This window comes from Castor canadensis, chromosome 18 (assembly GCF_047511655.1).
Source record: "Castor canadensis chromosome 18, mCasCan1.hap1v2, whole genome shotgun sequence".
NCBI lineage: Eukaryota > Metazoa > Chordata > Mammalia > Rodentia > Castoridae > Castor > Castor canadensis.
The window spans coordinates 28,815,910-28,959,677 of record NC_133403.1 but is presented as its reverse complement, the minus strand read 5'-3'; the positions used below and the strand labels follow the sequence as shown (position 1 = coordinate 28,959,677).

The window sequence follows — 143,768 nt, the reverse complement described above, 5'->3', positions numbered from 1 at the left end:
TGGTCTTCCTTCCAAAAATCTATGACTTCAACCAATTCTCTAGTAAAGGGACCTTCTATAAAATGCCTGTCTAGTACTCCTCAACTGTGAAGATCATCAAACACAAGAAAAGTGCATAATTATCACAGCTATACGTACTATGCTGTTTTGGGTGGGACCTGGGATGTGAAAAAGGACATTAAATAAAGCAAAGAAACTCTGAATATAACTGGACTGGACTTTAGTCAATTATAATATATCAACAATTTGTTCATCAGTTGAAATAAATACACCAGATTAACATAAAATGTTTCTTATGAGAACATTCCCAAATTTTCTATTAACCCAACTGTTTTTTAAAGTAAGATCTGTAATTGTTAAAAGTTGCCAATTAGATTTAGAGAAAACTGGTGTTTTGGCTTTTCAAAAATTTGCCTTTCTTGTTTACTAATCCATTGACACCTTTTCATGTGCATGTGTTGTTTCCTTCTATTTCTTCCATGAATGGCCAATTGTCAGTTGCTACTAAGGTTCTGTGGTTATTTGTTATGTGGCATATCTAACTGACACAATCTTATTGAATTACCATAGCCCTATGAAATATTAGGCGTCTGTTTTCCATCTTATAAATATCCGTTCTACAGATGAAGCCACAGAGGCTCAAGGTCGTTAAGTTATTTATTCAAATTCATAGAAAACCACCAAGGCTTCAAACCCACACCTTTCTGGCACCATGCAGTTCAATGGCGTGCTGAGTGATGACATTAGACATCCAGTTAGCTGAGTGTCTAACTGGATGGCTATCTGATGATAAGCTTTGAATTCTGGGTTTTCAGGAAATAATGACAACACTTCAAAAAAGAAGCATCACACAGCCAACCTACCTAGGACATCCCTGGGTAGAGAAACAGCTCTGAAGGGCCAGACTTCAGACCCCAGGAGGCCACTCCAGACTCTGCCAGGGACAGCAAAATGGGTTCTCTGGAGTCATGCCTGGAACAAATGCAGCCGTAAGGATCTGGAGGCAGGACAATCCTGCATCATAAACTATGATAACTTAAGGTCAAGGCTCTGAAAACTGAAGCCAAGAGGGAGAATCTCTCTTCTCCAGAATTCTTAAACTGCATGCAAGCTGGGAGTCCCCACGCACCAATACCTGCCTTGGTGGCACTTAACTCCAAGGATGTGAGATGTAAACAGCCCAAGATGAGGGGGTCCACAGGCTCCAGTGGCTGTCACTCAGGACATGACCTCAAGGGATTTGGCTCAAGTTCAATGGATCTGGATCTGAAGGACTGGGTTTGTCCCTCGACTTGGCTGCTGGATCCAGAACAACACTGGGCAAGCCAACTCACCTCTCTGGTCCTTGGTATGTTCCTAACAAAGAAACCATGAGTGTGTAGTGAGCCCACAGAATTTTCCAAAGGGTAGACAACATCCCATTTAACACTCAGCAATCCTTGTGGGCATATCTCAACATTATCCTCATTTGTGGATGGGGAAGTGGGTCCAGAAGGATGATGTCACTTGTCTTAGGTCACCCAGCTTGCAAAAATTAAGTCTGATTTTAAAGCCCATTCCATTCACCCAAGAGTTTATGTCACTACCCACATTCCAAAGTGACACAAGATGGAAAGAATGCTATGTGCAGCTTCAGACTCCCAGAGAAGAAATTAGGGGCAGGCTAGAGAAGTGACATGGGGTGGCAGAGCTCACAGCTGGGGCTGGGTATAGCCTGCAGGCTGGGTGTACACACAGAGGGTTTGTAGATGTGAAGGGGGTGAGGGATGGAGGAAGAAACAAGCTGGACTGGAGAAGACCGGCAGAGAGGTGTGGCAGCTGCCAACAGGGGACGGCAGGGACATCTGAAGGAGACTTACAGGAAGCCTTGCTCTCAAATATGCCTTGTAATCCCATCCTCTGTGTTCCACTAAATCTTTAGTAAAATCAATGATTTTTTTTTTCTTTTTGGTAAGAACATTTAAAATCCTCTTTCTGGTGCAGGGTTGTGGCTCAGTGGTAGAGCATTTGCCTAGCAATGTGTGAGGCCCTCGTCTCCATCCCCACCACTGGAAAAAAATCTTCCCTTTCAGCTGTTTTGAAATAGACAATACATGGTTATAAACTATAGTCACCTCGCTGTGCAATAGGCAATGCATATAATAATTATTCTGATTCAATTCTTTCATAATGTGTACGTGTATTGAAGGATCACCTTGTACCCTATAATAAGCATAGCTATTATTTGTCAATTAAAAACAAAACTAAAAACAATTCCATGTGCTTTGGGCTTGGATTTGGTTTTGGTTGAAGTCTACGGAAGTGGGTCCAGGTTTACTCTGGGATACGATAAACTGAAAAACTGATCGCATGAGGAGCGCTAACTGACGGCCAGCTCCACTCCTCTTCCCTAGGCTCCTGTCTCAGGCTACCTCAGGACCTAAGGCTGACCCAGGAAGCCCTGAGGCTGTGGCTTCAAGGTCTGTGGCATTGATGCCACTGAGGATAATTTTTTATGGGAGTTAAATGTGTAAAATACAGGATTCTGCTCCATTGTGGTAGAAATGTCTCCTTGAATATGTTCATGATTTAAATGGAGGTGGAACCACCATTTTCCCTGCTTCTCTTCCTTTCTACCTTGTCCCTCTTCCCCTCATTTTCCCCTTCTGCTCTCTCCTCCCACCGTCCCTTGCAGCTCATCCTGTCCCCCTCCACCTTCCTTATCAATCTTTCAAACATTGTACGGGGGATCCTGTGCACTGCCCAGGATGCAGATAGATGTCCTTTCTTTTGTATTTATTTGCACCCTGTGCAAGGCAACACAGCCAGGAGCTGAAAAATTATACACATACGACTTTCACAGTCCCTGGTCTCCAAGTGTCCAGATGTACCGGGAAACTGGCAGGTGACCAACCTCCAGAACACCCCAGAACCCTCCAAATTCAATTCACCAGGACCACCCCCGTTCTTTGTGTGACTCCTTTCAGCACCCAGTTTTTAATTTTTCACCTTCCACAACAGAGCTGATTTGTAGGCCTTTTTTCCATGTTGCTTCCTACCCTTCACCCTTATTCTTTCAACGGCTGCAGAATAACTGCCCCCCTGTTGTTGGACATTAGGCAGTTTCTAGGATTTTCAATTTTATAGGTGAAACTACTAGCTTTTTAGAGTCTTATTCTCTGGGGACTTTTAGATCTGATTTAAATGAGATCAGGGCAAGCATGGGGTAGAGGTTTGCGGGTGGATTAGTTGCCTTCCTGCCCCTTTCCTGCTGCCATCTGACAATAACCATACAGGACTTGCTTCTTGAAAATCCCTGTCCAGCCTTTCTTTGTGGTATCTACAATGCTGCTTTCGAACACTTCATTAAAGATTCACCTCCCACACCTGACTGTGACCTTCTCATGGCCTCTCCAACTCTGTATCTCCAGTGCCTGGCACAGGGAAGCCCTTCAGAAATGAAGGGAGAGGAAAGAAGGAAAAGAGAAATAAAACCTGAAAAGGTTTTTCCTTTCTCACCCTGGCCACCCCTCATTAGTAGGACCTGGGATTGCTGTGGGCCTTTGGTGACTGACATGTTGACATTGTGCAGTTTGTTAGCCTGAACTACACAAATTACACCTTCCCCCCAAGGCCTTGCTCACGATAGGAGCTGCTTTTCATGAGTTTATCCTGAGGCCCCAAATAAATAAGCAGAGAAACAAAAAACCTCATGAATATTTTAAAGAGCTCATTGGAACCTGGTGTTCTGAGTACAGAAGTAGCCAGGACATCAGCTTTCATTGCTCTTTGACCTCTTCAAACTTGATCAAACCTCTTGCTTTTCAGCATTCATTCATACTGGTTCCCTTGAGATTATTAGGAGAACAATATCCACCCATGGTAGGAGGATGGAGAACTCTTACCTGCAATCCTTTCCACTGGGAGAACCAGGATACCCAGGCCCTGGTAGAAGTGGGGTGGGGAGCCCTAAGCATCCTGAATCTGCTCTCTGCTTCACCTGTTTGGGGGTGAGATTACAGGTGTTGGGATCATAATGCTGAGGTGTTTAGTATCTTCTTTAAAAAGTTTCTTGGCCATGAGCAAAATCTGAGTTTCTCATTCCCTAAACGTTATCTCTGCCAAAAGTTGAGCAGTTTACAAGGTCTCGCTGAGGAATTCCTTGCATATGAAGCTAATAGACGGTCAGTGTTTCCATTTCGAGGTTTTTTCCTTCCTTCTGTCCAGAGTCTTGTGATGCTCCCTTCCTCAGGCATTTGGAAGTTTTGTTTACACACTCTGGCAAGGTAGCTAAGCACTCCGTGTGTTTTAATCTTCCCAACAGCCTGTGAAAATAAGGGCTGTTGTTTTTTTCATTTTACACATGAGGAAACTGGAGCTTGGACACAGAGGGGTCCCCCAATGTCACACCCAGCAACTGATGGAACTGGACTCTGATTCATGTCTATTGGAACTCAGAGTCCATGATTTGGAGCACTGTGACTTCATACTTCATCTTCTACTTGGCAGGCCAGGAATGTCCCCTCCCCTGCCCTGATTCCTTTTATAGTGACTTCTAAAGTTGAGGTAAACAGCCTGGGCTCTAAGTGAAAGAAGTAGGACCCTAGATAAGTCAATACCCTAGATAAGTATTGCCGACATTCCATCTCTGATTTCATCCAGTTTTCTAGGTCAGAGGTAAACAAATCATGATCCAAATCCAGCCCACTGCCAGCTTGTGTCAATAAAGCTTTATTGGAACGTGGCCAGGCTCATGCATTGATGTGTTGTGCACCCTGCTTGCATGCTAACAAACACCATCGAGTGGTACAACAGACACAGACACAAAATGGCCCACAAAGGTTACAATACTTACTCTCTGACTCTTAGTGAAAATTTTTTTCTGACTCCTAGAACCTAAGGTAAAAAATAACACCCATGCCGAGTATAGTGGTGTGTGCCTATAATTCCAGATACTCAAGAGGTGGAGGCAGGAGAATCCTGAGGTACAGACCAACACCGAGAAGTTAGGGAGAGCCTGTCTTAAAAAACAAAATGCAAACAAAAGGCCTGGTAGAGCACTTGCCTAGCATGAGTGAGGCCCTGGGTTCAATCCCGAGTACCACCCAAAAAAAAAAAAAAAAAAGCCATGACAGTATTCTGAGTAGATTACATTTCTCAAGTGAACCAGACTCTGTGCTGCTTGCTTTCTTGGATAATCTCACAGAATCATCCAACAACACTGTCTGGCAGGTGCTTAGATAAGTGAGCAACTTCTCCATAGCTACAGAGCTAGAAAGTAGTGAATCGGAGACTCAGCCCTGGAGCTGATAACAGATACACTGCCTAGTGCTTGCTATGGTTCAGCATGCTTGAGCTGAAAGTTTGATCCCCAGCGTCGTGGTGGAACCTTTCAGAGGTGGGACCAGTGGGAGGTGTGGGTCATCGGCACCATCCTCAGAAGAGGTCAATGTAGGTCTCTGATGACTCTTGTCAGTTCCCTGAAAGAGTAGGTTATTATAAAAAAGAGCAAGCTGACCCCTGCATCTCTCTTATTCCTGTCTTGCATGTGGCCTGACATGAGGTCATCCACCAGGTTGTGGTAAAGCCAGAAAGCTCTCCCCAGAGCCAAGCAGATACAGCTGCATAATCTTGGAGTTTTAGCTTCTAAAACTGGGCTAACTGAAACTCTTTTCTTTATAAAGTACCTAGCTTCAGGTATTTTGTTGTAGCAACAGAAAATAGACCAAGAATATAGTTTTCCCATAGATGGTTTACCCAGAGTCTGGCATTTGTGCTACCCGTTGAGCTGGGAAGTGATACACAATGAGCAAGGGACAGTCTCTACCCTTGGAAAGCCTGTGGGCTCCTGGGAAAGTCAGACCTCCATCTATATCAGTGGTAAGATGGGGCCTCATAAACAAATCACCCAGAGGAAGAAATGAAGGATGGGGCCTCCAAAGTGATTCTTGATACTAAGACCTTCCCAGATGACAAATGCCTCACCCTCTCGGGACCATTTTCAGGCCTTCTGAGGAATTACAAGTGTGGAGTTGGCTCCAGCAGGTTTCTGAGCGAGGCATCACACAAGAAGCCCTTATTTTCCTGCCTGTGCTCAGATGGCAGAGCCGGGGTCCTGCACCCTAAAGGAACTACACTTTGTCCACTTGGATGAAGCAGAAAAGAGGGGGAAAACCCAGCCTTGGGGTGAGGGGTGCATTCAATCCCAGCTCTGTAGCCAGCTGGTTGTGTGACCTTGGGCAAATCCCCTGATTCCACAGAGCCTCAATTTTCTCATCTATAAATGAGAATGGTGATTCCTGTCACATGGGGTCATTATGATGCAAGTACAGCCTGTCACACAGTCTTGGCTACTGCTTTAATTTGCACCCGGATTTCTGTATGCCAGCTTTTGCTGCAATGACGGTGCATTACATCAATGCCAAAAAAGACCTAAATCACTTATTCGTTCAGTTTTACAGTTCGTGTGTTCAGTTAGGGATGGTCCTGCAGGTGAGTTTAAACCTGCTCCCCGTCTTCATTTTGGGATCAGTGGCCACCCAGGACATGCCCTTCTGAGGGCAGGTAGCAGGCATCTCAAGAGGAGCAAGTGAAAATGCAAACACCACTGGAGGCTGGCGCATAGAACAGGCCCAATTATTTCAACATTTCCAAACAGTGCTATTGGCTAAAGGAAGTGACATGGTCAACCCAGTATCCATGGGTGGAAAGAAACCTACCCACAGTGAACTAAGGGTGGAGAAGCAAGGAAAAATTGTGAGCAAGTCATGTCTCTACCAGAATTGTCAAAACCCATGGCATGACTGTGGTCACATATCCCACCATCCACCCCACACTGACTTTATGTTTCTTGAGGCTTACTGGATCATCCAAATCCCCACCTTACAGACAGATAAACTGAGGTTTCGGCCCCTTCCCATTGCTCGTCTCCAGCCACAGAGGGTCTTCATTTAGGGAGAGGGATGAGAAGGAAGACAGGAAGAGAATGGAGAAAAAAGGGAGAAGCAGGGGGAGAGAAAAGGATGTAAGGGAGAAAGAGGGAAACCAGAGAAGGGGGAAAAAGAGAGGAGGAGGGAGGGGTGGCAGTAGCAGCTTGAAACACCTCTCTGTGAGCGATTTCTGAATGGCTCCCAGTTATTCAGTGGCTGAAGCTGAATTTGGAGCTGGCCCCACCCTGATCTCACCCATAACTGTGCTATTACCTCATTGTATTCACTCAGCTGTCAACATTTTGGCCCCTACTTTCCACATCCACCAGCCAGGCATGAGCTTGTCCTCTGCCCTCACCTCCACCAGCAGGAGGTGCTATAACTCCTTTTACTTTTTGTCAGTTTACGGGTAGAGACTACTGCTTTCCTCCTTTAATTTGTATTTCCCTAACTTCTGGAGAATTTGAGCATCTTTTCCTGTATTTGTTGGTTGTCCATTGGAATTTCTTCCACGATTCCTTCTCTTTGGTTCATTTTCTTTTGGGTCCTTTGTCATTTTTCTTTTCTATTTGTGAGAGCTCTTTAATCTAGGATGGACGTTATCCTAATATAGTTTGGATTTTATCTTTTACCTGCAGTATGAGCTTCTCTTCCCTAGAACTATTTTTTGCTCTCTTTTTCAGAATCTCAGAATAATGGGAACAGCTGCTCTGTCATATGAAGATTCAGTGGCCTGATACAGTAGGCACTTAGCAGAATTCCTGGTGTTTAGCTCAATTAAATATTTCTATTATTTACAAGTGTTGAGTGTGGGTACCTGGTTCTGTGATTATTTGAATGTGTAAGTGTTGGTGGAGTTAGTTAAAATTATAAGGGCAGGCAAACAGTTGTTTGTAATCTGTAACTAAAATCCCCAGTAGGAAGGAAGAAAAGAACTTTGCTACTTTGGACGTGATCATTTGGAAGGGTGGGCAGGAGAGCCTGTCAGCAGAGTCACTTCTAATATGTGTGTCACTGAGGGACTGTGGCATTGACAGGGCTCTGTTATTTACTCTGCAATCGTAAAAAGTCTACTCAAGCTTGGAAGATGACAAGCAATGAGGATACCAAATAAATCAGAAAAACAACCGAGGCAGTGACCATGAGTCAGCTTTACTGGCAAGTCTTGCCAGAAGCATCTTTCCTGCCAAAACCAGACTCCACCAAACATGAGTCAAAGGCCAGAGGCCTCTCTCCTGGATAAGCATGCTGGGATACGCCAGCATAAACTTGTTCAAAGTTGTATCAGTTACACACTGCTGTGATAATGCTGCATAATAAATAAGTTAATTAACATTAAACAGCAAGCAGTTAATGACATGTGATCCAGCGGTCAGCTAGGCAGCCCTGCGGGTCCTGGCTGCTTACTTACACATCTGGGACCAGTCAGCTGTCCACCAGGATGACATAGGCTCTTTTCCATGCATCTTTTATCCTCCAATAGGCAACCTGGGCATGGTCTTATGGCCAAGCACTTTTCAAGTCTCTTCTTGGGTCATGCTTCCTAAAATCGCATTGACCAAAGCAAGTCCCATGTTGCAAACCAGCAGTGCTACATGGCCAAGGTCATGGGCACAGAGACCTGTGAAGAATTGAGACCTTTGCTACAACCTTTCATGGCAGGCTGGCACATGGGGGAAGACTGCAGGCTATGGGGACTGACAGACTTGGATTGTAGAGCCTCTCATGGCTGGGATTTCATGCCTTCCCCTACCTCTCCTTCAGGTCTGTACCAAATCCTTTTTCCCACAAGTCTTTGCTCTCACCTCTTTTCAGTGCTGCCTTCCGGCTGCTGATGCCCTTTCTCTCTTTCAAGGATCCATGTAGTAAAATGCTCTTATTGCTTTTCTGGTGACACAGGCTTGGCTCAATGCTCACACAGTAGCAACAATCGTGACCCCACTCTGCAACCCCTCTGTGTGGAAACTTCCAAATGAGCATATTCTTACAGACCTTTTTCTGTATCTGTTTGAGATCTTTTTGTCAGACACAGGGCCGAGTTTTATGCCACTTGAATCTTTTCACCAACACCAATATATGGGTCTGTTGTCCTGCAGAGTGTTGACAGGAGCTCGTGCATCAGAATTACCCGTGGAGGAAAATATTAAAATCTCTATTCCTGGACCTCATTCCAAGGTCTGTTTAGCTAGTATGACATCCACACCATTTGTACTTTAACAGGGTCTCCTTACCTGGTGCTAATTTGGGGTGACAGTGATGAGAAGGGAAGGGTCCAGGCACTGTAACTGACAGCAGAGGACCTCGTTGTGGTCAACACATGTCACCTGAAGAGGTCTGCCTTGCTCAGAGAAAAGCAGCCTGCATTGACTGTAACCCTTAGTTTATTCCAAATCTGCCCACTGATGGCTCCCCAAATTAACCAAAGAACCCCTAACCCTGCTCAGGAAGTTTCCAGCTGTGTGTCCTTGGGCAAGTGACTTCACCTCTCTGAACTTTCAGTTTACCTGTAACATGGGAATTGTAATAGTCACCAGCCTAACTGTCCAGAGGAGAGGAGCACTGCGTTCACAAATAGGGAACCCCCATATAGGGAGTCTTGCATAAGCAGTAGCCTCCCCTCCCCAAGAGGGGTGCAGTGCCGGACTCCCTGGGCAGTTTAGGAGGAAGCTGGAGAGCCACCCAGGAGATCAGTAGCCATACCAGGTGTCTTGATGAGTTAATTATGTAAAATTAGGGCAAGTCAGGTTTCTGTCTGCAGGAGTTTCTTATTAAAGTCTGGACTTTAATCATCCCCCAGGGGCTAGTGACAAGAAATGTTCTTCCTGCTGAGACAGATGAAAAGCTGGGGAACTGATCAAACTATGAAAATACAACTGAGAAAGAGGTTGAGGCCAGTCTTCCCAGCTTGCTGGCTTGGGGACATTTCCCCCAGCAAACCTCAGAGTGGAACTCGGGTCTCCTGACTCCAGAGTGACATGTGTAATAGACAAGAAAATGGCTGCAATTCTCTACCCTTCCCTGTATTCATCCTGAATGGAGCCTGTTTACCTGAATTCCTGAAATCTGGACTGGCCTTGTCACTTGCTTTGGCCTATAGAAGATGGTAAGAGGGACACGGTGACAGGTCACTGTTTAGGCGTCAAGAGCTTTGGAAAATTCTTTTGCCCAGCCACATGAGAACAAGCTCAGGCTGCCCAGTAGAGGAAGAGAGGTCGTGTGAGGACAGCTCACCCCTTATCCAGGGCCATCCTAAGTCAGCCTATGGGCACCTGGACAAGGTAGCCCAGCTGGGGCCAGAAGAGTCACCAGCTGACCTGTAAACAATGACTGAAAGAATTGCGTTAGGAGTTTGGGGATGTTTTGTTAGGCAGCAATAGCTGACTGGTACATTGAGCATGTGACAATGACAAAAAAATAACAAAATTGTAGTAGCAGGGAGAGCTGCCATTCACCTAGGCTGTGCTGAGGATTTTATATATAGTCTCTCATCTAATTCTCACCAAGCTGTTAAGTGGATATAATTATAACAGGTACTTAAAAACTGTTTTTGCTAAAAAGCACTGACTCCTTACTTGGGCCCACAAATTAACTAAAAGTGGGAGAAAAGCTTGGCTTCCTTGCCTCCATTTTCCATCTGTCTCCTTTCCTCCGCGTCTCTCTTTCCCAGAGTTACCTGGGGTTTCAGGAAGGACAGGACTGATTGATAACATCTTCATTACAAGGGACCAAAACTACCCCCCCAGGTAAGGACCGGCAGAGCTTCACAGGGCACTCAGATGAGGACGATTACCCATAATGATGAGGCTGCACCTTGGAGCAGGGTAATCATCTCATGGTAACCAGACGCCCCCCACCAAGTGATGACAGCGATGACAACTTCTCCTGAACTCCTCACAGAACCAGAACTGCCCGGGACTGTATAATTGTGGGTAACTCCTTCTCCTGCCCTAGTGCTTCATCTGTTTAAACCTAAGGCTCGCGTCCGTACCCCAAACTGGGCTGAAGTGCTTACTGTGCCTCTTCCCTCAGCCTGCCCATGCTGGGTGATAAATCTGTCTTCTCTGCCCTTCACTCCTACTCTTCTCTACTTGGTGTATTGGGGTGAGCAGCGGACCTGACATGATAGAACCCCTGGAGTTGGGTCTAGAACTCCACTTACATGAACGCCCCCATTCTACAGAGGAGAACATGGAAGCTCTGGAAAGCTTATGTCAATTGTGTAGTGTTGATTGCTTTTAAAGTGGGGAAGTCAGAATTGGAACTCAGGTCTGTCTGACTCAGGTCTGTCTGTGCTGCTTCCTTGAAAGTCCATCCAACCAGTAGAAAAGCCATTCCCAGAGGAAGACTAGATTACCCAGGCAGCAGGACCCCCTCACCTGGCCCTTGCTTCCCCTTAAGAACCTTCTCCAAAAACATCCATGCTTTTGCCCTAGGCTAGACCTTCCCTCCTCCACCTGGAAAACTCTTATTCATCCTTCAAAATCCAGCTCAGGTTTCCTCTGTATCACTTCTTAGCAAGTAATATAAAAATTCCTTCTTCAAATTGCCAAAATTTAACACCTTCTGTGAAATGGAACTTCTAAGTGAAGGAGGAAAGACAGTCCCATACGATTGGTGTGGCAGTTCACAGGAATCTTCAGAGACCCACCCCATTCCTTCCCCCACCAGATGGGGTTGCAAGGTGGCTGCAGTAGACCTGGTGCTATATCCACATCCAGTCTCATACAGAGAAATCAGAGGTTTTTGTCCTTATGTCTCATTTTCAGACTCAGACAAACTGCCTGCAGCCTCTCAACAGACCCAGGAAGGAGGACTATGCCATGACACATGCTTTGACACATAGAGTCACCTTTGTTGAATGGATGAGTTTGAGGCCACCACCCTCCAACTTTGCAGCCTGGATCAGGTGTCTCCACTGGGTTGCCACAGCCTCTCTGAGCTTGTCTCCATCAACAGTGGTTCTAGACACCACTGTTATGACAGTGGCTTCATTGGTTAGACTTCCTTCCAATTGAGCTTTTCCTCTCATTCTCATCCTTTGTCCCCCAGCCCACCCCAAGTCTCCAAGGCTCTTCTGCCCCTGTAACACGTGACTTTCACATCAGCAAGTGCTCCTGTACTGCAGTGTGCCAGGCCCCCTGCAGGCTCACCGAGGTGCCCAGTCAATACTTGTGTTGTGGGTGAGCTATCTACTTGGATTGGGACTCCAGGTCGGGGATGGGGAGTGCTGGTGAAGGAACTATAAGAGAAATATTGAGATGTCACCTTCAGAGAACTCTTCATGCATGCTGATTTCCTTCAGGAATGGCCCCAGGCTTGGCTGGATGCACACTGAGCTGAGAACACTTCACCAGCTGCTCCATGTCACCCATGTCATCAGCATTAATGACTCTGACTAGTAACCAACAACCGTGGGGTGTCGTGCTGACCGTGTCTAAGTTCTCCTGATCCTCCAAAGCAGCTCAAAGTCACTGCACAGACAACACCTGCAGAGGTGAAGGACATGCTGAGGCTTGGTTGTTAACTGGTAGAGCTGAGACTTGGCCCTGAGTCTGTCTTGACTGCAAACTGCTGCCCTCTCCCCTTCTAACAAACACGAGTGAGTCTTTGGCCTCCAAGGCTGTCCTGTGTAGGACTAGCCTAGAGACAAATGGTGGGAATACGTCACTGTTAATCGCTTTCTGTGTTGGAATTCTTCCCTTCTAATAATAAGGACTTCTCTTAAACTTACGATGCTTTGTGAGATTATCTATCAAAAACTCATCCTATTAGTCAGGAGGATATCCTCTCTCACCTCCACTGATGGTGGGCATGGCCATGTGGCTTTATGGAATGCAGACTTCCTCAGGCATGACAAATTTCTGTTGGTTTTTACTGTCTCCTAAGGGAACAGCATGCCCACAGAGGAACCAGTCTTTTAGCCTGTTTCCCAGTGGCGGGAACACATGGAACAGACCCAAATATGATTTATACCTAACCTGAAGACAGGTGATTGAGGGATCACTATTTGTCAGAGTCTGCTGAGAATTTTTTTGGGGGGGAGGTTTTTGTCACACAACTTGACCACAGAAATAGCTGACTAATACAAACACTCTATACCTGATTGAGCAAAGTATTTTCCTGCATTAACTCATTCAGTCTCCACAATAACTGCAGAGGGAGATGATACTAAACCATCTGCTGACCTGTGAGTTATTTTGCCTTTCCTTTTATCAGCAAAGCCCAGCACATGTTAAGGCATAAGAAATATTTCATTTCTTTTTAGCAGTAGTACAGTTTGAACTCTGGACCTCACACTAGCTAGGCATGTTCTCTACTGCCTGAGCCACTCCGCCAGCCTTTTTTTATGATGGATGTTTTCAAGATAGGATCTTGCAAACTATTTGCCCAGGCTGGCTTCAAACCATGATCCTCAGGATCTCTGCCTCCTGAGTAGCTAGGATTATAGGTGTGAGCCACTAGCACCTGACTGAGAAATATTTTTAGATGAATTAATAAGGTGAAAGGAACTGTGTGGCGCTTGCCTGCTATATGACCAATATCAGTAATGACAATAGCCCAGGAAGTGCCAAGCAGTTAGGTGTTCATTTAAGAAATTCTTTTAACAAATGCTTTGGAACACCTCAGTTCATGCATTGCCCTCAGTGTTGAGAATAACACAGTGATTGACACAAAGAAAAGCCCTGTCCTCTTGCAGCTGATATATTCTGCTGGCATGAGGCAGATAGTAAGCAAAATGCATAAACCCATAATATGGTATATTCAGTAAGAAATGTTCTGGAAAAAAAGCAAGAAAAAAAAATGGAGAATGCCAGGGAAGGGGTTGCAATTTCTAACACAGCAGTGAGGGACGAATGCACGGACAAAGGGACCTTCTGAACTGGTGTCAAATCCCAGTGTTCAGAGCTCAGTCTAATTTCTCTCTTGCCAAAGAGGGTTTACATGGAGAAAAGGGAGAGTTCAGGATGGCTGCAGCCTCTGTGGGTGTGGAGGTGGCCTGGTTATTCTTAGCAGGGTGTTAGGGGAGGAAAACAGCACCCTGGGCGGCCAGGACTCATCACAGCTTCTAGGGACAGCAGCCAGCCCACAGACCTTCCTGGCTTGCCAAGTTTGGTTGGAAATTCTTTCCGCCTGAGGCAGTGGGGATTGTGGGGAATGTGGGGTGGGCCCTGGAAGCCCCTTCACTAGAATTCCTGGACTGTGGTGCCAAAGTGGTGGTCAGGAGAAACGGGGGTGCCAGGCCCAGCAAGCAGGGATCCCAGCCTGGGCTCTGACTCTGCTATACCCTTTATGCTGCTAGATGCTTGGATTCCTGAGGTGCCACCATGGAGGGTGAGAGAAGATAAAAAGTTTCTTCGTGTCCTCAAAACCCAGCCTAGCTGGATCTTTGGAAGGCCCTAGAACAGTTGAATGCAGTTGAGATTGGCATTTAGGTCCATTGCTATCAGTTAGGTAAACAAAGGCCCTTCCTGAGAGCATTGGTGTTGGGTGGGAGTCCTGGGTCCAAATCCTGTCTCTGCCACTAACAAGCTGTGTCACCTTTACCACTGGCTGTACTTTGGAGTCCCCAGACGATCATAATCCCTACACCATGGGATTACTGTGAGGTTAAGCGAGAAAACTCATGCCTTATCACAGACCCTGGCATACAAAAAGTACTCAATAAATAGTAACCCATGAGCCTTACATACAGAAGTACTTAACTAGCGGCTGCTATGAGTTCAGGGTACTGGCTGATTTCTTTCCACCTGCAAAGTCTGTTTGCAACACAGATGTGAAGTCAGACGGATCTGGCCTGGGATCCCTAATTTACCTCTTAGTACTCATGTGGCCAAGGACTCTGTTCTCTCATCTGTAAAATGGGACTCCTAGCAGCCTCTTCATAGACTAGTATGAGGAATAAGAGCTCAGCACAAGATTCACATTCTTCTTCTTTATTTTCTTGGGGTTATTCCTCAATCCACCCAGTCATCAAGCACTCACTGTGCTTCAGGCGTTGGCTCTTGGAGAACCATCACTGTATCTCGGAACCCGCCTGTCCCCTCAGGAGAGAAAAGAGAAGCAAAAGTAACCTTGTCCACTCCAGGTCCTAAGTGTAAGGGGATAACTGGAGAGGAGGGGGAGCTGATGTTTAAAATGATGTTAATGAAGCCTGGAAGCAGGCTATCGCTCCTGTCTTTCTGACACCAGGCTTTTGCCATACTTTCAGGAACACTGCACACCCAGTAAGAGGCAGAGGCCATTTGGGGATCTGGCAAGGCCTTAGCAGTGTGACTGTCCTAGCAAATGTGGCACCCCAGCATGGCTCCTGAGGCTCTCTTCAGCACTCTTGTAGTACTGAGCACACAGTGTCTCCCGGGGTGGGCATTGGGTCTTCAGTCTTATGAGATCCTCCATGAAAACTGGCATGCTTTATTTCAATAAAGGTGGGAAAATACAGAGTAGATCTGCCTCCCTACCTCACACCAAAGAGAGTTCTCAGTGCACAGGTTAGCAGTTGAAGGCTCCGAGAAGTCCTGCATTAAGGAATCCTTTTCTTTCACCTCTGTTTGACCTAGACCAACCTTGTAACCCTCACTAGGCCCTTGTAATTTACTAAGGGTTCAGGGGACCATGTAACCACCCAGGGGCATTAAAAAACCTTTAAGTAGGAGCAGTTTTATGGCTGGGAGCAAAAGCCCTTTCTCTCCTTCCTTCTCCTCCCCACCCCCCTTTTTTTTGCAGTACTGGGGTTTGAACTCAGGGTCTACACACCTTGGGCCACTCCACCAGCCCTTTTTTTGTGAAGGGTTTTTTGAGATAGGGTCTCACAAACTATTTGCCCAGGCTGGCTTCAAACCTCGATCCTTCTGATCTCTATCTCTTGAGTAGCTAGGATTACAGGCGTGAGCCACCGGTGCCAGGCCTCCCTCACTTTTTAACCTGACCTGAGTGGATGGGACCAGGCGTGACTCACCAATTTCCAGTGGAATGGAAACATTGAAGCAAACCTCTCCCCAAGACTCTTCCAATTACCTGACCTCTCTGGAGAACCACCAGCAGCCAGGCCTAGAAATTGGGGGAATGCAATGCATAATAATAATAGCCTTTAAAAAAAAAAAAAAAAGAACTGAGGGAAATAATTTGGAGGATTATTGAGTGCCAGAACCCCAAAGCTATAAACAGGATGTTTGAAATGATTTCAAGCTTAAAGGTCACAATCTGCAATTTAAATGTGGATAGTTTGTTGCCTTTTTTCTTCTTGGTTATGGTTGAGTGCTACCAATTAGGGTGTGTGTGTGTGTGTGTGTGTGTGTACCAATTAGGGTGTGTGTGTGTGTGTGTGTGTGTGTGTGTGTGTGTGTTGTGAAATTTTTCAAAGAGCACAATGGGCTGGATTGGTTGACAACCTGTAAAAATCCACATAGGGTGGGCAAATCCTGGACAGCAAGGGAATGTGAGGGCCTTCTTCGTCTTCCTGGAAAAATAACAGCATAAGGCAACACCAACCCTCGCCCCCTTCACCAATCTGCAGTGGTTTTCCTGGGAAGAAATGAATCATTGAGAGATCATCCTGGGTGGGATTACCAGGACCCCCAGCCTAGCCCAGCTGATCCTGTGGGAGGGTCTCACTCACCTGGAGACAGGTGTACTAGCTTGAAGCCTTTCCCCTCTGAACAAACATCTGGAGACTTCACACTGTGGCTGGGGGAGGGGTCGCTGACCCTGGTGAACTTGCGTCCTTCTGAAGGCAAAGACAAGGAGGGACCCTCTCTGCAGGGCAGGGAAAGGTGGGTTGTGACAAAGGGAGTCAAATTGGGAGTGGCTGTCAGGACAGCATCTCTCAAACTTGAGACCTTCCAAAAATGCAGGTTCTGACTCTGGCCTAGGGTGGAGATTGAGATTCTGTCCTTCCAGGAGCTCCCGGTGAAGCCCAGGACTGTACTTATGGTATTGGGGTCACTCACCAGACTGGATAACCTGCCCCATCTCACTGCCACCCCATAACCTCCTGTGATTATGGGCTATTTAAGAGGTGGCAAGTAATACTAAGGAACTGTAGTTTTAGAAAAATGCTTTATTTTTAAATACTTAGAAGGACAAGCTTCTTGCAGGAAGTCTTAAGGGTGTGTAATATCTGAGTTATGATTTTCCTTTTGTGGGATCTCAGGCTTGGAAATGAGGACTGGGAGGCTTACCAAACCTTTGAACCATGGAACAGAAAGAAATTCAGATAGATGTGCATGCATATTTATATTTTATATATACATACATATATATATATATATTCTAGGCTTCTACGTGGACTTTAACATGTACTTTCAAGTAGCTTTCAGCAGAAAAGGACAAAGAAAATGATCATTTTTTGTAAGTGAAATGTACTTTTTGTCCCTGGCTTTGTTAAAGCTTTACTGAATTGAATGCAAGTAAGAATTGCATATGTTTAAAGTGTACATGATGTTTTGTTATGTATTTGTTTTATATATATATAGTGAAATGATTGCAGCAGTCACGTTAGTTAACATATCATTACCTCACATAGGTATCATTTTTTGTGTGGTGAGAAATTTTAAGATCTACTCCTTCACCGAATTGTAAGTATACAATAGAGTATCATTAACTAAGTCACCACGCTATCCACGAACCTGTTTAGCCCGCAGGCTGAGCCTTTGTACCCTCTGACTAAGACCACCCCGTGTCCCCCACCCTCCAGCCCGTTAGCTGCCACACTGCTTTCAAGAGCTGGGCTTGTTTAGAGTCACATAAATGAGCTTGTACAGTCTTTCAGTGCCTGGCTTTTGTCACTTAGCAAAATATCCTCTAGGCCCATCTATACTGTTGTAAATGACAGGACCGCCTTCTTTTTAAAGATTGACTGATACCTCATTGTGTGTGTCTATCACAATTTCTTTAACCATCTGCAGATGGACATGGGTTGACTGTATCTTGGTGACTGTGAACAATGCTACAATGAACTTGGAGTCCAGACATTCCTTCAGGACACTGATTTTATTTCCTTTGGTAAACACTCAGCAGTGGGATTCTGGGATCAAATGGTAGACCAATTTTTAATTTTCTGAGGAACCTCCATACTCTTTTCAATAATGGCTACCATTTTATGTTCCCACCATAAATGCATAGCATGTCCTATTTCCACATCTCGGATAAAGCCTAGCCTCACAGGCATGAGACGACATCTCAGTGAGGTTCTCGTTTGCAGTTCCCTGGTGATTCATGTTGACTGCTTTGTCTTATACCAGTTGGCCATTTGTATGTCTTCGCTTGTGAGATGTCTATTCAAATCCTGGCCCATTTTCATTTGGGTTATTTGTTTTCTTGTTCCAGATTTTAAGTATTACTTAATTTTAGTCATCTTAAATTTAAATAGTCACATGTGGCCAGTGTCTAATGCACTGGACAGCCCAGCTCCAGACTGTAAGCTCTGTATGGGCAGGAATCACATTTTTAGCTCACTTGTGTATCCTTATCACTTAACACAGAGCCGGGTCAATGCTGCGTCCTTAATAAGTATTTCTGGATGACATTGTGATGCAATATAATTGGAAAAAGAGTTTAAACTATTAGGAAACCCTTGGTTGTAAGTCACCTAAAGCAACCTTGAACTTGAACCTGCCAGAGACATGCCAGTCATCTCTTTTGACTCAATTGCAAAAATAACAGGTGTGTAGCAGAACCCAGGAACTAATTTACCAATTTACTCTTTCTCTCACCTGTTGTTTGAATGCTAGCTCATCGCACTTGGCTCAAACCAATATCACAGGTAGCTCCAGACCTCTAAAGTTAGAACCTGGGAACAACATGAAACGGAGATGCTTCCCACCTTCCTGGAGAAGGACTCTGATTGGCTGAGCTTAGATCATGTGACCAATTCCTGAACCAATCACTGTGACTCTAAAACGGGCTCTGCATTCAGGGATGGGTTCCTCCAGATACACAGGGGTGAGGAAGGACCAGTACCTACGAGGATGGGGTATGTTCTGGGTAAATAAAACAAATTTGGTCAAGGAGGAAGTTTCCGGCTTATGTAAATGGCCATCTGAGTGTATTTCTTTGAGCTAGACCATGGGTATGGTCTAGCCTTCTTTGGTCATATCAAAAAGATAATGAGGTTATTAAGATTCCATTAGACAAACTGTTTCGCCTCTAGACTCCCTGACCCTACTATGTTAGTGAGGTGGTGAGGTTCTAGAGACAAAAGCATCCCAAAGGGCAAGTCTAGCAGGAGTTTGTTGGGTGGGAAAAGGGTATTCCAGGAAGGGGAAGTGGCTCAAGTGGTAGAGTGCCTTGCCTAGCAAGTTCAAACTCCAGTACCACCACCACCAAAAAAAAAAAAAAAAATCACCAGGAAGGGGAAAATAGCATCTGCAAAGGCCAGGTAGTGAACATGAATGGAGAGTCTGTGCTGGGGTGGAGTGGTGGAAATTGACCCGGAAGTGAACTTGAGGTCAAACTTCCTAAAATGCTGGGTCCTGAGGGGAGGAGTCTGGGTGCCAGGAAGTCACTTAGAGAGCTTAAGCAGGTGTGGTGGAGCCAGAGATCGCTGTGCCTGGGTCTGGAGGATGGACGGGATGGGAAGGGGAAGCAGAGCGCCAAGGACAATGATGTCCCCGTCTGTCTTTTAGGAACTTCTGATTCTGAGGTGGGTGAAAGAACACAGAGCCCTGTTCTCACTGTCTGTGTGTCCACTTCCTGTGTCAGGCTCAGACCTGGACTAGGCTAGGTGTACAGGTCTGTACCACCTCCTAACCCTGTGACCTACCTAACTTTCCTGGGTTCCATTTTCCCCATCTGGAAAATGGGGAGAATAAATGCCTACACAGCAGTGGTGAGGTTGTAAGGCCAAAATGGACGTGAGCTGTCACATCCCTGACTGGTGGACCCCGTGGATCCTGAGAGGAAGAGTTGAATGGTGAAGAAGTGGGGGAAGATTACGTTCAGGAGATGGAAGCTTCACGGAACAGCTTTGTAACCCGGTCAGGCTGATGCCTGCCAACTCCAAGGTAAAATTCCTCCAGCCCAGGACCCACGGTTCTCTCTCCTCCCAGGAGACACTCGTGTCTAAATTGGAACCTGCTGAAAGAAGCTGATTTCTAACAGCATTTCCCTGGCGGTCAGGCTGGCATGTCCAGAGAAAATGGGGTCATTATGCTGTGTTTTAGGATGAATGTGAATTGACCTGCTAGCCAGGCCTGACAGCCACGTGTCCCTGTGGAAAATCCCCAGCATGGAGTCAGGACAGCCCAGGTCTGAAACCTTCAAGTTCCACAAGTTTGAGAAAGTCACTTCACCTCTCTGGGTCTCCATTTCTCCGTTTGCAGAAGGGAAACAGTGACACCCACATTGTGAGGGGGGAACGGGTTTGAGGGGAATAAATCCACAAATACATGTGGCATGTGGTCACATGACTACAGCCTCAGTGTGAGATGGGTAATAAGCATTTGTGGGGTTCCTGCAATGTGTAAGGCCTTCACTAAGTGTTAGCAATACAGAGATAAATAAGAAATGGATCCTGGGCTGGTGGAGTGGCTCAAGCAGTAGAGTGTCTGCCTAGCAAGCACGAGGCTCTCAATTCAAACCCCAGTATGGCCAAAAAAAAAAGAAAAGAAATGAATCCTTCTTCCCAGGGAAGGTGTGTGTACAGGTAACTGAATGTACATCAAACACGTAAAGGGAGTCTCTTCCTCCCAGTGAGAAGTATATCAGTGTATGCTGAATGCAAGTAGTGATAAACTTTGAGACTACATTCAAGGCTTGGAGGCAAGGCCCAACAGTTTATTAAATAATCACAGTCACTGAACGTAACCCTCCACACATAGGTCTGTTTGTCATAATAATGGTTAAAAAATACTGTTACATCTTCTGTCTGTTATAATGGTAGACAGTATTGTCCCCCTTCTGTATCTGAGTAAACTGAAGCTCCAGAGAGGTTAGATGACTTTCCCAAGGTCATATAGTTCGGAAGAGCCAGGTCCAAGACTTGAACTCTTATGCAGCATCTAATCCCTCATTCACTTCATTAAGGTACACTGCATGGAACATCTTCAGAAAACGCATAGTGATCAACAAACGCAGAGGAACTGATTAGGAGGGTTTGTCAGTCCATAAATATTAACTGAGCACCTACCACAGGCCAGGCTTGCTTTTTGGACAGGATAACTCCTTCCCTTATATAGCTTAGAGTCCAGTGAGAAAGACAGGCATGCAATAAATGATTACAATAGAGGCTCTTAAGAGCCTCTGCCCCTCTTCTAACCAAAGTACTGAGTAAACTGATGCTCATTTTGCCTTCTGTAAAATTGCTGACTGGTCCATGGTCTGCTGAAGACTAGCAGACTGGGGATTCCCACCTAACCTGGACTCTGCCAGTGGAAAGTCTTTGCTCTGGGGCTGCTGCAGGGGGGTGGTGATATGTTCCCAGCACCATGCTGTAGTCTAAGATTCTTTCCACCCTTCCTTCTCCCCTCCAACCCTCCTTCCCTACCTCTCTCCTTCCTCTTTCCCTCCCTCCTCTCCCTCCCAGTGCTAGCTCTGTATGGCAGCCTGATGTTCCCTACTTCAGCTCCCTCTCCCTTTAGTTTCCACAGAAATTTCTTCCCACCAATCCCATGCACTCTAACTCCATCTGGGTGCTTTGGAGAGGACTGGGGAAGTGGAGAATCATGCAGGGGGAAGATCACGCTGAGCCTAACACAGGAGCAGTTGGGTAAGAGTTGAGAAGTGACGCACTTGACCCGAGACTCAGTTTCCTTCCCTGCAGAACAGGAATAGTATCACACTCCCACTCCGTTCAGTGGGGCTGAGTGGAGTAATTCATGCTCAGATCTCTGCATCCTTGCCAAGGCACAGAGCTCCATGGGACTGGACTGGTGGGGGTTGGCAGCTGCGTGGAGCCCCATTGGGGTCTAGGACTGGCTGGCCTTTCCATGGAACCTGCAGACTCTTACCAGACTCCATGGCTCCTCTTACAGAAATCAGACCCCAAGGCACAATTCTTATTCTCTCCGCCCACAAAGGTGGCCTCAGCCAAAAGGTCCACCTTGCCGACATTTTGGCTACAATGTGTGGTGTCACCATGGCAGGCTAGGCATTATCTGGTTCATTTGCTCCCAGGAATCTGCCAGATCAGATAATTTTGGTGGTTTGCCTGTCTCTGTGCATCACATGTGCTGAGTCCTGGCCCTCGTCCCCACCTGACCAGGGCCTATGTAGGCAATCCCCTTTCCAGTGGCCCTGAAATGAAAGCTGTTTCAGCTGGTGTGTTCAAGGTCAAGTTCAGGAAGGAGTCTTAAATTGATCCTCTTTATTATGTAGCTCACCCAGGATGGAGATTGGACATAAACAATCAATAAAACTTGTAAAATACCGGAATTTGCAAATTTCTACATTTTAAGTCTAACATATATATTATATATTGCAAATAATATATTACAAATAATAAGGATACAACTCAGTGCATTTTCAACAAAGAACCCACAAAACCAGTCCTGAGGTCAACAGCAGGAATATTATCAGCTCCTCCTAATCCCCCTCTGTGTCCCCCTGACCGTACAGCCTTAAACTCAAGTGTGGGTTCTTTTCTGACTTCTGGAAGTGTTACTAGTTTTGTAACCTTTGAGCTTTACATAAGTGGCAGCAGGACACATGAACTGTCTTGGGCCTGGCTCCTTTGGTTTGTCATTATATTTGTGACATTATCTTTGTGTCACAATAGTCATAGTTCATCCATTCTCCCAGCTGTGTAGTATTCCACGGAATGAAAACAACACTATCTAGCCATCCTTCCACTTGATAGGCATCCCATTTATCCACAGTTTGGGCTATTATCCACAGTACATCCTACTCTGTGTATTTTTGTGAAGGTATATATATGTGACTATTTGTGTTAAGTATCAAATTTGTAGCTATTCAAAAATGTAAATTGGAAAAAGATGACTTTGTAACACCATTAGCCTCAGTCTCTTTCATGATGACAGAGATGTGCTTATGGAGTAGGAAAGGAAGGAGTGAAGCCATATTAAGACTACTAAAGTTTCCAGGCATAGTGGCTCACTTCTGTAATCCCAGCTACTCAGGAGGTGGACATTGAGAGGTGGACATAGCGATCTAGAGCAGTAAACCAGGCATGGTGGCATACACCTGTCATCCCAGCTACATGGGAGACATAGATTGGAGGATCATGATCTGAGGATGGCCCTGAGCAAAAATTTGAGACCCTAACTCAAAACCAGCCAAGGCAAAACTGGCTGAGGGTGTGGATCAAGTGGTAGCATGCCTGCCTGGCAAGGTTTAAGGCTCTGAGTTCAAATCCTAGTACCACAACCAAAAGAGAAGAAAAAAGAAAAAGAAAAAAGACTTGAATTTGCAAGCCTAGATGTGGTGGTTCATGACTGTAATCCCAGCTATTTGAAGGTGGAGATGGGAGAATCATGGTCCAATGCTGGCCCCAGGCAAAAACTCAAGTCCACATCTCAAAAATGACCAAAGCAGAAAGATCTGGGGTTCAAGTGGTAGAGCACCTGCCTATGAAGTGTAAGGCCCTGAGTTCAAACTCTAGTGCTGGCAAAAAATGACTCCTAGACAGGCACTGGTGGCTCACGCCTGTAATCATAGCTACTTAGGAGGCAGAGATCAGGAGGATCATGGTCTGAAGCCAGCCTGGGCAAATAGTTCATGAGACCCTATCTTGAAAAATAACCTTTACAAAAGAGAGCTGGTGAAGTAGCTTAAAGTGTGGGCCCTGAGATCAAACTCTGATACCGCAAACAAACAACAACAACAAAATGACTCCTAAAATTGCTCATGTCCTCTGTGATGAGTTCCAGCTGTGGCAGGACCCCACGTGACCAGTGGTGGCCCCTGGAAGGGAGTGGAGGTTTCTGCAAGTTCTGTGGGAAGAGCACTGAAGTGAGGCCCAGCAGCAACTTAGCCAAGGGGTCCCTTGAACAGATGTTCTTAGCCTTCTCACTTGACCTTGGACAACTTCCCTTCTCCAGGCCCAGGATTTGCACCTGCAAAGAAAGGTGAGAAATGGGTGATCTTTTCAGATATTGTCACTTCTTCAATAAGTATCGTGAACATCTATGCATCTGCCGAACTGTCCCAGAAACGAACACTAAAAACATACTTTGAGATCTGGGCATGGTAGAGCATGTCTGTAATCCCAGCTATGAAGGAGTCAGAGGTAGGAGAATTAGGGTCCGAGGCTAGTCCCAGTCAAAAGCACAAGACCTACTGGAAAAATAGGCTCTCCTGAGTCCAAACCCCAGTAATGCCAAAAGGAAAACACACACACTTTGACCTCTTGGTAATCCTCCCCCACTGTCCTCCCTAGACATGGTTACCTCTTTCCTGAACTTGTGTTCATCACTCCCAAGTGTGTTTCCATGCTTTTACAACACACATGTATGTATTCATAAAAATATATTGAATTGCTTTCCAGATTTTGAATGTCATGAAGTGCTATTATTCTACTTCGCAAGGAGCTCCTCCTCCACTTGACACTGTAATTTTCAAAATTTATCCACAATGATGCATAGAGTTCTAGTTCATTAATTTTCACTGCTGTGTGGTACTGCCCTTTCAGAATTCGGGGGGACTGGCCCATCCATTCTCTTATTGACAGGCACTTAAATTCTTTCCAGCTTCTCACCATTAAGAAGTGCTACAGTGAGCATTCTACATTTGTGGACCAATCTGTTGATGGGCAAACCCTCCTGGTCACACAGGTGCTGTGGTCCCAATGTCCCCAAGACAGATATGCTGAAATTCTACCCCTCAAGGTGATGCTATTACGTCAGAATTGACAGTCTGACATTTGTGCCCTTATAAAAGAGATCTCAGGACGCCGTTAGCCCCTTCCACCAAGAGAGGACACCAGGATGCAGTGAGAAAGCGGCACCCCTGAACCGGAAGCGTGCCCTGTAGACACTGAGTCTGCTAGGACTTGATCTTTAACTTGGAGCCTCCAGAACTGTGAGAAACAAATGTCTATCATTTAACCTAGTCCGTGCAACCTGTTACAGCAGCCTGAGCAGATCAAGAAAGTTGGGTTTTCTTTTAATCTGTATTTATCTGTCCTACTGCTGAGCAGTTCTGTTAAGTCATCAGGCTTTTCCCTGAATATCTACTACTTACAACCTCCTCCACTTGTACCTACCCCTAGGAAAAAGCCACAGTGACCCATTCTCTCTTCTCAACAGTATTTCCTCTTTCACACATTAACACTGGTATGTGAGGCAGTTGTTTCACACTGGGAAGCCTGCATTGCTAGAATCCTTGGAGGGGTTGTATCTGGTGCTCTGAGTATACAGTGTCTTTATCCTGCCTTGGATGAGTCCTGTCCATCTGGAATCATTACAGTAAGAGGTCACAGCTCTTGTGTATAACGCATGGGCAGTCAGCACTGTGGTAAACAGTTTGTTGATGTCTGTCACTTAATCTGCACAAAATCCTCATGACAGTAGAAACATTACTATCCCTACTTTTTAAAAGATGACGCCCAGAGAGATGAATTAATTTATCCAAGGCAGGACCAGGGCTCCATCCTAGCTCTGACTCCAGAGTCTTCCATCACGAGGATGTGCCAGACGTACCTGAAGGTGAGGCCCCTGCTCAGCAGCTGAGAGCACCACCACCAAAGGGAAGTTACTTACTGCCCGACACAGAGTGCTTGCTGCTCACACGCTCTCTGCTTTTGCTTCAGTTACTCAAGAAATTAGAGCAAATCCTATTTTTAGAGGCTGTGGTTCAAATGACAGTGATATATGGGGTTAGTGGCTCATTTTATGAACAGAGCTCGGAGGTGTTGCCTAATCTTATGCTCGGAAATTCTCTTACATCACCCCGTTCTGATCTTTATAATTTATTTCAAAGATTGCTTTGTTTCTTCTCCTTATTCCAGGACTCCTGTCCAGATTTTTGCCAGATGAACTAAGATTCTGAGCTGACATAGAAGGCTGGACAGAGGATGAAGCTTCTCTCAGAATCCAGATGCATGAATGATGTCAGGAAAAAGCAGAGAGCAGGGCGAGGCCCCACCCAACATCGGTTTGCTCCTTGGTTGGGCCTAGAAGAACCAAGAAGCAGCCTTTGCAACCAAATTGATGGCACCTGTGTTTAAAAAATCCTACAACTGTACTGTTTCTGTTTTATAACTAATCACGTTCTTAGTTTCAAAGATCTACACTGAGGCTATGCCATGCTTGTGGGGTCCTGGCCACCCTGAGACTTAGGCAAGGAAAAAGAGGAAGAACAGAGAGCCAAGGAGAAGGTGGGAAGTGTAAGGAACAAGTACAGATGGAGTGCTTATATGTACTGGGAACAGCCACCCACTTTAATCAATTTCATTCTTCTGTCACTACTGGAAGGGACCTTATCTCCTTGACCTTGGGGCCTGGTAGGCAAGCACTGTACCATTTGAGCCACACCCATACTCCTTTTTGCTTTTAGTTTGTTTTTCAAATAGGGTCTCATGCTTTTGCCTGGGTTGGCCTCTGATCTTGATCTTCCTACCTCTGTCTCCAGAACAGCTGGAATTACAGCTGTCCACCACCACACTTGGCCTGTTTTTGAGACAGTCTTGCTCCCGAGGATGGCCTTGGGCCTCTATCCTCCAGACTCCAGGTCCTAAGTAGCTCTTTATTTCCACTTTACAGATTAGGATCAGAGAGGGCACATAGCTGGTAACTATGGAATTAGGATGGCAACACTTAACAACTACAAATGCACACAAGGAGAAAAAATTACAGGGATATCCCATGTAGAAGATTCAGACTAACTAATCCAAAAATAAACTTGGTCTCCTATGTTTTACCTGTCACTCTCCCTGAGGTTCAAACTCAGTTCTCAATTTGATCATGCTCACAGCTAGAAAGTAGCCGAGCCCACGCTTGGGCCCAGTTCTGCTTTGCGCCAAGAATTGTCACCCCAAACCAGACTTTTCACGAGTTTAGCTTGAACACAAGCAGACAAAGTACTAGATATGTTAATGCAGTTCAGTGACCTATCACAAACACCTGTTTTACCTACCAACCCGATGGAGAAAGAAAAGACCCATCACGGCATGGGCTGCTTTCCCACAGAGGTTCCCTGGGGATCCCTCAAAGATGGGCATTACTCTCCCCACCTTACAGATGATGATACAGAGGTTCAGAAAAGGCAACAGGCTCAGAGAGGGAGACTGATCACCCAGAGGTCACACAGCTAAACCCTGCCTCCTGTTGAAACAACAGACTAAAACCAATTGCCCTTTCTTGGATGTTCGTAGGAGCACAGTGCTGCGGCAAGCACCCTGCCATTTATGCAGTGAGTGCTTCCTCAATGCCAGGCACCGTGGCCCTTCGCATGGTCATCTCAGTTAATTCTCCCAACCACCCTACGATGTGGGTCTCGAGCCCATTTTACAGTCGAGGAAACTGAGGCTGGCGCTGCAGGCCTGGGCAGCTCCGCGGGAGGCTGGCAGGGCCAGGTGGCGCGCAAGGAGTTAAGCGCCAGGCAGTGCTGTGGCTCCGTGCGAGGAGCGCGCCGGGCTGAGGCGCGCTGCTGCTAGCGGTGGCGGCGGCGGCCACGGCGCGGGGAGCCTGGGCTGGAGACGTGGAGTCCCGGGCCGCCATCGAGGCAGCGGCGGGGACAGCGGGCGACAGGCGAGGCAGCCAGAGCCCCCGTGCCAAGCCGCAGGCGGCGGCCGCACGCGCGGTGCGGGGCCGGCCCGGGCATCCCCGGAGCGGGAGTCTGCGCGGGGCCTCGGCGACGCGGGGCACCGCAGTGCCGCCCGCCCGCCAGCAGCGCGCCCAGGCTCGCGGGAGCCCGGCTTCCACTTCCTCCCGCCGCCGCCCGCCTCCCTGGCTGGCCGGCTGGCGTCGCCACCGCCTCCTCGTCCCGGCCACCGCTGTCGCCGCGGCTGCACCCGGGGCGCGCGCGCTCCCACTTTCCCGCTGGAGGCGCGGAGACCCCTTGCAGCTCTACCGGGGACACAGCCTCCGGGCCCGGCTGCGGGAACCGAGGTGGCGACCACGGAAAGCCCAGGCTCCGCTTCTCTGGATGGCACTGCAGCAGTTGGCAGCTGAGCGGCAGGCGGGACACGGGAGGCGCAGAGAGACCCCAGGCGCCTGCCCAGCTCCGCTGGCAGAGTTTGCAAGTAGCGGCGACTCCTCAGGTAAGGACCAGGGGACCTGGACCTGGTTGGAGGCTCCGTGGATGAGCGGGGCCGAGCTGCTACGAGTGGCCCAGGTCTGCCACTTCCAGTCCCAGCCGCCTTCCCGCAGGCGGGGGCGCAGTGTCCAGAGCCCCAGTGAGGGAACTCCAGTGGTGACAGCCCTGCTAGGCAGATGACAAACTTTCCTCTGGTAGAGCATGGGGCAGGCTGGCTCATCCAGGCCTCCGTCAATCCCTCTGTCCCCCAAAATCCAGCACCCAAGGGCTTGACAATCCCAGCTGGGCCAGGGAGAAGCCAGGGGAGTTTTTAATTTGATTCATGGATTGCCCCTTCTTGGCCAACTCAAGAGTTCCAAGGGAGAAAGAGAGAGTCAAGTTGTTTTTACGGTGTTGGTTTGGGGTGACACTCTTAGGTATAAGCTTCCTGGCACCTGGAAACAGCAGCCAAGGCCACCCAGCAGTGGTTTTGCGCTGTACACCCTGAAGACTTGGGTCTGTCCACTCTGAGGTATGTGTGGATGAGGAGACAGAAGTGGAGACTAGGGGACACATTTGGCCAGATTGTCCCCATCCAAGCCTACAGCAGCTCCAAGTGTCACTCCAAAGCCCAGGAGCCTCCTTGGCTGGGCCACTAAGGGGCAGGGGGGGTTGACCCCTGCATTCCTTGTGCCTTCAAACAGCCTGCTCTTGGAAAAAAAATTGGGGGAGTTGCTTGCTGGGCTGCTCAATGAGATCATTCAAACTGGAGACTGGGGAGACACAAACTTTTTGCAGAAAAAGGGTAAGAAGGGACAGATGGATATGGGATTCTGGCATTTTCACCCCCAGCTCTGGGGACACAGGCATCCACACTCTAGGCCACAGGAAGCTGTGTCAAACTCTGCACGTAGCTCATGAGTTTGGCTGATTGGTTTTCCTCTTATGAAAAGTGGTCTATAGAAAGCAGCTAGTCCCTGAGGGTTGTTTTGGAGCCACCCCTGTGGCCACAGGCCCATAGAGGACATTACTCTTTCTTGTTTCTTTGCGTTGGGCAGGGGTCATCTTTATGTGCTATTTGTCACTTGATATACTTCATGTACCTATGAGACAGGGACTGGAGTTGCCCCTTGTTCAGGCTGGCACCTGCCTCTGGAGAGCCGACACTGCTGTGTTCTTCTTGGATAGCTTGGACATGAGGTGGGATTCTGAGGACCTCCTGCCCTTGCTGGGGATGCTGATCCAGGGCCAGCATAGAAGCTGCTTTCCTAGACTGCCACAACCCAGGAATTCCTCCAAGGCATCAGAGGCCAGGGCTTAATGTTTGGGGGAAAGCGAGCACCAGCTCTGGGTCAGGAGGCCAAGCTCAAATCTGACTTCAGTGTGCTGTGTGACTTTGAGCAAATCACTGGCCTTCCTGGGCTCCAGCAGTTACTTTTCTAAAACGAGGAGTTTAGAGGTTCCCATTCAGATACTCGGTAGCTGTAGGTAATGTCACAGATGAGATTTTCAAAATCCTGGGGCGGGGAGATGCAGTTTGACTTTGAAGAGCCTCAGGTCTTGGATCAGATGGGAGTTTGACCAGTTGTTTGACTCTAATCTCCTGTTCTTTCACTGTAAGAGGGGAACGCTATAGCTCCTGCTTCAGTAGGGGTCGGGAGCCTTGAATGAGATGTGTGTGCGAGCACTTAGTCCTCTAGCAAACTGTGATGGCCACAGGGCTGTCTGTTCTGTTTTGGGGCTTGTGCTCAAGCATCTGGGTGCTATTTCCCCAGGGAGGCTAACTCTGCCCCTCCCTAGCACCAGGCGACCCTCCATTGGGGACAGGATCCTTGTTCTCTCCAACCACCCAATACCTGCTGTCCCCGCCCCCATTCTGGCTCCTCATGAAAGCACCACTGGACCAGCTGCTCCAGTGGGGAGTCCAGGGCAGTCTGGGAGGGCTGGAGGCACCCAGCTGCTGTGTCGCCATGACAACAGGACGTAGAGGTGAGCCGTCTCCATGGTTTCAACTTTGCAGTTGTCTAGGGACCCAGGGCAGAGAAGTTCAGTCTGTCCTGTGTCAGGCATCCAGGCTGCCTGCCGAGAGGCTGGGCAGGCGAGGAGGCTGCTGTTCCCAGTAGGAACAGCCACACCGGGGAAGAGTTTTATAGCCTTGTGGTGGACGGGAGATGCTGAGGTGTTAGGGACCACAGTACACATCTTGTTTCTTTCTGACTGGTTCTGAGGCTTGGTGGGAGGTGGCCCTGGATTCCCACTGACACCACTGGTGGGGAGGACAGAGCTCCTCCTGACTGAGGAGGGGAGGCATTGGTAGGTGCGCAGTAGGGGCTGTGCAGGAGCAGGTCCACTGGGGCTGCAGTCTATGCACTTGACTTCCATCACTGTGAGAAAATGAACAGTTTGCTCTCCTGGTGAAGGTGGGGGCACGTGTGTGTGAATGTCTCATGCAAGTTTGTGCACACATGTTCACGTGAGTGTGGTTGACCTGTGAGCTGTGGAGTGTGTATGTGCACACGTGTGATAGTGTCAGTGTGGGTGTAAACTTGATGTGTGATGGCTGTGTGTGTGCCTGCAGGGGTGAGTTAGTGCAAGCGTGGGTATGTGTTTGAGCTTGTGAGGGTTAAGAGGCTGCGTGTGCTACGTGTGCATCCGTGGCCATGGAGGTATGTGCCTGCACAGGTGTGCATGTCTGCTGTAAGAGTCTGTGTGCAAATACATGTGTGTGAGAAGCTGCACGTGTCTGCCCAGATGCATGTTTGAATAGCTGTGTGTGCAGTCCACATATGTCTGTGTGAACGCTTTTGAATGCCTGCGTGGATGTGAGTGTACACGTGTGTGCAACGATATCAGAGGGAATTGCGTTATGTGCTTATGGGTGTATGTAGCTGTATGATTTCTAGTGTTTCTTCGTGCATAGCTGTGTGGATGTATTTGCAACATTACACACTCAGTTGTCTCTATGTGTGCACCTGTTTGCCATGTCTCTATGAGGTCTCTATGTACACGTCTGAGTATGTGTGCCTGTGAATGTTAAGTGTACATGTGATTGGGTGTTTCTGCGGGTGTGCTTATGTATGTCACAGTGTAAACTTTAGTGTGTCTGTGCACACACATTTCTGAGTGTGCCAGTACGTAGCATTGCACCTCTGTACGTGTGTGTGTGATTCTGAGTGCTGGTTGAAGTGTATTTGTGCATCTGAGTGTGTTTGTGTGCCTGGAGTGTCTCTGACTTGTGTTTATGTGTGTTGCAGTGTAATGCTTGTGCCTGTCTTCGGTGTAGGAGTAAGTTGCTGAGTGTGTGTACCTGGGGTGTTATGTTGCATCTTTGTGCATATCTCTTGATGTACAATTGTGTGTTTCTACATGAGCATACCTGTCTGTGTGGCAGTGTGACTTTTGCTCATGTCTCCTGTGCCTGTCTGAGGTTGTGTCTGAGTGTCTGTAGGGTGTGAACTTGAGGCGGAGGACGGGGCGAACACACCTGGGTGTTGTCAAATGGAAGCCAGCACAGAGTCCACAGGACCACGCTGCTCCCGCTCTTCAGGTCTGAGTTGTGCTCAAGCCGGGCTCCTTCAGAGTGCTGATTCACCACTGGGCCAGCTCTGCCCCATGCTGGGATGTTGCCTTGTGCCTGTCAGTGCTCCAAAGCCCTGTGCATCCCCCATCCCCACCCCTCACAAGACCTGCACCCACATGTCTCTCGGCAGAAGCCTCCACTTAGGACAGTTGCTGAACAAACTGGCAGATGTTAAACGCTCAGGTATAATTTTAGGCAGAAGGACCTAAAATAGGCAGCCTAGGACGTGCCAAACATCTCGACAGCAGTGTTTCTAATTAGGACCAACTTGTTTTCCTTAAATAAACAAATCAAGTGAGGAAAGAAATTGCTGGAGATTAATGGCTCCCCGGAGCAGGTCCAGATGTTGGAAAGATGGGAACCGGGGTGGGACACACGTGGGTCTTTGGTCCTCACAGACTGAAGAGGCTCATGCTTAGGGTCTTTCCAGATGTGGATGGAGAGCTGTGAGACTGGGGCTGACAGCGAGAAGGGCAGTGCTGGGCAGTGTGTGCCCAGTCCACAGTCTGGCCAGGGTGTGGTTAGTGGGGCAGATGTATCACTGGCCTCAGATCTTCCTCCCTGTTATCAGTGCCTTTGACCACGAGAGCTCTCCATTCTTTTCACTCAAGGGACAGGCTTGTCCTCACTTGAGTACAGCCATGTGGCTGGCATTGGCCGTAGGCAAGGTAGAAGTGACACAATGCCTGGTCTCCGCCTGGCTCAAAAGAGCTGCTCTGAAGTGAGTGCCCCCTCCAGAGCCTGATACTAGAATGAGCCTACACCTTGACGAAGAGCCGAGCTCAACCTAGCTCAGCTGAACTCCAGCTGGTCACAAACAGATTAGCCCAAAATAAATATTTCTTCTGACCTATCACTGGCATTGGGGGTTGGTTTGTTACACACCATTCTTGTGTCATAGCTAAATGATGCAATTGCCTGAAAGTAGTCATTTCCTTCTCCTGTTTCACCTTGACACTCATTCGGAGCTGCATAATGAACACCTGTACTGCTCAACATCGCTACCCCATCTCTTCCTTGCTTTACGCTCATCCCAACATGAACAATAACAATAATAGATAACATTTATGGAGTGGTACATACACCGTGCTGGAATGAATGACTATATATCATTTATTTTATATCACCTGTCATTCATAGTGAGCCTACTGGACAGTTTCTGTTACAATCTTTTGTTATCATCTCTGACACCCAGAAAGGTGAATTGATTTATCCAGGCCACACAACCCAGAAAAAACCTTCCTGGGATTTGCACACAGACTACCTGATGTCAGAGACCATGTTTTTAACCGTGAAGTCATATTGCTTGCCCAATTCCAGTAGACATGCCTGACAAAACTGAAGTCGTAGTATAATATTCAGGATTTTCCTCATAGCTCATCTAGAGATTGGGCTAGCAGGAAGGAATCAAGCCATAGGAATGGAAAGTGTTTGTTTGAATGTGGGAAGATTTGCCCACAGTTGTCCACCTACCCATCCATCTACCCATCCACCCATCTACCTACCCATCCATCTGCCCACCACCTATCCACTCACCCATCCAACCATACACTACTTACCCATCTACCCACCCATCCACCCATCTACCCATTCATCCCATCCATCCTTCCATCTGCCCACCCACCCACCCATCCATCCACTCATCTACTTATCCATCCTACCCATCTATACATTCACCCATCCATCCATCCATCCATCCACCCATCCACCCACCCACTACCTGTCTACCCATCCGTCCATCCACCAACCCACTACCTACTCATCCACTCACCTACCCATCTATCTGTCCACCCACACATCCATCCATCTGTCCACCCACCTACCCATCCATCCCATCCACCAATCTATTCACATATGCATCCATTCATCATCTGTGGTTTCTGACGTCAGTGTTTGCTCAGAATCCTCTAAGTGACTACATATTCTGTGCTGAGCACTGAAGATTTAGCAGGGATGTCCCAGCTAAGTCTTTGTAGAGCTCATGGTCTAAAGAGGAATCAGGAAGCCAGGGCTCTGGAGGCACCTTAGTCTGGGCTCTCTGCAGCCCTTGCTCCTTCCTGGGAGCAACTCCAGTGCCTCCTCACTGGGCTGTTGTGAGGATCAAACGAGGTAAATGTGACAAAGCCTTTGCACAGAGCCTGGCACACCACAGTCACTGGTAGCTCTCTTCCTCCTTCACTTAGAACAGAGCTGCTATGGAAGAAGCCAGGAGCCTCGGGACCCCAAAGAGGGTGACCAATCATCCTGGTTTGTCTGAAACCAAGAAGTTAATTTTAGAATGTGGGACTTCCATTGCTAAAACTGGGTGGGTCTCACATAAATCAGCACAAGCTGGTTCCCCTAATCCCAGAGGAGGTGTTGGCTCAGCTTGGAATGATCTAGAACAGGGAATTGGCAAATCTGGCTCACTAGCTGCTTTTGTAAATGAAGTTTTATTGGCACCCAGTCATACCACTCATTTGCATATTGTCTATGGCTGCTCTTGAGCAGTAGGCAGGTGGCATTGCTACTTAATATCACAGACGGTATATGAAATGCAGATAAGGCTCCTTACTGGAAAAAAAAATGTGCTGAACCCTGAGCTAACGATCCCAGCCAGGGTTCTGAGCCATGGCCAAGGGAGAGAAGACAAAGGCAAGTAATCAATGAACTTGGTTGATTCCTCGTGGATCAGGTGACATGGGTTTCCATCCTCTGCAGGGGAGGAGCCCAGAGGGTCAGGAAAGGCCAGCAGCTCCTGAACTTGTGAGCTGGAGAATTCTTAGATGGAAAGACAGGGACGCAGAGAGGGAAGACACTTCCCAAGGCCAGCTAGACAGTGAGAGACAAGTGACATCTGGACATCTGGGAGGACAGCTGTGTCCCCTTCCAGCGCCAACATCATGGTGTTTGTCGTGTCTAAATGTTAATGTTTCTGGCTCAGTGACCAAGTACTGTATTGTTTGCTGACTCCTTTAAGTTCAGCACTGTCCTGTGAGTATGAGGCAAGAAGTGCTCTTAAGTGGGAAGTGAAGATACCCTGAGCAAATCCCTTCCCTCCTGTGAGCTAAGGGATCCCTGTCTCCACTTTACAGATGAGAGCACTAAAGCTCAGAGAGGCTTATTCACTTGTCCAGGGCCACACAACACAGCCAGTAAGTGGCAGAGCTAAGGTTTGAGCCCAGGTTCATCTCACCCCAAAGTCCACGTCTCTGCTGTGACACCACTGTCTTTCTAGGTGGAGGTGATGAGCATTTGAGGACCAACTCAAGAGAAATTCATCCCTTTCTCTCTTCTCACTTAATAAGGTGGAAATGGCCAGAGTCGGGCCAGGGTCCACCCTCCCTGGGCTTCAGGGCTGCAAACCTGGATCTGCTCTTGAGGCTGGTGGCTGGGGAATACAAGTGGCTCTGAGCAACTGGGAGCCCTCTACAGGACAGAATGGCAGATGACCCAGGTGCATGTGGGGGCCTGAGTTTTATAGGCTCTGATTTTCCAGGTTCATAGAAACACCCTGAGCCTCTGGGAAGCTGGAGCCACACCTGTTCACAGTGATGAATAGTGGCCTGGAGGCTGCGGGTCACCCATGTCACTTCCTGTCTTTTTATTTCGGTACTGGGGTTTGAACTCAGGGCCTTCACTTTGACCAACTCCACCAGCCATTTTTGGTGATGGGTTTTTTTGAGACAGGGTCTCATGCACTATTTGCCCAGGCTGGCTTTGAACCTTGATCCTCCTGATCTCTGCCTCCTGAGTAGCTAGGAATATAGACATGAGCCACTGGTGCCTGGCTCACTCCCTGTCTTGAGTCACCTCTGAGGCGAGCCCCACTCTGTTAACGTGGTCCTCGTCTTCACAGAGCTCTCAGATGTATCACCATAGAAACTATAGGCCATTTATCCTGGAAACTCAAGCATATATAAAACAAAACAAAGTAGTGCAATTTAACTGCCAGCATCCGCGTGGGGAAAGAGCCACTGTGTCCTCGCTCAGAACCAGCTTCCTCCTCCTTTGCGCACCATTCTTGTGAGCTCAGTGACCTCATTTCCCAGGACGGGAACATACAGAAGGAGCAAAGGAGAAGTGTGTGGGACGGTAGAAAAGGCACAGTGGGAGCAGCCAGGGAACAGCTAGCTGACAGGCTGAACAGGGTGCTTATATAAAAATAAGCATAGAAACAAAAGAATCACCAACAGAAAATTAGTGGAGGGGGTCAAATGACCCCGATCCCATCTCAGTAGCCTGTGCTCAGCTTCATGTGATAAAGACAGAGGGACGCTTGGCCTCAGCGATATCCCCAAGAACAGTTGAGCCCTGCTGAGCAGGCAGCAGCAGGATGAGGAGTCAGCACTGTGGTCCCGTGGACAAAGGAACCCGTGCTTCTGTGGAAGAGCCCAGGTGTCTGGAAACTTCTTTTTTGCATGGTGTCAGGTAGGTGACATCTGACTATACCCAGAAGAAGATGTAAATAACCAAAATCCTTCCTAACACTACAGCCTTCTTGGGCTTCTGTTCAGGACCAGTGGGGACCCGAACTTGCCAGTTTCTATAGCTTCCTCAGATCAGCTGGTACCTCCAATAGGTTTCCTCTTTGTACTTGAGTGACTAACTTGGATTGTGAGCGTATTGCTGTGGCCCTTCACCTGTCTGCGCAGCCATTCACAAATCTGGCACTCCAGTAGTGGGTGCCTGCTTCCTGTCTGAGCTTCTGGGTCCTGTGCTGGGAGATGCATTCGACTGGGTGGAGCTGGTGGGGCTGTCTCCTGGGAGGAGAGGAGAGGCAGGTGCTGGAATGGCAGCACTGTTGACCTGCCAGCTGTTTCAGGAGACAGAGCTGACCCATGTTAGGTAGGTGTTCAGTGTTTGTTGAGAGACTGAATGAAAGAGTTCTATCCTTCATGCATCTGTGAGAGGCAGATCTGATTATTATCTAAACTCATAATTCTTGGGTCCCAGGCTGAGAGCAGCTGCCTCAGTTTTACCACTTAAGGAAAGAAAATAGGAAGGTGTGAGTTTCTTCCTGGATCCTTCCCTGGGCTTTGGAGAAGGTCTACCTCCCAGTAAAGTTTAATGGTTGCATGGGGAGGAATTAGTTCTTTTCTTTTTTTTTTTTTTTTTTTTTCACTACTGGGGATTGAACTCAGAGCCTTCACCTTGAGCCACTCCACAAGCACAATTTTTGTGATAGGGTTTTTTAAGATAGGGGTCTCGTGAACTATTCGCCCTGACTGGCTTTGAACCTTGATCCTCCTGATCTCTGCCTCCTGAGTAGATAGGATTACAGGCGTGCGCCACTGGAACCCAGCAAATTAGTTACTTTTAGAGTTACTATGGCTAAGTGGCTTGTGGTGATCTAGAAGGTGTTCTTGTCTCCAGTTTTATGTCAGGTCTTCTGACTTGGGGACTTTGAACAGAGCCCATACCTTGGCAGAGTTCGTCCAACTCAGTTTGGGGTGGGGACACAGGGCAAGGGTGGGATGTGCCCCAGAGTAAAGCAGTGAGAAGTTGTGTGGTACAGGAGTCACTGGCACAAGCTCTGGACTCTACTGCTTGGTGTCATGGCCCAGACTCGTCTCTTGCTTGCTGTCTGACTTTGGGCAGGTATCTAATCCCTGTGCCTCAGTTTTCTCATCTATAAAGTGGGATGATAATAGCTTCTGCCTAGGACTGCTATGAGCACTTAATAATTAATTCACATAAAATGCTAGCACAATGCCCGGCTCAGAAAAGTATTCGTCATTATTATCATTTTATTTTTATTTTTAATGGGAAGAGAACAAGTTCATGTGAAGTCAGGACAGGGCACAGCTGATTTTTAAATAACAGAAACTCAGAGACTGGCTGGAGCCAGTAGTGGCTGGGAACCTAGCTTAGCAGTGAAAAGCTGTGATGGGAGGTGAAAAGACACATTAACTGACTGGGACCTTGGACCCGATTCAGGTCATTTCCATGGGAGGAGAGAGAAGGATGAGTTTCTTCTGAGGGTTTCCTCAAATGCGCATCACCTCCACCTGGAGAGAGTGGTGTCACAGCAGAAAGGAAAGGAAGGGAAGAGTGCCCAGACAGACCTGGGCTCATACCTCATGTCTGTGTGACCTTGGGCAAGTGAATGAACCTCTCCGAGGCTCAGCATAAAGTGGAGGCAAAAGTCCCTTAACTCACAAGACCCACAAGGATTCAGCAAAGGAATAGAAGGAAGCACTGAGGACTCTGATCACCATTCTGTTCTTCAGTTTTCCCATCTGCGAAAAGGGACGGTGAGCCCAGCACTGTCACAGAGGTGATGTGACCTCATGTCTCGAAAGCTTTCAGCTCAGAATAGGAGCAGGAAACCCAGCATGGGTTAGGGAAACGGTGACGCAGCTGTAGCCATGTCCTAAAACAGCTGCCCTGGGTCCACTCCTGGCTCTGCTGCTCCTGAGTGGTTGTGGACTAGGACTTACCTGCTGTGTGCCTCAGTTTTCTCTTTTGTAAAACTGAGATGATAGTGGTCATACCTGTTGGAAGATTGTGTGACAATTCAGTGACTGGGACAGGGTATGGCATATGGCCCCAGTTATGTCAGTGCCACCAAGTGGTCTTCTTACTTTTCCCAGCGGCTTTCATTTCACCTGTTGGAGGTGGGTCCCAGCAGAGGGTGAGGACAGCTGGATGAAGGATAAGGTGTGGGGACTCTCCCGGTATCAGGTCTATCCCCATCAACCACCCCAGGATCTTCCATGTCTTTTATGCCCACTTGCTGCTCTGCCTGTCTCACTGCTTTGAGGAATTAGATCATTTTAGAAGATCAGTCTGAGTCCTTCAGAAAGAGCTGGGTGGTGGCTTCTCCATGGACCTCCTTGGGTTTTTCTGCCCCTTGCTCCCCATCACCTCTGGGTAGACTTCTGCTGTTCCCACATGGCCTGTCAGTCCTCATCACAGTCCTGCAGGATCTGAGCTCACTGCCCCTTCTCACAGGGCTTGAGGTATCCCAGGAGCAGCCACCAGTTTGTCCACCCCTGGCCATTGCAAAGATGGTGCTTGTCTGAGGTCTTCCTGAACTGGCAGGTGACAGAGCTAGGACTACAACCTGGACCTTCTGCTTCCTGCGCTTGACGGTCCCACGCCCCATGATTTTCTGCTACTTTCGTGTGTTTGAGCGTCCTGTGGCCGCTGTAACATATGACCACAAATGTACTGACTTAAACAATACCGATTCGTTCTCTTGCAGTTCAGAAGGTCTAAAATCTACATTGGACCAGCAGGACTGTGTTCCTTATGGAAGCTCTGGGGAGGATCCACTGCTCTGACTTTTCCAACATCTTGAGGCATCGCACCTTTCCTTGGCTCTCAGCCTCAGTGCACTGCCACCCGCGTTTAGATGGACCATATTTTCTCTGCCTCTACCTCTGAATTTCCTGCCTCTTTTGAGGACCTGAGTGAGGCTCTTGCCAGCCATGTTTGGCCTCAGGAGATTGGTGTGCCTCTCCAGGTCTTCACTTTGTGATGAAATACACACAAGGCTGGGGATGTAGCTCAGTGGTTGAGTGCTTGCCCAGCATGTGCAAGGTGCCAGTTTCCATCCCCACCCCTGCAAAAAACCTCAAACAAAATACACACTCAAGATCTGATCACGCTAGCCAGTTTTTAGAACAGAGTTCAGTGACTGTGAGTTCTTTCACAGTTTGTTGTAGGAACCGTTACCTCCTTCCATCTCCATCACCATCACTTCCAGAACTTTCTCACGGTCCCCACTGAACACCAACTCCCCATCCTCCCTTTTCCTGGCAGCCACCTCTTAGCTTTCTGTCTGCAAATTTGCCACTCTGGGAACCTCATGTGAACAGAATCACACCGTTGTCCTGTGACTGGCTGATTTCATGTATTCCAGGGTCATCTATGTGGTCACATGTCCTTTCTGAGACAGGAATATTCCATTACACACACACACACATTTTCATAGATCACATTTTACTGATAATCACTTTTGGGACGGGGGGTCAATATTGGGAATTGAACTCAGGGGCTCAGGCTTAGTTCCCTGCCACTTGAGCCACATCCCCAGCCCTCATCCCCAGAATGCTGTACAGATCTACAGGTGGACAGACTGCCAGACCATTTGGAGAGCATGGGCTGGAGACTCAGACACAGCGCAGGAAAGGTCCCAGGTGTTGAGACAATCATGCCATCCTAGTGCCACAATGCCCATCCCTCCCAGGTGGACCCATTTGCTTGTTCAACTGTTTGCAGGCCCTGTTAGAGACAGTGGAGAAAAAGAAGACAGTGTAATAGTGATTACATATAATTACCTATAATTACGGCAAAACGAGCTGTGGTCCCATGGGCACATGCTCCCGGAAGGAAAGTAGATGAGGCTAGGGGATACATCATTGGAACGGCAGGCTTCCCAAGAAAGGGAAAAGGAGCTGGGGTCTGAAGGAGGAAGCGGGAGTAGGGTCAGCCAGGTGAAGAAGGATGGGAAGAATATGAGTCAGAGGAAACAGCATGTGCAAAGGCCCTGAGGAAGGTAAGAGAGTGAAATACACCAAAAGGCATGGACACTCGGCTTTTTTTTTTTTTTGCAGTACTGGGACTTGAACTCAGGGCCTACACCTTGAGCCACTCCACCAGCCCTTTTTTGTGTTGGGTGTTCTTGAGATTGAGTCTTATGAGCTATTTGCCCAGGCTGGCTTTGAACCACGATCCTGATCTCTGCTTCCTGAGTAGCTGGGATTACAGGGGTGAGCCACTGGTACCTGGCTGGGCTTTGAAGTAGAAAGGAACTGGTGCCCAGTAACCTAGACGGCCCTCAGGGTGTTGGGCCTGAGAATTCTGCTATTTTATTATTTTTCCAGTAGTGGGAAGCTGATGAGCATGAGTAGTGGGGAGAAGTGAGATGATTCCATTAAGCCCTGACCAGAGCAAGAGGAAACAAGCCTGCCTGACACCCCCATGCACCCCCACTCTGCACGTGGGGAGGGAGCCCACCGACATCTCACAAGGAGCCTCATTACACAGAGCGCAAAGCAAGCACGCAGCCTTTCCAGGGAGCAGAAGCCTGCAAGCACCCACGCCTTAGTCTGTAATCTGCTAAAAACCCCATCTTCCTCCCCTGTCACCTGGTGGCCCATGGCTATTTTAACTTGTATTAGAGAATTTTTTTTGTTAAAAGAGCGCTTTTTTTCTTTTTGAAAAACAAATCCCAGCTGTGTTTTGATAAGATAGAATTAAAAATGGCACTGGGGAAATGCCACAGAAAGCTTTGATTTTCTTCCTTATGGTATATGAACTGATTTAAATAATAATTATATGTTTCATTTCAGAGCACCTTCTTTCCCTCCCACCCTGGCCTCCCCAGCACACCACAAGGCACCAGCAGTTCTGAGCACGTGCAGTTTCAAAATTCCCAGCTCCTGGAGGCAGGGGACAAGACTGTGGAGACCAAGGACTCTAATCTAACAGCTTGAGGCACAGGACAGAGCTCAGTGTAAATGCTGCCAGTTCACTCAAAGCCGGTGGCTTTGAGTCTTTTGCCTCAATGTCTTAACCCTTGATTACACATAAGTAATGTGGAAATAATGACAGTGTTCACCTTCTTAGAGGTTCTTTTGGTCCTAAGTGATAGAAAGCTCAACTTAAATAGCACTACCTTCTGCTGTTCTCGGGCAGAGAAGGGAACACATTGACTTCAGTAACTATCAGTCAGCTTCAGACTAGGCTGGATCCAGGAACTTGACAATGCCATAGGTCTCTCTCTCTGTCTCTCTTTTCCTCCCGCCCTTGTCCTTTTTGGCACTGTTGTTTTTGTTTTGTGTTTTTCTTGTGGACATCATTCTCAGGCTGGCTCTTTTCTTTGGGACACAAAACCCATCATCAACTTCAGACATACATTACAGCAGCTGCAGACCCAGCTCCAGCAATTCTGAAACGGAGACCTGTGGCCTCCTGCAAACAACCGCAGTTGCTGGAGGCTGGCGTGAGGTAGACTTGAATCACCCTTTGTGGCTTCCTGAGCCACAAATACTGATAGTAGGGAGGGATGAGTCCCCAGGGGACTTTAGTTAACTAAAGAAGGGGATGGCTACAGTCCAGATTAAAAGGGTGGATGGACAAGCCATCCTGTCCCCCTCTCAGAGTTCTAAGGACAGGAGACAGAGTCCATGTTGCTCCCACCATGGAGGGTGCTCAGTGACTGCCACCAGCTGCCACCTTGACTGTTGCTGTCCTGGCAGTCATGCAGGCCAGGCTGGGGCTCTGAGAGTATTTAAGGCACTTGGAGGCATCCCGTGATCTGGTGGTTCGGCCTGGACAGCCCACTAACCGCAGGTCACCTTGGACTGGTCGCTCCCTTCCCCTTTTGGCTGACAAAAGCAGCTGTTCTTAACCAGGGAGCCTGGCTCCTGTGTGTTGCTTCTCCACTGAAAGCAACCATGGCTCAAAGGGTGCAACCTCCTGGGGCAGACAGGTCCCCAAGGCAAGTGACAGTGCACAGTTTGTCCAGCCCAGCCCACTCTTTCCACACAAGGATTTTGGCCCTGGGTAGCCACAGGTGTTCTTTTTAAATTTTCATTAAGTGAATTCCAAGGTCATAAGCAAAATCTACTCAGTGACCAACATTGGCCACCCATTTATGCAGATTGAGAACCAAGCAGGGGAAGCAGTGTGGGAACTGAGTTAGACCTTGGCTTGCTAAACAAGGCTTTCCTGTGTGGCTGGGCCCATTCCACCTGACCCAAAGAGCACTGGAGAGGAGCTTGGGTGACATGTCATGTGCTTCCCGCAGCAGCCCTTTGATGGCCCCAGAAGGACCTGGTTTACTCTGAGCTACACCATTTGTGTATGGGATTCAGCCAGTATGGCTGCTTAGAAGCAGTTCGTTATGTTGCCTGAGATGATGAATGTTCTCTCTGATTTCCAGCTTCACACCATTGATTTCCTGGGATAAAACTCCTGCAGAGGCTGAGATGGGAATTTAGTCACTGTCCCCCACAGGGAGGGCAGTCCTATTCTGGCTGTCCCACTTCTCGCTGTGTGGCTGAGGGTGAGTCACTTGCCCTCTCTGAGTCTCAGCTTTCCTGCCTACAACACAACCACTCTGGAAAAAATTTGGAGGCTTCTTAAAAATCTAAACATTGATCTACCTTATGATCCAGCAATACCACTCTTGGGGATATACCCAAAAGAATGCGACACAGGTTACTCCAGAGGCACTTGCACACCCATGTTTATTGCGGCACTAGTCACAATAGCCAAGTTATGGAAACAGCCAAGATGCCCCACCACTGACGAATGGATTAAGAAAATGAGGTATTTATACACAATGGAATTTTATGCAGCCATGAAAAAGAATGAAATCTTATCATTCACAAGTAAATGGATGGAACTGGAGAACATCATTCTGAGTGAGGTTAGCCTGGCCCAAAAGATCAAAAATTATATTTTTTCCCTCATATGTGGACATTAGATCAAGGGCAAACACAACAAGGGGATTAGACTTTGAGCACATGATAAAAGCGAGAGCACACAAGGGAGGGGTGAGGATAGGTAAGACACCTACAAAATTAGCTAGCATTTGTTGCCCTCAACGCAGAGAAACTAAAGCAGATACCTTAAAAGCAACTGAGGCCAGTAGGAGAAGGGGACCAGGAACTAGAGAAAAGGTGAGATCAAAAAGAATTAACCTAGAAGGTAACACACATGCACAGGAAATCAATGTGAGTCAATGCCCTGTATAGCTATCCTTATCTCAACCAGCAAAACCCCTTGTTCCTTCCTATTATTGCTTATACTCTCTCTACAACAAAATTAGAAATAAGGGCAACATAGTTTCTGCCGGGTATTGAGGGGGTGAGGGGGTAAGGGAGGGGGCGGGAGAAGTGGGGAGAAATGACCCAAGCATTGTATGCACATATGAATTAAAAAAAAAAAGATGCACCCCTGAAGCTCTGTACAAAATCCCATGGGGATCTGACTGACCGTTGTCACCTCTTCCAGACTGTCTCCTCAGGGCCAGGGACCTGAGTGGCACTTGTTTGCGCCCTTTCCTCAGCTCACACTCTAAGCCTGTCACACGCATGCCACAAAAGTTGTGAAGTTAAAGGAGGCCTCAGGACCCTCACACAGCCCTGGTGGAAATGCAAAATCTCACAGCCATGTTGAACAGCTGTGGTGTTCACTAGCACAGTGCAGCCTCCATGTGGACAGACACACTCCACAGAAACGACCACATGTGTTATTTTATTTTTCCCACAATACACCCGAAACCGCTCAAGTGTCCATGAGGGCAGAATGCAGAAGTAAACTGAGGTGTAGACCACCGTGAAACAGTACACAGCAACAACAATGACAACCTTCAGTGCACACCGCAAAAGGACATGTCCACGCCAGGCAAAAAAGAATGTCAAGCGAAAAGCCAGACACTAAAAGCACATACTGCTTATAAAAAGCTCAAAATCAAAACTAAACTGTCGTGTTTCAGATGCTCACGTGCTCAGGTGGAGAGTTCAGAAAGAGAAGACTGTAGCAGGAAGGGCGTTACCTTGAGCAGGGAAGGAGGAGAGGAGAGTACAGGGGGCATGTGGGGTGCTGGGGATGTTGCTTTTCACCATGGCTGGTGGTGCCATGGTATGCGTTCATTGTATAGTCATTCATCAAACAGCACATCTTCCTTTGTTGTCCTCTTGTGTTTGTGGGTCATGAGGCCTATGAAAATCTGGGTCTCCATAGATAATTAACTGTGGGGACCTCACCCAGGCCCTGTGCACAGAAACACCCATTGACATCCTGGGGGTTTGTTGTTGTTGGGGAATGGAGGTGTTGTTGTTTTATTTGCTTATTTGTTGAACCCAGGGTGGCTTGCAACTGTTGATCCTCCTGCCTCCCCCTTCTGAGTGCTGGAAATACAGGCTTTACCTGGCTTTACATCTTGTTTTAAACCAAGTTCAACTAGCTTTGGTGCATGAAATCCTAATATGAAGTGGTGTGTGTCCCTTCTGCCCCATAAGCCCTCCAGTGATGAGAAAACAAGCCCAGTATCTTTTGTCTTGGCCACCTGCCCAGCAGACACAACTGACCCCCTTTCTAGAATGTGATAAGGTTGGGGGGAGGGGTGTACATTGCCGCAGAAATAAAAGAAAACAGGAAAAAAGAGAAAAATAAAACTGGAGACGCCTTGTCAAGTCTCTAGCCTTTCAGGGTGCCAACAGGCAGGGAGATAAGCTGTCCTGGGTGGTGGGTCAGGTGACAGGCTGGGCAGGGCTCCTGCCTGGAACAGAGGGGCCCAGGCCAGTGAGCAGGCAGCCAGGTCTAAGGAATTGGATCTTTGTGCTTGCAGCCCTGGTTGTTCTCCCAGACCTGGATCTTCCTTCTGTAGATGAGAGAGGGTTCTGGGCTCTGCCCTTGAATCTGAGCCCTGGCTGGCAAACAGCAACGCTATGGTTTTTATAAGGCCTTGAAGCTCGGATCAGGCTGGATTGGGGTTGGAGTCTTCCAGAGGGTCCCAGAGTTGAGCCAGTGGGTATGGACTATGACCCCATTGGGGATGACTTCATCCTTCTAACCACTCAAGAAACATTTACCGTCATGGTGATCCTAGCTGTAATCCCAGCTATTTGGGGAGGCTGAGGCAGAATGATCTAGAGTTCAAGGCAAGCTGAATGAGGTTAGAGACCCTGTCTCAAAAACAGAAATGCAAACAAGAGGGGTAGGGTTGTGACCCAATGGTAAAGCACTTGCCCAGCTTGCACCAGGTCTGGGTGGGGGTGGGGAGGCCCCTTGTCCTTTTAATCAGAGCAACCAACTGGTTTTGTTTTGCCTGGGATTTCACGTCCTGGTCCTGAATGTCCCACCATCTGGGGACCCCCCAGTCCCAGGTGACCCCTGGAATGGTGAGTGGAATGTTCTGTGGCCCACCCTCACCAGCTCACAGCCCAGCACGACCTGTCCACACTTTGCGAGAGGAAGCCCGGGGTGGGGGGAGGAGATTTCTCCTTACCTGGCAGATGGCATGTGAACTGAGCCTTTGGAGAGGAGGAGAATCAATCAAAGGACAAGGGGACCTGGAGGGATGATATCCTGGTGGGTCTTAGAGTCACCATAGGTGTCACCAGGCATGGATGGGGATTGGGGAAGGGAAACAGTGGGATTTTCCCTTCCAAGACTTTCCTGACTGCTGTGTGGAGCACAGAGGAGGGACTGACAAGGAAAGGAGGGCAGAGGATAGACCCCAAGAGTGAGAGCAGGACAAGAGTCATCTTCAGCTTCCTTCTCTCCTCCTAGGAAACTCAACTCCCTCCCATTAATCTGTCCCCTGCCTGGCATCTCAGTGCCATCCCTGCTTTGTCTGTACTTTGGTCACCTTCTAACCCGAAGGACAGGGTGTTTACTTGGCTCTGGAGCAGGACTTTGTAACCTTGGCCCATTCTGAGCCCAGTTCTTCTTTGTTGTGGGGAGCTGTCCCGTGCGTTGTCGGATGTTCCCTATAGCAGCACCCCTGGTCTCCACTTACCGGATGCCAGTAGCACACACCCCTCCATTGTGAGGACCAAAAATTGTGCACCATCTTGCAGACCTTGCCCAGGGCCTCTGGCAGTGGGGCTGGAAGCGCAATGACTCTGAGTGGAGAAGCAGAGAAGCCCTGTCCAGCTGCACTAGAAGGCAAGTCCAGGAGGGCTGCGGTGTCTGTGTCCCCACCACAGCCCAAATGCTAGGAATAGTACCCCTGCATGTTTGTTGAGTGAGTAAGTGAGTGAGTGAGAGAATGAATGAGGGAGTGAGAGAGAAACTGAGTAAGAAAGAGAGGGAGGGAGGGAGGAAGGGAGAAAATGAGGGTGGGAGTCAGGGAGGGAGGGAAAGAATGAGGGAGAGAGTGAGTAAGTGAGATAAAGAATAAGGGAGGGAGGGAGATAGTGAGTGACTGACTGAGTAAAAGAATGAGGGGAGAGAGGGAGGGAGGGAAAGAATGAGTCGGGGAGGAGGGGAAAAAGTAAGGGAGTAAGAGAGTGAGGGAAGGAGTGAGAGAAGGTGTAAGAGAGAGAGAGGGAGGGAGGGAGGGAGGGAAGAGGTAGGGGCACAGGAGATGATGGCTTGGGCTGGGGACATGGAGATGAGGCAGTGTAGAAGGAAGGGTGTGGGAAGTAGTTCAGTGGTAGAGTGGGATAACAGGTAAGGCTCTTGGGTTGGGTTTCTTGGGACACTTTGCCCACCTGCTTTATTATCCTCTCTAGGCCTCAAACTCCTTTCATCCTATGCCAAGAGTCAAAGACTTTAAGTGACGTGAGTAAAACTCGCACAGTAATGAGTGGTAGATCCAGGTGGAATAGAGTCTTTGGAGGTCAAGGTTGGCCTGTACAACCTTGACTATTCAGGCACTGTGCTAGAAGATGATGGTTCATACCTCCAAGGCCTCTAACTATGCAGGAGCTGGCTGTTAATCCTGTTTATTCAAACTGGACTTCTGAGGATCAGAGAGGTGGAGTGAATTGTCCAGAGTCACACAGTTGGAGTGGAGCCCACTTGTGTGACTCCTTTAAGCTGTCTTCAAGGCAGGGTAAGGGGCACAACCTCTTTCAGGTAACAGGCCTCCCCCTGTGCCTTGCCTTTCCCTTCTGTCTAGAGGGAGAGGAAAATATCAAAGGATTCCTCACTAACATGTTAATTCTGGGAAGCTTCACTTCAAAGCCACTTGCAGGAGACCCAGTGAAATTCACAAAGCCTCCTGGTCATGTGACAGCTCTGGTGCAGCCTTGAACTCCTGGCCAATGGATGGGCAGAGTCACAGCTGATCTGCAGTCGAGATCCTCCACCTTGCAAACCTCTGAGCAGTGGCAGGGGTTTTCTTTCTTTTTACCCACAGACTCTCAGTGAGTTTAGTTAAACCCAGATGACAGCAGTGGCTTTGCAGAGGGGGTGGGTTTATCTCTCCACATTTATATACCCCCTTTTTTTTTTTGTGGTACTGGGCTTGAACTCAGGGCCTTCACTTTTGAGCCACTCCACCAGCCCTATTTTTGTGATGGGTTTTTCAAAATAGGGTCTCATGAACTCTTTGCCCAGCTTGGTTCGAGCTGTGATCCTCCTGATCTCTGCCTCTTGAGTAGCTAAGATTACAGGCCTGACCCACCAGTGCCCGGCTACCTCCTCCCTCTTTGTGGAAACTTCCCCAGAGGCCATCCTGGGGGCTTCAGTATGGTCAAAACTGTTTGGCTTCTGGGCAACCAAGCTCTATGTAAGGAAACCCCATGAAGAGCCCACTTCACAGATGAGGAAACTAAGGCTCCACCTTCCGTGCCCAGCCTTAATGGAAGGGCAGATGGGTGCTCTGTGGAGACAAAATGTTTCATATACCTCTGGATTTACGATATGCCTGGCCGAAGAGTTGGTGCTCTTAACCACTGCACAGTAACAGTAATAGTCATAATGACGTGTGCTAGGCAGGTTGCAAACGGTCCCATTTTATCTTCACAACAGCGCCAGGAGGACTGGCACCATTTCCCCCACTCACAGGTGGAGCACTGAGACTGGGGGGGTGAGCTGCTTTGCCAGGGCGGGGGGGGTGTCATGCAGTGTGTGGCAAAGCCAGGGTTTGAACCTGGGTTGTGTTCTTACTCTTTTCTCCTCTTCCTCCTCCTCCTCCTTCTTTTTTGGCAGTGTGGTATTTGAACTTACGGCCTCTGGCTCAGTGGGCAGGCACGCTCTACTATGTGAGCCACAGCCCAAGTCCTTTTTGCTTTTGTTATTTTTCATGTGGTCTCTCATTTTTACCTAGGTGGGCCTCAGACCATGACCTTCCTACCTCTGCCTCCTCCTGCCTCAAAGGATGTGCTCTTTCTTTACTACTTTGCCATTCTTCCCCTCTGGCCAGACAGTTGGTAAATAATACATAAATCATTTTAAGGAAGGTAACTGACCTTCTCAAAGGGAAAGGCTGGAGTGTTATAGGAACATAACACACAAACCATGTTCATTTGGGGCATCAAAAGGGTTATTCTAGCCAGGCCTAGTGATGTGCACCTGTAATCCCAGCACTTGGTAGGCTGAAGCAGGAGGATGGAGAATTCGAGGCCAGTCTGGGCTACATAATGAGACCCTGTCTCATAAAACCAAAAAGGATGACGACAACAACAAAACCAAAAGGGTCATTCTGAGGAAGAGAAGTGGAGGCTGGGGTGGGAAGGACGGATGAGCTTAGACTGAGGAAGGACATGCCAGGGTGAGATCGACCTCACAGTGTCCTATAGAAGAAAGAGAGACAGCGTGGCAGACACACATGCTGTCTGGCTGGGAAGCAAGTACAGAGGTGAAGGGGGGAGGTGAGCAGGTCAGCATAGGCAGCAGGTACTCAGCAAGCTTGGGATCTGGGACCTTGCGTCGGTCTTCCGTTAAGACACCCTTCTGCTGGCCCTGCATTTCCTTGGGTGCTGGCCCAGGCTTCAAGTGGTGTGGGTGTCCCCAGGCCCAGTGTCCCCAGGTAGGGCAGGCCCCTGGGCAGACCTCTTGAGAAGCTCTGGAAGAAAGGCCCTGGCTGGAGCCCAGGCAGCCTCCTTGCTGTCTCCAGAAGGCCCTCAGCCTGAACGTTCACCCTCTTTCATTGGACCCCAACTTCTCCTTGATCTGGGCTGTTGCCACCCCAAGAATGGTTCAGGCATACACCCCACCAGTGCCCAGCTTCTGCTCAGTCAAGGTCCAGCCTGGTTCACCTTCCAGGCCTCTCCACCGCCCTCCGACACCTCCTGCACATTGCCTCCTGTGAGGCCTCACCTCTCCATCAGACTCCTGACCTATCTCCCATTGCAGGGCTCCTGACCCTGGCCTCTGTTAACAGCTGGGGCTAGCTCATTCCTTGCTGGAGGGGTAGGGGGACCATCTTTTGCACCGTAGGATGTTAACAGCGTCCTGGGCCTCTACCTGCTATGTGCCAGTTGCACCTCCTTCTTAATTAGGACAGCCAAACACTCTCCAGATGCTGACAACATTGATCCCTTAGGACCACTGTTTGGACAAATCCCAGGGGATTGACAGCCCTCAGAGACAGGAGCTCTGTTGGCCAGGAAAGGGAAGAAAGATTGGTATAGGGCAAAACATGAACAGCACAAGCCTCCTTGTCACCCCTTGTAGAGGCTGAAGATCACGGGTGGGTGGGCCGAGTGCATCCTGACCCACCTTTCTTTTTATACCTGGGGAAATCGATGCCCAGAGGAAAGGGACTTACCCAAAGTGCAAAACCAATGAGAATCAAAGTCAAGATTCGGATCTAAGCTTAACCCTGCCCAGTTTCCCATGCCTCCTCATCCATGCAGCCCTCCAGGCATCTCCCAGAACTCCCTCTGCACAGAAGTGCCACATAAATACTCATGAGCCAAGGCACTCGCTGGGGACTTTTCCACTAAAGAACTGATCTCCTTCCCTGTCTGATCTCTAAGAGTTTTCAGAGATGAAAACCCACTTTACAGGGTTATGACCAATTAATTGCTGTCTTTGGTAACACTTCTCATCTTTTTCTAGAATGTGTGTTTGCCTCCCCTGAGATCAAACCAGTTCTTTCCAGAAATTCTTTTCCCTCTCTCCCTGCCTTCCTCCTGCCCACACTGGGGCCAGAAGGGAGAGCTGCTCAGTGATAAGAGAGTCATTGGCCACCTCCTACGGGTTTCACTACCCTCCTGGGTCCAGCTCAAGGCAAGGCAGCAGCTGCTTTGGTTACTCTCACAATGAGAGCATTTAGCAGGTCTCCCCTCCCCCCAGGGACGCGCAGAAGAAACTGAGAGTGATGCACAGGAGTAAGAGGCCTAGCCAGCTCTGATTTCAGAGATTTTCAGAAAGTGCCCCTGCGTGGCTTCTGTTTCCCACTGGCAGGCTTGATAGAGAATGGTGGCCAAGGAAGGACAAAGTTAGAGCCCATTCAGCCCAAGGCAAGAATCCAACCTGAGCAGGGCAGGGTGGGGTGCCGGGAGAACAAGGGCTCTGTGTGCTGTTGGACACAGGGATGGGAGCCCTGGGCTCCCACAGGCTCCAGTCAGGCGCTGGCCTTAATCAGAAATATGTGGTGTAGCCAGATAAATGTGGGGTGGGACACATTGAACTTGACATAGCGTTTTCATGGTGAGCCATGTGCAGGATGGTGACTGAGTCCCCTCTTCACAGCTCCAGGGTAAAGATAGCCCCTGGGAATTAACTAGGCCTATCCTAGAAACCTGAGGACTTGGATTTTCCTCCCCTGAAGGTATGATGGAGCCCCAGGAAACAGTCACAAACTCAAATGCCTTTGGGGGCCAGGCAGGCAATGGCACAGACCTTGGACAGTGTGCGCAGTCTGTTCTTGTCAGGAGGTTCAATACCAGAGCCAGTGTGCCATGTTTCTGTCACAGGTACCAGCTGAGTGCCTCAGACAAGCAACTTGAATCTCCAGGCTTGGTTTCTCCATGCCTAAAATTGAATTAGCCCTAATATTTACCTTGAAGAGTTACTGTGAGAATCAAGGAGTTAAACACAAAACACTCGGAACAGTGCTGGTTCAGTTTATCTTTCAAGCGAAGCAGGAATTCTGGATTCGTGTTGAAAAACTCCCCAATTGTTGTGTGTTGGGAATGAAAAATGAGTTAATAAAAACTGCTCTGGCTCTATGCAGCCCACAGCCCGTGATCCACCTTGGCAACCTCTTGGCCAAGGGTTTAAGACAGACTTGGGCTCCAGCGCTGGCTCTTCCTTTCCTGGCTCTTGACCTTGGACAAGCAATGTAACTTGTTGAAGGCATATCTGCATCCTTTGCAGCATCCATGGAGATTTTGGTGCCAGGCGAGGGCTCGCCCAAAACGTGTGGGAATCACAAGGGTGGTACAGCACCCCAGAGTTAATAACTGTGGTTCCTGTTACCACTCCAGGCACGGAAAGGTAAATGGCAGGAACCTTGGGAAGGTAGCTATGTGGATAGGGCCACAGCCTCATGTTCCTCAGTAGAGGGACTCCATCGAGAAGGAGAGAGAGAGAGAGAGAGAGATTGAGATATTGAGAGAGAGAGAGAGAGAGAGGAGCTGGGGAAGAATGAATGTCCTGACCACCTTCTGCTGGTGCCAAGCTTATCACATCAGAGCAGAACCCCACAGAACACCCCTGGCCAACAGCAGGGAAGAGAAGGGGAAGAGCGGACCTGGAGGGGGAAATGGACAACAGCCAGTGGATCTGAGGAGCGAGGCGGTGTTCGGCTGCTGCCATGCTGTTGGAAGGCTGTCCTCAGCCTTGGTAAAGCAGGATGCTCCATGCACAGGTGTAGTGATAATCTGAAGCCCTTGCTGTCACTGGAGTAGGGCTGTCAGAGGTCCTGAGAGGGAGGGTGGAGGGCTCTGCGTGAGCTGAGTGGGTAAATGGTCCCAGGGAGACGGATGTTGATGGGTGTATAAGTTTCCTCTCCCTGCTGTAACAAAAACTACCAACTTAATGACAGTACCAAAACCAACCAAAAAACAGCACGCATGATTGAGTCCAGAGACTAGAAGTCCAAAATGGGCCTTGCTATTTTGATGTCAAGGTATGGACTGGACCAAGTCCCTTTGGAAGACTCTAAGGGAAAACTAGTTCCTCACCTTTTCCAGCTTCTAGAAGCTTTCTGCCTTCCTTGGCTGAGTTTCCCCTTCCATCTCCGAAGCCATCCATCACAGCAGTCTGGGCTCGCTTGTCATCACCTCTCCTCTGGCTCTGATCTTCCTGCCTCCCTCTTTCCTTTCTGAGGACCCTATGATGACATTGACCCTGGATCACCCAGACTAGCCCCCCCATCTCAAAATCCTGAGCTCAGTCACAACTGCAGGTTTTCCTTTTACACGACGTGATGCAAACCCAATGGGGGGCATTTTTCTGCCTACCACAGAGAGGTGGTGGGAGGCATCCTAAGGAAAATAGCCTCCCAGGGTTGTGCTCAAGAATCTAAAATCCACCCCCCACCCTTCAAGTAACATCTTTCTTTTGGATTAATGGTATTCCCAACCTCTAGCACTTCTTGATCTCTCTTCAAGAATGTCCCCAGAGCCACATGTTTTTCTTTAAATGGATCTTAAATCAACTCACTATTTTACTCGGCTTCTTTCTAAGTGGCGATACATGTAAAATGGAGGTCTGATGCTCACTTACAATGCTTCCAATGATCCCCATTAAAATAACTGCACGGCCGTTGGCATTTTAAGGCAAGGCAGAGAAAATCCTGGTCCCAAATCCCAACCCGCAGTTACAAAAGAATTCTGAAGAGACCTGTGTTTGAGTTCTGGATCTACTCTGTGTTCTCAGCCAAGATTCATTCTTTCCTAGGGCCTCAGTTTCCTCATCTGTGTGATGGGGGCAATTCCTGAGGTTCTGTCCAGCTCAGATATGATGTAGTTTTTTCATTAGTTCATTTGTGAGTCCATAATGAGACAGGGATGCAGCCCAAGCAGGTTTTAACATGCATGGAAGACAGCTTGCCTATGTGGGAGCACTGTTGGGGCACGAAGAGGCCCACCTCGCTCTAAAACCGGATTTATTATTTTTCCTGGTACATATTTAGACCCATATACACATATCAGTCAAGGCTTTCAGGAGGGAAGCTAAATTTTTTTCAGCCTTATAGTCGCACACCAATCCTAGAATAAGGACTTAATGTATTATCTGGTTGTTGATTGACTGGCAGAAGGAATGACAGTATGATTCACATGATCATCCAAGAGGTCAGTACTTACAGAAAGACTCTGCACAGTACTGAAAGTCTCAGAAAATTTAGTGGTGGGCAAATGGGCTCCGTGAGCCAGACAGAACTGAGATCAAACCCTAGCTTGACCACTTACCACTTGTGTGAACTTGGGCCTGTTTGAGCCTTAGGATTGTCATCAGTAATGGGGATAATACTTGGGAAGTTTGTGGTGAGATTTAAATGTGATAATCCATGCAAAGTGCGCAGCCTGCCTCATTTCCTAACACTCCCTAAATATGAACCGTTACCAATGCTATTTTGTTATCAGCCCACCTCCCACATTGTCTGGGAAGATGTAGATGAACTGATAAGACCTCTTGCCTCTCCCAACCATTCAGTACATACAGGATACTGCTGCGGACTCATATATGACGTGGTCCCGTGGTTTCTTTGAAATACTCACTGACACACACACACCGATGCTGTGTTCCACCCCGAACCAAGACGCCATCTGAGCCAGTTCTAAGATTGTTCAAATACAGCGTTTTGAAAGTGTTTGGAGATGCTTCCTAAGAGTTCATCAAAACTAATAATTTCACATGAACAGAAAACTAGATTCTTTTATTTGCTTTGCATTGTGCGACAGATCGTCAGATGGAGAGGTAAAGACGGCAGCAGAGGAAAGGGAGCCTGTAATCTGTGATGGAGCCTGGCCCTGCCACTTCCTACTAGGTAATCTGAAACTAACCGTTTAGCATCCCCAAACTGGTCCTCCTCTGTGTGATGGGTTTGTTTCCGGGTTAGCCAATTGGGTTAGCTCAGTCCCCTGCCCAACCAATGACAGCTGTTACAACCCTGAGAAGTGGCACATTGTCATTTCTTCCTAGATGTTCATTTTCTCAAAAGCTGGACCTGGTAGTATCGGAATCAACAGGTGATTTTTGGCTGGATGCAAACAGAGCCTTTCTAAGAATGGGTTGAAATCCAGCCCTGTCTCTGTATTTCGGGTCCAGCTCATGGAACAATCTGGTTTGGCAGCTGCTGACGTCCTTTGAGGCAGACAGGTGTGGGTGGGAAGTATCACAAAATCTATTTAAGCCCCCAAATTCAGGTGTACCAGAAATACCAACTTTCTTAACTAGTTTAGGTCAAATTCAACTTGGAATCTCTACTGAGTTGCAAGAAACTTAATCCTAGTTGTTACTAAAGCTCTCCATCAGGATGGAGGGATAACCCCAGGGCCTTACCTGTTCCCCTGGACCCCATCCCAAATGTTTCCTTCCTCCAAGTTTACAAGCTCTGCTGTTTCTGCACTGAGCTTGGAGCACCAGTACTGTGACCCACTTAGTATTTCTGTGCAGATGTTCCCTCGGTCACTGCTGGGACTTTTTTTTTTTTTTGACAACCTCTGACCTTTCCTTTGTCCCAGAGAAATCACCTGCTCACCAATAAGCTTTTAACAAAGTTTGCACTTTGTTAAAAGTGCAATTGATAATTTTACTTCAGCTTGCTGGGGTGTTCGTTTGCTTTCTGATTGTCAAGATAGACTTTATTTTGGAGGGCAGGTCTGTTTACAGGAAAATTGAGCAGAAAGTACAGAGAGTTTCTGTATCTCCTTTCAATCCCTCACCCAGCTTCCCCTATTATTGGCACCTTGCATGAGTGTGGGATATCCACAGCCTTTTGTGGACCAGTATTAACACGTTGCTATTCCTGAAGCCAGTTGTCTCTGTTAGGGGTCATGCTGACCTGTGGAAGTCACCAAGATGTGTCCATCTTCACAGTGTCGTACAGAATAGATCCCGACTCCCAGATCCTCTGTGTCCCCATTCGTTCCTCTCTTTCTCCTCCCGAGCCCCTGGCAACCACTGATCTTCTTATAGCTCCATAGTTCTGCATTTTCTATATATAAAAAAAATCTAATTTCTAAAAGCCGAATGGTGCACTGTTTTCTATAAAAATCCAAATGTCCAGTATCTCTTGACATATGTTGATATCCCAGGCCACCCTGGGCTAGGGCTGACTTGCAGGTGCTTCTCCCCACCTCTCTTCAGAGGGGTGTTGGCTCTTCCATTCTTTCTTCATGTCAGCTTACAGGTCACCCCCCCTTCTTGACCCCATAGGCCTTTACATTTGTGACTTGGCCTGGCCCGGACTCTCATAAAGACCAAGGCAGCCTCTCACTCGTGTACGGCTGACATATCTGTTCTGCCCATGTATTCCTGAGCCCACATGTCACAAAAAGTCAAGCTTCCTGCTTGAAATTAAGAAGAGAAATAAGATTCCCTATAACTTGTGGGAGGCTCATGGAAGCCACTTGAACACCCAACCACTGCACTGCCTAAGGCTGTACAGTGCCAGCTACCATCCTGTGCTCTCCATCTTATGTCCTCTGCACAGCTCATACCTCCTGATTACCCAAGGCTGTGAGCCCCAGAGTTGCTGAACACAAAGTCCCTAGGTGCCACCACAGCTCTGGGTCAATAATTTATGCTAATGCAGCAACTCACCCCACTCACCCCCTCCCTGGAGGGAGTCAGAGAACTGGACACCCAGAGATTAAATTGCCTCTGGAGTGTCTCAGGCAGGTAGCAGCTGCAGAGGATCATGGGAAAGGTTCAAGGCCAGAGCACACTGCCCAGACACAGGCAGAAAGGGGGCAGCCCTGTGTCTCTCTGTTTAGCTCATTGTCCTCATGTCCTCTTTCTCCCTCACCTGTTTAATCCACACATATTTATAGAGCACCTAAAACGTGCCAGGTACTGGAGAGAGCCATGAACAGACCTCTCCCTGCCTGCTTGGATCCAACATCCCGTCATTATCTTCCTTGTATCTTTGTGTCTAATACCTATACTCTCACCCCAGCGACCCTGATGCAGCTCACCTCTATGTGGCCTGCATACTGTAACATCCTCCACATGGCAGCCAGAGCTCTTCCTGAATCACAAACCACTGTGTAAGACCTGCTGTGGCTCCCCAGCACAATCACAACTCACCAAGCTGCAGTCGTCATAGCCTCTTTGCTGTCTCTGTTGCTGTCCAGCCTTTTTTCCTGTCCAAATAGGTGTCCTACCACCTCATTCCACCTCAGGTGTTCTTTCTCAGGACCTCATCTTCTTCTAAGATGTCACTCTGGATGTCTTCTGCATCCAGTCCTCCATGACCCTCTGTGCTTCCCCATCCAACCCTGATGGTGACCACAACCAATGTGCACCTCAAGCTTTCTGAGTACCCATCGCTGTACAAAATCCCTTGGTTATATGAATTCATTTAGTCCTTGAAACTCTTTGAGGTAGAAATTCCTGCTTACGTCCATTCTGCAGATGAGGAAAGCAGCTAAGCTGAAGCCACCAACACTGCAGCAGCCTCTGGCCACTGATGGTGAATCCTGGGGAGGCAAGGATTGTTTGGCTATCTCTGTCTCCCTAGCACACAGGACCTGGCACTGAGTAAATGCTCCCCAAACTCACAAGTGACAAATAGCTGTCTTGCTGAATAAATGCACTAGTGATGACAAGAGCCCCGCTCCAACTGCTGGCATTGCCAGAGTGAGGGGCTTTTAGTATTCTTAGACTAGGGGTTGGTTCTGCTCGTGGTGGAGGTGCAGAGGACATGTCTTCCTGTCTCTTAGAGCCCCTGATGGCTGTGGGAAGCTGATGGAAACAGAATCCAAAGGCTTGTATTGCCGGGGATGTTTCTGGCTGCAGGAACTCCTGGGTTCTCCCTGTGCTGAGATAAAGAGGATCTGCTTGACATTGTAGTCACAGCATGGCCACAGGAGAGCCAAGGCTCGCTCGTTACAGTTTAGAGTTAATTTAGAGTTCGGCTGGGCTGCTTGGCCTTGGGAGGTCCCCGTGAGAGGTTCCCGTGAGGCTGCTGAGTACGAGCTTCGTTCAGGACCCAATGTGAAAGTGAAGTGTGACTGTGAGTTCTGAGGGGCAGGGATGGGGACTCCTGGACTGGATTGGTCCTAAGACTCAGCACAGAGCTGGAGGGTGGGCGGGCAGGGCTGGCTTTCAATCCGTCCTGGCCTTCTGTAGTTATATGTGACATGATGTGATACGGTATGACATGATATATGATAACTATGATATGGTATCTGGCATGACTGCTGTGGTGTGTAACAGAGCACGTATTTTAAGGGTATGGTATGGCGTGATGTGACATGATGTGTCATATAATACAACACAACATAGATGCGCCTTGATTTACGCAGGTCACATCCTGCTAAGCCCAGCATAAGTTAACGTAGCCTATGGTGAAGACACACTGAATACACCTGACCTACAGAACACCCATCTCAGCGAGGCAGCCCACTGTACAGTGCTGGTTGTTCCCCCTTGTGGCCACATGGCTGACTGGGAGATGCTGGTGGCTGTGGCTAGCCAGCATCAGCAGAAAGGATTGCACCACATATCACTAGCCTGGGAAAAGATCCAAGTTCAAAACTGGAAGTGTGATTTTTTTTTTCCAGAATGCATATCACATTCACACCATCGTAAAGTTGAAATAGTGTCAGTGGAGTAATCGTAAGTCAGTGATGGCCTGTGTACTGTACTATGTTCTACTCCACTGTGCTGCACTGGAAGCCCTGAGGTCACAGGTGTAGATGAGTGAGGTCAACAGCACAAACTTGCAAGGCAGGTACCAGGGTGCAGATCCCAGCTCTGCCCTTGGCCAGCTGTGCAGTCCTCAGCTCTGTTCCAGTACCTCTCTGAGCCTCAGTTTCCTCATCTATAAAGTGGAAATAATAACCAAATCCACCTTTCTGAGTTATTAGGAAGATTAATGAAGCCTACATAAGGAGACAGTCAGGTAATGGAGTTTGCAATTGTGTGACTGATAGTCAAATCTTGGTGCCATCAGTACATACATAGTGTCTGTGGTTTAGGGTAAGATTTTCCACCTCCCCAAACCTCAGTTTATTCATCTGTGAAATAGAGATATTGATTGCAATCTACCTTGCCAAGCTATGGTAAGAAAATGTCATATTGCATTCAGAGGCTTGGTATGGTTTGGGTCTGGAATGTTCCCCAAAGCTCACTTGTTGAAAGCTTGGTTCCAGTGCAACTGTGTTCAGAGGTGACCGAATCATGAGGACTCTACCATATCAATGGATTAAATCCATTGATGGAGTCATAGCTGAATGGGTTATCGGGAAGTGGTGGGAACTGTAGGAGGTGAGGCTTAGTTGGAAGGAGTAGGTCACTGGTGGGGGGAGTGCCATTGGAGGAGATATCTTTGCCCCCATCCTTTTCTCTCTCTCTCTCTCTCTCTCTCTCTCTCTCTCTCTCTTTCTCTCTCTCTCTCTCTCTCTCTCTCTGCTTCCTGGCCACCATAAGACGAGCAGCTTTTCTTCACCGCATGCTTCCTGCCTCACCACCGTCCAGAAACAGCAGAACCAGGTGACCATGGCCTGAAACCTCTGAAACCCAGAGCCAAAATAAATCTTTCCTCCTTTAAGGTGGTTTTTCTCAGGTATTTAGTCACAGAAACAGAAAGCTAAGTAGCACAGGGTGATAGTGGGTTGGACTGTGCCCCCGCCGCATTCATGTATTGAAGTTCCAATGCCCAGGACCTCAGAATGTGACCTTATGTGGAAATGGGGTCACTACAGGGCAATTACTTAGATTAGGATGGAGTCAGGGTACAGCAGGCTGGGTCCTAATCCAATAGGACATGTGCCCATTTAGAATGGGAATGGGGATGGACACACACACAAGAGACCAACACAAAGAAACCAAGACAGACATGAGGATGGTGATTCTATAAGCCAAGGGGCACCAAAGAGTGCCAGCCACCTGCCCAAAGCCTAGGAGAGGCCTGGAGCAGATCCTCCCTTACACCACTGGAGAACCAATCCTGCCCACACCTTGATCTTGAACTTCTGGCCTCCAAACCTGTGAGACCATTTCTGCTGCTTTTTCTTTTTCTTTCCTTGTTTCTTGTTTCTTTTTTTTTTTTTGGTGTTACTGGGATTTGAACTTGGGGCCGCTTGCTTGCTAGGCAGGCGCTCTACCACTTGAGCCACTGGGCCAACCCTCATTTCTGTTGCTTAAGCCACTTGATATGTGGTACTTTGTTGACAACTCTGTAAACTGATACAGTAAACTGGGGCTTTGCACAGAGCCTGGCTCAATGTGTACACCCATTGTGCTACTGTCTTCACTGCTTCTGCTGCTCTCTGCTCTGTGGTTTGCATGTACCTTGGGGAAGGGAAGGTCATGAATCACCAGGAACCAGGAGATACTTAGCAAAATGCATCACATGCAGAGCTCACAATGACCTCATGGTGCATTGTCACCTTGACCCTATTTCACACTTGGGGATGTTGAACCTCACAGAGCAAGATGTACAGAAGCCAAGTGGAAGAGATAGTCACATGTGTCCATGCCAAGCCCTGGCCCTGGTCACAGAGCCTGGTGAAGACAAGGGGCTGGTGGCTCCAGATTCTCTCCATAACTGCAGATGACACTGGCCACTTCTTTCTTTGAGATTCCAGCCTCTCCCTTGAAGGGACACAGCAAGTCCTGGATGTCAGAATCCCACCTTCTCCTTGGGAGGGGTCGTAGACCCTGAGGCAGTGTCTGATGAAATTGTCAAGTTCATGCACCTTGGAGTAGGCTGGGGGAACTCACTTATCCAACCACTTCACACTCAGATGGAAGTGATATCCTGGACCTCCATTCCACCTGTGTCAATGTGCCCTGCAAGGGTGTGAGCCAAGGTCTGGAGACAAGGTCTTTCTGTGCCCTTATTCTGGGACTTGGTCCAGACCGTGGGAACATCCAGGGAAAATCTGAAGGATGCTGAAGTCAGACAGGCACGAGTAGTCACGTGCCCAGCACTTAGCACATGGTCTTTTCCATTGACATCATTCACTCATTTACTCACTGTGTACATAGGCTGTGTGCCAGGCTCCATGTTAACTAACACACCTGTCATTTCACCTACTCCTTCCAGCCACCCAAAGAGCCTTTTGAAAAGGCTACAAAACTGAGACTTCAAAAGAGGTGAAATGGAGCCCCCAAGGATTGAAGCCAGTAAGCAGTAGCTCAGTTATCTGAACCGGTGCAGATCTGACCAGATTCCACCATGCTTTCTCAGTGTGAAATGCTGGGTAATGATCCCACTCCAGCAAACTGGTCCATGTTCTAGAGCCCATCACTGGGACTATGGCACTTACACATGGCAAGAGGGACTTTGAAGATGCAATTACATTAAGGATTTTGAGATGGGCGACTACTCTGGATTATCCAAATGGCTTCAGTGTCATCAAGAGTCCTTATAGAGGAAAGCAGGAGGTCAGTCAGTTGGGGGAGATGTGGCCATGGAAGCACAAGGTTAAGTGCTGGGAAGAAGGGACCAGAAGCCAAGGAATGTAGGCAAAGTTAGAAGCAGGAAGCAGATCCTCTCTGGAAGCTTCCAGAAGGAGCCAGCCTTGTTGACACTTTGACTGTTGACTTCTGACCACCAAAATTGTAATGGTGTTGTTTTAAGCTGTTTAAGTTTGTGATAATTACTGCAGCCATCGGAAACAGAGGTCTACACAGAGAAGAAGTTAAGAAATGATGCCTGAAGAAACGGCTGTCTAGGAGATAGTAAATGAGTGAGTGATACCTGGTGACATTGATGACAACTGAGTTGACATCCCAGAGGGTCACAGTCTTCTCCATGGCCCAGGACCATGACAGAGTGGTTGGCATGGCCCCTGGAGTCCAGAATTCTGCATTTGTTTTGTGGTCTTTCATTTAGTACTCCATTCACTGAAGAGCACAAGCCTTCACTTCTGTTTTGTTTGCTTATTTATTTGGGGCAGTACAGAGATTTGAACTCAGGGCCTCACACTTGAGCCACACCTCCAATCTTTTTAGCTTTTAGTTAGTTTTCAAGTAGGGACTCATGATTTTTCCTAGGCCAGCCTGGACCACGGTCCTCCTAGTTGTGGCTCTCGTGTCTGTGATAGGCTTGTGCCACCCTGCTTATTTGTTGAGATGGGTTTCACTAACTTTTTGCCCAGACTGGCCTTGAATTTTATCCTACTGATTTTCTACCTTCTCAGTGGCTGGGATTATAGCTGTGAGACACCCCACCTGACCTCTATTCAATTTTATCTGCTGTCCTTTTGAAGGATGTGTGACTGGCTTCTCTAGTTTGAGAATCTAATGAGCAGAGCTGCTGGGAACATTCTTGTTCAAATCTCAGGGTAGACATAAGCACTTAGTGCTATAGGGTCCTAAGCTGGCAGAGGCTGTTCAGTGTTAGACTCTGCCTGGGCCTCCCTTTCAGAAGGTCCCCCTTGCCCACATCAGCTTCCTTTCTCGAAGACCCATCCTCCATCTCTACTCTGCTCTGGTGAATGTACTGTGAGAAAAGGAGGCTTGGGTTCCCTCACCTCCTGGTCAAAATGAGCCTTATCTAATCTGTGGTTTGGGGGGAAGATGGAATATTGGAGAGGGTAGGGAAGAAAGGGGGACCCAGTCTTCTTGCCACATAGGCCCCATTCTTTCTATGATGAGCCCTCCATTTTGCTGTGCTGATGAGGCAGACTTTTGGGGTTCAGCCAAGTGTGGGGTGGAGATACCTCCAAGACTTAATTCATTGCTACATCATCATTATAAAAGTTTCCACATTTGCTTATTTTTCTTTGAATCAATTTTTTGATTTGTTTTGATTTGATTCATTTTGATTGATTTCTTTGAGTTGGTTTTTTTTGTTTTACTGAACATTGTTTATTTAGGAAGTTAACTTGCTTACAAATATGAAACCAATATGCCCTGCCCTAAAAATGTGTTTACGTCACCATAAACAATCAGGGCAGATCAACGTAAAGCAATTCCAGCCAGCTTTTCTTCCCTGCCGGGGCCCTGAGCCCGGGTCTCTTGTGTCATGAAGGCAGGTTAAGCATCAAAGAGTCTGTTAGCACCAAACTGAGACTTTCTTCTTGATCTAATCAGGGAGATGGAAAGAGAATTAAAAGCTCTGTAACATTGGATCAGTGGCTTTACCTCTCTGAGCCTCAATTCCCTTGTTCATGCAATGCAATCATCATGGTGTCTGCCTCCAAAACCAAGACAGGACTCTGTGTTGTGACGGGGTCACCTAGTGAATCCTGTGTCTACAGACCGATGCAGGAGTTGGGAATGAACTCCTGGGACATTTCTACATTGCAATCTGTCAGGGCTTCTCCTCCTCCTTGGCAAAGCCATCTGACAACTTTAGCAAATCCTCTGTCGTTGGGGGAGTATTTATTGCTCTTGGGATCTTGTCAAGGTTAAGTGCAGAAAATGGTCCTGGTGAAACTCCTGCACACTTCATCTTTGCAGAGAAGTTAAATCTGAAACCCTGGAGAGTCAGCTGGACCTCCCAGTGTACCTGCTGCTGGGGAGGTTGTGATGTGCTGGAGTTGGTGGAGGGGCAAGCCCTAGCCCCGTCCTGCTGTCTCGCTGCTATCCATCCTTGAGTGCACCACCTCTTCTCTTGTGCTTGCTTGTGAATGGGAATACTCACCCCACCTCATCTGATGTTTAGAGAGACAGGATGAAATGATGCATAGAATACAATAGTCAGATATTCAATAGGCAAAGAATTATGATAATTGTTCTTTCTTTTTCAACATTTTTATTAGCATGTATTCATTGTGCAGAGGGGCTCATTATGACAGTCTCATAAATACTTACATTGTACCTTAGTTAGGTTCTTTCCCACCCTCCCCTTCCCCATCCTCTCCCCTACCTAAAGTGATTTTGACAGGCTTCAATGTTCTGTCTTCATTCAAGTGTATAAAATAAGTTGACCACATTCACCCTCCTTCACCCGCTCCGTTCACCCTACCCCTGACAGGACCTGCTTTACATTCCTGTCCTTCACATTCAAGTGCACACTCATTGATCAAAGGGGTTTCGCCACAATATTTCACATGTGAATATATTGTACTCTAATCAAATTAACCCCTCTATTTAACCCCTCTATTTAATTGTTCTTCCTTGAGGAAGCCATGGGTTGCACTTAAATTCTCTGCAGAGCTGACCCTACCTCTTAAACTCACAAACATCTCAAATCTTTCATTCAGAAAGTCCTGCCCCCTTCCCTCAAATTTTCTTCTTTTCCCAAGCTTGTGTGTTCTTCACCCAGACTGTGGCTGTCCACAAACCTAGGTGGGCCTTCTGACTCAGGTGAGCTTTTTATGTTGAAAATAGCCAAAACACAGCTCAAATGGACTTTCTGAAAGAAAGTCATTTGTTTTGGCTCACAGATATCAAGACCTACAGTTATCTTGCTTCCAATGTGATCTGATCCGAGCTCAAACAAAGCCCACTGGATCTTAGTTTCTCCACATCTCTACCTTCCCTGTAGGCTTTGGCTGCCCAATGGTTGCAAGATGGCTCTATGAAAACAAGCTCACTTCTCCCAAATGCCCAAATCCCTAAGAAGTTGGGGTCTCATTTTCCCAGCCTCTTTCTCTCATTGATTCTGACAGACCAGTCACTGGTGGGACAGGGAGATGGGCTGAGCTGCTTGGCTTAAGCCAGGCAGGACCTCTTTTTGGAGCTAGTCTGGGGTCAGCCTTACTCAAACCCCACTCGTTGGCAGGGTGCTAATATTGGAAGAAGGTGGTAAGGGACAAATGGAAGCTGGGGCTGCAATCCACTGACGTTTCAATACCTTTCTCAGACAAAGAAATAACAGATTTTCCACTAGAGACTCAGCAATGCAACAGGATTGAAAGAGTCTCTGTCTCTGTTTCCTCTCTCTCTCTCTCTCTCTCTCACACACACACACACACACATACCCCCTCACACCCTCATACACCCTCACTCCTCGTGCCATGTTGCCTGAAAATAAGGTTGAAGTCATAGTGATGAATGGGGCAGCGTTGCCTCGGCACTAATTTTGCCTGGGAGCTATAGCTATTTCCAGCTCCTGATGAGCCCTGGTTTAGCTTAGCTGGTTACACAGGGAGACTCCTAAGGTCAAGGATACAATGAAGAAGCAGAGACATAGGCCTGGAGGCTAAAATCCTGCTCTGTGCGGTTGAGCTGGAGCCCTGGAGCAAGTCACTCCCCTCCTAGGATCACTGCCTTTATGTCTCTTCCTAATGCCCCACCACCTCTGCCAAGTCAGGTATCTCTCAGGTCACAGCCTGACTTCCCATCCCCAAGCTGCACAGGCAGCTCTACAGCCTTACACTTCAGAGTCCGAATCCTAGTTCTCCCACAAACTTCCCTAGTGACTTTGGGTAAATTTACACACCTCACTGTGCCTCAGTTTCCTCATCCATCAAATGGAGATAATGCGACTAGTACCTATCTTGGGAGGTGTTGCATAATTACGTTAAATAACTTTATGTAAGCATTTAACACAGGGCTGAGCTCAGTCAATGCCAGCTGGAAGAATGACAATTCCAAAATACGTGCGTGTGGAAAAGCAAGCCAGTGCAATGAAGCTTCTGCTCCCTGGCAGTGTGAGATGTCTGGGCTCGGGTTTGGATGGCTCTCTGCTGCACCTGGGTGTCTAGCCTCATGCTTGGCATATTGCAGGTGCTTCATGAAGTTGGCTGAATATGCGCCCCAGTTCACCATGTTCTAGGGTATTCCACCGTTTGCTCGGCACACAGCTACACAATTAGGTTGTCCACAGGCCACAACAGAAATGTCAAGTTTCAAAGGCCAATGTGAACCAGGAAGAGAAGGCTTCCAGTCTAGCTGATTTCTATGATACTCAACTCTCTCCCCTGCTTTGAAAATCCCTGCTCTCTCCTATTCTCACCCACCCCAAGTCTTGGGGTTCTGGAAGACTCTCTTTACAGGTAAACATTGTCACTATCTTGTCACCGGCTAAAAAGAGCTGATCAGAAGAGCAGCACGTGACAAGCAGCAGAGTTAGGGTCAATAAAGGAATGAAGAAGTCATGAAGAGGCCACCTCTTGAGGGGAGAGGACAGGCAGCCAAAGAATACCTCTGGTGTTGCTCAGAATTTGACTCACAGCCACTCTGTAAACCTGGTTAGTGGGCAGAATACCCCAAACAAGATGCCCTCTGTGTGGGTGGCACATTCCAGACCTCAGGGACGTTGTTTTACTTGGCAGTTTCCCCAAGGGGTGGGCAAGAAGCTACAGGCGGAGGCTGCTCCCCCAGAACCTCCTGTGCCAGGAAGGAGAAAATAAACACAGAGCCTGTGGCAGGCTGTTTAGTTTTCTCCCCTGGAGGCATTTTTGAAGCTTGTGCTGACAGTGTTCTTGGGCCAAAGAAAATTTCCCGGATGTAGGTGTGTGTGTGCCTGTGTGTGTATATGTGCATGTATGTGTGTCTTTTAAAACAGAATTACTTTTCAGCCTTAGATTTATTTTGGGGTGTGCTGTTGTATCTGTATCAGCACTGTGCTTTGTACTCACAACCCGCAGGGAGTCAGAAAATGATGATGGTGACGATGATTACATCAATGAGGATAATGACAAAGACAATGGTGATGATGAGGACATTGTGATGGCAATGTTGAGGAAGATGTTGACAGGATAATGGTGGCGATGGTGTTGACAGCGATGACAAGAACAACCCACCACCCAGTATTCTTCTAAGTGCTTTCATTTCATTTACTGATTTATTTCATCCTTACAAGCACCTGTGAGAAAGAACTATGGTCACTGAATCTGTCACTTGCCAGCTGTGTGATGCCAGGCAAGTTATTTCATCTGTCAGGGCCTCAGTATCCTCATCTGTAAATGGGAATAAAAAGACATGACAGCTGTGTGTAACATGCTTCATTCATGTCTGACTATTACAAGTATTCAAAAGACGAAAGTAACTTATAGATCTTGCTTTGATCTTGTCGTTATTGGTAGTTTCTGTTGGGGTCCTCGGTTCTTGTGGTCCCACAAGAAAAGATTTCAACATGTAATGAAAGTAATAGCAAAATTTATTAAGAATAGTAAAATTTATCACGAGAAGGAATACTACCCTATAGAGAAGAATATGCTGCCTCAGAAGAGATCAATGACACATTTTTTTTCTATCCTAACTTTAAGGGGAAGTTTTTGGAGAGCATTTTATAAATTTATCAAGACAGCATTTTTTTAAAAATCAATTATATGTCATTACAAATCCTGCCATAGTCTTTCTGCAGCCTGCTTTTACCCTCCTGATTTTGCCCTTATCTTCCTGTTTGCATTTGGGAATAATCCTTTGCTTTTAGGAAAAAGCCTTATTTACATACAAAATTCTTTCTTACCAAAAATTTTCTCCTTCTTTATGACCTTTTTAACATCTCCTCCTGGCTCCTACTTACTGGTTCCTTTTTACCTTTAAAAAAAAAAACCCAAACTACATTTATGACAAAATGAAACACATGAAGATCCCTGTCCATACATGGCAGCAGATGGTATGTAAACTTTGCTGCTGCTTGTATGCCTTCAGGAGCTTTTTTCCTTTGTCTTATGTGAGTCTAAGAATGGCAGAACATTACATTCCAACTAGGGCTGGCTAAGGAAACAAAACTTCCAAAGGACCTTGAACAGCAATTAGTACCAGCAAGAAGAAAGCAGAAGGAAGGAAAAAAATACACAAAATCATTGTATGTTAACTCTGTGGTTACAGTTTAGGATACAAAATGCAAATTGATGAGTGATTATTTAATCTTCCCAGACACACAGAGAAGAAGTGAACCTCCACAAGTGCAAGTTTTCTAGGACAACAGTCACAAATGAGAGTAAAATTGAAAAGGAACCAGGTCCCCCCATATTAATAAGGAATCTGGTAGGCTTACCAGATAAAGAGGAAAAAAAAGTCACCCACCTCTGAGTAGGGGTCTCCTTCAGTCTCTTGGCTTGGCTCACCAAAACCAAAATACATCACTGAATTTAGGTCACCAAAGTCCAGGGGCCAGAAAGTTCTAGGTCTTGTCAGAGAAGAAATTCTAGGATGAACACAGAAGAGATTTAAGCAGGATCAGGTTCATTAATGCAAAGCAAAACAAAAGTGAGCAGACCTCCAGATGGGAAAGTGGGCAGGTTGAGGGAAGAGCACTGAGCTGAAGGTCCCCAGACCTCAAGCTTGTACTGGGGTCTGTGGACGTGGGAGGCCTAGAAAACTGGGCTGTGTCATTAACTTTCAGAGACAGGGCTATGTGTCATCAACTCCTCCCATGTCACCTTGGATGGTCAGATGACAGGGTCTATTATTTTCCACAGGGTGGGGGGGCTGTGAGCCAGCACGACACTGCTTGCTGTATGCCATAGGCTGCTCCATTAACATCTGTAGTCAGGATGTGATGCCTTGTTAACATCCAAGCCATGGTTCTCAGCCATCAGATGTCCTAACTCCCTGCCTCACCCCTACGTCACTGTCAACCCATGAAAAAGACAATATTTTTATGACCTTGATTTTACAAAATAGTAGGCCAGTCCTCTCAGCTCAGTGTCAGTGGCACACTTTTTTTACGTTCCAGCTTAAGGTACACAAAGCTGGGGATCAAAGCCAGCTGTGAGTTCGCAATCCTGTTGGCTTGCAGGACCCAGTGTAGTCATCTCTGTGGGGCTGCTTCTGATCCACGGGGGTCTATGGATTGAGTCCACATGAGCCCAGAGGGCAGCCTGGAGCCACCCACAGGGCAGTGCTGAACTAGTGAGGAGGAAAAGGGCACTTGTGAGTGGTCACCTGGTACCTAGATGAGTCTGGATGTCTGGCTGGCAGAGCCACAAGTAGAAACCAAGGAGCAGAGGCCCTTTGGAGCCAGAAGACTCTAGGAACAGCTCTGCAAATCCACAAACAGGCACACGTGTTCTGGAACTGCACCACACCCTGTGCTGGCCAGAGACCACAAACAACCACGGAGCACCTGAAATAGAGTTGAGCTGAACTGAAGGATAGGTGTAAAACACACACAGATTTTATTATCTTGATATGAAAAATGGTATATAAACTATCTCCTTAATACTGGTTTTATGTTTATTTCATCTTCAAATGACAATATTTTAGATCTAATGGGCTAAATTAAATATACAGTCTCAAAATTCATCTGTTTCTTACTTTTTTACACATGGCTACTTGAAAATTTTAAGTTAAAGATATGGATCACGTTGTATTTCTCAGCTGTAAAACTTGCAGTCAGCTAAGGTGACTTACACCTTGTTTCAGAGTTTCTTCCCTGGAGTCAGAGGAGAATTCAAATCCCCACTGAGCTACTAACCAGCTGTGTGACTTTGAGCAAGTTACTCCTCTCTCTGCGCTTCCATGTCCTCACATGTAAAATAAAGGTAACAAGAGTGCCTGCTTCACGGGGTTGTTTTGTGGGTAGATGAGGAAGGATGTGGACAGTGATCCAGCACCAACTGGGTGTTCCATAATGGGAACTATTATAATCAGTTGTTATCAACCAACCTCTTCAATCCCAAGAACTGTCTTGCTCGTATTTCTCCCTTTTGTATTTGGAAATATTTGGGTCAAACTACATGATTTCCAATAACAATTCTTTCCCCCCATTAAACTTAAAAAATAGTAAACACTATCAGAAACACAGATGATTGTTAATGAGGAAGGATAGACTCTCCCTGAGTTAGTCCAAACTTACCAAATTGCAGAGTTGCACCACCATTGAGGATTAACGCCTGGTTTCTGGGGTTTTGGCAAACTGAGTGGTTCCCTGGACCTGCTGGTGCCCTTGGGGGCCTCTAAGAACCTGGGACTATAGGAGGAAGAGGAGAATGATGATCTCTCTTAAGCTCCTCATCTTGCTTCTAGGGAAATGGATAATCAGACAGGTTAGGTAGTTGTGCAAGGCCACATAGCAGGTATGTGGCAGAACCTAGCAGACGCAGAGCTGGTATTTGAACCAGGTCATCTGGCTCTAGGTTCTGTGCGCGTGACCTCTTGCTGTACTGTACCTCACCACCACCCAGTCCTATTAGTATCCCTACTTAAAGATGAAGAAATGGTAGCAGTTTGTCTATGGTCACACAGCTGCAAGTGGCAAAGGTAGGATGCAGTACCAGATAAACTGGTTTGAACGGTGTCCCCAAAGTCCCATGTCCCCCTGGAACCTCAGATTGGACTTGATTTGGAAATAGAGTTTCTGCAGATGTAACTAGTGAAGGTAGAGACATAGTAGGTTCGGGTGGGCCCTAAATCAAGTGACTTGGGGTCCTTGTAGGAAAAGAAGAGCGACACAGAGCAAGGGCCATATGAAGACAGAAACAGAGATCTGAGTGATGCTTACAGAAGCCAAGAATCACTGAAGATTGCCGGCAGCCACTGGAAGGCAGGGGGAAGCAGGAACAGATTCTCTCTGTGGAGCACTAAAAGGATCTCCCAGCACCTTGGGTTTGAACTTCCAGAACAACAAGGAAACAAACCTGCATGGTTTTAAACCACACAGTTTGTAGTACTTCATTTCGGCAGCTGGAGGACATGAGTACACTGGATGCTTTGGTGCAAAAGCTTGTATCTTCCCAAGTTCATGTGCTAAGGTTCTGATTCCTACCTTGATGGGATGTACAGGTTGGGTCTTTGGGGAGGTAATGAGGCATGGAGAGAGGGAGCTCCTGAGTGGATTGTGCTTGGAAGAAGAGATAGGAGTGAGCTTCCTCTGCCTCCCTGTCCTGGTGTCTCTCCTCTCCTCCTTCTTGGTCTGCAACCAAGAAGCAGGTCCTCATCAGTTCCCAGATCTGCCAACATTTTGATGTTTGATCTTGGCCTCCCTAGACTTCAAAACTATGAGAAATAAACGTTTGCTGATCGTGCCCCCCATCCTGGTTTATTTGTTATAGCAGCTTCTGGCTGCTGAGACACCAGCCATGCTGCTACCTCACTGTAGAAGCTCTAGCTAGCCCCAGCCTGACCCTCCCAGCAGCAAAGCCTCCAAATGGCCGAAGTTCTGGGCTGCTGTACTTCTGCCACGTGTATTGTGAGCATTTGCACTTGACTGTTTTCAGTGGATAAGAGGCTCCAGAGAGCTCTGGGTGGCTCAGCAGAAGACATGGACACTCTGCAGTTAACAGAGAAGCAGAACCTTCTAGGGCCAGTGGCTAGAAGTCCCCATCATCCTTCTGCCTGGGTCAGGCCCAGGAGGGTCAGCAGAAGCCTCTTGGTGGTTCCCATGAGGGTGGCCTCTAACCAGAGGCCAACCTGAGTCACCTGGGGTTGCCGGGTGACGGTCCAGTGTATCTGATAAGAGGAGTCTAGGGACCCTGAGAAAAGCTCTGAAGTGTGCACAGGCCAGTAAGCCCTCTGATTCCTTTGGCCCCCCATGACTGATAGGGGCTCCTCGCAGGCAGAGGGAGGGAATCCTGCAATGCACAGAACATCACCTCCTCTTCCCTCATCAAAGAAGGTTCCAGCCCCAAATCTAGCAGTAGTGCAGAAGCTGGCAAATGCTAGTGCATACACACGTGAGCATCAGTGAGCGCTTGTCACCGCTGCACGGAGGCCCCAGGACTCATGCGAGGAAGCCTGGGCTGCCCTCCTCCATCTGCTTCCAGCCAGATAATCAGGCCGCCCCACGTTTCATAGGATCCAGACCCTGAGGCAAATGTGAAAACAAAACCCTGTGCAAATGTGTTTTTATGTAAACACAGCAGGGGGTGGCGGCTGCCTGTGGAGAAAGAGCCCCGGTGGCTGATACTTCTCCAAGCAAAAATAACCCAGAATGTTATGAATGCTCTTTGGAGCAGAGATGGGATCACGTGGGAATCCAGGTGCTCAGGGAAGCCACCCCTGCTGGGCCGAGCACTGAGCCTCCCTTCCCTCCAGGTGAACATTCCAGGGGTGTTCAACTGAGCAAGCAGGTGTTCATTCTCTCAGAAGCATCCTTCCTCTGGGAGGCAGCCAGCAGAAAGATGCACTGTGGGTTGTTGTTGGTTTATGTTTTTTCCTAGGTATAATTTACCTACAGTAAAATTTGCCCATTTCAGTTTGCAGTCCTACAAGTTTTGACAAATGCAGGCAACCAAGTAATCTCCACCAGAATTAAGTGTTCGGTCACCCTCAGTCATTGCTCTGAACCTGTTGTGGTCCGTCCATCCCTCCCCTCTCCCTCACCCTTAGCAGCTGCTCATCTGTTTTTGTTTTGCCTTGTCTAGAATGACATATAAATAGGACCCCATAGCTTTCTGACTCAGGCTTCTTTCACTCTGCATGAGTTAGCCTTTGAGATTCACTGTGCTGCTGGGAGCATCACTAGTCAATCCTTTAGTTAGGGCTGTATAGTACTCCAGGCCAGGGGTGACCCACAGCTGGTCCATTGGCCATACCAGTGGCCTTCTTTCTGGCAGCTATAAACAGAGCTCCTGTAAGCATTTGCATACATGTTTTTGTGTAAGCATGGGTGAGATTGCTGGGTCCTGCAGTAAGATGGTCGTTTCTCATTTGATAAGACACGATCAGACCATTTGTTCAAAGGTGCGCTGTACCCGTTGATACCTGGGAGTTCTGCCTGCACCCCGTCCTCCACAGCACTTAGATTGGGTTTGGTTTTGTCCATTCCAGTTGTGTGTGATGCTGTGTCACTGTGGCTTTAATTGAAGCACAGGCTGCTGACTCCTGAGATCCTGGGGCTGCCTCTTAGCAGACGCTGGCAGGAGGCAGCTGGTGACAGTGGTCAAGGTTATGTAGTCTGTAAGCAACCACGACACATGGCAGCTCCGCATGGTCCTGGGAGACACCTATCTTAACCACCCTATGCCTCAGTTTCCTCCTCTTACCGTAAAGGGGGATCCTGTTCAAATGCCTCGTCGGTAACACACTGAAGCCCACATGACACAGAGTGCCCTAGATGTGACATGAATTGTGCCTGTGTCGCTTACAGATGATCTCTGACTTTTAATGGTTTGCCTTAACGACTTTTCAACTTTGCCATGGCGCAAAAGCGATCTACGTTCGGTAGAAACCATGCTTTGAATTTCAAATTTTGATCCTTCCCTGGGCTAGCGATCACGGTGTAGTGCAGCACCCTCCTGAAACACAGCGAGCCGCCCCGGCCATCAGCTCCACCATCGCCACAGCCAGGAGCCAGACCCATTCTCTGCGGCGTGCTGTGTCGCTGAGCGCGGCTGCTCGGCCGGCTGGTTGCAGTGGGTGCCAACTCATGGGACTTTCCAACTCATGAGGGGTAATTGAGAGGCAGCCCATTTTAAGTTGAGCATCTGTGTGTGTGGTGTGTAGTCATCACTAACCAGGACTGATGTGAAAGTTAGAAGAGGCAGAGAAGAGCCAGCCATGGCACCTGACCCACAGTTGGCAATGACATGTTAGAAGTCACTGTCATAATACTTACTGGCACTTGCTGTCACTTCAAAGCAGTGAGAACAGTGAGGGGAGCCAGACTGAGTCAAAGCCTCACTACACCCTAGCTGTGTGACTGTGGCAAGTTACTGAACCTCTCTGAGCTTCTGGCTTACAGAACGGAGCAAGCCGTGGTGCCTTTCTCAAGGGTTTGGTTTGTTTTGATGCGCGTCAAGTGGGTTTTCATGTAAAGGGCTGGCTTCCTTCACTCAGCACCCTTCACTCATCTGTGCAGCTCAAGACCATGAAGAACTCACCTCTGGTGATCAAAGTTAGGAAGTGATGTGGTGAGGGTGGGTTTTTAGCTGGGATGGGGAGCCTCTGGGAGTGGGAGGAGGGTTCGTTGTCTTGATCTGGGTGGGGTCACAGGGGTGTGTGCATATGTGCACCTCAACCTGTGTACCTCAGATGTGTATACTTTTTCATCCCTTATATAAGTTCTCTCTCATTAAAAAAAAAAAAAAAATGGCCGGGAGCAATGGCTCCAGCCTGTAATACTGGCTACTTGGGAGGCTGAGAATGAGAGGACTGCTGTTTGAGGCCAGCCCCGGCAAAAAGTTCTAGAGACCCCATCTCAACCACTATATGGGTTTGGTGGTGAGTGCCTGTCATCCTCCCTACACAGGAAGCACAAAGAGGAGGATTGTGGTCCAGACTGGCCAAGGCACAAAGTGAGATCCTATCTCAAATACCAACCCAAAAAAGACCAGGGGATTGGCTCAAGTGGTAGAGTACCTGCCTAGCAAGACCCTGAGTTCAATCCCCAATAATGCTCCCCCAAATTTTTTTTCATGGTACTGGTATTGAAATCAGGGCCCTCCCACTTGAGTCACACACCCCAGTCCTTTTGTCTTTAGTTTATTTTCAGGTACGGTCTTGTGCTTTCACCTAGTCCTTCCATCTCTGCCTCATGAGTGGCCGGGATTACAGGTATGTACCACCACGGCCAGCCAAAATGAATAACTTTGAATTACCCTGCAGAGCACTGATGTATCAGTTTGCCATGGCTTCTGTGGCAAAGTATCATAGTCTGCTGATTTAAAAAATGGAAATTTATTACCTCTCAGCTGTGGAGGCCAGAAGTCCAAGATCAAGTTGTCACAGGGTTGGTTCCATTTGAGGATCATGAGGGAGGGACCTGCCCCCGGCCTCTCTCCTTGAGTGTGCATGTGGCCTTCTTCTCCTGGTGTCTTCATGAGGTCTTTTCTTGAAGCTGGTCTATGTTCAAATTTCCTCTTTTTATAAGGTCGTGAGTCATATTGGACCATCCAACAACTTTATTTTAACTTTAAATGATTCTGTCTTTAAAGACCCCATCTCCAAGAAAGGACACACTAAGGTGCCGGGGAATTTGGAGAGACATAATTCAGCCCCTAGCAAGGTGACCCATAGAACGCACTGTGTGGGGGTGCCATCATGGCTATGACATGGTCCCCACACAGCCCCTGGGGAGGTACCATCCACCTGACCCATGAACACAGGGCTCAGAAAGGCCCCGATACACCGTGCCTCTTGGACACTGCCAGTGGGGCTTTACCTATCTATCTATCTGATTTATTTTTGTTTGTTTTATTTTTTTAAAGGCAGGGTCTCACTGAGGCTGGCCTGGAACTCACTGTATAGCCCAAGCTGGCCTCACATTCTTGGTTTTTTCTGGTTTTGTTTTTTGGCAGTACTGGGGTTTGAACTCATGCTTCCAAGGTAATACTTGCTTGTACTACTTGAGCCACACCTCCAGCCCTTTTTGCTGTGGTTATTTTGGAGATAGGGTATTGTTTTTGCCGAAGCCAGCCTGGAACACCATCCTCCAGTTTTAAACTTCTTGTCTTTGCTGGCGTTGGTTGTGATGAGGTCTCATGAACTCCCTGCCGCTGTTGGCCTTGAACTGTGATCCTCTTGATGTCAGCCTTCCAAGTAGCTGAGATTATAGGCATGTGCCACCATGCTCTGGCTCAATCAATATTAGTTGAATGAATGGGGCAGGGAGGTAAGACTTGGCTTGTGAGGGTCAGAGCTGAGGTCTTTTGTGGTGAGGAAGGAGTTTGACTCATGTGTGCAGTTTAAGAAGGATAAACTCTCAGCTGGCACCTGGATCACGCCTGTAATCCATGCTACTCAGGAGGTAGCGATCAGGAGGACTGAGATTCGAAGCCAAACCAGGCAAAAAAATAAAAGTTTGAGAGACCCTATCTCGAAAACCCTTCACAAAATAGGGCTGGCGCGGCTCAAGGTAAAGGTCCCTAGTTCAAGCCCCAGCACCGCCAAAAAAAAAAAAAAGGATAAACTCTCGTTGTGCATAGAGCCCCTGGTTTAGGTCAGGCTTCTGGGCAAACCTTGGCTTAACCTGCGGCTGGCACTCAGTGGATATTTGTTGAGTGAATGAATGAATAAGTGAGAAAATTACAGCTTGACTGCTGGAAAGTGGGTGGTAAAAAAGAACCAGAAGAGATGGACCCAGATGAGCAAAAAGGGTAACCCACCTGCCCCAGCTCACACAGCCATAGAATGACCTTGAAAGGTGGGGCAGAAGATAGGAACTGAGCGGCCACAGCTGGAGTCCCTGCTGACAGACCATCCTCTGATACACAGGACAGCCTCTCAACAACAAGGAATTTTCTGCACAGAGCTGGGGCTTCAGTCACCACCTCTGCCACCCCTCACAACTACCCAGGACCAGCCACATAGTTTGTAGCACCTAGAGCAAAAATGAAAACTCAGGTCCGCTTCTTCACAACTCGTTACAAATTTCAAGATGGCAGCAACAAAGCATTGAGCCAAGCTTGAAGTTCTTCTGGGTACAAACTGGGTGGAATTGCACAGGTTAGATTGAAGTTTAGGAAAACAGCCCTCTGAACCCCAGCTCAGAGAGGCAGCGATTGTCACCCTGGACACCCAGCCTGTTATGAAGGGGAGTCTAGATTCCAACCCATGAAATTTAGTGACCAGTTCATCTACCCCCGCATGGAACCGACCAACTCTGTGTCCTGTGACACCTGCAAGGACAGAGAGGGGCTTCCCTGCCCCCTGAGCCCCTGGTATACTCCAGCTCTCCTGCCTCCTTCCCCTCCCCAGGAAGTAAACAGACAGATGTCTACCCTGGTGGAGTTATTCCTGGGGGTGTGTAGGCAGATGCGTGTTTGTGTGGGGGGTGTTTGTCTAAATTTGAAGATATCACGTTAGCAGTGGCCTATTAATATGGGGGCTGGTAAGGATTCTCTTTTTTAAAGAATCACAAAATAAATCAAGAGATAAGTTCTTACTTCTCCTCCAGTTCTTCTGCTCCATGCCCACCCTGCCCGGTCCCACCTCTCTGGGTACTCATCATCTCCCTGACCTGGGATGACAAAGGTAAGGGGTGCCTACTGGTGCCAGATGCCTGCTGGGGATCTTTAGAGGTGGCTCAGAGAGGGGATTGCCCTCACACAGTCTTGAGTTATGAAGTGACGGGGCTGGCTAAGGGTGGGAGCGAATTCCTATACATTCCGCAACTCATAAGCCATCCACCTGCCAACTGGCTGTCCGAGTTCGTTCCAACATGCAACTGACAGTAGCCATGATCATGCTGAGTTCACCTGACCCTATGCAAAGCATTTTACAACCCTTGCTTCAGCTCACTGTCTCAACAGATCCTGGTGCCAAGTGACATAGCCAAGATTTGAACTCAAGTCTAATTGACGCCAAAACTCATGTAGTTGCCATCTCTTTCTTTAAACCACAGCTGATTGTAGAAAATAAAAATATAGCAAAATGAAAGACTAAAATCCCCTTAACCTTAGCCCTCAAGAGGTAACGTCTTTCTGCACACTGTTGAGTTTCCACCCAGCTGATCGTCTCAGCAAAGGGCAGGTTCTTGCTCCCGGCAACTGACCCTTGGTGTTCTGTAATTGCTGAGCAATTTCGAGATGACTTGAAATATATAATTCATGGGCACGTCTTTTATCCTGGTCACTGGAAGGCAGCGAGGCATGGCCGTCTCCCAGGGAGAATTTCAACCTTGACGTGGGAGGGGATGCAATCTTAGGAGCTTCGAATTGAATTTCAGATCAGAATCTGCCAACAGAGAAGCAGACCCTGCTATCTCCCCGAGTCCTGGAATCCTAGCATGGATCTGTGACAGAGGGCTAGGACAAAATCTTAGATAGCTCTCTAGAGTCTGACACTAAAACTATGAATATAGTCAGATGGGTTCAAGAGCAGCGTTCTGGTCCACTCTTCTGCTTATTTTCAAGGGAAGGTCTACAGCAATGTCTGGAGATGCTTATTGTGGTCATGCCCAAGGGGAGGGAAGACATGGTCTAGGTGCAGGCCGGCGTTCTGCTGACCATTCTACAATGCACAGGACAGCTCCCCCACCGACAAGGAATTATCTAGTCCAAAACATCAGCTGTGTGGAGGGCAAGAGACCCTGGTCTAGACTGTTTAAGGCATGCACCGGCTTAGTCATTTGAACATCCTGAGTGACAGAGATTCTACCTTCTAGCTATACTGCCAGCAGTAACCAGGCGTCTTGGGCAAATCACATAGTGTCTGCCGCTTCTCATCCGAAGTTTGCTTTGGGGCCTTGGCATATGAGGAGTGGGGGTGGACAGAGATGGGGGAATATGTGACTGGGGTGGGGTGGCGGAGGTGGCAAGCATGGGAGTGTGTATGTGTTTATGCTTGCATGAGTCTCTGCTGGCGTGTAGACACCTGGGGTCTCTTGCCACCTTCTACCAGATGACGTGCCAAGGGCTGAAGGATCACTCTGTCTAGCCGTGGTTGCCCTAATGGAAAAGGACAGTTTTCTGTTGGAGAAGAACATCATTTCATTGGAGGCGACATCTTTCCATTTGAGGACTGGAGGGGACAGCCTTCTGCTGGATGTCAGCAGAACTCCTCCAGCCACCGAAGGCCATAATGAATGTGTCCCAGGAGGCAGGGACCTCCAGAGCTTCTTCACAGGCTCTGAGCATACAGATGAGAAAGGTTCCCTGAGTTTGGATAACTTACAACCATCCCACTCTCTCCCACAGGCAGGATGCCTGAAGGTCAGAGGTCAGAGGTTGGCAGAAGCACGAAAGTTCTGAGTTGGACATCTGAGTTGGCAAGTCTGCATCTTGCCCTGTTGCTCACCAACTGTGTCCTCCAGCAGCTGGCCGACCCCTTAGCACTCAAGTGAGAATAAAACAACCTACAATATAGCTTGGAGCCACTGGAGAGAGGCCATGCCAGTGTAAATGAAGGGCCCAGCACATAGTGGGTGTGCAATCAGTAATAGTTTTATACCTGTTTTTCTTCCTTCCCAGAGAAGATGCCAAGGCTTAAGGCTAGGATCCAGAGGCTTGGGTCTGAGAGGAGGCACAACATGACCATGGGGAGACTCTGCTTTGAGCCTCAGTTTCCCCATCTGCCAATGAGGAAGCTGGCATGGAGACTGTAGCTCCCCTCCCAGCACTGCAGGCTGTGAGTCCACCTTAGTCCTCTCTCAGCTGGGTGCTCCATGGGGAAGAAAACCTGCCCCTGTGGAAGTGGGTAGGGGCACAGAGCCTCCATCCAACACACACTGACTTGGACAGGAAGATTGGGCTCCAGTGGTTTGGGTTGGGGACAGTAGTTCTTTCTGGGGACACTCTTGGTGGAAAATTGCTCTCTGGAGAAGAGCTGCTAATGGGAGCTGTCACTGTTCCTAAATTAGAGTCGAATCCACCATGGACAATATGGAAGCTAGCAAGTGGCAATTTGCTCAAGGTTGTGGCTGGGAGTAATGGGGGCTGTCAGAAAGCCACACAGCACTGAGAAGAAACCTAGAGGGTCCTAGAACCCCTTTGGCCCTGGCCTAGCTGTGTGACCCCAAGTCACTGTCAGCCTGAGCCCCAGGCTCTTCCATCTGTAGAACGTTTGACCTGTTCTAGCTGCTTTGTAAGGGCCCTTGAACTCTAGGATCCTATGGAAGACTAACAGCAATAATAATAGCTGAAATTTCTTGAACACTTGCTTAGTCCTGGCTCACACTGCACATTTCACATAGACAGAGGTTATTTCATTCTCTGGGTCTCAGTTTCCCTGTCTCTAAGAGAAAGGCCACTTTGCAAGGTGGCAGGTCTCCAGGCTTCCTTCTGGCTCCTGTCACTTGCTCTAGGAAGATACTGAGTGATTGAAAGGTGGTCTTTTAGCTCTTGGGACAGACAGGTAATCTTTCTTGGTGTCCCTACACCCCCTCCTCATGATATCTACATTGGCTTCCATTGCTGATGAAAATCAAAGTCAGCATATGCTTCTGCAAAGAGCCAAATTGTAAATATTTGAGGCTTTGGGACACACATGCCTGAGTCTGACCCAGAAAGAAACGCGAGAGCCACCTGAGCCCTGCGAGGCCCTGACCTGTGGCCTGGTCTCAGCTCCAGCAGTGGACAAACACATTTCTACTCTACCTCAGCCACAGAGCCCCTGGGACACATGCAGATCCTATGCAGGATCCTTAGGACGTCCCTCAAACCCCTTGCCCATCTTAGGAGATAGGAATCCTGTCACCTCAGAGTTAAGGAACAGCCTGAGCGTAAGACACTGTCCCCTACAGGATAAAGCCCAGTCCTGGCACAGGGTCCTTGTGTGTCCCCACATTCTTGCTGCCTCCTGGTTTTTCAGGTCTCAGCTCACAGACCTTCTCAGACCATGCTCCCCCACTAATCCCATCACTAGGGCTTTGTGGTTATTTAATGTCCCCCAGTGAGAAGTGCATTTGATGGTGCCATGTACACACAGTGGAAGCAGAGCTTCACACGATGTCTCCTTGTCGCCTGCAAGTCAGTTCTAGCTGTCCCTTCCCTAGCCTCTCTCTTTCCCCCAGGGCTCTGCCACCCTCTGTAGGTCTGGCCCCTGGGTAAACATTCTGCCCAGAAACAGCTGAGCCATCCATTATCCCCCAGACAATTAGCAGCCTATTAAGGAAGCCTATGCAAATGAGCACTAATTGACCAGACACAGACACAGCAGCTCCTGGAAAGATGACTCCAGATGGCGTAATGATAGGGACCCAGGGCCTTTCTTTGCAAGTGTCTCTTGGGGAAGGAAGTAAGCTGGGCCCAGCTTCCTGGCAGGAGGGTCCAACAGACAGGAGAGGGTAGGGGGACACAACTTACGCCTTGGGGCCATGCATCAGACTCTTGGACAAAATGGACAGTCAGTTCATCCCTTTGTCTTCTCCATCCTCCCTTCCTTCCTTCCCTTAGCCCAGAGTTGACAACATTGACAACATAAGTCACTGATAACATTCTTCAATGGGCCTACCTTTTCACATATATGACTGTCCTTTTCTTCAACTATAGACTTTCTTTTTTAAAATTGACACATAATAGTTATACATATTTATGGGGTGCAGTGTGACATTTCAATTCATGCATGCAATGTGTAAGGCACAGATATAATTGGCACACCCATCACCTAAGACATTTGGCATTTCTTTGTGTTAGGAACATTCAAAATCCTCCCTACCAGCTGTTTTGAAATATTCAATTAATTATTGTCAATTGTAGTTATCCTTATGCACCCTCTCCATAGTTCTGCCATTTCCAGAATGTCGTGTCATTGCAATTGTACGGCATGTGTCCTTGCTTCCCTCACTTGAGAATATGCACTTAAGGTCCCTGTGTGCCTTGTCATGGCTTGATATTCATTTCTTTTGAGCACTGAGTAATATTCCACTGTCCGGATCTGTAGCCATTTTCAAATTCTTTTTGTAATTACCAAGGAGTGCGATCGCTGGGTCACTCGGGAGATGCTTGGTTTTATACCATTACTCCTTGGAGTGTCACTGTAGCAGAGACTTACTGTGCCCTTGAGGGGTGCCCAGTGTCATGGTAAGAGCAGTACTCACATTTCTCTCTCAACACTGTCTACATCCCTAAGATGGGTTTCTACCCTGCTAGGTTGGGACCCAAGGCTTGGTCTGTTCCCATCTCAGCATCCCTCCACTTACCTGCTTTCTCCTTCTCTCCACGGACTAATATTTGCTCTTTCTTTGGACACCTTGTGACAACTCCTGAGGCACAGGTCTTTGGTCCACGTGACCAGCAGAGGCAACTGTATGTCAAATCCCAAATCCATATTCCAAGTCCACCTTTGGTCCACCATCAATGCCAAGGGGTAGAGAGATTTGTGGCACAGCCATGGCCAATGGGGCTATCCTCTGTGCACAGGGGTGGGGGTCACACGCAGATGGGCTTCCCCAAATGTACCCTATGCACCGATCCTAGCTTTCCAGTCACTGTATGACCCCATTGCATCAGTATCGTTCTCTTAGCTGAAGGCTGACAAGTAGTATGGCCACAAGAAGAGTAATGTTTGCTTGGAAGAGAAGGGCCATCTATTAAGAAACTTCTGTGTCTTGTTAGGATGTGTTTAATAGTGCAGGCTCTGGGTCAGGCTATCTGGGCTCCACCATTGATCCACCACTTTCTGGCTGTGTGACCTTGCATAGGTGACTTAAGCTCTCTTCACTTCCTTTTCCTTATCTGTAAAAGAAGGCTAAACATAGGGCTTTTCTCATCGAATTGCCATATGAATTATATAAGTTTCTGTCTAGAACAATCCCACACACATTATAGGTACTCAATAAATACTAGCTCATGTGATTATTGGGAAGCTATGTATTTCAAACATGGCCCATTTAACCTTCCTACCTTCCTACTGAGGCAGTGTAGACAGTTCCAATTTGCAGGTGAGGAAATTGAGTCACAGAGAGACCTTTTACTGACTATAACACAGCCACCATGCAGCTGAAGCACATGTACCTCAGGTGTGTCTGACCCTAGGTCTGACCCCTTTCTGCATCTGCTCCCCTCCCCCTTCACTGTGGCCCAAACTGCTTCCCCACAGCAAATGAAAATCTCATAAAGTTTGCCCCTAGAGCCAAAGGACCAGGTCATTATCCAGGGAACCAAAATTGTAATATTTATTTATAATGGCCTCCATATGCTCCCTCTGATTTTTTTATTTAATTACATCATGGCAGATGGCAGGGTGTTAAAGGCCAGGAAGCTAATGTCACTTTGCCGTCCCATTAATGTCTTGAGATTTGAGGAAGAGAGATGAAAATGGACACGGATAACAAGCTGTGAGCGCTGGGTGGTGGCAGGGCAGGGAGGCCCTTGTCCTGGGAGGGGAAGGAAGTTCTTCCTAGGGATGAGGCAAGCATTGAAGAAGGCAGTGTGTGCTGTGCTTACGAGCTTGGAGCAAGTTCCTGGGTGTGCATACATCCGTGCACAAATGGGCAGACTTTCGGTGCAACTATCACACTTCCTTGACAGAGGAAGTAAGTCCACATGTGCAGCAGAGCCATGGCAGCTTGGTCCAGCATGGCTGGAAACTGGAGGAAACTCTGCACCCATCATGGGCACAGTGCGATCATGAAACCAATGCACACTCATGAGAAAAGGTTGCCCTTTTTCTTTTTCTTTTTGAGACAGGGTCTTACTATGTAGCCCAGGCTGGCCTTGAACTTGTGTCTCAGCTTCCTGATTGCTGGGATTACAGGCCTGAACCACCAAAAGTTGACCTTTCTAGTGCCATTTCTTCTCAAGCTCTTTTCATTGCATCTTTCACTTGCCAAAAGGCTGACCGAGAAGCAAGAGGAATGGGAAGGAATTTTTATGAAGGACTTGGGGTTCCATCTACCAGGAGAGGAAGTATTTGAGGGGTGGCCTTCCATCCATGTCTCTAAGCACAGGAAGAACCCTTCCATTAAGGGTGGGATTCAACTGGAGATGCAACTGGAGCTGCCACCTGGATGTCAACTATCGAATCATTACTTTGAGACTCAGGCAACTTTGCACTTGAACCCATGCATTTGAATTTTGCCAGCTAGATTCCTTTCCAGAATCTGTGCAAATATTTCTATGCAGGATGTTTATCACAGCACTATTGACTTGGAAGGAAAGCTGGGAATATTTTATTTATCTAATGGTAAGGAAAGGTAGTATACATACAGTTGATTCCAATAAATCAGTGCCATTGCTACTCCTACTTAGGAGATGAAGAGTGTGCTAACCCTTGTCCTTCCCTGAGTGGGAAGTGAGCTAGGGAGGGAAGAAAAAGCTAGTCCTGAGGGCAACTGAGGCTCAGTCCTGTGGGGACAAACAAGGAGCCTATGTAAACACATGTCTCAGAGTTGTTCTAGCTGAAGATGAGAGAGTTGGGGTATTTACACACCAGCTGCCCTCAGTCATTTCCTAGCATGCCCAGCCATCCAGGCACACAGACATGAAACCATCCAAATTGTTGAAGACAGCCCTTGGGCAAAGAGTCATAGACACGGACTTCTGAAGATAACCATGTGTGGAGTGCACACAGCATCTATGATCTGATTGTCAACACAGCTGACAGTGGTTAAGGGTCGACATCCATGTGGAACCACCCAAATGAGCCAGCTGTATAGGGACAGTTGCATCTAGCCACTCTGGAGGGCAAATCAGCACGTCTTAGGACTGTCGTTAAGATGCTTACCCGGAAAGAACCAGCAATGTCATCATTCCTAGGATTCTGTACACCCCACAAGAACTCATGTATATGTTATCACAGAGAGAGGTCTAAGAATGCTCACAGCAACTGCTAAGAAGGATTTATTCTTCCCAAGCCACATGAGCTGAGAGTAAATAAGGGAGAAGCTCCGTGAAGAAAAATGGGGATCTTAAACCAAAAAATGAGGGGTGCTGAGCAGGCAAAAACCACGTGGTCTCAGTAAATTATTGTAACAAAGGGAGAAATTTGCACATAATATGTAAGCATAGTGTTCTGCATCTGCATATATTAACCCATTTAGTTAAGCAACTAATATTTCCCCAGTCTAGAAAGGAAACTGAGGTACAGAGAGGTCAATGACCACCTCAAAAGACAATAGTGAGGCTTAAACAGAGCAGTGAGGATAGGTGTTGATGAGCACAGCGCCTGACATACATAAGGGCTCAAAAAGCCCAGTGATTTCTGGCATTTTTGTTATTACACTAAGACGAAAATTTCCCATCCGGCCTGTGCTCCTCAGTTTCCTGAACTGACCCCGAGGTGTCTTCTTCTAAGCTTAGAAAGTCTCAGACCTTCACCAGCTAGGTTTCTCAGGAGCTTTTATTTGATCATGCTTGTGTGGTTCAGAAGTCGGTCTCTGAGTGTGGCCATCCCCTCTGACTGCCTCTGTCCCCCAGGATAGGTTCTAGGGCTGAGAAAGGAAGGCCTGGCCTTACCAGCCTCCAGCCTCATTTCTCGTCTGCCTCTTCCTCCCCTAGAACCTGGAAGGGGAGCCCCTTTCACTCCCAGGGGAGGGCATCCCAGGGAAGGCCATGCCTCTCCGTTCCCTTCCTGCAAGGCAACTGTACCCCGCCTGTCTTTTTCTTGGCAGCTCAACCCATGAGGTTCATTCTGGTGCTAAAAATAAGCTGGGTTTAGCGACTCTGAGGCTCTTGGTGGAAACATGAACTGCAAAAACCCAAGGCTGCCGTCTCCTCAGAAGATGCCCTGGCTTCAGCCCTGCAGAAACTGTGGGTCAGGGTATGTCAACAGACAGGCCCAGTGAGGCTCCGAAAGCCAGCTCTCATGAGTGACAGCCTCAGCCCTGTGCATGGTCTCATTTTGTCCTGCCCAGGACCCTTTCTTGGTTGACTCACACTATAGAGAGAAAACTGTAGCCTGAAAAGGGAAGACACCCACCTGAGCTTTCATGCTGTAGTTAACGAGGAGGACTTAGAGCGAGTGGAGGCAGAGCAGAAGGGGCTTCCTGCAGGTCAACCTAGGGCTGCAGATACATGGTCTGTGATGGGCTAACAGATATGGGAGGCAGAGGAGTCTTTAGGATTCCTTTGAGTACAGGGGTCTGTGAACCCAGAACCACTCAGCTGCCTCTGCTGAATTTGCAGTCTCCTGAGGGATTAGTTTCAGATTTAAGCTCTGGGTTTGGGGACAGTCCCTTCTCTTTTCATCTACCTCCTCCATTATTTCTTGGGGTCCTTCTGTGTCCCAGATGCTGGGGACCAGGTCACAGTAGTGCATACATTGTCCCACCTGCATGGAGCTCGGATTGCAGGGTTCTTTTCCTTCCAGCCCTGGCAGGATGGTGAGGGTAGCACAGGTCAACACCTTCCCTCTGGGACGGGGCAGGGATCTCTGAAGGTGGGGGTGATATGGGCCTTCTTCCCTGTCCTCCCCACCCCTACCCGCAAAGCCTCAGTGTCTTCCGTTCCCTGCCAGCTACTAACGAGCTCCATCTCCCATAAAGCCCATTCAGTGCCCACTTAGAGAAAAGGCATGTGGGTATAAAAGGAACAAGGACAGAGCAACAAAAGAGGCCAGACCCAAAAATATCCTCAGAGAGGCAAAAGCCACAGGGGACAGGACAGCCACCGTCTTTGCTGTCTGCACAACAGCCAATGTGCTGATGTGGCAAAAGGCTCTCAGGCTGCTAATGTGTGTCCAGAAGAGGAGCCTGTGGGGTGGGGCTTTCCTTGACCAACCTTTGCTCTGGACACTCTTCCTACAATTTTTAATCCAATCTTCCACTAAAATAATCTTTAGGGGGAGTCAAGAGTCTTTGGCCCACTGCACAGAGGAGGACCCTGACTGCTGGTGTGACCAGGTGCCTTATCCCCATCAACCAACTGGCAAGTGGAAGAGGCAGGACTTGAACCCACATGGACTTGTACCCAAGGCTCTTGCTGTAGCCTCAGTGTCTTGGAAGCAAGACTATCCCTTGCTCACCTATGAGAGCTTCTGGCTCTTTCTTATCCTGGCCCACTACAGAAAAATCTGGCAGATGTGTGTCTGCATAGATAACCATTGGACCTGGTTTTAAGCTAGTAAGAGACCTTCCTAAAGGGTCAGCATGACCATGAAACTTCAATGGGTCCCCACGGGGGCCACTGGAACACAGTCTAGATGCCTGAGCTTGGTGTGCAAGGCTCCCCAGGGTCTGGCACCCACGCTGTGTGCTGGTCCTCCTCCCCTCCTGTCCTGCTGTTCTTTCATTCAGGGAACTTTTGCTCCTCTTGCAAGACTATGCTCTTCTTTTGTAAGACCTGCCAGTCCAAAGACCTCTCTCTGGGAAAGCCCTCTTTGATACTCCCACACAGCTGAAGACCCTCACTGCCCTAGGCTCCTACCTCCCAGGAATTCTCACCCCAGGCCAACAAGCCTCCTGACATTTTAAGCCAAAGTCTGGGAACTTGGGACCAGTGCTTTTGGGGGGCATACATCCGTAGCTTCCACTGCTCCAAAGGCATACAAGATCAGAATAGATACGTGACTGGGAATGTAGACTTCGAAGTCAGCCGGTCCTAGACTCACAACCCAGTGGCCGTTACTACCAGGTGACTTTTAATAAGTTACTTAATCTCTCTGATAGTCATTCCATAACCCTGTAAAGTGATGCGGGTTGCCGCCATAGAATTGCTACGAGAATCAAATCAGAGGGAGAGAGAGAAGAAAGAATAATGTATGGCACATATTAAGTGCCCAATAAGCATTAATAATATTACTTGCTGTCTATATTATGTATATATACACACACATGTCTCTACTCTGGAATTTATCATTGTCTATCTAGGATAGTTATTATTTCAGTTGTTTTCTCCCTCAGTTGGCCCAGAATTTGCTGAAAGCAGAGACTCTGACTTATTCCTCCATGCCTAGTACACACATAGTAAGCAATCAGCATGTATTTTTAAGTTAATGAAAGAATGGGTGAATGCCTGGATGGTTGGCGAGTTCAAAGAATCAATGGGCTCAGATGTATGTATGTATGTATGTATGTATGTATTATGTATTCATGGATGGCTTAATGAATGGGTGAGTAGGTGTACTGATGGATGGATGGATGACAGACAAGTGGATGAATGGATGGACTGATGGGTGGATAGTTTGACTCCACAGGACATGGATTTTTGTGCGTCATTCATTTATGTGTTTCAAATGCATAGGAGATGATACGTGCAGAGCAGGTGCTCAGTACTGAGCTCCTGAATGAATGGCAGAGTACCCTAAACCACAGTTAAACCCCAAGCTGCTATGTGGAGTAGGAGAGGCTGTCACAATGCAAATCTCCCATTGGCTGACAATTGAAACCCATTGCATTGGCTTAGATGGTCATGGGGCCCCCTGCTGGTGGTAATATGAAACATCATCGGTCTATTTTCGAATCCACTTTCTACCTGAGAAAGGGTGTTGTCTGGCTCACAGCTGTATCTCCAGCACCTGAGACAGCACCTGGTGTAGAGTGGGTCTCATGAAATATGTGTTGGGATAAAAAATGAATAAAATTGGGCAAATTCGGATCCCACCTGGCCTTGCAGGTAAGGAATGAATTTTTCACTAGGAACTACAAGTACACTTTTGGAGTAAGAAAATAAAATCCATGTCTATTTGACAGATATATAGGAAGTTTGACCCAAATAAAGCTGACCTTCTGTACCTGCAGGTTCCTCATCTGCAGATTCAACCAATTACAGATGGAAAATATTTGGAAAATAATTGCATCTGCACTGAACCTGTACAGAAGGTTTTCTTGTCATTATTCCCTAAGGTATACAGTATAACCACTATTTGCATAGCATTTGCGTTGTATCAGATATTATAAGATGATTTAAAATGTAGCAGGGTTTTCACATGGGCTCTGTGAAAACCCTGTAACACTGTATATAAGGAACCTGAGTGTTCAAGGATCTGAGTATCCATGGTGTTCCTGGGACCAAATCTCCATGGCTACTGAGGGGCAGCTGTATACCACTAGCTCATAAGAACTTGAACTTGACTGAGATAAAATTGATCCCAGAACTAGGGCCCCGTAGGACTAACCCTTCCCACCGCCCCCCCTCCGTATTTCCAGTTTGGCTTAAAGAAAAGGCAGTGTTCTGAAAGTCTCCAGTTTGGGCCCCTGTGAGCACTGCCCCCAAGAGGCCTTGAGGCACTGGTGGTTTCCTCCCCTCTCTGGGCCTCCACAGCCCCACTGAGGATGCTCAAGACCTCTTTGGATTCTGTGCTTTGTTGAGGGGCTCTTCACGCCTGTGTCCATGCTGTTTTGCAGGTGGCAGTCCTGTGTCCTGATAATTGACATCCAGCATTTGTTCCCAGAAGGCCACACCAAGCTTGGTCCCCAGATGAAGAAGAGACCAGAATCAAAGCTCTCCCTGAACTAATTCCACTCCAACAGGCCTAAAGAGCAGAGAAAGCACAAGGAGTGGCCTGCAGCTGCCGGGGACCCGGAACCCTCCTCCAGTTGGATCTTCAGAGTTCTTTGGAACTCTCTGACACAAAGATCAAGATGTAGGAAAATGCGATCATCTCCTGAATGTTCCCATTCTTGGCCCCAAGAAGCTCACCTTTACCTTGGGAGGCTGGTGACCTCTGTTCTCCTTTCTCTTGGCCTCAGCCAAGCACTGACCTTGCCCACTCCCTCTAGCCTGTCTAACAATCTCCTCTACAAAGAGACTCAGACTGAGGATCCCCAGGAGTTCCATGCCTAAGGGTGACTTGGGAGACCAACCCCCTCTATCCCTTCCCCAGCCCACTAGCTGAGTCCTGGCCTGCCAGTCCGGAATGATCCCGCTATGGCCAAGCTCTGGTTCAAATTCCAGCGGTACTTCCGCCGGAAACCTGTGCGCTTCTTCACCTTTCTGGCTCTCTACCTGACAGCTGGGAGCCTCGTCTTCCTGCACTCAGGCTTTGTGGGCCAGCCCGCTGTCTCCCAGAGTCAGGCCAACCCCGCTGTGGGGAGCCCAGCTGAAGGCGCAGAACTGCCCTTCCTGGGTGACTTGCACCTGGGCAGAGGTTTTCGGGACACAGGTGAAGCCTCCAGCATCGCCCGCAGATATGGACCCTCGTTCAAAGGCAAAGACACCAATGAGAGAGCCAAGCTTGGAGACTATGGTGGAGTGTGGAGCCGAGCCCTCAAGGGAAGAGTGGTCAGAGAGAAGGAGGAGGAGCGAGGTAAGAGCTTGAGGGTCCAGGCCTGGAGGGGCGAAGGGAAGGAAGGGAAATTATAACAATACTGAAAGAACAGCCGTCTGAGTGCAATATTAAATAGGATCCAGCCTTCACGCAGTTGTAGGCACACAAGAACAGCACCTGCACTGCATTACGTTGCCATTTACAGAGTTTAAAAATTGAAACTCAGAGACACTACCTAGTTAGTGCAGGGTCACACAGCTAGTCGACTGGCAAGCTTGGATTTGAGCCCCAAGTATTCCAAGGTTTAATTTAAAGCTTGACCCCGCCCCCTGCAGCCTTTTTTCAGTCCTTGATAAATACACAGGAAAATCAAAACAGCCAGCATGTACTGAATGTTCCATGGCCCAGGTGCCATCGTATTTAACAGGAGTCAAATTAGCACCACAATTCTGTGTTGCTGCTTCTGTTCCCATCAAAGATGAAGAAATAGAGGCCCCAGGAGCCTAAAACATATGGCAACAAGTGATTGCACTTCAGCTCCACCAAACGGCACCCCTTCCCTATCCCCACCCCTGTCCCCCATGCTGGTCCCTTGGTGATGGCTCTCCAGGGAATGTCATTGTCCTGGGCTATTCCATTTCATATTTTCAGCCTTTCATTATCCAAAGGACTTTTCTTTGGTTTTTCACTGAATGTCATGGGCTTGAACAAGGCACCCATGATCGTGTGCCCAGTTAACAGATACAGAAACCAAGGCTTTCAGAGGAAGACACTGGCTCAAGGCTGCAGAACTGTTGGTGGCCATACTGGAGTGTAACTCTCATTCATCTGGCTGGAATACCTGGCTTTCTTTGGCTTTGTGCCCGGGTGTGCTGGCACCTTCTCATCTGATCAGCATGCTGGGGAGGAAGCCCAACCCCTGAGACTCACGAGATGAACACAGATGGATGTTGCGGGAATCCAGGCCACATGGCTTGGGAGAATAAAGCCTTAAGGCCCAGGGCGAACCTTGCTGACTGGGCCCTGCACTGCAACTCAGCTCCCAGACAGCCCGGGCAGCAGGCTTAACGGAGGGAACCTGCCCTTCCCCAGACCCACAATGCACCTGGCTCAGGACCTTCCAGAAGACCTGCCTCCCACTCTCAGAATCTCCTAGATTTCTGCTTCTTTGAAAACCCATAGGGAGGTGAGGGAATAGTGGGAGGGGCAGAATGCACCCAGGCTTGGATTCATAGTTAAGCTCTACCCCAGCCAGCCTTGTAGCCCAAATAAATGACTTCCCTTTCTCACACCTCAGTTTTGAAATCCATTAAATGGGTCTAATAGCTGCTCCCTTCCAGGCAGTCTTGAAAGTCCAGAGAGTCAGGGTCAGGAGAGTTCCCAGCCCATTACTAGCACCGTGCCATGCACAGTGGGTTGTGAGAGACATTCAGGAAGTGCTCACAGGGTCTACCTGGAGAGGGCAGCCCATCTCGTTGGTACAGGGATGGCATGAGTTGCTGCACACTTTTCTACCTTCTCCATCTTCCTTCCAGCTCAACCTCACCCTGGCCACTCCGGCTCCATCTGGTCTTTTGAAAGCTCCAAAATGTTTACAACTCTGCACCTTAACATGTGCTCTTCATTAGGCTTAGGATAGACCCAAGACCCCTTCCAAGGCCACCTCCCAGCCTTCCTTTCCCACTCAGTATACTCCACCCACCCATTTGTCCTTCTTACCATTCATTGAACACACCAGGCCTGCTCCCACCTTGGGATTTCTGTATATGCAGTTGCCTTCACCTGGGGTGCTCTCCTCCCAGATCTTCGCATAAATCCTTTTGTCTCTTCCTTCCTGTTACTACTCAAACCCTGGCTTCCCATAGATGCTTCCCAGAGTGTCCTAACTGGTCCCATTTCTTATTTGGTCACAACCACATTCCTCAGCTTTATTTTTTGTTGCAGAATTTATCTGAAAGCAATCTTGGGCATGTGTGTGTGCGTGTAGGTGTGGAGGGGTGTGTGCATGTGTTTGTGTGTGCGTGTGTTTCTTTGTTTATCATCTGCCTCCCCTACTTCACCGTCCGCTCTAGGAGGGCAGAGCATTGCTGGTCCTATTCAGTTATGTTTTGTCAGCACCTGGGACAGCACCAGCACAAAGATGGCGCTCCACATGGATGGACGATTGGATGGTTGAATGAATGAAGGACTCTCCCTTTGCCCAGAGGACCTCCCCAGGATTAGCTCCACTCCTCTGAATCTCAGTTTTGCTCACCTCCAGTTTGTTGTCCCTTCCAGGTTTGATCAAACACTCCTCCAGACTCTCATGGTTCATATTCCACAGGGGATCTATGCAAGCATAGGCGATCACTGTTCCCTGTGGAACACGGGCACCCATGGCACAGTGGATACACTCAACAACAGCTCCATGTGTTGTGTTGTGAGACTTTAATACAGCCATCTCTCCACATCCGAGTGTTCTATGCCCTCGGGTTCAACCATCTGCAGATAGAAAATATTCAGGAAAAAAATGCATCTGTACTTAACATGTCCAGGTTTTTTTTCTTGTCACTGCTCCCTCAGCATTACAGTATAATGATTATTCCTGTAGCATCTGCACTGTTTTAGGCACGGTAAACTTCATCTAGAGATGAATTAACGTAGACGGGAGGACTGCAAATACAATGCCATTTTGCATGAGAGAATTTGGTGTTCGCAGGGATCCCTCACAGATACCGAGAGACCATGGAGCACTACTTTTTGCTAATAATGATAATTACTATTTCTCGAGTTCCTACTTCATGCCAGTCATTGTTCTGCTTGGTTTTCATACATTAGAATGAAAGGATATGTGTAAAATGCTATCACATCTTGTTCATCGTTACAGGCCATTTAATAGCTGCTCTCAGTATTGGTGCAGACAATGTCTATTGGATGGTCATTATAATATGGTCCATATTATAAGCATCTCATTCATTGCCTTATTTAAGAGTCTCATGCTCTACCGACTGAGCTAGCTGGGCAACTGCTCATTGCCTTATATAATTATCACAGTTTAATAAATTGGTAGCTGTGGTTTTCCCATTTTACAGATGGTAAAACTGAGTCTCACAGAGAAATCACTTACCCCCGGTTACACAGGTAACTAATAGGAAAACTGAGATTTAAAACAAGCTCTATTAAATTCTGAGGCTTGGGAGTCCTCTTGTATACCATGCTAGTTGCTTCCCCACACCACCCCCCCAACCCGGCAACTCAGATTTTATAAAATGCGAGGAGAAGAAAGACAGAACACAATAAAGGAGCCTATACTCGGGGCGCTCAGCAGGCAGCCTTGGAAGCAAGCAGTGTTATTAAGTAAACATAAGTGCAGCCCATCCTTGATGGACTTATTCAGAGTTCAGCCAGGAAAGACAGCATATTAGATTAGCACTAATAAAAACGAGACACCTCTCTGGCCTGATACTAAACACATTTGGCTTTCTCCGAAGGTGGTGAGGATGTGGTGATGTAGAAAATCCAGAGCTCATCATGGATGGATGGGGGGAGGAGAGGAGCTGCATCCAGGCTGAGTTGGGCTGGGCAAGTCTGAAACTCTGAGTACAAGGAGCATCTACAATGCTGGTCATTTTACTGGGTCCTTTACTTCACCCAGCCTTGTGAGAGCCTGAGCACCAAGCAGCCAAATCAAGGTTCCAATCCCATGCCTGCGTCTTGCTGGCTGTGCAGCCTTGAGCAGGTTCCTTTACCTTGCTGAGACTCAGTCTTCTCTTTGGGAACAAAATGTACTTAACATCAGAATGGCTGGTGTGATGGTCACACAAGACAAATGGAGTGTGTGCTCCCTGAGTGTCAGACATGGCTCTGAGCCCACAGTCTCTACAGCAATCCAACGAGGTAGACAGTTATTAACTCCCTCTAAAAGGGAGGAAACTCAGGCACAAACACGCTACGTAATTTGCCCAAGGTTCCCCAGCAGACAGATGGAGCAAACCTGTTTTGAACACGGGTGGCTTTAGCCACCCCGTCGCCTCACTTCTCAGGGCACAGAAGCACTCGTGCCAAGTCTGGCAGGCAGTAAGCTCTTAATATGTGCCAGCTACTATTATCAATACTGGAATTTTTCAGAAGAAAACAGGTGTGGAGAGGCAACCTGATTTATCTGAGGTCACACAACTGGCTTGGGACAGAGGCAGGAATCAAACCCAATTGATTTCACAGCCTGTGCTAATTGCATTTCCCTCAGATTCCCAAGGAGCTGGGGCTGGCCCGAAGGCAAGGCGCAGGGAGAGTCCCTCTGCTTCTTGGGCAGGGACAGCAAGGCAGGCAGTCCCCATATCCTCCAGCTGAATATGCACTGGCCGCAGGTTGTTGGGGGTCTGCTCTGCGTCAGGGACCTTGCATCCATTCTTTTCCTTCACCCTCACATCAGACAGGAGATATTGTCGTATTTCAGAGATGGAGAAAGAGAAGCTCAGAGAGGTTAAATCACTCACCTAATGTCACACAGCTGCTAAGAGGCAGAGCACACTCCAACCCAATTCTGCCAGTCTTTTTTTTTTTTTTTTTGATAGGGCTCAATCATGCTATCTCAACAGCCACCCAAGTTCTGGGGTTACAGGCATGTACCACCATACCAGCTCAAAGCCCTATTTGTGTGTGTGTGTGTGTGTGGTACTGGTTTGATCTCTGGGATTCACACTTGCTAGGCAGGCACTCTACCACTTGATCCATGCTGCCAGCCCTTTTTGCTTTAGTTATTTTTCAGGTAGGGTCTCACATTTTTTTCCCAGGGCCAATCTCAGACTGTGAGCCTCCTACCTACAGCTTCCTGCATAGCTGGGATGGCAGGCACATACCCCCACACCCAGCTTGTTGATTGAGATGGTATCTGGCTTATTACCCAGGCTAGTCTTGAACCTCCATTCTCCCAATTTCCACCTCCTGTGCTGGGATTACAGGAGTAAGCCACCACGCCCAGCTCAAAGCCTTCATTCCTAATCACTGAGCTCTAGTGTCTCTTCATTAAAATACACAATCTGCACGTCCATTCATTTGCTCATTTATTACATATTTGTACTGCACTTGTTTATGTGTCCATCCCTGTGCAGGAGGCAGAGACTCAGGGGTGGTCCAAGCATAGTGTTTTCCTCTGGTGAACATTCACAGCCCCTTGGACAAGACGGCTAGATAAAAAGATAAATTATCTTTCCAAAAATAACTTTTTCCCTAATTATCAAGGTCATGTGCACTTACTGTAAAAACAAACAAACAAACAAACACATATTTAGAAGGAGGACAGAGGTGAAAATAAAGGTGGCTCAGAAGCCCACCATCCAGCCACAGGGACAGCCATGCTGCTGGGTGTCACTTCCTGCCTTTTGCCTCCATGTGTATATCTCCAGGGCATTCACTTTGCATACATGATTCTGTATCCTGCTTTCCCCATTATGGGACCCTTTTCATTTTATTAAAAATTATTCTATCTTCTACAATGAGTCAAAATTCTTCCTTCCTTCCTTCCTTCCTTCTTCTCTCTCTCTCTCTCTCTCTCTCTCTCTCTCTCCCTTTCTTTCTTGCAGTACTAGGGCTTGAACTCAGGGCCTACACCTTGAGCCACTCCACCAGGCCATTTTTATGGTAGTGGGTTTTTTTTTGTTGTTGTTGTTGTTGTTTTTTTGAGATAGGATCTCATGAACTATTTACCCAGGCTGGCTTTGAACAGCTATCCTCCTGATCTTTGCCTCCTGAGTAGCCAGGATTACAGGTGTGAGCCACCATCACCCAGCCAAAATTATTTCTAATTTGGAAAAATAATGGACAATACTGGGAAAATTATTCCCAAAGACTTATGGTGGGAAGAGCCTTTGAAATCCCAAGGGAGGGGCCCCACTCATGGGCCTTGGACTGTGTTCTGGCTGGCTTCCTGGGGAGGGAGGCAGTGGAGCTGAATCCATAGACTCCGCAGTCCTTGGTGAGGGGGGTGGTGTGTCCCTTCGACCCCAAGGACACATTGGTTTTCAGCCCCATTGCTCCAGCCTCTGCTTCCCTTTTCCCATGGCCTTCTCCAAGAGTATCTTCATCTGGCCATCTTCTTACAAGGACACCATCCTTATTGGATTGGCATCCACCCTCCTCCAGTTTGGCCTCATAGCACAGCTCCATGGGCAGCGACTGTTTCAAATCTAGCAACATTCTGAGGCACTGGTGATTAGGACCTTTTCTGGGGTGGTGGAGGGGGCACAATTCAACTCATGCCACCCCTAGTAGAATGTTTGCCTCCCCTTTTTTCAAGTGGGAAAACTATACTTTCAAGGGCTTGAATAATATTTCCAGTCTGCTGAAGCGTTGCACTTAGGATCCGAACCCAGATCTGGCTGCCTCTATCTGTCCATAAACAATAAGAAGAAGGCATACAAACTAGCTTGTGTTTCACCACCCTTCGAACAAATTGCCTTAATCAGAGAAAGGGAAATTTCATGCAGAGATTAATTGGAGCAAAAGAAAAAAGTAGTGAGAGAAAGAGAAGAGAGAGAGAGAAGAAAAAAACATCTACTGGTTCTTGGGATGCTAGTTCCTTGGCTTGAGATAAATTGCCCAGTCTGGGCCACTTCGCCATTTCAGCAATCTTTGGGTCACCGTAGAGACACTGATGGATTGTGTGAGCTTGGCCATTAATCCACACCCATGTGGCCTGGAATTCTCTCCCTGTTTTACATACCTGACCTCCCTCCTCCCGGCACCCTCCCCCCCGATCTCCCACAGATTCTGCCACCACAGCAGGATTTGAAGATGGGGCCTGAAAGTGGCTGAGGAGGATTTTAGTGGCTGGCAGTAACCAGCAGGCTGATAAGATAAGGCCGCAAAGACAAGGAGAGGATGATGGCCATGTTGGTCAAAGTCTGCAACAAAGGCCAGCAGGCAAGGAGCTCCCAGGTCTGAGCCAGGACAGGTAGGAAACTGGCTCAGTATTTTATATCCCAACCCATAGAGCCAAGCCATTCATCAGGCCATGGTGTGTGACACTCCTGTGTTCTCCAAAGCACAGAGAAAGACCTGGTATTGTCCTCTCCCTCCTTTGACAGATCAGGAAATGGAGGGTCATCTGTTCATTCTTTGGGTCCCTGCTGTGTGTGACTCTTGGCCTAGTGCCCAGCCTAGGTAGGACAGGTGGAGAGGTGGGGTAGCATTTAAAAACCGAGGCTTTGGGGTTTTTAAAGATGAGCAGATGTTCAAATCCAGGCTCTCCCCACAGGGGACGTTCCTCTCCCATATGCCTCCTGGGCAAGCTTCAGGAGAGTAGATTCATCTCCTCCCAAGCTACAGCTTGGGAGGGGCAGATTTGGAGTAGACAAGCCTGGGCTTGGGTTTGGGCTGAGACCCTCGCTGCTGGGTGAACTGAGATAGAGGATCAGAGTTCTGGCCAGTGCCCCGTCTAGTGAGGATGAAACCCAGCCTGAATCAGTTTCAGCTAAAGAACAAATACTTTCTGTCACATCTCCAAACCAGGTATTGTGGGTGTTGGTAGATTTGAGGTTACAGAAGGCCAATGTCATAATCTGGGGGGGGACACACATTTCTCCCAGCTTTAACGTATAAGAACTCAGTGAACTGGGCACACGCCCTTCCCTGGACCCAGCACTGTGGATAATGTGATTGAGCCAAGGGTTGCTTTGGAGACCAGTGTCTCACTGCAGCCTACCCCTCTCTGCTATCATGGGCATACATACACGCCTGCCAGCACTTACCTTTACTCACATTAGTTAGGTCGTGCAAACCTTATCTGACATGACCTCCATCCCAGAGACAGCCAAATGCACCTATGTTCAACCTAAGGTGAGAACACCCAAAGTCACATTGCACAACTCCAAGCACAACACACCTGTGTGTTCCTCCCCTCAGGTCTTCATGTAGATTTGTATCATCCAGAAAGAAGCCTCTGGGTCCAAAGGAAGTGAAACTCCCCAAGTGTGAAATGATCAGATGTCAGACCTAGGCCTGAACTTGAAGTGAGACCCTGGCAAGCCACAGGGACTTAGGCGGATTTCATAGCTTCCCATTCCATTTGGAAAAGAGGAAAACAGAAGGCACATCAGGGGTGGTGATCAGAAGATACACTGTGTGCGTAAACTCAGAGTCACCTCGAAGGCAGGCAGATGGGAGAGATGTGATGATCGCTTTCCTCAAGCTTCCTAAGAAGCTTGTGAAGATGGAACTTTTAAAAATTGGACAGGGCTGGGTGGGGGTGGTGACTGAGTGGTGGAGCACCTGCCTGGCGTGCACGAGGCTCCGGGCTCCATCCTCAGTACTGAAACACAGAGAGAGAAGGAGAGAGAGAGAGAGAGAGAGAGAGAGAGAGCACTAAGGCCCATAATAAAGTAGACAGTATGTGGTGTTCAATACATGATAGTTTCGTCTTTCTTTCATTCTGTCTTTCTGTCTGTCTCTCTCTCTAACACACATACACACACAAACACACAAACACACACACACACTCCTGATTTGATGACAAAGATCTCATGTTACCAAAATAAAGTACCCTCCCCTGCCCTCTCCTCTTCTCTCTTCTCCACCCTTCCTCCTCCTCTTGTTCTTTCTCCCCCCTCTCTCCCTCCACCTCTACCTTGTCTCTGTCCTCCAGCCCATCCCACCACACCCCACAGCCATGGGCACCCAGTCCTCTAATGAATGACTGAACTAAAGCTGGAAGGGCCCTCTCCCAGCCTGGGGGAGCAGCGTCCTCCTGCTGGGGTCAAGAGGCTGCCATTCTGTCTGGGATAGGCAGGGCCTACATTGTTGAACAAGAGTACAGCTAAGTCATGGGCCCTCCAGAGTTGACACATCTGATGTTTCCTTTAAGGATGGACTGTTCTTAGTAGATCACTTCACCTCTGCTTAGGGCAGAAGTCAAGGTGGCCAAGGTTGAGATCCATCTCCAGTGGACAGCAGCCAGACAGGGAGAGTGACCAGGTGGCATTTAGTATTTCCCCTCCTACTCTCTGTGCAGGCCATTTCATTCCAAGGGCTGCCTGGATCTACTTCCAAGTGGAGTAGCGGGACGAGCTGGTGTCAGGGTTCCATGACCTGGATTTAAATCTTTCCTCAGCCTCCAGTGGATCTCAGGCAGCCAGGTCACCTTTCTGGTCCTCTAAGAAAAGAGTGTGAGAAGCCAATGCTGCCCGCTTCTTAGAGGGCTCTGCAAAGTCCCTGTCTCAAGATGCAAGCAGTTCAGAACATGGGTTGTATGGCCAGGTTGCTTGGGTCCAATTCTGGCATCCTCTGTACAAACTCTGTTACCTTGAGCAAGTGACTTAACTTCTCTGGGCCTCTATTTCCTCTTCTGTATGGAATGGGAACAGTATTCTCATAGAAGCACTGTAACAACTCAATGAGATGTGCGTAAAGCGCTTGTTAAAACACGTATTCAGATAATAATTTTAAGAAAAAATGAGAAGGGACTATATAAACTCTAAAGTGTCATCATGGTATATGAGAGTTACTATTTGCCATGAAGGACGAGAAAATGTTTATTACTTCAAGAAAACTAAGTGTATGGTTCAGTATTGGATGGTTGTATATAAATTGAGATTGCTCTTTGGATGGAAGCTATCACCTTGGAGACAAACTGTAAAGTACCTCCCCAGCACTGTGAATGGCCTGTTTCTTATTCTACTCACTTGACTTTTGTGCCTGTTATATGCAGGACTCTGTGGTAGAAACATTTACACAAATCATTCCATTTGAACCTTATTGGATAGGTATTTTCCCTCCCCCAAAGGAAAACCTGGCTCTCAGGGGTTGACCTGCTTAAATTCCCTAGGCCAGGGTAAGAAGGTGGTCAACATGAAAAGAGGACCTAGACTTTGAGACATCCATGGCCAATGCACTTTCCAAGGAAGAGTGAGCACCTTGAGGTGGCCTGTAGAGACCGTGAGAGGCCAACACATGGTGGTGGCTCCTTTAGTGTTGGTTCCATGGGAGCCTCGCTCCTGGGAATGAAGGAGGGTCCGTTTGGGGCTTAGGGAGTAAGCCCCAAACCCACATCAAAGCCCTTGATGTGGGTTGCTGGGTGCCCAGTTGTCACTTTGGGAAACCCCAAGCTTTAGTGTTGGCCTTATCCGCAGAAGGGTCCCTCCTGTTCCTTGTCAGTCTGAAAGTGAGACCCTCACCCATTGCTCTCCAATGCCCTGACCAGGCTCCACCAAGGGCTATAATTTGCAGTCTACTGATTGTGCCTACTTGTTGGTACTAAAAGCTCAACAAGGCCATACAGACAAAACTACATAGTGGCTTCCTCCTCTAACCAGGTTTGTCCTCAGCCAAACTTGACTCTTCTCCTTTTCCCAAAGCCAAGTACATCGGCTGCTACCTGGATGATACACAGAGTCGGGCCCTGCGAGGCGTGTCCTTTTTTGACTATAAAAAGATGACCATCTTCCGTTGCCAGGACAACTGTGCTGAAAGGTAGGATGCTGACATCCCCAGACCTGTCCATCTCAACCCATCGCTTCTGGATTTCCTGCTGTGGTGTGCTTGGCCTTGCTGTGGGAGGGAGTGTTAGAGGGTGAGCACAGGACCACAAGGAAAGGGGATGCAGGGGTGTGTGTGTGTGTGTGTGTGCACGAGCAGGGTTGTTCCAGAGCTGGTCTATGGGAGTTTGTGATTGTGCAATTGTGTGAGAGTGTTCCTAGGAATGAGTGTGTAGTGTACAGTGGATGGGCAAGGTCAGCTGGTTATGTTTGTGAGTTGATTCTGAGACCTGATTGCCTTTACATAAAGTGCATATGTGTCTTTGTGAATACATGTGCAAGCATGCAGAGTTGTGTTTGTGTGTGCAGGTAACCGTTTGCATTGCTGAATGTGCAGTACTGCGTTGAAAATGTGCAAGGTTGTCAGGAATCACACAGGTTGGAAGCACACAGTCATGTGCACATGTGCACACAGGTGACAATCTGTAAATGTGAGCTTGTGAGGTGTCTGTGTGAAGGGTCAGGTGGTGGCTCAGGTATTGGGACTATCTAATGATTTTCAGCATAGGGACCCTTTGTTTTTCTCTCAGGGAGAAACACCCCTTCACAACATGCCCTGTGGAGAGGGAGTTGACTTTTCAAAAGTCAATGAATCCTGGCTGAGCATGGTGGTACACACCTGTAATCCCAGCACTAGAGAGCCTGAGGTAGAAGGATTATGAGTTTGAGACCAGCCTGGGCTATGTTGTGAGTTCCAGGCCAGCCTGTGCTACGTAGCAAGATCTTGACTCAAATAAATACCAACAACAACAACAAAAAGAGTGGCCAAGTCCCCAGAGGGCTGGTGAACTGGACACCTGGGGTCCTGAGGCTGAGCTGAGCATCTCCTCCCCTTGTCTCCTGATCCCTGACCTCATGGTGGCTCACAAGGAGGCCTCTGACCCACTCATCTGCAGATGGCAGCTGGCTGGCACCAATGCTCACAGCTCTGTGACCTCAGCTGCTGGCTGGTGTGGAAATGGGCAGGTGGGTGGCAACTGAGGAACCCTTTCCACTGTTCCTGGTTAGGAAACACTGTCCCTTTTACACCTACCATTATAGTCGTGGGCCCAGGGTCCTCCCCAGCTTGGGAAGGGCTATGAGTCCTTGACCACAGGGATTTATGGACTTGCTTGTAAAACCTGGTGGACACTAGGGTAGATTCCATGAAGCCCCTGCCCTCAGGGGAGGCAGGTGAGCAAACAGAAAGGACAAAACACTGAGGTAAAGAGGAGGTGGCATGGTGCCAGGCAGGTGTCAGGAAGGACTTCTTGGAGGAGTTGAGAGCAGAGAAGCAACTCAGGCAGTTCAACTTAGTTTGGCATATGCTGGACCAAGTGCAAGTGCTGGGGACAAGTCGGCCACAGCCCTGCCTTCAGAGGCTCCCTGCTCAGCCAGGGAAATAGAGGCACAAACAGGTTTGAGCAATGGAATAGCAACTGCTTGTACTTAGGAAGCTGTTGCTGTGTGTCCAGCACTGTCCTCTTTAATGTCACAAGACCCCTCCTGGGCGGGAATGTTGGGAAGCACATCCCACAGGTGAGGAAACCAGGATACAGACATGAAGTATGATGGATGCTGAGTCAGGAATGCTGTACAGAAGGGTTTAGGTGGAAGGAATGGAGGATTCCATATGGGTGGCTCAGGACGAATGACAAAGGTGAGCTGGGATTTGAAGGATGAATAGGAGTTTTCTAGGGAGTCAGAGTCAAGTGGAAAGCATCACATCTTGAACCAGGAAGCAGAGAGAAAGAAAAGGCCCAGGCTTACTGCTTTTAGGGTTGAATAAGAACTACCTTAATCCCTTTCAAGGCTATGTCTTCAGTGACTCCAAAGGTGGCCCAGTAGGCCCCAACTCTTAAAAGTTTCACCACTTCCCAATAGCACCATGCTGTAGACCAACATGTCTCTTGGGGGACCCTCTGACCATAGCTAGACCATAGCACCTAGGAACCATTGCACATGCAATCACTGTTAGTCAGCTCTCTGTCACTATAACAAAATGCCTGAGATAATTAACTTATAAAGAGAAAAGGTGTATTGCAGCTCATGGTTTCGAAGGTTCCGTGGTCAGTTGTCCTCCTTGTTTGGGACCTGTGGCGAGACAGCATATCATGGCGGGAGCGTGTGACAAAGCAAAGCCTCTCATCTCTTAGCCAGGAAACAAAAGAGAGGAAGAGGAAGGGGCCAGAGACCCACAAGTCCCTTCAAGGGCATGTCCCAATGACCTAAGGACGTCCACTAGTCCCCCCTACCCCCTGAAAGGTTTCAGCACCTCCCAGTGACAACACCCTGGGGACCAAGCCTTCAATACACAGGCTTTGGGAGACATTCCAGATCTAAGCCATAGCACCGTCTCTTCCATCACCTCCTGTCATTAGGAGTCACTCAGTCAAGCCCAAGGTCGGGGGGGGGGGGGGGGAGGGGGAGGAGAATTAGACTCCGCCTCTTATTTAAGAGCACATTTTTAAACCCCTAGCCCTCCAAACCTGGGAACCTTCCCAGCACACTTGCTGCTGCCCTGGTCCAGAACCAGGACTATTCTCCCTGCACCTCAGTTCTCTTCCTTCCCAGCTTCAACCTCCCTGCCTCCGCATGAAGGCTGTCTCTTGCTTTGGAACTGCTAATACCCACCAGGCCCTTTTTGGGGGAGACATTGCTTCTCTCAGTGGGCTCCATCCAAGCAGAGGGGCCCCAGGGACAGGGGAGAACCAGGGACAGAGAGACTGAGATAGTAGATTAAGGATGCACGCCCAGCCCTGGATGGTACCAGCGCTCAGGCTCCAAGGTGCCCAGTTCATGGAAGGTGCTCTTGCACATCTGCCTGGTGAGCAGGTGTGGGGGCGAGGTCACCGGCCATGCATCTGGGTGGGTCTGTCTCTCTAGCCAATGCCGTGTGATACAGGAGATGCGACTGACCCTTCACTGGTGACGCCTCATGTGACCTGCTTTGCAGGCAGCTGAGGAGCCATTCTGGCTCTGGAGAATGTCTCACAGGCCACTGTGAGTGAAGGGGCAGAACAAGGTTGTCATAGTCCCCTCCCTCCCTCCCTCGTCGCCAGAGCCAGAGCCCTAGTGCTAATTTCGCTTGTTTATAGACTGCTCCTCCACTGAGCATCCTTTTTAGGAAAGGATTCCACGGCTATGAAAAAAAAGAGTTGAAAACCTTGCAGTGCCTGGATTGTTTTGCTGTTTTAGGGGAAGGAATTTTTTCCTTGGCGGGTATGTGAGCTGGGTTTTGCCATCTTGCAAAAGGCTACAAGGGTCCCTTCACCTCGTACAACATGGACTTGCCCCAGATCCTCTGGAAAGACACAGAGATGTCATTCCTGGGTGGTGATTCCTGTTGCAAAAGGGCTGAATCCTGCAGAGATGAATGTCATATGTCCCCAGATGCAGAAGAGCAAGGGAGTGGGGCAGCGGGAGACCTCAAGGTCTGGGGTATGTGGCAGGTGTGCTGTGTGGAGGAAGTGAGTGTGAATGTGGACATGGTGTGTCTGTGTGGGCAGAGTATAGGCAGTGCTGAGGGCAGGTGCGTGGTTCCTGGGGTGTCCAGTTCCTTCCCTGGGGTTTCCCTGTCTCTGAATTCCTTCTTGGTTTTCCTGACCCCCCATCTCCCAAGGCTCTCTAATTTCTAGGCCTCCCTGCCTCTTCCACCCCATGGTCTCCCTTTGCCCCTTCCCAGTCTCATCATTTCTTAGGGTCCCCTGTTTCCTAGGCCCTGGTCTCCCCAGCCTCCATACTGGGTGGGTCCCTTACCCCTGTGGTCTCCAGGTCCTGTGGCCACACTCCCATCTGTGGTCCCTCCTGGAGACTCCCTGTCCCCAGGGCTCCATGGTGGCCTCTGCCCTGCCTGACAGTAGCCTCCTGCAGGGGTTACCTGTATGCTGGGCTGGAGTTCGGTGCTGAGTGCTACTGTGGCCACAAGATCCAGGCGGCAAACGTGAGCGAGACAGAGTGCGACATGGAGTGCAAGGGTGAACATGGCAGTGTGTGCGGTGGCGCCAACCGGCTCTCCGTCTACCGGCTGCAACTGGCCCAGGAGTCGGCCCGCAGGTGTACGTGAGTTGGCCCTGCCCCTCTGCTGCTCTGTCCTCAGTCACAGGCCAGACTAAGGGGTCATCCCCAGTGTCTGCCCTGCACTTTGTATGGCTCTCCATTATTTTGAGGCCACCACTGGCCTGTGTCACCTCGACTCCCACCCAGCCCAGTGTTCTCACCTCCTTGCTCTCTGCTGCCTCCTGCACCAGCTGCTCCCTCATTGTCACCATCTTCCTCTTTCTGAGGCAGAGTTGAAGCCTGAGCTTCCTGATTGTCTCCAGTGATGATGATGACAATGACATGAACAAACCCTTTGTCCTTTCCTGAGCACCTGATATGAAATAGCTCAGATGGTCTACCCAATGACCCTTGGAACAGGTGCTAGTATTTACTCATTCCTTTTCACAGAGAAGGAAACTGAGCCTCACTGTCACATAGCTGGCAAGTGGCAGAGCATTTAAACCAACTCCAGAGCTTGTCCAGCTCTCTAGGGAGAATCCATCAGGGTGTGTCCATGCTTCTGGCTTGAAACTTGTTGGGGAAACTCTCCAGCTCCCCAACTAAGGAAAAGAAGGTGCCAGATGGAGAGGACACATGCCAGCTCTCTTCCATAGGCAATGCCCTGTCCTTGGCCCCTCCTGAGGGAGATGGTGTTTAAAAGCAGTTAATAACTGTCTGTCAAGAGTCCACTGCATGCACTGTACTGAGCCGACGTCACGCGTGATTTCATTTTCCTTCCCTACAGTCTTTTCAGGTAATTGCCATTCGTAATTATCCCCTTTTACATGAGGAGACTGAGGCTTGGGGAATTTAAATAAACCTGCTGAAGGTCACAGCTAATTCCAGGTGACCTTCAGAGCCACAAAAAGAACTAATAGGTATGGTGAAGGATGGGGGCGGGGGCTGGGCTTTCTGGAAACTACTGCCGATCCACAGGCAGAAACAGGACCATTTTTGTAAGCCTTTGACCAGCATTTCCCCAACTTCAATGCGCCTGAGACTTCCCCAGGAATTCTGGTTAAAATGTAAATTCTGGTTCAGCACATCTGTGAGGTTCCACATTTGTAAGGCACTCACAGGAGAAGCCAGCATCCTTGAATATGAGGTTAGACCTCCAAGCAGCTCACCTAGAGTTCAGTCCTGCCCATACAGGTGGGCTTGACAGAAAGTTAACCCCCGTCTGTTTGCTGAAAAGGGCCTCTTCTATGTGAATTTTATTGCTTATAAAAATGGACTGCCTGAGAGTATATTTAGTGCTTCAGATCCCATATGTTTGAAGCCCCAATACAATCTTCACTCTACAATAAATAGGGCTGTACATGCTACTATTTGCAGATGTGCTAGGTTTCTACAAATGGATTGCACTGACTACCTCTCCAGAGTCAACTCCATTCAGGTCTGTCAGCCTGGCAGGCAGAGGGCAGAGGTGGTGCGGACAACCCAGGCTGGAGAACATCCACACAGTGGGTTTCTGGTTTGGTCAGTAGTGTATGAGTGTTTAATCCAATAATGGATTTGTTATCCTCACACCTGATATCCATGGTGCCAATATTTACAATATTTATGTAATTTGATTATTACATTTGACCATCTGAAGAGATGGCTTCAAAGTATTGAGGCACTTAGAGGGAAAGCTGTCACCACTAAAATACACTGTGGTGAAACTGAGACAGGTGACAAGATTGGAGGGGGGTGCAGTCACTAGCCAGGCATTAGTCAGACCTCCTTTTGGTAATGTTCAGTTGGCTACAAAATCTGAAAATTCTTCCTATCTCTCCTCCTCCTCCTTTTCTGTCTCTCTCCCTCTCTCTCTCTCTCTCTCTCTCTCTCTCTCACGCACACACACAATTGTGATCACCTGATATAATAACACCTTCATTGACCATCAAAGACTTCTCTATTAGCTGAAATATATGTGTCTCACCACACAGATCACTGGAGTCTGCTACCACAAGTGTTTTGTACAAGTGGCAGGAGGAGGATGGGTGGTTGCTAGGGAGCAGTCCCTGAGCCTAGCAGGGATACTGCTGCAACCCCCTGACTTGCCCATCTCTGTGGTGGTGGAATTATGATAGGTGGGACATTGTACCATCTAAGAAAAGCATGTTTGCATTTTTTTCCAAGAGGAAGATCACAATAATTTCTTCTGTGAGTGGAGTCCTGGATTCTCCAAGTCCAGCACCGTTGCTCGGAATTGTCGCTGTGCAAGGATTGAAGCATGAGCACCTTCAGCTGGGAAATGGAATCCTCATGAGCCTCAATAAGACCAGAATGGGGCAGTGTAGATAAGAAGACAGATGGGGGGCTCCAGTTGGCCACATGGTATATGAAAAGAGGACTGGGAACTTTAATTGAATCGGGGCACTTGGTGGACTTCTGTGTAGACTAGGTGTAGGGAAGCTCAGGGGGGGATGAAGAAAAGTCCCTAACCCCAAGGAAGTCACCATCTGGTGGGCAACAGACACGGTATCAGTGGGATTAGTTTAGCAATGAAAGTGTGTACAGAGCACTGTGGGGGGTCTGCCTACAAGAGCTGAGGGAGTCACATCTGAGCTGAACCTCATTCTTAAGGAGACTCCATGTGTTCCAGCCATGCGCAGAAGCCCAGAGCCAGCAAAGATCATGTGTCAAATGCCACCTTCCTCATCTATATCTCCAATTTACACTTGCAGAAACTAAGGCACAGAGAGCAAAAGTGACTCCATTGGACAGTCCTGGAAAAGACACCAAAGAGGAGGGCACATTCAGTGAGGGCCTTGAGAGATCGTATGATTCTGCCTGGTGGAAAAGGGAAGGGTCTACGGCCATAGCACCCTGAACGTGCCCGACGTTGTCTGATCTCAGAAGCTAAGCAGGGTCTGGCCTGGTTAGGACTTGAATGGGAGAAGGGGAATGTACCTGGACTCAAGACATGTGGTCAAGGAATGAGAGAGAAATCTAGGCAATTCCAGTCAGTCAAGTATTCAAACACCTAGAGGCAATCTGGGGAAATAGTTGGCTAGCAAGATTTTTGTAAGGAAACCATACCTCTCAGGGACTGAGAACCCAGATCTCTGACACCCAGTTTGGGTGCCCGCTTACCATAGCAGTGGAGACACCCTAGCTCCTTGAATCAGATTCAAGATCCCATTTCCTCTTTAGGCAGGGGGAGGGTGACTCCTTGACTGCAATCTAGCTCCTCCCTTCCCTGAGTCCTGACCCCTCTTGCCTTATCTCCTGACTCTAAGCAATATGAAATATCCAATGTCTTTGCTCTGACTCAGTGGCACCCTTGTCTTCCCATACCTGGAATCTGTCTTATATTAGATAAATCAGCAAGGGATACCTTCCAGGTCGCTGGCATATGGCCCTAGCACGTATTACATCAGGCAGGAAAATGAGCAAATGCTCCAGGAAGCAGCTATGGTGGAAACCATTCCATTTGTAGACTCATTAGCTGAATTAACACTGTCTTCTAATTGTATTTCCCTGAGCACTGGCATGGAACTCTTTCTGATTGGAAAGACCCAAAGGAGGCTTTATTATCTCCCAAGCACTGTACTGATTGGACATCTGCCTTGTGTAGGGAGACAGCCCACGTGTTTCTGAGGTGATGGAATATTCCTACAGTAGCAAAAGCATTAAAAGGTTGGCAGAGGGAATGTCTGCAGGCACCCTGCTCCTCCACCTTGACACAGACTCACAGGCATGGGGGCTGTTTGCTCTTGTTACAGAAGAACAACAAAATGAACTTCCTTCGTGGTTGAATTACATTTTTCACAGCAGTGAAATGTCGGCAATGTAGCTCTCCTCCCAGAGGGAAGGCCCTGATGGTGATTTAAGAAAATTATGACTTTATAGGATGTCACAAAGATTTCATTTGCCTGAAAGATTCTTGCAAGATTTGGGTCACAAGGTTCATTAGAACTGCGCTGAGCTGCCTTGTGGGTCTCTTGGTGGCTGTCCATGGTACTGACAACCCTGTAGAGAGGATGAGACACTCATGACTGTAAACCCGCCTCTCCCAGGACCCAGCCTCGCTTTCCTCTTGGGTGTTTGTTTGTCGCACCCTATCTTGATGAAGGTGACATAAATCTTACACTTTCACTGAAGAAATGGACCCCCATTTTATGCTTCACAACAGATAAGGGCATATTTTGTGTACAGTGTATTTTGGTCATGGCAATTTTTTGTCTTTGAAAGTTAGGAGAGTTTTGTGCAACATTTGTGTTTTGTGCTCACTGGTACTCCATCTGCAGTACTCCAGTGGAGGGGAACCTCAGACCACCCAGGACAGCCACATTTCTTTGCCAGGCCTCAACATATGTCTGCAACTCCCACATTTTATAATTCATACAAGACTTCATAGATTCTTCTGTGCAGGACCAAGGGAGTAATAGAACAATTTTCTCTTTCTGCATCCTAATGGTGAGAACTGGCTTGTGTTTCGACCCCAACCAATGTCCAGCAGGGCAGGAAGATATCAGGGGCTATGTAGGTTTGGAGTCAGGCAGATCTTGCTGTGTTTACTCTGGTCAACCCACTGATTCCCTCTGAGCCTCAGGTGACTTATCTGCAAAATGGGCACAAAATTCCAAGTTTCACAAATTGTTGTGACCACCAAATGAGGTAAAGTCTAGAATGTATCTAGCAACACGCCTACTGTTGAGTGGTCCCCCCTATTCGAAAGGTAGCCATCCAGTTTACAATAAGAATCACCCAGTTCAAGCTATTTGAATTCCTAACAGCCTACAGGAGCCTTTGGGGTCTAAAAATAGCAAGCTTGAATTCTCCTTGGACAGCGAGGGTCTTTGTGCAATTCAGTCTCTCGGCTTGTAGTTAGCTAGGTAGCCATGAACAGCTTCCAGCTCACTGCTGGTCCTCCTCACCGGCGTCTTTAATGCAGTCGAGCTTGGCCTAATTACCCAGGGAGTGGTGGCCTCTTTCAAGCCAACGAGGACTCTTCTATGTCTGCACCTGAGCTGATACCTAGTGACATTTACCTCATTTTTGTGAAGCACTAGAACAAAGAGATGATAGGACTTCAGAGATCCTTGCAGCTGGTTCCGGGCTGTTCTTTTGTCTGTCCCTGGTAAAGACAGTCAATGAACAGTTGCTCTGCCCGCCTCTTACTAGTAAAAGACCCAAGCTGCTGAGGTCACATCCCAGCTAGCATGCCGATGAAGAGCTGACATTGTGGAGCACGGGCTTCTGCAACCCTCAGGCTCCTACCTGGGATCTGAGAAGGTTTCTGGGAAATTCACATGGCTGGCATATTAGAATTGGGCAGGGCTCTGGCAGAGTAGTGGAGAAGTGAGAAAGGAGGGTGTGACGTCCAACAAGACTGATGTCAAATCTCAACTCTGCTCCCTATGGTGTGACCTGGAAAAGTGGTCAGATCTTGCTAAGACTCAGGGTCTCTACCTATAAAGCAGGATAGCAGTATTGTCAACCTTGCAGGTTGTTGTGAGGGTTAATTGGGACATGTGATATGTAATACAGTTAGCACTAATGATGCATAGCAAACAGCTGTTACTGTCACCATCGTTGTTTGGTTAAGGGCTGGGGGACTGCATGGCTCCAGGGAGTACCACTCACAGAGTATGAGCTACAAATGGCAATGGCCCAGAGCTCCATGGAAGATTCTCCTTGTGAGCTAAAAATGTTCAAAGAGCCAAGCCACTGGGCTTCCTGAGATACAAGGGTATGAGCCTTGAGAGATTATGCCAAGATATACCTGTAGAGGAATAGAGAAGTGAGACAGGGAAGAAAAGAAGGAAGGAAGGGAGGAATGGAGGAAGGGAGGGAGGAAGGAAAGAAAGGAGGGAGGGAGGGAACCAATACAGAGTCCTTTACAAGCAGGCGACTACACTATAGAAGACACTGAAATCTAATCCCACTGGGGATTCCTTCTGGGAGGTGATATAGAATATCCTTCAGAGGTGTCCCACCCAAGGGATAGGAAGATGCAGATTTATTCTTCAACTTTCACCCATCATTGGCTGAGGTCAGCTTCTGGAGAAGTAAGCTCCCTGGGAGGTCTAACCTGTCCCTCAATGGTCCTTAGGCAGCATGTCATAGTCACTGTCAACCTATCCTGGGATGGGATGTGCATAATAATGGGGCACTAACAGTGTCTACTCCACAGATCCAGTCACCTTTCACATATCATGGACAAGAGATGGAGAAAGCAACAGGAAGTCAGTGACTGAACACTTGTTGGGTCTCAGACGCTGTTATGCCATTGCCTGGACTTCCACATCAAGTGTGCAGGGTAGATATGCCGATCCCCATTTACAGATGAGGAAAACTGAGGCTCGGGGAAGGGAAGTCACTTCCTCAGGAACACTGCCTAGGGAAGTGCCTGGCTCAGGTCTGTCTGACTTAGAGCTGATGACGCCCTTTCTACTGGGCACCAGGAATTTCACAAACAGGAAGAGTTCTTCCCACTGGTGTAGAAATCCAAGCTTCTGTATGCCATAGGGGCACATGAGAAAGGCTGAGGGAATCCACTGGGCACTTCGTTTCCATTTTCAGATGAAAGAGATGAGAAAGTTTCTCATCGCCAAAGTGGAGAACCAGGTGGCCTGTATCACAGTTGCAGGGCAGGAGGACAGTGGGACCATCAAATGTCTTGGCCAGCGTCCGTATTCTGTGTCAAGATCACCAAGGTGTGGAGAGTGACCTGCTGAGAGAAATGGCCTCCAAGGTTCTCTCCAGATTCCTGGGGGTCAAGCTGAATCATTCCCTCGCTGGATTAGAAGGTTCTCTAACTTTTCTGCTGTGCATCAAGAAGCCACCTGTGACTCCACAGTTTCCTCCAAGCTCAGATGACAGGAAAAGCCTCCATTCAGGAGGAACTCACTTCCCCAACTGTCAGTCTCCCGACCTGTGTGCCCAGCACACATCTTGACCAACGGTATCTTCTTTCCATTTCTAGCCCTTTAAGACCTCCGAAAACCTCTTCTATTTGACATTCAGGGCATTCGGTCCCCCTCTCTAAGCAGGAGGCTGAGGACTTGCTGGCTGCTGCTTAAATGTCAAAGGAGACGCATCTCAGCAAAATCAGGCCCACATCTTCCTTTCCCTCCCCTCCCTTGCAGTACGGCCTCCTGCTTTCCACACAGGCTGAAGGAAATCAGCTGAAGAAATGACAGGGTAGGGATTCCACATCCATTGTCCGTTCTTTTCAGGCAGGTGAGGAGATAGACCTGTGACTGCTAACCTCCCAACCCCCATAGCTCACAAGGCTCCTTCATGTCTGTCCCTGTGTGATTCACCCAATATCCATGCTCCCATCCTAGACATGAGAATGGGAGCTCTGAAAGGCAGGCAAGTCTCTATGGTCAGAGACAAGGGCAAGAGGAGTTGCCAGTGGGTGCTATGTGGAGGGAGCTGCTTGTTTGACAGGTGAGATGCAAAGTTCCAGAGAGAAGCAGAGTCAGAATAGAACTCAGGTGTCCCAGTCACAAGATTTTGTTATGTGGCCAGAGTGGTCAGTCCTGAGCCTGTCAGTGCAGGGAAAGAGCCATGGCCTTCTGTTATGGTACAGCTGATCCCTTGGGGCCCTGGGTCATGGTTGGGCCCCACAAGGTCATCTGGAGACACATGTTAATGTGACACTGTCAGTAGACTGGGCCTAAGAAATAGGTGCTCAGCTGGGGGAGGTGACAGGGCAGAGCCCTTGACCATGGAAGCCCAGTGAAGAGCATGTGGACCCTGACTGATGCCCTAGTGTCTTTACTCAAGGTCATGTCTATAAGAGGATGCCAAAGTGATCCCTACATCAAAGGGGACCCCTATTCATCTGTCACAGGTCCACATTAAGGAACACACTTACTCCTATATGACTCAGATGTGAGATCTGCTGGGAACAGATGACCTAGGCAGTCACCAGTGGTGTTCCTTGGTATGGGCACGAGATGTCAAGGTCCTCAGTGCTCTTGGCTTCCGGGGAGAGACACTGTCAAGGCTGGACTGCAGCCCATCTCCAACCCCTCTTGTTACTCTCTCTGCATAGTGTGTCGCTCTTTGCACTGGGAAAATAGACATTTTGTTAGAACCAGGTGCCTGCTGCTCAAGAGAGTGTTGGAAAATGCTGGACCCCTGGTGGAACTGAGCACATGGGGTAAGGGGAGGCTAGCTGAAGCTCAGCCTGCCCTGTGCTGGGAGCTGCAATCAGCTATCTCGTTGCCAAGCAACCCAGAGAGAACCTCTGGGGGTTTTGTCTCCAAGTGTATACACACCTTGTGTGAGATTCACAGTCACAGAGGTCTGATGCCCAACACAACCAGTACAGAAGTGCACAGTCAAGTGCACGTGGCTACAGTCAGATGCCCATTGTCAGGAAGCTAGGGAAGCAGGTGGACACACACTGCCCACAGAGCCTTGTGCTACCCCATAGATGAGCAAGGTCCACAGGTCTCACCTGTATTCTTGACACGTGACATCTGCATGCAGGAAGAGGTGAACCCATGCTCACTCTGCCACAGACAGACACACGTACACACGGGATACACACGCTAATACCCACACCCTTTCACATACGGCCAGTCACACCGTGCACACAGTGATGGATCACTGGTGTAGGGCCACTGCCCAAGCACGCCCTTGGTGTAGTCAGACCCTTGGCATCCTCACTTTCAGCCCCGCCTGCCCCCACTGATACAGAGAGACACACACTCCTATGAGCCCGAGCTCCCTTCCCGCTTCCGACAGGCTTCTGTCCTCTTCTGGGGGTCTCAGCTCCACCATGGTGGTGGAAGGGGCTCAGGGAAGGACCCACAGGAAATGATCAGAGTTGGTGGGCTTGCACCTGAGCCCAACTCAGTCACAGAGCTGCCGTGAATAGTAAATGGACCCAAGGTAGCCAGTGCTGAGCCAGGTGTCAGCACAGTAAATGCTGGTGGAGTCTCAAGAGAGAGGATGAGCCCGGATATTTCTGAGAGCCAGCGTCTCACCGTCCTGTGACCTGAGTTGACATCCGGTTAACTGAGTTTTCTGGTTGAGTGAGGGTTCATTGGCACTGCGTTGGGTGTCCTGCCTCGTTGTCTTAAATACAGGGCCTTTTTCCATTTATAGATAATATTTTACAAGATTGATATCTTATGTGAAACTTTACATTCTTGGTTGTTATTTACCATTGTCTCTGTCTTGAATGTATCTTCCTCTGGCTAAAACAAGCATTTGCATCACTTTGAGTGGAGGAGTAGAATTCAGTTTGTGGGGCGGTTCCATGCTTTCTTTCCCCCTTCTTGTTGTTGGGCACCTTTGCTTCCAGCCTTTCGCTTGCTAGTGTAAATGAATGCTGCAGTAAACATCCTTACTGACAAGTCCCCATGGACATCTGTGTGGATGCCCTTCCAGCCCCCAATCTGCTATGGGTGCCCAACCATATCCTCTTACTTCAGTGGCTATTGTGACAGTTAGGCCACATCTGCCCTTGCTCTGGAAAAAAAAAAAAAAGCCACTGGACCAGCAGGAGCAAGTAGCTTCTCCGCACAAGTTATGTTCCACCCTGGGGGACGGCTCACAAGCAATAATGGACTGATGTCAGGAGGGGCACACAAGACCAAGGTCAGCCCCCTTTCCCTAAAGGGAGGGACACCTCTGTGGCCTATTCTTTCCTCCATGGCTCCCCCTGGGGTCAGGCTGAAGATGGGTCCAGCGAGTCTTCCCCTGTCCCACCTCTCCCTGTCTCTCCCCTCTTTGAGAGTCAGTCTGTGCTTCTGGGTAACCCAGCCTAAGACAGAAGCTCTGGATTTTTTCTTAAGGAGTGACTTCTAGGGGCTGGGGATGTAGCTCCATGGTAGAATGCTTGCCTGGCATGCACAGTACTGGGTTCAATCCCCAGTACCCTCCCCACACAATGATCCCTATTGAAGAGCTAGAAGTGGCCCCAAATTTCTTACTGTGCAGCTGGCATATTTCCAAATTAAAAGGAGCTCCCCTGATATATCGTCCCTTGCAGCCTGTAGGTGATTGGATTTGTGTGACTAGAGATTCCCAAGACCTGTTTTCCCCTAAAGGGGAAGGAGAGGGGCCTGGTACCGATGAGAAATGACAGGAAATGCCTGGAACTTTTACTTCCTTTGATCCTCAAGTGCTCGCCCACTTCCTGATGAGCTCATGAAAACCCTCCATGGCATCCCTCCACAAGGACAAGGAGGTGAGGTCCAGAGAGAACCTCATGTCAGTCAGCAGGATGTTGGTGGAGATGCCGGAGCTGAGGAGAACACTGTTTGAATTATGAACACACCTGTTGGAGAACAGAAAGTGTAGCTGCTCTTTCTGTCCCTGCTGTGGCTTGCTGTGAGACCTTGTGCAAGACTCTTGTCTTCTAAGAGCTTCCTTCAGAAGGTGGTCTGCCCACCAAGATCTGACTCCTAGACCTGATGACTCCTTTTCCCTTGGTTCTCCAGATGGAAGTGCTGTATTCCGAGGCTGCTTCCGCAGGCCTGACAACCTCTCCCTGGCCTTGCCTGTAACAGTTGCCATGCCGAACATGTCTGTGGACAAGTGCGTGGACCTCTGCACAGAGAAGGTGAGCGCAGCGGGCAGCACTGGAGGCAGGGCAAGGTGGTGTGGAACAGCTGAAGGAATGGGAGACTGGCTGGAGAGGAAGCAGCTCAGTCGGAATGGATGGATGAGGTCATGGTCTGTGATCTGTGGTGCATTCCTAATGCATCATTTTTGTGGACCCAAGAGAGTGGAGCTGCACAGAGTGATGTCTCTCCCTTTGAGGGAGGGTGTGCTCTTAGTAAGCAGTGCTCAGGAATGGGGATGGCGTTAGGACTGGGCTTAGAAACATGTGTAGAAGAGAGCCAGGTGAAGGCAAGGACTAATGCCCCTTTCCCATGGACAGAGTAAGCTCCCATCTCTGCAGGAGTGTAAGCACAGGTAGGGCAGGACTAACATCTAGAACACAGAGCACTGGCTAGAGTTGGACTGATGAGCTCAGGGTCCCTTTCTCGGCCCAAGATCCTCGATGGGTGACTACTTACCCTTCCTCCCTAACCAGACCAATCAGGAGTAGAAGCTTTACCTTGTCCATTTTGTGCCCCCCTCAATACCTTGTGTAGAGCTGGGCACATAACTGGCATTCAGTGATATCCGAGGAGCTCCAGCCATGCCCCACAGTGAGCTCATTAGGAGAATGTTCAGAGGGAACCCACCCCTCCACCCCACCCCACCCCGCCCCCCCCACCACCACATGCTTCATTTCATTCATGCACTTTGCAAATACTTAGTGAGGACCAGGCTTGGTACTGGGAGTGCAAAGTCAACAATGGTCTTTGTTCTCCAAGATGCTGGCACTTGCTGATGGCCTGAGCACTCCTCCTGGAGGTGACTCCCCTCCCTTTGCTCTGGGCCATCCAGCCGGCCTGTTTCTCTCATGGCTCCTAATCAAGGAAGCATTGCTCAGGAAGCTTGCTGCTGGCTGCTTTTCCTTCACACCGTCTCATGAGACTTGGTTTACTTCTCACCACAAACCCAGGGGGTCAGAATTATCATGTCCATTTCACAGGTGAGAAAACCAAGACTCAGGTAGACAAAGTCCCTTGCCCAAACTCATAGCACAGGCAGCAACAGAGCAGTAGTTGACACTTGGGGCTGAGTCCAGACCCAAGCTCTTAACTCCCAAGCTACCCTGGGGCTCCCCAGAGAGGCCCAAAGCCATTTCAAGAGCAGGCAGGGCGCCTTCACTCAGCCATTATTTCCTGAGCACTTACTGTGCTCTCATAAGACATCCTGGAAGGTCAAGGTGAAGTTGACAAGATTACAGGAGGGTTAACTGTCACTTGGTCCCCCTCTCTCCTGGGTAGGAATTCCCTCCCAGGGCATCCCTCACTCCCTGAGGGTTCCAAAGAAACCTATAGATCAGCCACAGGTGGAGAGACAAGCACACCTGAGCAATGTCACATAGCCAACCAAGTCAGGCCTGGAGGGAAGCGCAGGTGGATGGGTGGGCAGGAAGCCCCTCCAGAAACCTCCCTCTTCCATTTTCCTCTGGTATCCTTAGGTGCAAAGGAAAAAATCCAAGAGTATTAACTGTTGTCCCCTAGGCACTAGTTAGAGGTGATTTCCAACTGCTGTCACCTGTTAGAAAATATCATCAATCATGGCCCAAGTGGACCCACTTGCATCTCTCTCTCTGCTCTTCAGCCAGGTGGCAGTTCCTATGGAGAATCTGTTAGAAGGAAGCCAATCCTTTAGTGACACTCATTGGGTGCTGCCACATAGGAGTGACTTCAGTTTGGTACCAGAGTATTCCAGGATTGCTACTGGAGAGAACTCAGAGCCCTGGGTGTGTTTTAGAATAACTGGACAAGGACAGAGGACAGTCCCTTGCTCTCCAAATTCCAGAGCCACCCTGTACCCACTTATCTACTCCAGAGAACAACAAAGCAAAACTTTCAGCAAAGTCACTGACACACATAGGTCTCAATATTCTCATTGGCTTAAAAGAATGATTCAGACGGCCTTTCCACAAGCCTGGGCTGTCACGCCAAGGGCTGTCCACTGGGCTGTACTGCATGACAGAGGCACTTCTCTCTCAGCTCTCTTTCAAGTCCTCTGCGAGAAAGCTTCATCCTTGTGCTTGTGCTGGTGTCTTTACAACTAATCTTGCTTTTTACAGGAAAAGGGGAGCTGACTCCAGGATCAGAGCCTTGGCAAATGAGAATGGCAAGGGAGAATTTAATTACAGCAGTCCCTAAGTATTTATAGGGCATTGGTTCTGGGTCACCCCACAAATACAAAATCTAGAACTGTTCAAGTCTCTTAAACAAAATGGTGTAGTATTTGAGTAGAACTTACACAATCCTCCCTATACATTAAATCATATCCAGATTATTTATAATCTGAATAGAATATACACGCTATGTAAATAGTTGCTATACTATATAGTTTGGGGAATAATGACAAGAAAAATGTCTGCACATGTTCTTTGCAGATAAATGTTTTTTAGAATATTTTCAGTCCGCGGTTGGATCTGCAGATATAACACCCACAGAGAGAGCCCCCTTGCATTGTTTTGTCTCTGTAGTCACTGGTATTTGTCTTTACAATATGGAAGTGAATGGAAGTGTTTTTTTGTCCACAAGTACTTCCTGTAGTACCATTATAAAGTTTCCTTTGAATTTTAAGTTTGAAAAACTGAGTTGATTTAAAGGAATCAGATAAATAATGATTTCAAGTACACAGATGGAGCACAATCACCAGAGTGGGTTTCACTGATGAAGTGCATTGACACACATCGCCCCCCGTCAAGGGAGGAGGGGATCGTTGGGATGCAGAACCTGCTCCATGTTCTGAGTCCAGGGCTCTGCGAGGAGTTGGTGACTCTCTTCCTCTTCCTCCTCTGCCCCCAGGAGTACCCACTGGCAGCTCTCGCAGGCACCGCCTGCCACTGTGGGTTTCCCACTACACAGTTCCCCCTCCATGAGAGAGAAGATGAACAACTCTGTGCACAGAAGTGCAGTGCAGAGGAGTTTGAAAGCTGTGGCACTCCCAGCTACTTCATCGTGTACCAGACACAGGTCCAAGGTAAGCCAGGCCACCCCAGCAGACCTCAGGGGCTCTCCCAGTCGTCTCCCTCCCAGACATGTCTAGGTCAATCTGTCCCTACAATCTGCAGCAAGAGGAGAACCATGCAGAACAGAGGGTAGAGGACTGGGAACTTGACTAGGTTCAGAGTGCCTGAAGGGACAACAAAGGGAAAGTGCCCAAGGGAGCATTTCTCAGGACCCCATCTCCTGTCCTTCAGCATGGAGGACCCTGGTGACTCTTTTCTAATACTAGAGGCAGTGAGATTGAGTGGGAAGAGAGGCCCAGCTCTTCTACTGGCTCCCATGCAGACCTACTGGGTTATCCTGGCCAGGTCATTTCCCCTCTGGGCCTCAGTTTCTCCACCTGTACAATGAATCCATAGATTGTTGACCTCCAAAATCCCTTCCAGTTCTAGAACTCTGTTAAGTTCTTCCTTCTCTCCCTTTCTCACTCATCCTTTCCACTTCTATCCTTTTCCCTTTGCTAGAAGATTCCACAGTGCTGTTTATCTCCTCCTCTATCAGGGTGCCAGGCATGGTGGTGGTGATGGGGATGGTGGTGGTGATGGGGATGGTGGTGGTGATGGTGATGATGAGGGTGATGTTAATGATGGTGGTGGTAGTGGTGATGGTGGTGGTGGTGGTGGTTATGATGGTGATTGATGGTGATGATGATGATGATGGTGGGGTGGTACTGGGAGGTGGTGGTGATGATAATGATGATGATAGTGGTGGTGATGGTGGTGATTATAATGGTAGTGGTGGTGATGGTGATGATGAGGGTGATGTTAATGATGGTGGTTGTGGTGGTGATGGTTGTGGTGGTGATGGTTGTGGTTAGTATGGTGATTGATGATGGCGATGGTGGGTGGTACTGGGAGGTGATGGTGATGAAAACAGTAGTGATGGTGATGATAATGGTGATGATAGTGGTGGTGATGGTGGTGATAATGATGGTAGTGGTGATGATGGTAATGAGGCAGCCTCATTACTGCCAGAGTCAGTACTGAGTCCTTCACATGCCTTTCCTCACTGAATGCTCTCAGCTGTCCTATGAGGTAGGAACAGTCATTATACCCACTTCACAGGAAGGGAAACTGAGACTCCAAACAGCTGAGGGACTTGTCTGAAATCAGACTATTTCTAAACTTGTTTTCCTGACTGAGGCTCCACAAAGGGTAGCTAGCACTTTGATGGCACTTGTAGACATCTCTGCTGGACCACTCAGCTCAAAGGAAGGCCCAGAGGCTTACCTCAGTGTGTGATCATACTCCCCAGCCACTGTGCATGGATCCCTATGCAACTCTCTCGTCTAGCAAGAGGTCCACAGTAAGCCAGTGATCAGGGCAGTGTTGTCGCTGCCTTCTAGAGAAGAGAACCAAGTCTCAGAGGGCTTGGGAACGATTTCACATCTACAAGAGCAATCTGCTTCCAGGCCTCTGAGTTCAGAGCCCCTGCTAGAAACCTCTGCTCACAGTGAAAAGAACACTCCCTGAGCCCAGAGGGCCAGGCACACCTTCTGTTGCTCACTGAGCAGTAGCCAGGCCACCATGCATACATGAACAGGCCGGGCACTGCACAGACATGGTCTACAGCAAAGGCAATGCCTGCAGGCTGGCCTACACTCTGTCTGCCACACCACACATCCCATATGGCAACAGATCTGCTCAGACGGAGGGGTGGAAGCCTTTCTGTGATTTGGACAAAGTGCCGTTAAGAGCTAGGGGCAACCCCTCCAATAGTCTCTCCCATTTGGCCCGATGGTTGGGTGATGGTCACCACTGGTGACTACCCATGGCTAATTTTATGACAACCAAAGTCCTGCTAAGAGTCTGGGGAGCAAGTGCGGCTGGTGGCTCTGTTTACACTTCAATGAGGAAGGATAAGTGTTGGTTTTCTGGGAAGAGCTGTGTGGTCCTAGCCTGGAGGAGAGAGTCACACAGATTAATTATTCTGTGGCCATGCGGGGCTTTGATGTGTCCTGAGTAGAAGTTGGAGGCTTTTCAACAGCAGAAAATCTCATGGATGAGTTCTCTCATTCCCGTGCCCTGCCCCCAGGTCATCATCCCTCCATGATTTTCCCACACCCTTGACAGGTCTACACATTACTGCTGTGTGGTTCAGCAGGCTACCAGGAACCTGGTCCTGTATGGCTGCCATTTATTGAGCTCTTACTGCATGCTAAGCCCTGATGTCCTGGATGGGACTAAATAATTACAGAAGATTTACTGTGCACCAACCGTCATCAAAACCCGTTACCTGCCTCCATACAGCTAATCCTCCCAGTGACATAAATATTGTGATTGCCATTTTACAAAAGAGGTAACTCAGCACAGAGAGGTTGAGTAGCTGGCCAAAGTCACGCAGCTTTGACAGGGCAGAGTTGGGATTCAAACCCAGGCAGTTGGGGTCTTGAGGCTGCACTCTTAACCACAGCTTCTCCACAGACAGTGCAAATAGTTCATTATTCTGTAGGGTTCGTTAGCACTGTTTTATAAATGAGGAAACCAAAGCTCAGAGAGGGGAAGTGAATGTCACGAAGCCCAGGTGAGAGCCAGGTCTGTCTGACTGCAAAGCTGCAGGCAATACTGCCTGCACATCCCGCTGGGATTTAGGGGACTGAAGAACCAAATAAACTCTTTTCAGTGCTGAAAACAATGGCTTTTATCTCTAGGTTGACTTTGGCCTTCCAGGAAGAATTTGAATGGAGAATTGTGTTTTCAGGGAAAACCAAGAAGCCAGTTAGTTCCCTGCCCCCACTCCTACCCCTATAGTATGGGGAAAAAAGTCAAACCTGGGGGAAAATGAAAAGAATTACATAGGGAATGCCATGTGCCCATTCTCTCGCCTTTGTTAAATTTCTGCTATGTTTACTTCATCACCCACCCCCCATCCATTGATCCTACTTATGTGTTGATGCATTTCAAAGTAAACTGCAAGCCTAATTGAACTTTAGTGTTTCTATCATTAATGATAATTCAGTGTTTGCTTGAATATTTTTTTTATTTAGCCTTACTGGATGTTGAACTCGGGCCCTTGCCCTTGTAAGCACTCTACTACTTAATCCACATCCCCAGCTCTTTCGCTTTTTAATTTATTTTTCAGACAGGGTCTTGTGCTTTCCTCTCCCCTTCACCTCCTGAGTAGCTGGGATTACAGAAATACGCCACTATGCCTGACTGCTTGAGATTTCCCGATGTAACACTTCCTGGGAGTGAAACACACACACGTTAAGCATATTCACCAATGACTCTACTTGACAGTCCACACTTCTATCAAAATACAGATGTAGCCATACTCATACCACATCTGGGATCCTTTTTCATTATGTTCCCCTATCAGCCACTGTCAGAGGCCTGCTTGACTTCCACACAGACATTCCTTGGTGCATAAGTGCTCTCCTCAGAGCAAATAGATTCAACACAATGGGAGGAGAGAACTTACTCCTGGCTGGTGGCAGCAATACTGAGAGCTGCAGTCCATGGGTACCACCGTGTGTGAGCCACAGGCCGACACACAGCTCTCGCTCTCCAATTCAGTCCTCCAAGTTCCCTCAGGCCAATTAAGGCCCAAATATCATTTTTTCACTCAGCATTAAGTGACAGAATTGACATTAAAGTCTAGGACTAGAACGTCTTCAAAGAGCCGTCATGAAAAACCCATGAAATTCATCATAGGACATCAATGTATGGGAAGGGTGGGGCCAAACCCTGGGAAGGAATTGTCAGAAGTGGAGGGATCCCAAGTCACCCAGCAGTCCCAGGTGAGCTGGGGTGGATTTAGTGCGTCTGTGGTCTCTGGGAACCTTAGCAAGGGCTGCTGGCTGCGAGCAGGGAGGAGGCCGTGCTTTGAGCAGCAAGTTGAACCAAGGACATGGAGACAGGGGATGTGGACAGCCTTGGCAGAAGTGTGACCATGACAGGATGAAGAAGAGGCAGATGGTGGAGAAGGTGGTCGCTGAGGGGGTGTAAGTGATGGGGTTTTTTATTCATGTTTGAACATGACTGCGATCCAGCCAGCTTGAGGAAACGTGGAGCGGGCATGGAGCAAGGACCTTGGAGAAGAAGGCAGAAATGGGATCCAGTTCATGACCAGAGGTCACCCAGCTTCCCACTCACAAAGTGGGAGGGTTAAGAAGCCAGAGGGCTGGGGTGGGGGAGGGGGGCTTGCCCACCTTCCAGTCCATGGTGGGTAAGGACTGAGGTTACCTGAGAAGAGGGAAGAAGACAAGATGAGTCAAGGACTCTGGACCAGCCTCTGGGATTCTTTCCCCTCCCTGCTCTGCTCCAGAGCCCCCCATGCAGGGCCTTCCCTCAGCTGCCCTAACAGCTTAGGGGCCAAAAGAAGCCACAGTGCCCTCTAACTCCAGCCAGGCAGCTGGAGGAGGTGCTGGGGTATGCAGTTCCCTTGAGCTGTGACAGTGGTGACAGTCTGAGGGCTCCAAAAAGTCAGAGAATCAAGAATACCAAGTGGTACTCATCCAAGCCATTCTACAGGTGAGGAAATTGAGGGCAAGAGAAAAATAATAGCTACCTCTTTGGAGCCCTTTAGGGTATTACGTATTACGTGCATTATTTTGTTTAATCCTTACCAGAACCTTACAAACTAGAGACTGTTGTCATCTCATCTGCTATCCACCCCCTCCCGCATCCCATCTCCGTTATCTCCATCCTTCCCCCAGTCTACCCATGCATGCACCCACTCATCTGCTCATTCATCCAGCTGTGCCAGAAACACTTATGAAGTATCCACTGTATGCCAGGTATTATGAAAAGTAGTGAGGAATCAGTGACGGTGCATTATGGACAGGGTTTCAGACCAAACAGCTGTGTCACTTAGCTTTTCGTCACAGTGACAAATACCTGAGAAAAGCAATGTGAAAAGAGAAAGATTTGTTTGGGCTCATGGTTTGAGGTTTCAGTCCGTGATTGGCTGGCTGGTTCCATTGCTGTGGACCTGTGTGAGGCAGAAAGTCATGGCAAGAGCAAAGCCACTCTCCTTGTGGCGGATAGGAAGCAGAGAGGACTAACAGGAAGTGGCCAATGCCAAGATGTACCCTTCAAAGCACGCCTCAGTGACCTACTTCCTCCCCCTTCCACAGTTCCACCACCTCCCAGTAGTCTATTTAAATTTTTACTCCATCAACTCCATTGAGGTCAGGGTCCTCAATCGTCTCTGGGAACACCCTCGCAGACACACCCAGAGGAGGGCCTCACTAATCTTCTAGGCATCTCTCAAACCTATCAAGTTGACCATCAACATTAACCATCATGAGGCTGGGCGCCAGTGGCTCACACCTGTAATCCTAGCTACCCAGGAGGCAGAGATCAAGAGGATGGTGATTTGAGGCCAACCCAGACAAACAGTTTGAGAGACCCTATCTCGAAAACACCCAACCCAACACACACACACACATACACACACACACACACACACACAGGACTGGCAGAGTGGCTCAAGTAGTAGAACACCTGCCTAGTAAGCGTGAAGCCCCAAGTTTAAACCCCAATACTGCACAAAAAAAAAAAAAAAAGACTGACCATCACAACCACTAATTGTACAGTACAGTCACAAGTCACACACTGCATGGTGACAGAGTTACCATGCAGTTATAATGGAGCTGAAAAACTCCTGTTGCCCCGAATTCATTTCTATTATACCTTCTCTATATATAGCCAGACATATTTAGACACACAAGTACTATGGTATTCAGTCTAGAAGTGTGCCATTCAGATGTAGCCTAGGAGTAACAGGCTGTGCCATACAGCCCAGGTGCGAGGTAGACTGCAGCATCTAAGCACATGAAAGTCACCCCAGACGTTTGCACAATAACAAGATTGCCTACTGACACATTTATCAGAATCTCTCCCTTTTGAAGCAACTCATGACGTAGCTGTTTGAATTTAGTTGTGAGAGTGGTAATGACGAAGGAGCTGGATTTAGAAATGCAGTAATGACAGCTCACAGAGTTGGGAAGGAAGAAGGAAGCACCCATTCAGCCGAGAGCTGAACACTGGGACAAAAGGGGCAGAGACGTGCTGCAGGGGCAGAGGCCGGAGAGAGCGCAGCACAGGGGAGGAGGTGAAGCTCGACCATGCTGGCAGGTGCTGGGTAGACTGGGTGGGATGAACCTGGCAGTGTACACAGGCCAGCTGTACTGAGGTTGGAGGCTAAAGTGAGGACCTCAGCCTGGAATCCTGTTAAAGGTGAATGAACACCATTAAAGGTTTTCATCTGGAGGAGAGGCTGAAAGGCTTGATCTGCCGGGGGGAAACTGAGGCAGGAGAGAAAATTCATCCTGCTACCTTTCAGTGAATTCCTACTATGCGCTAAGCATGGTGCTTCTCCCTTCTCATACACTATCCCATCTAACCTTCACCTCAACCCTGTGAAGGTGAGAAACCATTTTCTCCATTTTACGGATGGGGAAACTGAGGCCCACAGTAGTTTTTTTTCATCATGCTTGCTGGAGGTCACAGCTGAGAAGTGACAGGAGTGGGATCCATACCCTTGTCCCTTCTGGACAGGCTCTGTCTGCCCGTGCCACTGATCCCTGTCTGTCCCCGACCTTGGCAGATAACCGCTGCATGGACAGAAGGTTCCTCCCGGCCAAGTCCAAACAGCTCATCGCCCTGGCCAGCTTCCCTGGGGCTGGCAACACGTGGGCTCGCCACCTCATCGAGCTGGCCACCGGCTTCTACACAGGCAGCTACTACTTCGATGGGTCCCTGTACAACAAAGGTGAGGGGACAAAGGGCAGAGGGTGGAGCAAGAGGCTTCCTGGGCTTGGAAAAGACCCACAGGAAGGTGTGAGCACCTACTGTGTGCTACTCAGCCTTCCCTGGCCCACTTATTGAGACCTACTATGTGCGTGGGGCCCTTCCCTTCTTTCATAGCTGACTCAAGGCCTGCATCTTGCATCTTGGAACCTCACCTGCACCAGCTCACTAGCTGGCATTTCTCAAGCACCTAACATGTGCCGAGTACCATTCTTCCACTTAGATCACCACAAGTATTCCTTCAGCATCTACTGTGGGGTGCTTTACTGATCATCAGTTCTATGCTCTATGCTTTTCTCAGGAAGCTGATGGGGATTGCACCCATCGTTTCCTGACTTCAAAACCTGCATCCTTATTACTCCATCACACAAGCAAGAAATCCTCATGCTTCTCACTGTAGAGCTAGAAGCCAGGACTGCCCACTGGGCAGGAAGCCCTCACCTCAATTTGTGGGGGGACATCAGAGAAACAGGGACTCTGCCTGTGATGAGCTTTATATCTATGTATGAAGCAGCCTTTGGCCACGGCTTTGTGTCTGCAAGGCAGCTGGGGACCACTTTCTGGCTGTGTGACCTTGGGCAAGCTGCCGTATCTCTCTGATCCTCTGTGATCATGCACACATTAGAGCCAGCAGTGTGTTCATACATGTAATACGCTTAGCACATAGTAAATAGGCTAGGAGTATAATGACTTGGGTGCCAGGCACAAAGAACCTCCTTGAACCTGAGCTCAGGAGAGCCAGGGTGCTGTCTTCCCAGGGTGGAAAGCAGGAAGGAGGCAGAGACCAGGGGCGAAGGGTGAAGGGGGACAGGTGGAAGGTTGCAGTCAGCAGTGGCTGGGAACAGGAGATCTGCTTTAGTCCCAGCTCTTTTTATATTTGTGATTTGGGTTTCAACTCTGATGTGCTGAGCACATGTTCTGCCTGAGTGTCCATGCTGAGGGTGTTGCATGCTTGTGTCAGAATTCGAACCCAGGCCTGCTGTCAGTCTTGCCTGTGCTCCTAACCCTGGGCTGGGTGCTGCCTTCATGGGAGTGGTGGCTGGGGAAACAGATCAGAAAGCATTCCCAGAAGTCCCCTCTTCTCACTCTCCTGTTTGCAACAGCAACCCTACTCATATCCTAGACTGTCACAAATGGGGTCCTTCAGGATGATTGAGGTCAGGGATCCAAAGTGGTTTCATCTCCTGCATCACTTCCAGTAAAGCTTGCTTTAGGATGGTGTGTTAAGAAGGATTCTGAGGTTCAGTCATCCCTTGGAAACAAAGAGACTTAATGAAGTGGTACTGGCTGTTGAAAGCATGGAAGGGGGAACAGCGATCTATATCCCAAGGCCTGAAGTAACTCAACTTAGAGAACTGGAAAGTGAATCTTCAGTTGGGGTAGATGTTGGGACTTTCAGTGTGAAGTTTCCCATGATGGCAATCTGTGGTGAGACCTTGGGCAAGACCCTCCACCCCTCAGCCTCAACTTCCCCATCTGTCATCTGGGGGGATCAGCACTGGGCTCCGAGGTTTTCCAACAGTAGAATAAGATAATGCTTGTGAGATAAGCCATGTGAGGCTGTGGTATAAAATATATGTGATTTTTTAAATGACATGTGACCAGGGCAGTCAGGGACCCTGGTCATATTTGAGTCAGAATCAGAGAGCTGGTCCCTGACCACATCAGAATCACTCGGGAGGGCGAGGGTGGGTGGGAGGTTACCTTTGAAGGCCAGCCAAGCTACATCCCAGACCACACTAAGCAGAATCTCAGGAGTGAGTGTGCCAGGCGGGTTCCAATGAGATCTCCAGCCCTACACCCAGTGGTCATTCCTCAAACCCTCAACATTGCAGTAATTCATCCCATGCTGTCTTTTATACTCTCGTTCTGCAGAATAGCAATGGATCATGAATGGAGCGAGGGGTCACCAAAGCCCTAACTTGACTTAAAAAGGCTTCACCTCCTTGCCCCCACCTGCTCAAGCTTTCAGGAGCCAGAGCCCTGACTTCTGAGGGAGGGAGTGAGAAGCAAGGAGCTAGATGATGGCCTGGACGTGGTACACTGACCCACAGCATTGGTCAGTGTCCTTTCCCAACTGCTGAGGGCTTATACATGGGGTGGGAGTTGATGAGTCACCCGTCGGTCCAGCTGACACTGAATAAGAATTTCTGAGAACTGCCTTATCTGCAAAACAAATCCTATTGTCTTAGAGGACCACCAGACTTTAGGGTGTCCATGTCCCCTGCCTGGAAGGAACTTTCTTGCCCCAGTAAACTTCAGGGCATGTAGAGATGCTGTGTATCTGCCACGTCTCTTTTCTGTACTTCAGTTTCCCTAAGTACATAACAGGCAACTATAATATTGGGGATGCAGAAAGAGAGAAAAGGAAGACATAGTGTTTTTTTTCTTTGGGTCGTAAGGTTGTTTCTACACACCCTGGGACAATTGTCAGGGAAGCCCCTCAAAACTTGACGGTCACATGGATGCCCCAAGATAACCTGACATGTTTTTTTAAGTATTATGACTTAAATACGCCACACTTAGGTAATGGAGGTGCTGGGCCCTATAGCAAGAGTAGAAAAGGGGATTCCTTGGTGATGGGGTTCAGCAGTTCTGCTCTGGCTCCAAGCTTGCATCTCTAACCCCTCAACTGCTTCCCTGTCACCTCCCTGTTTCCTTCCACCCCACGTGGCTTCTCAACAGCTGCTTTCTTCTTTGTTGGGGAGCCACTCTGCTAAATGAAATCACCCATTTCCCTACATTTCCAGTGCTCCCGACAGACAGAATAACTCCTCAGGCAGTCAGAATCCGGAATCTGGAGCAGACCTTTCCTGGTGTTCATAGCTTTTCTTGGTTTTGCTTGTTTGTCTTAAGTCCCCATAAATACTGTGTTAAGCTTGACTCCATCATGGACAAAGTGTGTCTTTGGTCTCCCAGTGCAGGAAGCTGGTTTAAAATAGTTTGTGCCAGGTGTCTGCCAGTTTCTTTTCCTTGTGAGAATGTGTGTGGGTTCTTGTGTAGCCCTGCCTGGGTCTTCCCATTGCTGTGACCATAATGAAATGGATTTCAGTGACAGATCCCTTGTCCACGCCATGCAGACTCCCACCACTGGAGCATGGCATGAAGAAGTTGTACCCAGTGCTGCCACGTGGGTAAGCATTTATGTCCCAAGCTCTTTCTTGCTGCAATACCTGATTCTTCTTTACCCTCAGGAGGCAAGTCTCTGCCACACTGCATTCCAGGAGCCCTGAAGGCTGTATGTCATTAACCCTTTATCACGCACGTGGACTGGTGCTAATTTGTAAGACCCCTCTAATCCTGAAACTGGACTTGGTTAGCCTCGGATGGAAGCTGACTCAGGATGGCACATTACCATTGTTCCTGGCTCTTCCACCAAGCGGCCCTATGAGGGTGGCCGTACTTCTCTGGACCCCTGTCACCAGGAACAGAAGCAACCACCTCACCTTCACGCACCTAAAAAGCCAGAGTACAAATCATTAAACACAGTTGTGGATGGGCAAAGTGGGAAGAAATGGTGCTCTGTGGCTTGGTGAGGCGCTGGCTTCTTGGCCCAGGATTTCATCAAGTCTTGTTCTGTACTAAGGGCTATTTCTTGACGTAGATCACACAATGGCTGTGTGAGGGAGAAGGTGTGTGGCCCCACTCGACAGGTGAGGTAACCTAGGCCTAGGAGGTGACATAATGTCCAGAACCACTCATGGTGTCAGAAACAGTCAGGATCTTGAAGGCTTGTAAGGTAACTTTTCCCCTCAGCCTTCAAGATTCCATCCCAATGTGGCCTTGGCTCCCGGAGTGGAAGGCTGAGGGCAAAGGTTACAATATCAGGAGCCTGAATGACCTGGGCTCCCTAGCTATACCTTGGGTGAGTTATGGGACCTCTCTGCCTTGATTTCCTCATCTGTAACTTTTCGCATGGGATCATCGAGAGGGCTGAATTGCTTCATATTGCAAAGGGTTCAGACCAGCACCCAGCACAACATCACAACAAAGTCATTCCCTCATTCTCCAGCTGCACAGAACCTCTGTCAGGTCCTCGGCTTTTGAAATGAAAACCTGATCGTGTCCCTCCTTCCTTTTGCTTAAGGCTGCCCAGTCCTTCTAGTCTATTATTGATTTCTTCATCACACCACAACCTTGTCTAGCTTCACAATCCCCTCTTGTTTCTGTGTGACCTTGGCAGGCTCTCTTGCAACACATTTCTTCCCACCTACTGCAGGACCTTTGCACCTGCTGTTCCTGCCCCCCTTCACCCTGACCTGCCTGTCTTGCTTGACTAAATTCCTCCTCAACCCTCAGTTTTCAGCTTGAGCACCTCTTCCCCCAAAAGACCTTTCCAGTCGCCCTCTGACAAAGTCATGATTTGAGCTGGGCTGATGCTCTCGGATGCAGTTTGACATCATGTCTGCTCTGCGCATCTCTCACCATCTGGGACCAGTGCCCTCCTCCATCCCAGGCATTTTTTTCTCAAGACTGTGGCAGAACTACAGGAGCCTGAACTCGGCCAACACCCCAGCTCCGATAGTACTATTGCCAGGCAAGCCACCTGACTACAATCCAGCCTTGGGGTGGAGATGTAGGCTGTGCAAAGAGGAACCCTAGTTGGTCCCTGCCAGACTCCCTCCTAGACCCCAGAAGGTAATGTGTCTGCTTTGTAGCAATAACGGTGGCTGTGAATTTGCATCCACTTATGTCAATACTTGAACGCCCCAGGGACGTTTTTGCAAATCATTTCTGTCCCCAGCTCCTAGCACAGTGCCGCGCACATAGTAGGTGTTCAATAAATACACGGTGAATGACTGAGCGAGCAAATGAATGCACAGGTGAGGATCCCTGAGGTGGTGCAGAAGGGATGGGGTGCTTCTTGTCACCCCCGCTTACCTGCCATGCCTAACCTCTGGCCTGGGGTCGGGGAAGGGTTCAAAGGCGAGCGGGACCACTGGCGCAGCGGGCGGACCATTTGCATCAAAACCCACGAGAGCGGCCAGAAGGAGATCGAGGCCTTTGACGCCGCCATCCTGCTCATCCGGAACCCCTACAAGGCCCTCATGGCCGAGTTCAACCGCAAGTACGGCGGCCACATCGGCTTCGCCGCGCACGCCCACTGGAAGGGCAAAGGTACTGCTTGGGAGGAGTAGGCGAGCTTGGGTCGTGGGGGCGGGGCTTGGGAGGTGGGAGGGGCTTGGGATAGTGGGGGCGGGGGCTCTGGGAGGTGGGAGGGGCTTGGGGTAGGGGAGGGTGGGGTCGGTGAGGTGGGAGGGGCTTGGGAGAGAAGACCAGGCTTGGGGACGGGGAGGGCGGGGCAGGGCCGCACGAGGGGCGTGGTCTGCAGAGCAGGTGGCAGGAGGGGCGTGTCTCAAGGGGACTGCAGCGCGCATGTGCCCCACCCACCAGCATCAGCCTCCTTGAGCCCGGCTGTTACACAGACGAGTGGCTAAGAACGCGGGTCCCAGAGGGAGACTCCCAGGGCTCAGCCCTCTGGAAAAGCTGCTTAGTCCCTCTGAACTGAGACTGCCCGTTTATAAAAGGGGAATGTAAACTTGAGGGGTGTGAGAGGCCAGGCTGTCCCTTTTATAAACAGAGAGGACTCTCATTCTGGTGATGGAGATCCTGGGGACATCGAGGTGACACTGAAGGAAAAAACAGTGCCTGGAAGTCAGAAGATCTGAGTCCCTCACTAGGTCACTCTACCTACATAGCCCTGGGGTCCTAAGAGGGCATGTGCAGAGTTTTGGGTTGTTTTTTTTCTCTTTGTTTTTTGTTTGTTTTTGAGACAGAGTCTGATTAGGTAGCCCAGGCTAGCCTTGAACTCACAATCCTCAGCCTCCCAGGTGCTAGGATTACAGGTACAGGTGTGAACCATCATTCGTGGTAAGGGTTAACTTCTCAACTTTCACAGTAATGATCCCTCCACCTTTTTTTTGAATTTAGGGCCTCACATTTGCTAGGCAGGTGCTCTACCACTTGAACGACACCCTCAGCCTTTTATTTTTATATTTATTTATGTTTATACAGAAACCTTAAAGCGACAGAGGTCAATATGGGAAGGGGATCAGGAACTAGTGAAAAGGTCAGGTAGAGATGAATCAACTTGGGTTGTGACGTATTTTTATTTTTTAATTTTAGTTATTTTTCAGGGAGGGTGCTTGCGCTTTTGCCCAGGCTGGCTTCAGTCTGCAGTCTTTACCTACCCCTCCCATGTAATTAGGATTACAGGTGGGAGCCACCGCACCTGGCCCTATGACAACCATGTAATAGTTGACACAACCCAAGTTCAGAAAGATCAAGGAGCTTTTCCAAGGGAGATGGGGAGTTACTGTTTAGTGGTAGACAGTCAGACCAGATGAGTATATGTGCACTTAGTACCTGTGACTAACAATATTCCATGCTTAAATTTGTCCTAAGGATAGATCCCATGTTAACTGTTCTTACACACACACACACACACACACACACACACACACACACACAAAACCCAACAGATACCAGGAGACTTAGGGAGGTGACAGAAATGTTTATGACCTGCATTGTGGTGACAGTAACACTAGTGTATCAACATACCCACACTCACCAAATTATGCATATAAATTATGCATACCAGTTATACCTCAGTAAAGCTGAGGGGGTGAAGGAGTTTTTGCATGAGGTGATAGAGCTGGGATTTGAACCCAAGAACTCTTGCTCCTGAGCCCATGGCTTTGAGCACAGCACTGCAGTAATAGAAGACAGATGGTTGACATAGCTGAGAAGTCTGTGAGTGCAAACTCACAACTCCGCTCATGATGGTGCATGTTGCAACAGTGCGGACGCATACCCCATGCAATCGTTGTCTTCCACTTTCACTCAATATTCAGAAACTCCTCAGAGTTATCAGCATTGCATTATAAAATAGGCTCTGTGTTAGCTGATTTTGCTAACCCAACTGTAGGCTAAGGTAAGTGTTCTGAGTGTGCTGAAGGCAAGCCAGGTTAAGCTCGGATGCTCGGTAGGTCAAGTGTGTTAAATGCAAATGCATTGCCGATGTACAATATTTTTCACTCATGATGAACTGATTAGGAAGAGAGCCCAATGCAAGTTGAGGAGCACCTGTCAATGAGCTGTCAATGGCTGTGAGTCCCCTAATTCCCAGCACCACCTCTCCCTTTTTCTTATTCAAGACAGCTGGGAGTTTTAAACAGATCTGTTGGGACAGGCTGACCCTAGAGGCAGCAGGGAAAATAGGGAGATAATCCACCACGCTCATATTGGGGGCCTGGGTCCCTCATTAGTCCCAGCATCCCTTCCAGGCCTAATCCAGTCTTCAGGGGACTGGCAAGAACCTTCCCCAAAGAACAATGCCCACCCAGCCCCTCTCCTTTGCACTCAGCATCTCTTGACTTTGAGACCCATGGTTCCCAGACCCTGACCCAGCAGCACAGTGGGGAACTGGTTAGAAGTACAAGTTCTCAGGTGCCACCCCAAGCCTGGTGAGTCAGAAACTCTGGAAATGGAGTCCCTACCCCTACCCCATGCATTTTCACAAGTCATCCGGGTGTTCCTGGCTCAAACTCCAGCTTAAGTACCACTGCCTTAAACCCTTGCTACTCAAATGGTGGCCGGGACTCCAACAGCAATAACGTCACCTGGGAGATTTTTAGTCCTCTAAAAAGTCTCACGTCCCAGCCCAAGCTTACTGAATCCCATTCTGCATTTAACAAGATGACCCAGGAACTTCGTGTGCTCCTGGAAGTTTGAGAATTGCTGCTTTAGGGTGTCCTCAGCATGTAGAGGAAGGATCACCCTGGAAAAGCAGAGGTCACCCAGCTGTTGTCATGTCCACCCCAGCTTGCTCTTGTCCCCATCTCATTGTAGATGATTTGAGGCTCCTTAAGCCCCCTCCCTTGGTTCCGTAACATTAATTTTACAGTCTCCCTGGAGTAAGTCCAAAGCAAAATTTTATGTGGTATGATTACACAAGGTGAATTGTCCTGAATCTGTTTAATGAAACAGATACTGTGTCTAATGATTCCGTGGGGGAACTAGGTACAGGGAGGCCATTAATCAGGCCCTAGTTCCTCCAAGAAGACAGAACAGACAAGAAGACAGAACAGACACTGGCCAGCCTGTACCACGCACACCTGTGCCATGGTTCCGGCGGAACTGGCACTCATTACTGTGGCTCATTGTGACCATAGGTGCTGATCAATTACAGGAACCCTGAGCTAATTGAGGGCTTTTATTTTATTTTCCATTCTTCATTCCAATGAAGTAATTCAGAAGCTTTGGCATGGGGAGGCGGGGTGCAGTCAGCAGATGTCTGCAGCTGAAACTGCTCAGCTACCTGATGTGCTTTTTTGGAGGATGTTGCTGGAGAGGCTGAGGACCAATGCTGCATGAAGCACTGTAGCAGCAACCAGCATTATCCAGCCTCTGGTGTGCCCAGGCATGGCACCAGGAGCTCTGTGAATCTTACACCATGAAACACTGACAGCTTCTGTAGGAGATGAGGCTATCAGGATCTCACTTTGCCACAGGCAAACTGAGTCCAAAGAGATCAAATAATATCTTCAAGGTTATATAGCTCAGGTGGAAAAGAACTGGGTTTTGAACCCTTGCAATCTGGCTGCAAAGTCTTCTAGGAACAGACCCCCGTGGCTCAGGCAACACCCAGAGTTCACTAGGAGGCAGGCTTCCCAAGACCTGAAGCAAAAAGAGGGCCTCAGCAGGTCACAAGGTGGCACACACCTATAATTCCAGTTATTTGGGAGGCAGAGATGAGGAGGATCAGGTTCGAGGCCAGCCCAGGCAAAAAGTCTATGAGACCCCATCTCAACAAATAAACTAGTCATTGGGGGCACATGCCTGTGATCCTAGCTACACCAGAGGCCAAAGGTAGGAGGATTGCAACACAGCTCGAGTCAACCGAGGCCAAAAACCATAACTGAAGCAAAAAGGGTGAGGGGAGCGCCTCAAGTGGTAAAGCCCTGGATTTAAACACACCAATACGGCCACAATAAAAAGGAGGACCACAACTGATTGGATCCGATAGGTTTTTTTGTTTCATTTTTGTTTTTCAAGCAGGGTCTTGATTTGTATCCTGAGCTGGCCTTGAACTCACTTTGTAGCCCTAGTTAGTCTCCAATTCACCATCTTTCAGCCTTTGCATCAGGAGTGCTGGGATTACAGACACACATTACTGTGCCTGGCTCTGGGTATGGCACTTTTAAAAGGTTGGGATGGGATGGTGGGAGCCAGGCCCAGTCTGGGATGAGTTTGAACTCTGCCTTGGACACCCACTGTGACTTGGACAAGTTGCTTTCTGTCTCTGAACCTCCCTTCCCCCATATGTAACATGGGGCCAGCCATTCATCCTCCCTAGAACACGGGATGAGATTGAGTGTGCAGTACCCAGCATGGCCTCCAACACCCAGCAGGTGTCCAGCAACATATGTTTCCAGCGTGCTCCTCAGATTCAGGAGCCTGGGGTCCCATAGGAGGTGGCCCTCAACACTGTGTCATCCATTCCACATGTACCCAAGCCTAGGCACCTGGAGTTATCTGAGGGACCTCAGGCACAATGCTAACCGGCCCTTCCTTCTCCTCAGGGGTCACCCTGCACCCTCTGTCAGCACCACCAGAGAATATCAATTGTGTCCACGCAAAAGTCTGGACCTGTGTGGTGCTGGGTGACAAGTGCCATCCTTGTCGCCTGGGCTTCTTTCTTGACAGTAGCAGCTGTCCTGAGTCACCAGGGACTCGAAAGTGAGGAAATTCAGAAAAAGTGAAATAGACCATACACTTACTAGATTTTTCCTAATTACCCAGATACATCTGGCCTTAACCCATTATAACAGTGTGGGCCCAATTAGTCAGCTACATTGTAGATAATCATTTTAAGAATAAAAAATAACCTTGTCACCAGCATAAATATTTCCCAAGCAGCCATGGGGTTCCAGGAGGGGACTGAGAGAGCAGGAGTTTCATCCCAGATTCTGATGTGTTCTGCAAAGAAAAGGAACTCTTTATCACGTTGCAATTTGGTGGTTGGAAATTTCAATTTAGTTCAACAACCACTCATTGAGCCCCTGCCGAGTACAAGGCGGTGGGAGGAAGTGGGGATGAGACTGCTGGTGGCTGGGAAACATCAGAGCCTGGGATCAGGAAGGCTTGATCTGGAGGGTGCTTCCTGGATCTGTGACCTGGAGCAAGTCACTTGACTTGACCTCTCTGAGCCTGTCTCCTCCCTGGTGATGAGTGAATAGGAGTCCTTTCCTTTCAGGGTAGTTGGTAAAATTTAATGAGATCACAGATGTTCATCACCCAGCAAAGGATGAGGGAGTTAGCTTTTCTGAACTGCTCACAATCTAGCTTGATCCTTGTTCAATGATAAATGCCTTTAGGTGGTATTGCCCCACATCTCAATTCAGAATGCCTCCCTATAATTCATCTCTCTCTCTCTCTCTCTCTCTCTCTCTCTCTCTCTCTCTCTCTCTCTCTCTCTCTCTCTCTCTCTCAGCGTCTTCCATGCCCCCTTCCGCATTTACCCTTCTCCTGCTGCCAGCACTCCTGGAGCTCCAGGGCCTGGCTGCCTCTCCTCAAGGTCCTCTCCAGGACTCCCCAAGGAATTTCCCATGCACCATATAACCCGCCCTGCAAGTCACACAACCCCACACACCCCCTCCCAGTCTGGTGACAATCCATCCTGTCGCTGCACCACGGCCAGGGCGCAGGCTACAGAAGGAAATCGTACATGATAATGCCATGAAGAGTAGAGGGACAAGGGCGGAGCAGAATGCGTGAGGGTGCTGGAGCGAGTAATCCGATGTAAATCCATCCGCACACAGCTCGCTGTCTGCCCGAGAGAGGACAGAAGCAGGGGGTTATAGCACAGTCATTAATGCTGGGACTTCAGGAGGAGGGGCCACGAAGTCCAGAGGAGGCAGCTGCCTGAGCCTGGGGAGTCACCCGAGAACAGGGTTAAGAACAGCAGAAGTGACAGGCAGCACTTACTGAGCACCTGCTGGGCTTCGGTCACCGTGCTCACAGTGTCCACATCCACCTCTTACGCTGTACAGCAGCCCTGTTCTTATCCCAAGTAGAGGCTGGCACTACACAGGACACCTCAGTAACTAAAGGCCCAGACCTTGAAGCCAGATTGCCTGAGTTCAGATCCAGGCTCTGCTAGTTAATTATTAACTGAGTGACCTTGAGCAAGTCACCCAGCCTCTCTGCCTCACCTCCCTCTTCTGTTAAATGAGAATGAGGATACCTAATTGAGGGGGTGGGGGGAGAGGGAGGGGGCGGAGTGGGTGGTAAGAGAGGGGGTGGGGGCAGGGGGGAGAAATGACCCAAGCCTTGTATGCACATATGAATAATGAAACAATAAAAAAATAAAATGTACCTGAAAAAAAAAAAAAGGATAAAGATACCTAGCTCATAAGATTGTAAGGAGTGGAATTAATGGCTATAATATAGTTAGTCACCTGTAATTGTAATATAATTATATAGTATAGACAAATTATATATCAATATATTTTATTATATAAATTTTACATAATTATATATTATGCAATAATATTTATGTTTCACGTCTATATATTATGTGTGGAATATTTCAGATATCATCTCCAATTCCTTATTATTTATATATTGTAGCAGCATACACTTATATGTGGGAGTACCATATACCTGGGTTACTGAGCGTGCATCTCTGTTAGAGCAGCCTACGCCTATGTGACATGTCTGTGTCACAGCAGGCCCTGGCCGCACGTCGCAGTGCCCGCCCATGCATTAGAGCACCATGGATCTCCATTAAGAGTAGGAGATGCTTAGGGCACGGGAAGAGAGGTGCACGTGGAGGTGGCCAGGGAGCGGGCGGTCACCTGATGGCCCTGCTGACCGCTGCTGTCGTGGGTCCTGCAGAGTGGCCGGAGTTCGTGCGCAACTACGCCCCCTGGTGGGCCACGCACACGCTGGACTGGCTCAAGTTCGGCAAGAAGGTGCTGGTGGTGCACTTCGAGGACCTGAAGCAGGACCTGTTCGTGCAGCTGGGCCGCATGGTGCGCCTGCTGGGCGTGGTGGCGCGGGAGGACCGGCTGCTGTGCGTGGAGAGCCAGAAGGACGGCAACTTCAAACGCTCGGGGCTGCGCAAGCTCGAGTTCGACCCCTACACGGCCGACATGCAGAGGACCATCGCCGCCTACATCAAGATGGTAGACGCGGCGCTCCGGGGCCGCAACCTCACCGGCGTGCCCGACGACTACTGCCCGAGATGATGGCCCCGCCGTCCGGCCTCCCTCTGGCTTGGGGACAGAGCCCTGGGCAGCTCTTGGGCTTCAGTGAGGTTCATGCATGACAGAGGCTCCAGGGAAGAGATGGGCCAGGTGCTCCCACCCTGTTTAACGCCCCTTCCCCTGGAGATGGGGGGCTGCTGGTTTGGGGCGCTCTGGACACATGGACCTTTTTCTGTGCCCGTGTCCCTGCCCTCACCACTCTGGGTTCCACTGATGGGGGGACGGTCATCGTGGTCATGAAGACATGTGACAGCACAAAGGGGCTGTTGTCAACATGTGCTCCAGGCTCTCTTCCCTTCCCCACTCAGGAAGCTCTGGCCCTGACTTCTGTCTCAGGCCACCTTCTGTGGGAAGAAAGGTGGCTGGAAAGTGTCTCGCAGGAGCTCAAGCACCTGACATTGGATAGGGTGGAAAGATAAATGGTGCTCACGATAGGCCACTTGGCATCACCATTCCTGGTCACAAGCATCATGAGGCCACTCCAGGACACACATTTGAGACGCTGGGTGCCTTCCCAACTCTGGGCTGGAATCCTGTCCTTGTCTTCCCACACTGTGTTTAAGAGGTGACACTGGGGTCCTTGATCCCACGTCTAAGGTCCCTCAGGCATTCACAACTAACGCAGCGGGATGGGTACAGAATCTGAGTAACGAGCCCTGTGACACACTTTTCCATTGTGCGGTCCAATGCATCCATCTTACACTGCTCTCCTCATCACTCTCATCATCACTGCTCTCCTCACTCCTGCAGGGGGGTCCCCTACTCCCCAGGTGAGAAAGCTTGAACTCCAACTCATAGCCCCCCCAGTACCATCCCAGACAGCAGCCTCCCCTTGATCACAACCCAACCTGACCTGCTTCCCCTGGGGACCCTTTAAGGGATGGGATGCTGTAATGCTGCTCTCTTGATGCTGAGACACCAAACCAAAGGATTTCCGAGGACCCGAGGCACTGACTGTGTTTTAAACATCATTGGTCCCGGATCCCATCTCTCCCCGACCTCGGGTACCAGTGGCTTTCCATCACAGAGGTAAAAGCCATAATCACAGTCTTTGCTCTTCTGTGTGGAGGGGCTTCCTGTGCAGTCCCACTGGGGTGCAAGTGGAGGCTCATTCCCAAAGAGCCAAAGGACTGTGGAGAAGGCAAGTAAAAAGATATATTTTTTTAAGAGGGATATGACTAATACATTCCGCCCCTTGGATCCTGGCCATGCAAAGAAATGGACATAGGGACAGGACCTGTGTTTCCCCTCTCTGATCCCCTCATCTGTAGAATTTAGGGCACCCCAGGACCCAGTCAGGGGGCTCTGAATGTATTTTGTATCATGTCTCTCCCCCCTGAGCTAATTTCTAGTCTTCTTTCCTGAAGAGTAGAGGGTACGGTCTCCATACCCACATGGAGGTTGGCGCTCTCTCTGGGAGACTCTGGGTCCAGGACCTGGGCCACTTCTTCACTGGTGGTCACCTGGCCACAGCTTCTGTCTGAAGATTCCTCAGGTCAACACTATCATTAAATGAGAGCTTTGTTGATAATTCTACCATGTGGTAAAGTTTTGTGAAAGGTGAATTCAAAAGGGTACGCTTTTCTTGGCGTGTGTGTATGAGAGGCAGACAGAGAATGTTTAGGGAGGTTGGGGTGTAACTTTCTTTGTCTGGCTCTCTTGAAGGACTGTATGATTCTGGGTGAAATCGCTTCTATGTTGTGAGGCTGTATCCCCCAACAAGCATGATGAATGTGCCATTTTTAATGTGTCTGGTTTCTGTGTATGGAATTGTGTGTGTGTGCTTAGAGGAAAATGAATGCAAGAAGCTGCCTATTTTTGCCTTCTGTGCATGCCTTTTGTCCTTGGTAACTGGGAAGAAAGGGGGTAGAAGTGGAGGGTTGGGAGGCCTAAGTGCCCTGCTTGGATTTTTGCAAGGGTATGCGAAAGGTTATCTATGGAAGGGGTGTGTGTGTGTGTGTGTGTGTGTGTGTGTGTGTGTGTGTGTGTGTGAGAGAGAGAGAGAGAGAGAGAGAAAGAAAGAGAGAGAGAGAGAGAGAAAGCACATCTATGTGAATGCTAAGTACATGTCTACACAGTAGGGAAACCAGTGAAAGTACAGGAGCACAGAGAAGCCCCCGTGGCTCCCTGGTGGGCATGGGTGACCCTTAATCTGCCAACCTTCACAAATAGCTGGAGGAAGACCCTGGGTTTTCTCTCATCACACACTAGAGGAGCTTCCGTGGAGGTGTGCTGGTCCCCTGGGGACTTTCCTGGCAGAGGGAGGCTTAGGGTTTTCCATACTGTCATGTGGAAGGGAAGAGGAAGGCATAGGAAAGAGAGGGACTTCTCCCCACCAAGGGTCCTGGGGTCACTGAGCTGGGGAGGAGGGAGAGATATCTCAAGGAGAGAGTTGTTCCAGAACTGAGGGCAAAGGCTTTCTGCTCAGTGTTCATGTGGCTCCTGGAAACCCTGCTCCAAGGACCGAGCTCTGATCTGAGGCCCACGTTACACTGATCTCAGACTTAAGCTGAGACCTGGTCACAGACAGAAATCAATCCTAGACACCTGAACCTGGGTCACAACTAAACTCTGATCACAGACTAAACCCTGATCCTGGGTATATACTGATTCATGATCATGCTATCATCCCGGCCCCTTATCCAGATTCCACATTAATTGACTCCCAAGTCTGTTACTATACACACTGAGCTCTGACTGTAGTCATTGACTGTACTCAAAACTGGGTCATAGGCTATACCTTAACACACCCAAAACAAATGCTGATAGTGTTTCTTGACTGAGCCAGAACTTCTGTCACCTGATGTAGCTCTGATTTTGGCCACAGTCTAGCCCCGTCCTGACCTTGGTCACTCTGAGCCCTGACCTGATCTGAGATCCAATCTTGACTCTGGTCCCAGGATGAGCCCTGAGATAATGTGTAAGTTTCCTTTTACCCAAATTTTATTTGTGTCACCAACTTTACCCAACCAGAAGTGAGGAAAACCATGAGGCATCTAGTTTTCCTGCATTCTCCTCTGCAGACCTCACAGATCCTATGCCACACCCAATTCCTGCTTCTCCTTACCACAGATGGCCAGAGGGGGCAAAGGGTGAATTTGAGTGAGTTTAGGCCAGAAGTGGGGATAAGCTGTACAGCTCAGCAAACCCTCTGTAGCCCATGTCTGCCCTTTCTGTCTCAATCTGGAATCAATTCTTTATATTTGGGATCAGAAGGAACCATGGTAACATTCACTCACTCATTCAGCACATTTACTGAGCATCCACTGTGACTCTAGGGTTTAAAAAGAAACCAACAAAATTCCACATTCCTTCAGAGTTTGTGTGTTACCAGGCACGGAGCAGACATCGGTAAGGGATCAGAAAGCTTTGGGGAGATGATAGTCGGACAAAGAAGGAAAGGTTTAGCTTGCTCTAATACCCCCCATGAGGTGGATAGGTCAGAGATTATTAACTCCCTTTTAAAGAGGCGAGGCACCAATGCTCAGAGGTCATTAGCTTAAGCCACAGAGAGTAACTGCACAGCTGAGGCAACTGCCCTCCCCATCAAGTGCATAAAAGTGCATTCCATGCGCAGAGAACAATAAGAGGGGAAGCTGTGGGCCCCAGTGGTCCCAGTGCAGGAAATACACCTGGCCTAGAAGGAGTGATATTCTGGCTCTCACCCTGCTGTGGTCTCACAGTGGCTTCAGGGCTCCAGTGGACAGTGTGAGAGGGGAGAGGGAGCACCGCAAAGGGGAGAGAATCAGGTCCTGTGTGGACCATCTCCTTCTCAGAGGCCCAGCACCTCCCACACCCAATTTCATTGTCTCCCTTTTGCCTCATCCCTCCCCCTTTCTCACTGTTTTGCTTATCCTTCTCCCCTTCTCAATTTCCTCTTTGTGGTCTAATTTCTTCCAGCTGATCATTACACCCCATCTCCTTCTCATCTTTCTAACCCCTTGTTCTTTTCTCCCCCACTTCCTCTCTCCATATCTCATCTTCATCTCTTTCTAGCTTGCTGTTTGGGTTTACACAGTGTCTTTCCATCTCTACCCCTTGATCTCTGAGCTCTCGGTCTCTCCCTCCCTCTTTCCCTCTCCTGCAGTCCTCTCCTGTCTCCTCTTCCTGGAGAGCGGGGGCGACTCTGTGGGATCCAAACATAGTGAGACAAATGGTACCAGAGCTGGTAACCAAGGAAGTGGTTTCCTTAGCAACAGAATCTGCAGGCACAGGCTGCGCTGCCCTGTCCCTTCCTTCACTGTTACAGTAAGGGAAGGAGGTTGGAATGGGGAGAGAGAACGAGTGTGATGGGTGGAGGGTAAGTCTCGAGACAAACACTATTATAGTCATCTCACAAGAGAGGAAAGTGGCCTAATACCAGCTCAGTGCCTGACACTTTGGGGACACTTAAAAATATGAGAGGCAAAGGTTGTGGGATCAGAAAGAGGCAAATAATTGGGGATGGACTGGTGGAGTGACTTAAGCAGAAGAGCACCTGTCTAGTAAGCACAAGATACTGAGTTCAAACCCTAGAACCACCAAAAAAAAAAAAAAGAAAGAAAGAAAGAAAGAAATAGGGGGAGAGATGGGGGAAGAACCCACAGGACTTGGTGACAGGTTGAATGTGGAGGAGAGACAAAAGAGGCAAATAGGACCTTGGGATCCTTGTCTAGGCAGCTCCTGAGACAGGTCCTTCAGCTCAGGTGGAGAGCACAGGGCAGAGGAGGGGGTGGGAAGGGAAGATGCTAAGTTGACAGAGCTCCCTGTCCCCAAGAGTTCATCTCCTCCGCAGGGATGGAGGTGGGAAGGTGTAGAGAAAGATGCAGAAATAGCTCACTCAATTCTCTCTTATAAACTGACATGGCAAAACATGAGACAACAGAAACCACCGGCGTGGGGGTGAGCGTCTCAGAGAAGTAAAGTAATTTACTTTGGGACACAAAAGTTGGTGGCAACAGTTGTGTTGCAACCAGGGAACAATTCAGAGGCTGTTCAAAAGGTGGAAGAGGCAGAAGAAGTGGAAGAGAGAAAGAGAGAGAGAGAGAGAGAGAGAGAGAGAGAGATTTAAATCATTGATCTGGCACTTTTTCCCACCAGGAAAACAAAAATATGCTGCATTTTAGAGAAATGAGAAAGGAGGAGGAAGGAGGCAGAAACATCCCACTGTATGGTAGTTCGTGCAGCTATAAATAACTCTCCCCAAAGAAAACATCTGTCAAGATGCATGCCCTTCCAGAGAGACAAATTGTGTCCCCAGTCCATGTCGATATTTAAGGAATCCGAGGGGGTGTGGGAGGGATGGGGGGGGTGGTGAAGGGCAGAAAGTTGATCAATGTAACCCTCAAACCCAGATCGCTTTTTCCCAAAAAACAATAAAACGTGGGGGCAAGGAGAGCTGTAAATCTGGGGGATACTAATATCCGTCCTCGAAAAAGCAACATGTTTATTTATCATGTTTGCAGTTTACAATTTCCCTTCAAATTTACAGCCTGCAGTCTGGCAGCGTGCAGGGGGAGGAACATGGAAATGAGGACAGACCCACAGCACAGGGAAGAGGAAGAAATGATCCAATATTTATCCCCTCACCCCACCCTATCCTGCTGCCTCAAATTCAATTTCAAAGGTGGCGATGTGTCTGAGCAGGGCCTTGCAGCTCTATTTCAAGCCTCTGACTGCTAATTGAAATGAGCAGTCATTACAGAATGGGACACGCTGCAGAAGAAAATGGTTTTTGTGTGTTTGCTGTGTGGCTGTGAGAAACGAACCATCATGGGTGTAATAGAGAAGAGAGTGCTTGGTGGTGGCCCTAAGCCAGGGCAAGGTCAGTGAGGGGAAACTCCACTGTAAGACCCTAGTTAGGCACACAGCCCTTTATCATGGTGACCTGGGTTTCCAGAATTTGGCCTGCCCAGCTAATCTCAGACCTTCTGAATCAGATTTTCCACAAGGTAGGGCCCAGGGCCTCCTGTGCTTTCCAAATCTTCTCAGGTATAGGGTGGGTGGGGTGATAAAATGATCTGTTGATAACTACTGGTCCAACCTAGGCATCGTCACCACAGCAGAGGACAAAGAATTGGTGTCACCATCCAGGACTTTTCATGTGTTACGATCTATGCACTGCACTATTCTGAATAATAAGTGAATCAGGATATCCAGAGGAGAGCCACAGTCACCAGCAGAGCAGGCCTCGGTGAGTCCCTTAGTTGCCCTCAACTTGATCTCCGGTAATAGCAAATGGTTTTTTACCATTTCACCCCTGCTTGAACCCCCAAAACCAATGCTATGGTGCAGCTCACGCATCCTGGTCCCCCAGCGTGAATTGTGCAGTGAGTCACACAGACAGCCTGACATTGACCGTGGTGGGAAGATTTACATCATGGAAATTTGCAATTGCTACTCTTCAGATTTTTTTTTGAGAGTCAGTTGTGAAGTATTTGCCTGCACACCACTGCCTGGAAGCCCTCACCTGCTTATGTCTTGGCCTTCCTAAGACTCAATTCAGGTTCTTCCTCTTCCCAGCAGCCTCCCCTGATTACAAAAATAAGGTTCAGCTTCTGTTACCCAGCCTTGTCATAACTCTAAACATGACAACTCTTGTGATCACTCTAGAATTCAGTGGTGTATTTGTATGTATACATGTATGTGTATGCATGTATATGTGTGAGTGTGTGCATGAGAGAGGAGTATGTGAGTGAGAGAGAGAGAGAGAGAGAGCAGAGTCTGAACCTGGGTCCTATCACAGATTAGTAGATGAGCAAATGCTCACTTGATGAAAGAATAAACACACCAATTGCATTTAATACCATCCACCGGTCTCTTGTTTCTCACAAGGTTTGGGATCAGTGGATAGAAGGGTCCTCCTGCCCAGACATTGAGCATGAAGAAAGAAGAATGCAAAATGATGATTACAGTGATGAGGGCATTAGTTACCAATTACAGACCAACACTGTAGCATCATCAAATCATTGCCAGAACTCTGAGAGACACGAACTCTTATTCTCCCCATTTATTGTCAGAGAAACCAAGGCTCAGAGAGATGAAGTAATTTTCCCAAGGTCACACAGCTTAGAAATGATGCAACTGGACCAGGCATTCTGGTTTCAGAGTCCACGTGTTTTAACCACAGCATTGCATCGTGGTGAGAGAAACAGTTCAGAGCCAAGAAGGAAAGAGGGTGGCAAGACACCAGGGAGGGTGTTGGGGGGAGCATGGAGGAGACTGCAAAGGATTAGACTCCTTGGGGCCTAAATTAGAAATCTTCCAATACCGCGGCTCCCGGTGGACTCCTACCTTTTACACAACCCTAACATGATACTCTGATCTCTAACCCAGTGGTTCTCAACCAGGGGTGACTTTATGCCCTAGGGGACCTTCAGCAAGGTCTGGGGGCATTTTGGGGTTTTACTGCTTGGGTAGGACAGTGTAACTGGGATCTTGGGGATAGAAACTGGGATGCCACACCACAAAGCACAAAGCACAGGTGAAGGGAGATAGAGACAAGCCACCTGCTGGCAGGGGTGGGGGTGGATCTGGAGGTCTGCACACCTTTGGGTTCAGGGCTGCAAGGTTCCCATGACAACCACTAGACAACGCTCTTTTACTGCACAGCTCAGGGGTTTCCTCCAAATTCTTTCCTCTTTGCTTCCATCATCGCCACTCCCAGCCCAAAGAGACAAAGTGACAGCATCTTCCTGGCAAAGACTGCTGCAGACAGCATGGTCCAAGACCCTTTCATTATGACACCAGAAGGGGGAAATTTGGGTGGAGGCAGAACAAAGAAAGGAGGGGCCTAAAACCACAGAGGCCCAGTCGTCAGCCACAGAAGGGACTGGGAAGGGAAGAGGTGTTCTAAGACCAGCTTAGAAATGTAATACAAAGCATAAATTGTCACCCCAGAAAAATGTGTGCACACACACAGAGTTTTATGGATGTGGTCAAGGAACATTCAGAGCCCTTGGACCTAAATCAGAAATTAGAAATCCTACCACCCAGGGGCTCCCAAATTAAGGCAGTGGACCCGTCTTCAATCCAAACCAAACAAGAAACTCAGATCTCTAAAACAGACAGGTCTGGAGACATTTCTAGCCTTCACGACTGGAGGGAAGGGAAAGGCTCGTGGGTCTGTTGAACAACCTCCAATGAGCTCAGAAGCCCCCCACAGCAAATTATATCTGACCCAAAAAGTACCAAGGTGGATACAGTCTGGTATGATGTAAGGAAAGGGAATCTCTCATGCATTTTTCAGTGAGGGGGTGCAGTGCCTCTAGTATCAGACAAAGCTGG

At 48.5% G+C, this 143,768-nt stretch overlaps 1 protein-coding gene and 1 long non-coding RNA gene across 7 annotated transcripts; one reads left to right on the top strand and one right to left on the bottom strand.

The window, feature by feature from the left end:
• Positions 1–27,691: 27,691 nt before the first annotated feature.
• On the top strand, positions 27,692–140,763 carry Wscd2 (WSC domain containing 2). Of its 5 annotated transcripts, none has more exons than XM_074061370.1 (9): positions 27,692–28,062; positions 87,533–88,434; positions 98,724–98,838; positions 102,756–102,940; positions 113,324–113,445; positions 116,276–116,450; positions 123,029–123,193; positions 128,149–128,349; positions 133,727–134,024. In XM_074061370.1, the coding sequence occupies exons 2-9, from the start codon at positions 88,056–88,058 to the stop codon at positions 133,852–133,854; spliced, it is 1,470 nt and encodes a 489-aa protein (XP_073917471.1). In that variant the 5' UTR covers positions 27,692–28,062; positions 87,533–88,055; the 3' UTR covers positions 133,855–134,024. The 5 variants fall into 5 exon arrangements, with proteins under 5 accessions (XP_073917471.1, XP_073917467.1, XP_073917470.1 ...); XM_074061366.1 differs by lacking the exon at positions 133,727–134,024 and adding an exon at positions 135,133–140,763 and having other exon boundaries at positions 27,693–28,062; XM_074061369.1 differs by lacking the exons at positions 27,692–28,062; positions 133,727–134,024 and adding exons at positions 29,674–30,026; positions 135,133–140,763.
• Positions 130,548–134,060, bottom strand: LOC141418918 (uncharacterized). 2 transcript variants are annotated; one of them, XR_012443585.1, is made up of 3 exons: positions 133,961–134,060; positions 133,122–133,212; positions 130,548–131,910 (listed from the first exon to the last, which is right to left on the bottom strand). It is a non-coding gene; the product is annotated as an uncharacterized lncRNA (long non-coding RNA). The 2 variants fall into 2 exon arrangements; XR_012443584.1 differs by having other exon boundaries at positions 130,548–131,704.
• Positions 140,764–143,768: the final 3,005 nt, after the last annotated feature.

Bases quoted from the DNA above. Each gene is read 5' to 3' on its own strand.
- Wscd2 (XM_074061366.1), top strand. From the start codon at position 88,056: ATGGCCAAGCTCTGGTTCAAATTCCAGCGGTACTTCCGCCGGAAACCT. The intron at 113,446-116,275 runs GTGAGCGCAGCG...CTCTGCCCCCAG, and splicing joins TGGACCTCTGCACAGAGAAG to GAGTACCCACTGGCAGCTCT. The intron at 116,451-123,028 runs GTAAGCCAGGCC...CGACCTTGGCAG, and splicing joins GTACCAGACACAGGTCCAAG to ATAACCGCTGCATGGACAGA.